This window comes from Onychostoma macrolepis, chromosome 09 (assembly GCF_012432095.1).
Source record: "Onychostoma macrolepis isolate SWU-2019 chromosome 09, ASM1243209v1, whole genome shotgun sequence".
Taxonomy (NCBI): domain Eukaryota; kingdom Metazoa; phylum Chordata; class Actinopteri; order Cypriniformes; family Cyprinidae; genus Onychostoma; species Onychostoma macrolepis.
The window spans coordinates 1,350,945-1,495,123 of NC_081163.1; the positions used below are offsets into that span (position 1 = coordinate 1,350,945).

A 144,179-nucleotide genomic window follows, 5' to 3' on the forward strand; every position below is an offset into this window, starting at 1 on the left:
CTTTCACAATATTTTCCTCGTGAATATTTTTGCAAGCCAATTTTGTACAGACACAAACCTTAATAATGCAAAAACTACAACTACATACCTAAATATTTCCACTGTTATCCACATTCACATTCATAATTCACATTCACACACTTTGACACTAAGGGGCATGATGTCACACCGAGGTCAATTAAAGCAGTGCAATAAAAGCAGAAGGCCTAACTGTAATGAATAAAATATATAATATTACAATTAAAAAAATCAAACAGAAATGTAGTTTGAAGAACAGAATTCACTATAAACACCAAACATATTTATGAAACAAATGAACAAACCAAAGCAGTTTACTCTACTGCAAAAGAAAACAAGCAAAGAAATCAAAGTAGGATTTACTGAAAAGTAATTTCCACTCAATAACTTTCACAAATGTTTACAAAGAAACTGCAAATAACACACTGAATTCAATGTGAATTTTAAATAAAAACACTCAAATATAATTTCTGATTGTAAATCAGAAAAACATTGTAAATCATGTAAAAACATTTTTGAAGTTCTAATTAAAATGTACTATTCTATTATTCATGAAAACACTATTTAGGTCTTTCTATATCACAATTTTGTGTTTAATTCAATGTCATACTTTCTTTGTAATCACTTGTGAAATTTACTAGCAATTTATTTATTTATTTATTTTTCATATGTTTGTCCTATCTGTATGTATATATATATATATATATTGGTATAAAATATATTTAAACATATTTTGAAGAATATTTTAGCAAATATCTAAATATTTAATTTAATTTAATTTAATTTAATTTAATTTAATTTAATTTAATTTAATTTAATTTAATTTAATTTAATTTAATTTAATTTAATTTAATTTAATTTAATTTAATTTAATTTAATTTAATTTAATTTTTGGTCATAAGGGAAAAACATTTCTGAGCAAGAGAACTATTGCTGTGATAATTATCTCACAATACACTGATTTGATGTAGTAACCATTTTCACTCAGAAATTGCAAGTAAGTTTCACAGTTGAATAAATGAATGAAGCATTTATATACTATATACAGTTAACTGCAAATAAATGACAATTAACACATTGAATTAAGCATGAAATGTTGAAGTAGAAAAACTGAAAGAGTATGTTCATTTAAAATGTAGTGTGTTTATTTGTATTTTGAAAACCATGACAAATATCAGTATGTTTTCACACATGAATCTTGAGCATCATCAGAATGGAAAGAGATACATGAATATATGAATAAACAATAATACCAAATGTGTCATGATAATGCTGCGTAAAACAATTTCTCAGTGTCTGGACTCTCTCATTTCCCGTAAATATTCACCAATATTATGCCAGGAAACACTAATAGTAATTTCCAAATGTAAATAATAGAAGGATTTCTGGCCAAACACAACAAATTAAGTTATTTTCTTTTCTTTTAATTAAGAAAACCGTTTTCAGTCCAGTGGTCATTTCCATGTTTATTTTATTTAATCCTAAATAAGAAGATTATGGGTAACTGGCATAAAACATAAGCGTTTTATAATTTTTCAGGTAAAAACGACAAGTATCTGTAATCCTGTAATTCATCACATAGTTATAAAGTTCAGCCAAGTGTTTGATTTCCTCACATTTCTTCACAGTGCTGTAAGTATTTCATTATTAATGTGAGAGATGTTTCTTATGAAAGCCTCATGGAAGTAATTACTGTATGACAACAAAAGAAATGACCTTGTTTTGTTCGGATGTTGTCATGCGCTAAAAGCTCGTCAGAGACTCGTTTGGTCATTTTGATTTGAACAAGCTGCCATTCGTTCATGACTGACCTGAACACGCAACGGAAAACACGCACATATGTGTGTGTGTGTGTGTTAAGCTATTCTGAGATTATGAGCAGAACTGAGTCTGATCTCTCTGGAGGACGAATGCTTTGTTTTTAACCCTATTAACCCTTTGATACATTTATAAGCCTCTAAGTGATCAAACTTTGTTGTTAAACCTGTTTCACTCAATCTCCTCGTCTTCTGTCTGATTGGTTTGACAGCTTCAGCTCGAGCTTCTCGTGTCTTTCTGCTGTCAAATCTTGACTGATTTTGATCAAGTAAGCGTCAGAATAACTGCAGTCATGTCTCCAGATGAACACTGAAGCAGCTCAGCTTTACTTGATTCTCCATCAATCATTTTCTAGAAAAATCAGTGCGTCTCAAATCTGATCATCAGGATCTTTTGAGGAGCGTTTGTTTCCAGAAGCTTTACTTTCTCTGTTCCTCAGCGGAGGAATGATCTTCATCTCACATCTTCTGAGGAGCGTTTATTGCTTCATCTCTCAATCAGCACTGCATTATATGTTTGGATCATTTCAATCTCATTTTACTGAGACATATTATTTGAGATATAGAGCGATGACTGATATTTAGATCGTTTTATGTCAGTATCTGCTGTACTGTTATAAAGATCTCATTCATTTACATTACAACCATCAGAATTGCATCATAGAAATATCAGCATCTGCAGCAAATTGCATATTTTTGTTTAGTTTGAGTCTCTGAATAAAACTGAGCAGTTTTTTCCTCCATATTCTCATGGTATCAAATATGACACACACACAAAACGATTTTTTTCTGACTATTATTTAATGTCAGGCTTTATACACTTTTACTTAATAATTATAACAATAATAATAATAATGATGATGATGATGATAATAATAATAACATTTTTTCTTTAAAAATAAGTCATTAAATTAAATAATCTAATATTTTTTTTCAAAAAATCTGTAAAAAGTATTTTCTCTTTGATGAACCAACACTTATTGGTCGACAGGTAATGGTCTGAATAATCTGTAAACAGTCAGTCAAACATCACCTAAATAAAGTAAGTGTTAAAGTCATAAAGGTGCGTCTCTTTCGGTTAAACCCATGTTTTTCTCATTAGCTGAGAAACTGTCCTTCTCTTTGCCGGCAGAACAACACTTCAGCTACAGCTGACTTTAAAACACAACATGCTGATAATGAGAGGAAAAAATGTGCTGACAGTGAATCTGGAGCTCATCGAGTCTCTAATGCGTCTCATTTATGATCACAGCCTTCACACATTCATGATCGCTGCCCTGCATCTGAATACAACTACAGAAAATAGAAGAAATAAAAGCAGACACAACTGAGACATGAGAAAGTTCTGAAAGAAAGGAATCCAAAATGACAATGGGAGAGAAACGTGTGAGAAACATGGGAGATCTCTTTATTGTCTTGCTGTAATCTCTTGCAAGACTCCATTATAAAAATGTTTTACTGCTCAGAGGTTGCCTTCTTTTTGATTGCAATGGAGTTTTTCACCTTTAATGGTCAGGACAGAAGGAGTAGAGACAGGAATCAACTGGACAAGTGAGAATTGAATAGGAGCAAGAAAGTACCTTTAGCTGGGATTTGAACCCATGCTGTCTGAGGGGCAGTTGTGCCTTCACATCGATGTGCTGCCCACAAGGCTACGGCTCTGACAGAGGTTACTTTAGGCTCAGGACACTAAGGGTTGATTCATTTAGATATCAGCCTTGTCTTAACATGTCTTCAGTTTTATTTTAGGAGAAACGTTAAACATTTACTAATATTGCAAATACTAAAACTATCATTTAAATAGCATTAAACATTTCAGAATATCAAGGGTTACTAGTTTAAATGTTTAAAGCACTGTATATACAGTACATTTTCCAAACACACTAGAAAGGACTTACAATTGCAAGATGTTTAGTATAAGAGCAATAACTTTTTTTTAACAAATGTAACGCTAGTGTACCAGTGGGTTTTTTTTTATTTAATTTTATTTTTTGCTTTGTTTAACATTAAAATTTTGTTTTGTACAGCCCATTTTTGCATGAATGTAAATATAGGTTATGGTTTCTTCTGTTAAATCATTGTGCAATAAGACACTGTCTACATAAAGCAACTTAAAATTTGACAATGCACTTACTGAAATTGTGTAGATAAATGACATTGAAGCTAACCAGAGGGGCAGGGGGGGGGGGGGGTAAAATAAACAAAAGATATCTCTTTAACTTTTCAAATATTTTTCCTAGACAGAAATGAGGTTACCTTAAAGTGGAAGTGAAGCAGTGAGTTAAGTTTACATTATTTAGTAAAGTGATTTCCACTTTGATTAAAAAATATAAAACAAACATGATTAATGTAACCATTTTAAAGAAAAAAGTTTGTTTTGTTATAGCTTTTGGAGCAAGGACTCCGCCGTCTTGCAGTACCAAAGGGTGTGATGTCACAGTGTAGTAATATAAGCATTTCTTTACATTTTGAACACACAAATGTTATTTTAACACACAAATAATTTGGTTTTCACCATCATTTGGATGATATTCAACATCAAACTGTCTAAATGCTAAATTTTGATCGTGGTATCCCAAACATTGTTTTCATAATGCAAGGCACAACTTGATGTAAACAAACAAGGCTTCATACAGAGTCATTCATGTCGCATTTCATTGTTATTCAGACCATTCAGACATATGTGATACATTGACTGGTTCACCAGTTGTATGTATCATATTGTATGTTCACCTGCGAAAACAATTAGCTTTCCTGCTGTTAACAGGCCGTAGTGTTTAACTCACCTATCTGAACGATCTGGCCAGTGCTGCTTCCTCATTAAAGTTTATCATTCTCACGTGTTTTAAGCCTTGTCAGTTTAAATATTAAAGTGTTTTAAGCCATTCAAGCATGAGAGAGCATGAACTACACGCTGTTATACGATATACCTTTTCTGAAAGAGATTTAAATGTGGTATTCACACTTTGTGACAGATCATTTCTGTTCGCGCCGGTGGCACCGCACACACAAAAAAAGCCAAAGCTCGGCTCAGACAGCACGTGAGTACCAAATTGAGCTTTCTTTCGCGCCTTCATCAGCAAATGCACACAAAAGCACATCGGAATGACAGTCTTGAGGAGTATCCATGTAAACGAGTATTGTTTCCAATCTGCACTTTACCCCAAACCAGCAGGTTCACGACTTCTCCAACCCCTAATACTGCTCAGTCCCATCGCCGTATTGACTCAAATGCATAGGCAATTGCACTTATTATGGACTCAGCAGTGCTTTCAAGGTCATCTTGCTCCATTTCAAAACAAGCCTGTGTTGTAAAGAAATGCTTATATTACGGTACTACACTGGCCATCGGAGCGAACCAACCCTGTGACGTCACACACTGTGGTACTGCAAGATGGTGGCGCCCTTGCTCCAAAAGCTATAATAAAACAACCTTTTTTCTTTCAAATGGTTACATTAATCATGTTTGTTATATTTTTTTATTAAAATGGAAGTTATTTTCCTAAATAATGTAAACTTGACTGACTGCTTCATTTCCACTTTAAGATTGAGTGGAAAATTCTGCTTGAGTCTCCTGCTTCTCAAACTTGTCTCCTGAGACAAAAACTCTATAGCCTCGTTCAGACTGTCAGCCCAAAATCGATTTTGTGCAAATCCGATTGAAATCCGATCATATTTAGTCTGAATGGCAACGAACTACATGAAATCCGATTTGTGCAAATCTGTTTCGAGCTACATTCGTATGTGGTTTGGAATCCTATTCAAATGGCATTCTGGAAATCCGTTTCAGTCTGACCGCTCAGATCGTATTCAGCGTAGCTTTTTCACGCCTGTCCTCACGCCACGTAAATGTAAACACGTCAGACGTTTTTGCATAAAACATGCTGAACATCTTTGCAGAAACAAGCTTGTGTAGTTGCGAAATGCAAGTCAAGTGGAAAAAAACAATACACTGCTTCTGTACGTACCTCTTTGAGTTTTGAAACCAGCGGAGATGCAAGACAGAATAAAGCCGCACATTCCAGCTTCCTGCGTTTCTGCCGCTGCCTCATAAGACGAAATCCATAATAATAATCTAGCGCGACAGCAACATGTTGTCATGTCGTAAGACAACATCTGTATTGCAAACTGTATTGCTGTTATTGTTGTTTTTAGCGTTGGCATAACAACGCAAAATCGGATTTGGGCTGACAGTCTGAAAGAGGCTTAACATTCTCACACTGGTCTCCTTTTCAGCTTTAAACAAGATCTCAACAACATCACACACTGTGCTCAGATATTTCTCCTTAGCCAAAGACTCTGGATCTCTCACATTTGTCTCCTCTAAATTTCAGAAGTGATCTCAATAACTTTACAAAGTGTGCACCAAGTCAAATGCCTCAATATCAGCTCAAATATTTCTACCATATAATATGTATTAAAAATCTAATTAGTCAATTAATATTTAAGACCATGTATGTGCCTTTCACACAGCACAGCTCCAGGGTTACATTTTCTGTAAATCAGTTTTGATTAAGGCGTCCAGTCCATTACTATTTCCAACAAAAAATTATGTGCCTAAGTACATAAACATTGTCCTATAAAAAGTAACATTATCCTTATTTCTGCATAATTTCTCTCTCAGTATAACCTTTAACTCTAAATGTATGATCCCCCTTTATTTAGTGCCTTTCATGTACTTGACTTGATGCACACTTTGTAAAGTTGTTGAGATCTGTTCTAAAGCTTTACAGGAGACAAATATAAAACCCCAAGATTATTTAGCTAAGGAGAAACATCTGAACACAGTGCGATTTTGTTGAGATCTCTTCTAAAGCTTTAAAGGAGACAAATGTGAGAGATCCAGAGTCTCTAGCTAAGGAGAAAAATCTGAGAACAGTGTGTGATGTTGTTAAGATCTCTTCTAAAACTTTGAAGGAGACAAATATGAGACCACCAGAGTCTTTAGACTAGGAGATATATCTGAGCACAGTGTGTGATGTTATTGAGATCTTGTTTAAAACTTTGGAGGAGACAAATATGAGACCATCAGAGTCTCTAGAACAGTGTGTGATGTTGCTGAGATCTCTTTTAAAGCTTTAAAGGAGAGTATTGTGAGAGTGTTGGAGTTTTTGTCTCAAGAGAAAAGTTTGAGAAGCAGGAGACTCAAGCAAAAATCTTTCGATCTTAAAGTAACCTCATTTCTGTCTAGGAGAAACATTTGAGATGTTAAAGAGATCTCACTTTTGATTTATCTTTCCTATTGGTATGTTTGACACCCCTGATATACATTGTAGACAATATCTAGTGAATCCAAATTGATTCTGCACTCAATTTAATGGGCCATTACCTATAAAACAAGACAGTGAAAGACTACACACATGACAGTGTGATGCTGTGTGTCTCTGTGTCTTCAGTCTCTGTTGATTGTGTGACTGTGACGTCTCTGTAGCGGCTCCTTATTCACCATCAGCTGATCCTGAGGAAACTGGACTGATGTCTAAATACTGACAGTCCTACACTAAAACACACAGACAGTCACATATGAGTATGAGACATTACTGCTGTCACATCACATCAGCAGATTCACTTCAGAAAAAGAAAAAAAAACACAGTATATTCATATTACAGCCAGAGATATGAATGAACTGATCAAAGATTAATAACAGTTAAAGGTCAACAAATCTCTCTTTGTTATTTACACACAGAGACACTGAAAGAGATGAAAATAATCATATATTCATTAGGGGTGTGCACAAATAGTCGAACATTCGAATATTCATTCGAATATTCGCTCTGTAATTATTATTCGAACAATAAAAACACTATTCAAATTTTACTGTGTGTTGATTTGCTGGCCTTAAATGCAGGGAATCCATGATAAATCCTAAGCAGTTATAACTATATGCGCTGGGTGGCGCTGTGGAGCGAAGTTTGGATTTACTTTGATATAAATTACCTTACTAAATGATCTGACAAAATGTAATTACTTCTGATCAAATGAATTAGTGAAACTTATTTATCATAATATCACCACCACAATGAGAAATCACAAGAAATCCAAACACAGTCGACTGAGGAAAGACAGCTGTCCATCACTGCATTCACGCATCTGATAGTGAAATGATCTTCAGACATATATAAAGGTTCCTCGAGGGAGAATGGCTTAACACAAAGTGCTAAGAAACTGTTAGCACACCCATTATCTTTGTCAGTGCGTTCTTATTGTTATAAGACTGAGGAACAAACTTTCACCCGAGCATGTGGATATTATTTTTTCTCTCAGAATTAATTACGTGAAACAATGTAAACACAATAAATATAGGCTGACTCGAGTATATGTGGCCTACGTTCTGTACTGTAATTGGCACAGTCTGCTTGATTTTTCTGTTTGCTCTCCTTGATCTTGAATGTTTTTTTTTAAATGTTTTTTTGTTTTTTTGTTTACACATATTTTCAACCAAAATAAAACCTTGCGATATAATGTAACGTTGTTGTAGAACACTGTTGTGTAACGGCTAATCATAAGCTTGTTCAGAAATCATGACAAAACCTTGACAATTAAAAATAACGTCTTTCTCATTAAACTTCATTTAAATAAACGAATATTCGAATATTCAGTTTTTATGAGCCCAAATATTCGAATGCAAAATTTTTGTAAAATGCCCATCCTTAATATTCATAGATCATCACAGAATTAAACAGCTGAAATTTAAGTGGAGCTGAATTATTATCTTATATTCTCCAATTACACACATATGAGGCCTGTTACTAAACTTTGGCCATTTTAAAAGTTTTAAAGGAAAACGCTACCGTTTTTCCATATTCCAATATGTTTTTCTCTCAACTTAGACGAGTTGATACGTACCTCTCCCGTCTCAGTGCGAGCACTCAATCGCTCTAGCGCATGGCGCCACTATGCTAGCGTTTAGCTTAGCACCATTCATTCCTTAGGATCCAAATAGGGATGAATTTAGAAGCCACCAAACACTTCCATGTTTTCCCTATTTAAAGACGTTTACATGAGTAGTTACACGAGTATGTATGGTGACACAAAATAAAACGTGGCGATTTTCTAAGATAAAAAATGATAACTATAATGTCCAGCGGAAGAGCACTTCGCAACACTTCGACCTCGGCGCAGTAATATCATCACTTCTGAAAACTCCCCCTCTACCTCTCCCTCTCCCTCTAACTTCCGTCAATACAACCAACGTGACCTGCATGCCTGCACTATCAGTAGTAGTTTGAGCAGACTCAGTTTTCAGGAGTGATGATATTACTGCGCCAAGGTCGAAATGCAGCTAAGTGCTCTTCCGCCATACATTATTGTTATAATTTTTTATCCTTTTTATGGCTTCTAAATTCATCCCTGTTTGGATCCTAAGGAATGAATGGTGCTAAGCTATACGATAGCATAGTGGCGCCACATGCTAGAGCGATTGAGTGCACGCACTGAGATGGGAGAGGAACGTATCAACTCATTTAAGTTGAGGGAAGAACGTATTGGAATATGGAAAAACAGTGGCGTTTTCCTTTAAATAATAATATACTCACAATAGCCTAATGTCTCCAGTTTATAATGTGGATCATCTTTCAGGTCAGAGAGTAACTTCACTCCTGATTTTCTGATTTCATTCCAAGACAGACTCAGTTGTCTCAGGTGTGAGGGGTTTGATCTCAGAGCTGAAGCCAGAGCAGTACAACCTTCATCTGTGACGCCACACTTCATCAACCTGTAGAGAACAATGACACAATGTGAATTGTGGTTGAAGTGTCTGTAGTTTTTTATTGACTCTGGTCTCAGAGCAGGAGAGGAGATATAATGACAAGCATTGCCACAAACTGCTGCTGACAGAATGAAATTTATGCATGTTGATGCTCAATGGTGCTGTTTGAAATTGTCATGTGCTTCAGGACTGAACATACACACAGAGCTGAATGTGAGATATTGTTTCATAGTGATATAAGGACGGATCTGTCTGGAGAAACAGTCACTTGCTCCTCTAATAAACACCTGCAGAAGGACATTTGCTTCACAGGAGCCACGTGTTCCTCATTACATCTCATTATTAACTCTTGTGATCAAACACATCATTGTGCTTTAGTACAAGCTTTAGTCTTATAATTTACATTAAAGGACACATCTTACAGAGGACAAAGAGATGAGACTATCAGAGAGATGATCTTACCACAGTTTCTCCAGTTTACAGTGAGGATCCTCCAGTACAGCACTGAGACGCTTCACACCCAAATCTCCAATTTTATTCCCAGACAGACTCAGTTGTCTCAGGTGTGAGGGGTTTGATCTCAGAGCTGAAGCCAGAGCAGCACAAACTTCATCTGTGACACCACAATTATTCAACCTGTAGAGAACAATGACACACTCTTCACTCTCTCAGATCAGTTTAGCTGTGAATGCATTAGTAAAGAGAAAGAGAACACTCTTCACTCTCTCATATAGTACTTACAGTGGTAGCCAAAATTATTAGAACACTAGTATTTTCACCAGCTAAAAATGGTTACAAGTCAGTTATTTCTATCTTTGGTCACACTTTATATTAGGTGGCCTTAACTACTATGTACTTACATCAGAAACTTACTTATTGTGTTCATATTGTATTGCAAAACACATTTGCTGCTATTGAGGTGTGATACGGGTAGGTTAGGGACAGGTTTGGTGTATGGGTAGGTTTAAGGGTGGGTTAAGGTATAAGCGATGGGTCAACAGTGTAATTATAATATGCAATTACAGAAATTAATTACAGATGTAATTACATATAGGTATTTTTAAAAATGTAAGTACAATGTAAAAACTTGTATGTACACAATAAATGCATTGTACCGAATGATTAATTTAAATGTAAGTACATAGTAGTTAAGGCCACCTAATATAAAGTGGGACCCTATCTTTTTCTGTAGTGTGTAAGTAGGAAATATCAGTTTATAATTATAATTATAATAATTAAAAACAAACTGACACAGACTAAATCCAGAAGAACTGTGGCAACGTCTCCAATATGCTTCAAGAAACCTACCTGCAAAGCTACCTGAAAAACCATGCGCAAATGCACCGAAGGCAAAAGCTGCTTTAAACGCAAAGGATGGTCACACCAAATGTTGATTTAATTTAGTTATTAGAAGTTAATTGATAAACAAATCTAATTATGACATTATTTTTGACAGCATCCTCATTTTACAGCATTTTTACACAGGTGCCTAAAACTTTTAACAGTACTGTAGCTTTGCAGGTTTTTTTCACTCTTAAAAATAAAATGCTTCACGATGCCATAGAATAACTTTTTTTGTCTAAATGTTTCCATAAAGAACCTTTAACATCTGAAGAACCTTTCTGTTTCACAAAAGGTTCTTTGTGGCGAAAGAAGGTTCTTCAGATTATAAAAAGGTAAGAAAATGTGGTTCTTTAAAGAACCTTTGACTGAATAGTTCTTTGTAGAACCAAAAATGGTTATTCTATGGCATCGCTGTGAAGAACCTTTTCAGCACCTTTATGTTTAAGAGTGTTGAAGCATCCTGGAGATGTTGCTACAGTTCTTCTGGATTCAGTCGGTCTCAGTTTGTTCTGTTTCTTCATGTCATTCCAGACAGACTGGATGATGATGAGATCAGATCTCAGTGTGGAGCACTGGCTGTTGTCAGACTCCTTGTGCAAACAAAAATCGGTTTCACTTTATTTTGATGGTCCCTTTAACACATTCTATTGACTATAAGTAATGTTGCACCTACATTTCTACTAACTCTCATTAGAGTGTTAGTAGTGTATTAGTTGACTGGTAGGGTTAGGGTTAGACTAAGTTGACATGTTCTTGCAAAGTTACTTATAGTCAGTAGAATATCTGTTGAGAGACCAGCACAATAAGGAGTTAGTAGATATGAAGCAGACAGTCTACTAATACTCTTATGAGAGTTTGTTGACATGTAGTTGCAACATTACTTGGTGTCAACAGAATGTTCAAAAGGGACCATCAAAATAAAGTGTTACCCAAAAATCTTACAGGATTATTACAATTAATGGCAAAATGAATGTTTGAAAATATAAACGGATATTTCCTACTGACACACTACAGCATACAGCAAAAGATAGAAATAACTGACTCAAAACATTTTTTTAGCTGGTGAAAAATCTAGTGTTCTAATAATTTTGGCCACCACTGTACACCTCAATGTACTGTATTGCAGTAATTTACAAAACAGTACATAATAACATATTCTTTATATGATTCTATTCATTATAAACAGATGCTGCCTTATAGAGTCCTTACTTGTGTCTATTCCTAAAACCACCCCTACACCTGCTCCTAATCACACTGAAGCTGCTGATCAGTAAAGCTGTTCTTGAAGCTGCAGGAAGAGACTCACGGTTTTGAGTTTGAGAACAATATGAGCTGCATGTGGTTGATTCACCAGAACATCTGATCAATGTGAAGACACCACATATAATTTCAGTTATTGGCCTGTTAAATACCTACCAGACACTTTATTTCCATGTTTTGAATATTTTCTTTAATATAAAAACTTTTCATATAAAAAAAAAAAAAAAAAAATTGAGAAGAAATGCAGATTTGTACTCGGGTTGGTCTCCTCAAAAGCGCACTGTCCTTACTCTCCCACTTATCTGACTGGTTTCTTTAGTAATTTTGTCTGCTAACAGTCAAGTCTTTGCTAACAAGCCAGGCTATTAGCACTTAGTGTAAACAGACAATTCATGAATAAAGAAGTTCACAAATGTACAAGAAACAAAGTCACACAATGTTTTACTTTCTGTATCTCTGTATCTTGATTGACAGTTGTCTAATCCAGTCAGTAGTAACAATTCCATTCACAAACAATACCTAATTTTTACATTTTGTCTGACTTGTTATTGTGTTTTCAAACTTTTTTGGGGTAATTTGTTTTTCACTTCACAAATACGTACTTTACAATGGCTACGTTTACATGCACAATTTTTGGTTCAATCGGACTGAATTCATTACGATTGATGAATCTGAATGTAGTGTTTACATGAACGCTAAATAAAGTGATCGGGTTGATGTGCGCGTTTATATGTCACAAGCTTCAAATCGGAATTGATTTTTTTGACATGCGCACACTGCACAAATATGGAGTTTCTGGTAACACTTTAGATTACAACCTGCAACGCATCATGTAAGTAAACAGAATTTACAGTTTACATTTTTTTTAATTATAGTGTACCTGTTCAGTACCTCCGTGTAAGTATAAGGGAATAATATGTGAAGTTTGGGGAATAAAGGGATAATAACCTGTAAAATTACAAATTATTTGTACTGTAAGTATTTTGAAACGAAGTGGTAGCTATTCTAATATTACGTAGTATGTAGGCTATACAACAATCTTATATTTGCAAGCGATTTAGCAAAAACGTACACTGTGTAGGCCTATTTTTTAAACACGCTAGGTTATTGTTTCAATCCAAACGCTCGGTTGAGACTGTTGCGTTAGGAAGCTGATTTGACCCAATTTGGGTTGATATTAGTAATAAAAGTAACCCGACGGTCCTAGGTTAGGAACAGTGTTGCCAAGTCCGCGGTTTTCCCAGGGAATTTCTACCGGGGAACTCCCCTTGAAATGTGATTGGGCTAGTTTTGAGTAGCAATTGGGTGGGTTTTGTTGTGAAAACCTGGCAACCCTGGTTAGCAATGTAGAGATTCAAACGCGAACGGTTCTGTGTGCGACGAAATGCGTGTCTGCAGTGCTTAAGATGGAAACGTGTGGAAAATAGGAAAAAAAATAATAAAATAAAATAATCGAAACTGTGTTCATTTAAAACTGGAACAGTGAATGTGCTGATCGGGAACTGGAAACAGCTTGAATGGCGCTTGAGATGAGTCTATCCATGTTTGCAGTGCTCATGACAGGAATATGTGTCGAAAATACAAGAAAACTAATCGAAGGAGAGAGATTTTTGAAACTGACTGCAATGTGTTCTTTTAAAAATGGAGAGTTTTGTCCAAGCATGTTCTCTCAACATTGAGCAGTAAAGCCGGGAACTGAAGTAGTCAAAATGGTGCTTGAGGACGTGGATCACAACGGTAAAATCAAAGACGGTAAAATCTGTCAGTTCGCTATAATACATAGTTTAATATTGACTTTCAACAGTTATTACTGTGTGTTTATTAACGTGATGGTTTGGCCATAATGGTTTAACTTTGTGTGTGGGTGAAAAACATGAACAAATTGAAAAAAATCTTAATTTTGTCCTTAAACAAACTTTTCAAAATAATTTGGTTTAGCATAAGCTGTATAAGTATGGATTTGCTTTGCTTTTTCTGAACTGGTGTAATACATTTTTATATTTTATTATATGTTGCCTGTGTTGTTACTGTTGTGTGTGATTTTGATTTAAAAATACCTGTTTGCCATACCTGTTTGCCATTGTTTCGACCCTGCCTGTATTTATGACCATGCCTTTAAATAAAAGCTTGCACATGGATCCGCACGTTTCACGTCTTGTCAGCCCCGTTACAACCATCATGTTTCCTTTAATAATAGAATGGTTAAAAATACCTAGGCCTATAATAAAATACCAATATAAAATTATACAAAGAATATTGTCTTTCTAAATCACTCCTAAACATAAGATTATTGTTTAGGCCATACCACATAATATTAGAATAGGTACCCCTTAGTTTCAAAATACTTACAGTATAAATGATTTGTAATTTTACAGGTTGTTACCCCTTTATTCCCCAAACGTTGCATATTATTCCCCTATACTTACACTATAATTACAAAAATGTTACGCAGCAACTTCAGTTTACTTACACAGTTTTTTGCAGGTTGCATATCTGGTTGTTACCCCTTTATTACCCAAATGTAATATATTGTTCCCTTATACCTACACGTACGTTCTTTATAGGTAAACTATAATTACAGAAACGTACCCTGTAAATTCAGTATACTAATTTAGTTCTTTGCAGGTTGTAATCTAAAGCGTTACCGAGTTTCTCACTGTTTGCACATAATAACCACTCTCCTACACTGTTTCTTTTTTTTTTGTTTTTTAACAGCGGAATTAATATTTATACATTTCTGGATAAATATACATATAAACCACAGTGCCATGCTGCTCATATTTATCACACAGAAAAATGTCCCTCCCTGCGCACAAAATGGGTTGCCTGTGGTTGAGAATCCGAAACACGGACTGGTGGGACGAGTTCACTGCCGAGTAAAAGGAGAGGTTTATAATGACAGGACACGCATTTATACAACACTTTATTCAAAAGGATGAACTGCTCGTTCCGCACATCATGTGTCATTATGCAATTTTTGCGTCATTGCACATGCACAGTCCTTTCAGTTTCGTTTTTCAATCCGATCTAGTGTTTACATGCACGCTCAATTGGATTAGAAAAGGAATAAACCACCCCCTTCAATCCGATCGAGCTCAATCCGATCGATTGAGCCATCAATCCGATTATAAACAGATTATTTGTTTGCATGTAAACGTAGCCAGTGTGTCATATATAATCTTACCACAGTATCTCCAGTTTACAGTGAGGATTTTGTAGTACATCAGAGAGCAGATGAACTGAATCTCCTTGTTTATTTCCGGACAGATCCAGTTGTCTCAGGTGTGAGAGGTTTGAACTCAGAGCTGAAGCCAGAGCAGCACAACCTTCATGTGTGACGCCACAATAACTCAACCTGTAGATAACAATGACACAATGTGAATTGTAGTTCAATTGTAGGCAGGTGAAGGAGTATTAATCAAACTAGCAGAAACAACTGAAGCTCCAGTAAATGTTTGGTGGATCAAAAACAGGAGCAGCAGGTCATGTGATGGAGATGAATAAAATGAACTTCATCTTCAGTCATCTGTGAGTCATTTGTGCTGAGATTTAGTGTGTTTACTGAACATCTATTTTTACAAGCTTTAGTCTTAGAATTTACATTAAAGGACACATCTTACTGAGGGCAAAGACATGAGACTATCAGAGAGATGATCTTACCACAGTTTCTCCAGTTTACAGTGAGGATCCTCCAGTACAGCAGACAGCAGCGTGACTCCAGAATCTCCTAGTTTATTCTCAGACAGATTCAGTTCTCTCAGGTGTGAGGGGTTTGATCTCAGAGCTGAAGCCAGAGCAGCACAACCTTCATCTGTGACGCCACAATCACTCAACCTGTAGAGAACAATGACACACTCTTAACTCTCTCAGATCAGGGGGCTGTTTCATAAAAATAGTTTACCAAATAAGCCAGGCTTATTTCGGTTATTCTGACTTCTTGTCACTTGATTTGGTTTCCGAAAGCAAAATTACCATAGCTGAAGCTCAGTCACTGTGGCAGCTTATGCTGAGAAACTAACCTGGTCAGGAGCAGGCTAAGCTGAGCTTGTCTAACACTGACCAATAGCAACGCCTCGATATTACCACTGACCCTCTCTCATACAATTAGTTGACTTTATTATTAGTCCAAAAATAAAAGTATACATAAAATACAACTTAAATAATCAAATAAATAAAAAAAAAATAAAAAAAAGGCTACAACCAATTGTAGGCTATTTAATGTATTGTGCCCAAAATGCAATGACCTTTTTTTTTTTTTTTTTTTTAAGATACATGCAAACATTTTATCATAGTTGCTACTTGCACATTCAGTTGATCAGCATTTTCTAGCCATGCAGCCTTTCTCTCGGGTTTTATGACAGCTGTACCTTTTATGGTTATTAGAACATTAAAACATATTACAATCTAAAATTGCTTTTTAAAGCATTAAAAACACTCTAAGTCTAAAGTTAACAAGTCTAAAGTTAAAATCACTGAATTACAAATGAAAATAAATAATAGAAATCAGACTACATTTTAACTAATAAGAGGAACACACATTTAACTCATTTGAGCTAGTATGGCTGTATTAGCCAGCTTACATTTGATTTACAGTTACTGCTATCATAAAAATACACTTATATGTAGGATTAAAATTCTATGTCACATTTAATGTCCAACAAATATTTTAGCAGAATGTATATTTTATTCAGAATTCTTGCGCTATTATTCTATTCTGCTCTGTCTGTGTAGCGCGCATGCATGCAGCAGCGCTTGTTTGCTCGCGTATATTTGTATATTCACAAATTTACGGTTGAACCACTGATGTCACTTGGACATTTTTGTCGATACTTTTGGTACATTTCTGGACCTTGAATGTGGTAAGACCCTTGCTGTCTATGTAGGGTCAGAGAGCTCTCTGATTTCATCAAAAATATCTTTGTGTTCCAAAGATGAACGAAGGTCTTACAGGTTTAGAACAACACAAGGGTTGGTAATTAATGACAGAACTTTCATTTTTTGGGTAAACTATCCCTTTAATACTTTAACAGTGAAGTGATTGTTCTCAGTGATACTTACTGAACTGATTTGGATTCTTTAATCACAGGCAGCAACTTCTGAAGAAATTTCAGTTTGTTGGTTTTATTGTTTCCACACACAAATTCATTAATATCAAACTTGTCCAGCTTTTCCTCTGATGTCAACAGCACAAAAACTAAAGCTGACCACTGAGATGAAGAGAGTTTGGCTTGCTTTATTATTCCAGATTTCAGATAATGTTGTATTTTCTCCACTAGTGAATGATCACCCAGTTCATTCAGACAGTGGAACAGATTGATGGTTTTCTCTGGAGAGTCAATGGTCCTGATCTTCTTCTTGATGTACTCAACTGTTTTCTCATTGCTGTCAGAGCTGCTTCTTTTCAGTGTCATTATTTGTTGTAGGAGAATCTGATGAGACTCCACTGACAAACCCAGAAGGAACCGCAGGAAAAGATCCAGATATCCATTTTTACTCTGTAGAGCCTCATCCACAGCTCTCTGATGCAGCTCAGATAATGAAACATGTTCGGATGAATTGAGTTGCAACCAGTCCTTCACTTTAGACCACAAACTCTGTTTGGTGATTTGGTCAAACACATTTCTGTTGTTGTTTGTCCAGGAGAGATGCACATATAGAGCTGCTAGATGTTCCTGAATGCTCAGATGAACAAAGCAGAAGACTTTCCCCTGATACAAGCCCAACTCCTCTCTGAAGATCTGAGTGCACAATCCTGAGTACACTGATGCTTCTGTCACATCAATGCCACACTCTCTCAGGTCTTCCTCATAGAAGATCAGGTTGCCTTTCACAAGCTGCTGAAAAGCCACTTTCCCCAGTTTGAGGATCATGTCTTCATCTGTCACCTTCTTCTCATAGTCCTTCTCATGTTTGATGTTGGTCTGAAGGATCAGGAAGCGTGTGTACATTTGAGTGAGAGTCTTGGGAATCTCTCCACTCTCTGCTGGACTCAACATCTTCTCCAGAACAGCGGCTGAGATCCAGCAGAACACTGGGATGTGGCACATGATGTAGAGGCTCCTTGATGACTTCAGGTGTGAGATGATTGTATCGGCCAGACTCTGATCACTGATTCTCTTCCTGAAGTATTCCTCCTTCTGTGGCTCATTGAAGCCTCGTACCTCTGTCACTCGATGGACACACTCAGAGGGGATGAGATCAGCTGCTGCTGGTCTGGAGGTGATCCAGATGAGAGCAGAGGGAAGCAGATTCCCCACAATCAGGTTCATCAGCAGCACGTCCACTGAGGCTAATTCACTTACATCACACAACCTCACATCACTCTGAAAATCCAGAGACAGACGACACTCGTCCAGACCATCAAAGATGAACAACACTTTATATTCATCACTGGATATTTCCATTTCTTTAGTCTCAGGGAAAAACACATGAAGAAGATCTGAAAGACTGAGTGTTTTGTCCTTCATCAAGTTGATTTCTCTGAAAGGCAGTGGAAATATGAGCTGGACGTCCTGATTCTCTTTCCCTTCAGCCCAGTCCAGGATGAACTTCTGCACAGAGACTGTTTTTCCAATGCCAGCGACTCCCTTTGTCAGAACAGTTCTGATGGCTTTGTCTTGTCCAGGTAAAGGTCTAAAGATGTCACTGCATTTGATGGCTGTGTCCTCTGTTGCTGCTCTCCTGGATTGTGTCTCAATCTGTCTCACCTCATGCTCATTACTGATCTCTCCACTCACTCTCTGTGATGTAGAGCTCTGTGTAGATCTCATTCAGGAGTGTTGGGTTTCCCTGCGTCGCTGTTACCTCATACAGACGACCAAACCTCTTCATCAGATTTGATCTAAACCTGTTGAGGACTTCATGCCTGAAAATGTAAAATACTGCATTATTAAATAAGCTAAGCTAATGTATTCTGCATCATAATCAAATAATCTTTTACGGAAATATTAGACCTGAGATCAGTCTTTGTATCTTCACTTTTATAATCTAAGGTCTGATTCACAGACGCGTCACTCCTCAGAGACACACAGCTGGACTCTGTTTCTGATCTCTTCTGATGAACTGAACTATAACAGAAAGAGATTAAAGTGAATCCTTTGAATGACCATATTTAACAAAGTACATCGTCATATATTATTTAAACAATCACTTTAAAACACAATTCATGGTCATTTAATTTACATTATCTTATTACAAAATATGTTAAATGCTTTCACAAATGCATCTCTCTGTGTAACACTATACATGTTAAAATATCAGATAAAAATATTTAAAGATATAGATAACACTATGTTGATAATATAAAATGACATGCTGTAATAATATTTTTTATAAATGTACCTGAGATCAGTCTTTGTATCTCCACTCTTAAAATATATTGGATGACCCATAGACATGTCACTCCTCAGAGACACACAGCTGGACTCTGCTTCTGATCTCTTCTGCTGAACTGAACTATAACAAATCAGATTTAATCCTTTATGATTATAATCTTTTTCTTTTAAGGTCTTTAAGTTTTTTCATCAAAATCACTCCATGAGTAGGGTTTTTGACCCTTTTTTTTAAAATAAATTTTTCATTTTAATTTCCTTAAAGTATAATTTTTAACCTCCGGACACAAAAACCCAATCTACTATCATTCAAGGTGATTTAATATAGTGTTTATTCAAAGTACCTGCATCCTGGAGAAAACTCTTCATCTGTGGATGTTTGTGTGTCATCCATGATGAAGCAGAATCTGATCTCCAGCACTGACTCTGAATGGAAATGACAAACAAACACAACAGGCCTGTTTACACTTTGTCACTTCAAGTGTTTTTCTCTATCTATCCGATGGTGAAAAGATAGAAAAGGTGTAAATGCCCTCTAAAACGCTTTTGAGACGGATTTAAATCCGATCACACAAACCACTTTAGGAAGTGGTCTGGGCCGCATTCCAGATGAAACTGGACAAGTGTATTATTATTTTTATTTCTTTATTTCAGACCCTTAGGTCCACATCATTAGGTCCATAATGAAATGCCTTTAACTGAAAATTGAGTGTTTAATCTTATCATTATACATTACTGACACTCTATCCTCCAATTTGATACTGTTAAGTGCTTTGACACAATCTGTATTGTAAAAGCGCTATATAAATAAAGATGACTTGACTTGACTTGACATCACAAATAGAATATAAAATAATCAAAGGAAGAAAGTTACATGCAAAGATACATTGTCATTTACATACAACAATCACTATTTAAATCATACAAACTCACTTAATGTCATAACTACTTTTGTATGTATGTACTAATGTATCCTACTTTTATCCTATTTAAGGTCATTATGATTGTATTTCTTAAGTCACTTAATCGACACATGAAACTATACATGTAATTCCTTAAAACAGCATACAAAGTAGGAACATCACTAGATAAAAACAATTGGCTTACACTTATCCACCTTGGGAACTTGAGCAGAATTCTTAATGCATCATTAAATGCCACCTGAAGCTTTTTCGTTTTAGCTTTACTGTAACTACGCCATAAGTGTGACGTGTAGAATGAAGTACAGTAAGCTCTAAAATATGCTATTTTTTTAACAATCATAACCACACTCTTTTTAGCATTAAATACAATATCATGCTGCACATCGTAATTTGAACATACACGAAGAAACTGTAGCCCAGGGACAGAACAACAAAGTCATTAGCATACATCAAATATTTAATAAGATTATCCTATTACACATCTAGTTTTACATTCATTTAACTCAACAGAGAGATCATCCATATACAAATTAAAAAGAAGACGTGGTAATATTCCACCTTGCCGAACCCCATTTGTCATATAAAAGGGTGCTGAAACATTCGTACCCCATCTGAATGTATAGGTTGATGTATATATAAGTACTGTAAAATCCTAATCAAATATGGGGGAACTCCTCTGTCTTTCAACTTTATAAATAGCTTAGTATGATTAATTCGATCAAATCCCTTAGAAGCATCTACAAAGCATATAAATACTGAATAATTGTGTCTATTATACATACTAACCACTTATTTTAGTGAATATATGCATGAATCAGTACCATGCTTCCTTTTAAAACCAAACTGATTATCTGTAGTTACCAATTATTCTTTGAGCCTATTCATAAGGATATGCTCAAATACTTTTGAAATGATATTTGCTAAGGCAATTGGCCTATAATTTTATTTATTTATTTATTTTTATACTGGATATTCTGCCAGTTTTATCTTTAATTGATGGCACTGATAAAATTGTCAACATAGATTGTGAAACACAAAGCAAGTAACACTAAATTTCTAGCATACTTCAGATGTTCAGCTACTATTAAATCAGGGCCACATGCTTTATTTACTGCCAATTTCTCAATAGTGTATTTAACCTCAGGTCTAATAATCATTCACTTGGTATATGACCTACTTCAAATTCCTGCCTCTCAACACAATTAAAAATATGTATGTAATATTTTATCCACAATTTGACAATATTCTCAGCCCCAACAACCCCTTCAATACTAGCTGGCAGCGGTACTTTACTATTATTAACCTTAACTTCTTTCCAGAAATCATGAACATTATTTTGCTGAAATGTCTTAGTCATTGAGTTTGCTCTCATGGTTGCCTCTAATTTTTTTTTTTAAAGAGCAGGTTATATGGGTTTTCGAAAAATATCTGTTCTGTAGTTTGTAATGTAGCTATCCTTCAATGTAAACAATCTGCAAAGTTGTTAATCAAAAAAAGTGCATGATAAATAAAGATATTGTCTCTCAAAAGAAAGAGTCGACTCAGAGCCGTGTTAATGAGTCGTCATATTTTCGAATATTTTGCCTGTTACCGATCTACGTCACTGGGTAACAGATTTGCATAATCCCCGCCTGCCTGCGAAATACAGAGTCTGACCTGCCTACAATCACTTCCGCTAGTAGTGTGTTTATATCATGTCGAGAAGACACTGTTCTGCGCTGTGAAAGCAAGTTTGTTTTGTTTTCATTGCTGAAAGATGATGATGTGAAGAATCACATACAGCAATATAATGCAAACCTTTTGTTGTGTGCTCATCATTTTACCGCGGACTGATTCTCCAAGCGGAAAAGAGCCCTTTCGATTCGGTCTATGTGTGCCCGGATGGACCACGATTTCTACTGAGAGGAATTTGGCTGCAATAGTGCCCTCGTAACGGCATTTATCCCCTGCACCCTCAGGAGGTCTGTGCACGCAACCTGCAACAAGCATCTCCGAACCACAACCTGTAAGTACGATTGACAGCTTTAGGTTTCCAGGTAAACCACAATTTTACTGTCTTACTGATCATTTGCTGTGAACCCATTAGGCCTATTTCCTAAGAATGTGTCGATTAATGTAGACTGTCGTTTTTCTGATTACTTTGTTTAATAATAAAGAATGTAGACATATTTTGGTTTACAGACTGTGTTGTTTCATTGGTTAGTCACGTTAGCACTCAGCTAACGTATACACCATTATTGTTTTTTAAAGTTTTTACAGTTTAGCAGCTAAACTTTAGTTGTGGGCATGATTCGCTTGCATAAGTGTTAAACAAAATGTTTTTTATGTCATTATTTTAAGAACGGATTGGAGCACTATATTATTGTTTTATGTAAAGGTGCCTTGTCAATGGTTCAGTAACTTGCTCACCTACTCCTCTCTGTACCAATCACAACAGACTTAGCCAGCTGACCAATCAGAGCAGAGTAGGCTTATGGAAGGGAGGGGTTTACAGACCTTAAGCTTAAGTAGTCTGACCTAAGATGCATTTAAACCTGTTGTATGGGACTCCAACACAATATTAAGACACTTAAAAAAAAAAAAAAAAAGATCATATGACCTGTTTTTTAATAAACCATACAGCTTTTTCTCAAATACTGGGCCATACCTTGCTTTACCTGCTAAAACCCAATTTTTTAAAGCATCTCTAGCCTCCAAGTGCAATTCAAATACAGTTGAAGTCAAAAGTTTACATACACTTTGTAGAATCTGCAAAATGTTAATTATTTTACCAAAATAAGAGGGATCATACAAAATGCACGTTATTTTTAATTAGTGCTGACCTGAATAAGATATTTCACATAAAATACATTTACATATAGTCCACAAGAGAACATATAGTTGAACAGAAGAATAGTTGAATTTATAAAAATGACCATTTAAACGTTTACATACACTTGATTCTTAATACTGCTGTTACCTAAATGATCCACAGATGTTCATAAAATAATATAAATGCATAATATAATATTAAAATATAAATAGCTATTTAAAACATACACATTTTTGAACGATTACAATTAAATTTTTGGGTCCCACTTTATATTAGGTGGCCTTAATATAAAGCGGTAATATAAAGTATAGGTGGCTTTAATGTGTACTACTATGTACTTACATTTAAATTAATCATTTGATACAGTGCAATTATTGTGTACATACATGTTTTACATTGTATTTATATTTTTAAAAATACCTATATGTAATTACATCTGTAATTAATTTCTGTAATTAAATTTATAATTACACTGTTGACCCTCACACCTTACACCTTAACCCACCCTTAAACCTACCCAAACCACCAAACCTGTCCCTAACCTTACCCGTATCTCACCTCAATAGCAGCAAAAGTGTTTTGCAATACAATATGAATGCAATAAGTACATTGTACTTATATTTTTATGTAAGTACATAGTACTTAAGGCCACCTAATATAAAGTGTGACCACTTCTTTTTTTTTATTATTAGTTAGTAAACAAGTAAAACTACACATTCTGAACAATTATAAACAGTGTATTAGTAGTTAGTTAGTATGCTCCATTCTAAGAAAAGTCTATAAAATAGGGCACAATCTACTAAATTAATATGAATTAATTTTCCATAATTATTTTTTTAGTTTTTTACCTGTATTTTTATTTACGCATTGTATTTTGTGTTTTCAGATTACAGGGTTACATCAGATAATGGATAACGGATAATGTCCTGGAAAATTACTAGTACCTTTTCCATTTTTCTAGATATTTTTCTTACAGTTTACTAACAATCACACGTACAAGCTACTAACAAAGTGTATCATAAATGAACAATTATTAAATAATTATTAAATTAAACAATTGCCAATAGCAGCTAACTATGGCGTCAAATCTATGCCATTAATAACCGAGCGCACCACTTATGCTGGCGCGCGCGGTAAATCACTTCCGCGAGAGGAAAACAGATCTACATGCGAGGAAACGGGAGCCCGCGAGCTAATTTCAAACACTCGCGCGCATGTCACTTGTCCTCTGCGCGCAATACAAGCCCTCGCGCGCGCATGATCATCCCCCACATCCTCGCGCTTGATCTTCTCTCACCTGCTCGCGCGAACACTTCTATTTTTGTCAGTCGTGGGGCGGTGCTTGCTGTTTTAATTGTTATCTCTAACGCCATTGGTTACTTCCCCTTTTCCGGAAGTCAGCTGTGATTGGACGCCTGTGAAAAGGTCTATCAAAAGGTCTATCTGTCTATCAACAGACCAGATGCAAGTTGTCATTTATTTTTTTTATAAATATAAGTAGGGTAAAGTGCAGAACCCTCTTACAATGAAATAATATATTACCATCAACCCCTAAAATTTGACATAGTAATACAAAATATATTAGAAAGTTTATACAGCAACTCTTGCTTATTTATATGAACAAATAATTTATTCATCCAAAGGTCCTTTGAACCAATTTGGGATTTACAGTCATGTACATTTACATTTACATTTAGCAGACGCTTTAAAAGCAACTTACAGTGCATTCAGGTTATACATTACTGTTATTTTTTTATCAGTATGTGTGTTCCCTGGGAATTGAACCCATCGCCTTTTGCGCTACTAACACAATGCTCTACCACTGAGCCACAGGAACACTTATTATTATTATTATTTACAATTATTTAATTGACACTTCTCACATTTTTGAGGTTGTATATAAATATGGTTGGGTAAGCATATAGTGGTGAACTACAACTAATTCAGCATATAGCAACAAGTTGACTATTAGCTTTATATTATTTTATTTTCATTTTTCAAAGTTAATATAGACCAAGCTTTATGTTGTATGAAAATTTCAAATATAACCTTTTTGGTAGATTTACCATGCTAAAAACCGTGGAAACATGTCATTAAAATCTATAAAAAAGGGTTTATGCAGATTGAGGCTGATGTATGGGAGGAGAGCCTCAGCAGGATTCGATCTTGCTCTATTAGTTCTAGGCATCAGTTAATTCGGTTTAAGGTGATGCATAGACTGCACTATTCAAAATCTAAATTGCACAGAATTTTTCCTACTATCTCTCCTATTTGTGACAGGTGTAAATCTGCAGAAGGCTCTCTGACCCATCTCTTTTCTGACCCATGTCCAAAACTATACGATTTCTGGTGTGACATATTTGAATGGTTCTCGGATATGTATGGTTGTGTTTTTACACCTGATCCAGAAATTGCATTATTTGGTTATTCTATTTCTCTGTTAGATCATAATGTGTCTGTACAAAGTACAATCATTTACGGAATGATTATTGCTAAGAGTGTCATTCTGAGGCTGTGGAAATCGGACACTGTTCCTCAGTTTAAGACCTGGTTGAACTATCTTACTGGAATATTGCATATGGAAAGAGTCCGGTATGGAGTTATTGGTAATCTTAATAAGTTTTACAGTATATGGCAAGCATTTCTAGATCATTTGGACCAATGTAATGCTGACTCTGACCAGCAACGTAATGCTTAGTATCTTGTCTGCCCCCTATTGAGTGCCTAGTCATTTTTCCATTGAAACTGCTTGTATGCCCTGATTGTTGTTCTCAAAAGTCTGTTTTTTTAATTTTTTTTAATTTATTGATTTATTTTTTAATCATTATTATTTTATGTATTTAGTTCTTTTATTGTTGTTGTTTATTGTGCAATATAAAACTAATAAAAATACTTATCAAAAAAAAAAAAAAAAAAAGGGTTTATGGTCTTGTTTTATCTTTGTAACATCACAAGATTGTAATCACTACTAATCACTAGTAAATGGAAGAATTTATGTTAATTTATGTTAATAAACTTTTATTATAATGATGTATTCTACTGACAGTGCATGCAATTCATTTTCATTAAAACAGCCATGTTATATTTATAAAAAAAATAAATGACAACTTGCATCTGGTCTGTTGATGAAGCCATGTCTCAGGTCACATGTGAATTATGGATCGCCTTTTCACAGGCGTCCAATCACAGCTGACTTCCGGAAAAGGGGAAGTAACCAATGGCATTAGAGATAACAATTAAAACAGCAAGCCCCGCAATAATCATTCCGTAAATGATTGTACTTTGTACAGACACATTATGATCTAACAGAGAAATAGAATAACCAAATAATGCAATTTCTGGATCAGGTGTAAAAACACAACCATACATATCCGAGAACCATTCAAATATGTCACACCAGAAATCGTATAGTTTTGGACATGGGTCAGAAAAGAGATGGGTCAGAGAGCCTTCTGCAGATTTACACCTGTCACAAATAGGAGAGATAGTAGGAAAAATTCTGTGCAATTTAGATTTTGAATAGTGCAGTCTATGCATCACCTTAAACCGAATTAACTGATGCCTAGAACTAATAGAGCAAGATCGAATCCTGCTGAGGCTCTCCTCCCATACATCAGCCTCAATCTGCATAAACCCTTTTTTATAGATTTTAAGGACATGTTTCCACGGTTTTTAGCATGGTAAATCTACCAAAAAGGTTATATTTGAAATTTTCATACAACATAAAGCTTGGGCTATATTAACTTTGCAAAATGAAAATAAAATAAAATAAAGCTAATAGTCAACTTGTTGCTATATGCTGAATTAGTTGTAGTTCACCACTATATGCTTACCCAACCATATTTATATACAACCTCAAAAAATGTGAGAAGTGTCAATTAAATAATTGTAAATAATAATAATAAGTGTTCCTGTGGCTCAGTGGTAGAGCATTGTGTTAGTAGCGCAAAAGGCCATGGGTTCAATTCCCAGGGAACACACATACTGATAAAAAAATAACAGTAATGTATAACCTGAATGCACTGTAAGTTGCTTTTAAAGCGTCTGCTAAATGTAAATGTAAATGTACATGACTGTAAATCCCAAATTGGTTCAAAGGACCTTTGGATGAATAAATTATTTGTTCATATGAATAAGCAAGAGTTGCTGTATAAACTTTCTAATATATTTTGTATTACTATGCAAATTTTAGGGGTTGATGGTAATATATTATTTCATTGTAAGAGGGTTCTGCACTTTACCCTACTTATATTTATAAAAAAAATAAATGACAACTTGCATCTGGTCTGTTGATAGACAGATAGACCTTTTGATAGACCTTTTCACAGGCGTCCAATCACAGCTGACTTCCGGAAAAGGGGAAGTAACCAATGGCGTTAGAGATAACAATTAAAACAGCAAGCCCCGCCCCACGACTGACAAAAATAGAAGTGTTCGCGCGAGCAGGTGAGAGAAGATCGAGCGCGAGGATGTGGGGGATGATCACGCGCGCGCGAGGGCTTGTATTGCGCGCAGAGGACAAGTGACTCGCGCGCGAGTGTTTGAAATTAGCTCGCGGCTCCCGTTTCCTCGCGTGTAGATCTGTTTTCCTCTCGCGGAAGTGATTTACCGCGCGCGCCAGCATAAGTGGTGCGCTCGGTTATTAATGGCATAGATTTGACGCCATAGCTAACTTAATTCACACGATGTGTGTACGTCTAGGCATCTTTGGTTTTCTCTTTTTGTGGAATTTAAATGGTAAATGTGTGCCTTTTTATTGTTTGAGTCACTTATCAAAAGTTGCCAAATTAATTTTAAACATAGCTAAATTTGTTGCTAGGTGCTTTTGGAATAAAAAGTTGCTAGGGTAGTCTGAAAAGTTGCTAAATTTAGCAACTAAATTGCTAAGTTGGCAACACTGAGCGTCTTTCACTCTCTTTCACAACCCTAACCTCAAACCACAGACAACAGCAAACACCAATCAAAGCACGTTCATCTGCTTGAAAAATAAAATATTAAAACATAAACATATAAGTCATTCACCCACCTTATTTACATACAGATTCACAAAATCCACCGCCTTTCTAGCTACATGTGAAATCGTGGCTCAATTCTTCACATTTACTTACTTTCACTTTTTGTTTGTAGTGCGGAATCTCAAACCTCATCCGGTGTGCGCGCGTTTGATCCATCTGTTTTTTTTACAGTCTATGGTTTGATCCAGTTTATGTAGTTAACTGCTTCACAACAACATCCCATAAACGTTGAATTTCCATAAACATTCCCTCTCATCTCCTATTCATGTAGCCTTGATAAAACAGTTCATAAAACCCCCAAATCAAAAATGCATACCCAAGAAAAATAATATAAAATGTAAAGTATAAAAACATAACAATAATAAATGATTAAATTATTAAATAATATAAATGATTAAAATAATCAAATTATAAATTACATAAATGTCTACTGATGATGTATTATTGTATGATTATATGATTTAAGTAATAAATTAATTAAAAAGGAAATAAAACAACACAAATGTATAACTGCCCTCTTGAAGAAACACACACAGTTTGCATTTAAGGATCCTTAGATCCTTCATTATATATGGCAAGAATATAATTGACATGAAATGAATAAATAAATGCTCTAGCAAAGATATTAGACATGTCTTTCATGAAAAAAAGTTATTCCAAGGGGGACATTTTGCACTGGTTTGGAGGGATTTGGACGACATGGGGTGGAGAGTGACATCACTGCCCCGATTTGTATTTTTTATTTCTAAGGATGGGAAATAGATACAATGTAAATTTGAATGGCACAAACCGGCAGAAAGAGATGGGACAGTTTTGGAACGATTTAGATTGCATGGGGTGGAGAGTGACATCACTGTTTATAAAAAGTTTATTTTCATTATATTTAAGAAGCGGTCAGAGTTACAGGGTTTCTTTTAACGGCACAAACCGGCACAAACGAACGGCACCGGTTTAGAGAAATTTGGACGGCACGAGGTGGAGAGTGACATCAGTGCCTTGAATTTTTTGTTTGTTATTTCTAAGATGAAATATATATATATATATATATATATATATAAACTCAGCATAAATGAACTGCGCTGAATTGGAGTGATTTGGGCAACATGGAGTGGAGAGTGACGTCACATGGTCATAAAAGTAATGTTTAATAACTCAGACACCAAACCAGCACAAACGTTCATTTTTGTTGCACAAATCAGCATGAACATAGCTCAAATGAATGTCATAGTTTTGTTTATTATTTCTTTTTATGGGGTGCCAACTTCACAGCGGTGAAAAGTACATTTGTGTTTCCTGCTAGCTAAATTTCATATAGCCTATACATAAACAAAAATCTGGCTCTAAACCTCTCTTTTCTTTATTCAAAGTTGATCTAAGCACTATCCAAACTATCCAAAGTTATGTTAATCGTTAAGCAGTGAAAATTGAATCTCTATATTCATCCAATGTGTCCTCTAAAGGTGAAAAAACAATGGTTACTACACTTTTACTATAATAAAACCATAGTTAATTTTGGGATTTGTATTTGTGTTTGAATTCTTTCTTTCTTTTGTTTTTATGAATGTACTGCCTTAAAACCCTCTGGCCCTCTTTGGTCATTTTTGACCGAAAAATTTTATATTTTGAAATTTTTAAAATCTTAGCTTCATCGGAATGAGATTAGCAATATGAACACACAAAAATATGTTAAAGGGTCCAAAAAAAAAGTTACACTTGACTTCTTCGAGGTCAAAAATGACCAACATAGGAAACGAATGGGAAATACGAAAAAATGTGAAAACTCAGTGAATCTTTTGGTGGTACAAACTACAAATCAACCACTGGTCAGAAAAAAAGAGTGCAGCAATTAAGGGGTGACTCTCTAGAATATCAGGTGTGCAAAATAGACACCCACACACACATACACACGCACACACATATACATATATACACAGAAATGAACTGGTAAGACTGCAACAGAGCAAATTTTGAAAATATGTTAACATTAATTGAATTACATTGAATAAAATATCAATTAATTACAAAATGTTTATATAAAGTGTTTTGAATTACCACTATCTATTCCTTATTTTGTTGTTAATTATCAAATACTGAGTAACAAAAATGCTTTCTATGTGTTCCCTGTAATGTAATGTTTGACTGTAATCATAATGTAAAACCTGAAACTTATCTAACCAAAAATATCTAAAATCTGACAAAAAGTAGTCTTTTAGAATGTCTAGATATATATCTAATAGCAAAACCTAAAAAAAAAATAAGAAATTATTTCTAAAAAACAATGGGAATCCAAAAGCCTCTGTATATATCTATATAGGATGCTAATACAAGAGGTTACGCAACATTACACAAGTTTTTATTTTTTAATGCCTCCAGATGGCCCAATTCTCACTTTAAAAAAAAAGGATTTTAAATGCCTTCACTCTATTTTAATGTGAAATATTGCATTTATTAAAAAAAAAAAAAAAAAAAAAATTTACAACAAAAGTTACATTTCAAGGCTTCGGTCACTTTTGACCGCGAAGGAGGCAAGTGTGACTCCTAAACGAAGAGGGCCAGAGGGTTGTGAGGGTTGTAATGGTTTGATGTTTTGTACTGTTTAATAAAAAAGAGGAATCAGAAAAAAGATTCAGTCCCGATCTGAATCAAATGACAGCAGATCATGAATCAAGCTTCAAGGTTCTTTATTGTCATTAATGCTCCATACATAAAGCGAAATTTGTCCTGCAGCGTACCAAAAAAAAAAAAGAAAATAGCTCAATAATAACAATCATCCTAAAAAGACAACAACATCAAACCTATAATAGTAACTTAATTCTAATACTAATGCTATACATGTAATCTAATAAATAACCCACTACATATAAAAATAAAAATAATATAAATGAAATAATATAAATAAAGTAATACTGTAAGGACTAAAACCAGATTGTTAAAACAGAACCACATATTAGACAACAGCATACAGGCAGAGCAATATAACGTGCGTCAGTGAGGCATAAAATTCACCACTCACTCAAGGAAAAAGAGCAAGTCAGCATGTTACTAATAATTAGCAGCACTTCAGGGCAAGTCAAGTCAAGTCACCTTTATTTATATAGCGCTTTTACAATACAGATTGTGTCAAAGCACTTAACAGTATCAAATTGGAGGATTGAGTGTCAGTAATGTATAATGATAAGATTAAACACTCAATTTTCAATTTTCAGTTAAAGGCATTTCATTATTGAATTCAGAGATGTCATTGTCTAGCTCAGTTTAGTTTAAATAGTATCTGTGCAATCAAATCGGCGATAATCGCTAGAAATTAAGTGTCCCCAACTGAGCAAGCCAGAGGCGACAGCGGCAAGGAACCAAAACTCCTCTGAGACAGAATGGAGAAAAACCTTGGGAGAAACCAGGCTCAGTCGGGGCCAGTTCTCCTCTGACCAGACGAAACCCGCAGTTCAAAAGTTTATATTTCTAATTAATTTTGTTACAATTTCTAACAATAGTAGTATTATGTAGTTAGGTATTTTATTATATTTTAGTTATTTTGTTATTTTTGGTTGATATATCTGGGGATATATCTCTGGGGGTCATCTGGGTGTCCTGGTCTCCGCTGACGATCAGGGCTGTAGACATCATCTCTTGGTGCTGATCCACCATCTGATCGGACACGGACCGAGAAACAGACTAGGAAAGAAACAGACAAATATTAGCGTAGATGCCATTCAACTTACGATGTAACGAGTACATCGTGTGTTATGGGGAGTGTTCCCGGTTCCGGTTGATCTAATTAATGCAGCCTAACAATCATTTAACGGATTTGAATAATAGAAGCGTATTAATGTGTTATGTGTAAGCCAGGCTAAAGAGATGGGTCTTTAATCTAGATTTAAACTGACAGAGTGTGTCTGCCTCCCGAACAGTGTTAGGTAGACTGTTCCAGAGTTTGGGTGCTAAATAGGAATAGGATCTGCCGCCCGCAGTCGATTTTGATATTCTAGGTATTATCAAACGGCCAGAGTTTTGAGAACGCAGCGGACGTGGAGGACTATAGTGTGATAAGAGCTCGCTCAAGTACTGAGGAGCTAAACCATTCAGGGCTTTATAAGTAATTAACAAGATTTTAAAATCTATCCGATGCTTGATAGGGAGCCAGTGCAGTGTTGACAGAACCGGGCTAATATGGTCATATTTCCTGGTTCTAGTAAGGACTCTAGCTGCTGCATTTTGGACTAACTGTAGTTTGTTGATCAAGCGTGCAGAACAACCACCCAATAAAGCATTACAATAGTCTAACCTTGAGGTCATAAACGCATGAATTAACATTTCTGCATTTGACGTTGAGAGCATTGGTCGCAATTTAGATATGCTTTTGAGATGAAAAATGCAGTTTTACAGATGCTAGAAACATGGCTTTCAAATGACAGATTGCTATCGAACAGCACACCTAGGTTCCTGACTGATGAAGAAGAATTGACAGAGCAGCCGTCAAGTGTTAGATAATGTTCTAGGTTATTACATGTGGGGTTTTAGGTCCGATAATTAACACCTCTGTTTTTCAGAATTTAGCAGTAAAAATTACTCGTCATCCAGTTTTTATATCGACTATGCATTCCGTTAGTTTCTCAATTTGGTGTGTTTCACCGGGCCGAAGAAATATAGAGCTGAGTATCATCAGCATAACAGTGAAAGCTAACACCATGTCTCCTGATAATATCTCCCAAGGGTAACATATAGAGCGTGAAAAGTAACGGCCCTAGTACTGAGCCTTGAGGTACTCCATACTGCACTTGTGATCGATATGATACCTCTTCATTCACTGCTACGAACTGATGGCGGTCAGATAAGTATGATTTGAACCATGCTAAGGCACTTCCACTAATGCCAACAAAGTTTTGTAGTCTATTCAAAAGAATGTTGTGGTCGATAGTGTCGAACACAGCGCTAAGATCCAGTAGAACTAATAAAGAGATACAACCACGATCAGATGATAGAAGCAGGTCATTTGTAACTCTAATGAGAGCAGTCTCAGTACTATGATACGATCTAAATCCTGACTGGAATTCCTCACAGATATCATTTTTCTCTAGGAAGGAATATAATTGTGAGGATACTACCTTTTCTAGTATCTTTGACAGAAAAGGGAGATTTGAGATCGGTCTGTAATTAACTAGATCTTTGGGGTCAAGTTGTGGTTTTTTAATGAGAGGCTTAATAACAGCCAATTTGAAGGTTTTGGGGACATATCCTAATGACAATGATGAATTAATAATAGCCAAAAGAGGATCTATGACTTCTGGAAGCAGCTCTTTTAGTAGTTTAGATGGAATCGGGTCTAACATACATGTTGTTGGTTTAGATGATTTAACAAGTTTATACAATTCTTCCTCTCCACAGTAGAGAATGAGTGGAATTGTTCCTCAGGGGGTCTATAGTGCGCTATCTGATGCGATACTGTAGCTGACGGCTGCAGGATACAATTTTATCTCTGATAGTATCGATCTTGGAAGTGAAGTAGTTCATAAAGTCATTACTGCTATGCTCTTGGGAAATGCCAACACCTGTTGATGCTTGATTTTTCGTTAATTTAGTTACTGTATTGAATAAATACCGAGGGTTATGTTTGTTTTCTTCTAGAAGAGACGAAAAGTAATCAGATCTAGCAGTTTTAATGCTTTTCTGTAGGATAGGGTACTTTCCGCCAAGCTAAACGAAATACCTCTAATTTAGTTTTCCTCCAGCTGCGCTCCATTTTCCGGCTGCTCTCTTTAGGGCGCGAGTGTGCTCATTATACCACGGTGTTGGACTCTTATCCTTAATCTTCATTAAGCGTAAAGAAGCAACCGCATCTAAAGTGCTAGAAAAGAGAGAGTCCATAGTTCCTGTTACATCATCAAGTTGTTCTGAGCTATTGGATATGCTGAGGAACTGAGATAAGTCAGGAAGATTATTTATAAAGCAGTCTTTTGTGGTAGAGGTAATGGTTCTACCATATTTGTAACAAAGTTGGCTTTACAGCTTTAGCTATATGGAATATACAGGAGACTAGATAATGATCTGAGATATCATCGCTCTGCTGCCAAATTTCAACGCCACTGACATCAATTCCATGTGACAGTATTAAATCTAGAGTATGATTTCGACAATGAGTAGGTCCTGACACGTGTTGTTTAACACCAATAGAGTTTAGAATGTCTATAAATGCTGATCCCAACGAATCTCTGTCATTATCAACATGGATATTAAAATCACCAACGATTAGGACTTTATCTGCAGTCAGCACTAACTCCGATAGAAGATCAGAAAATTCTTTAATAAAGTCTGTATGGTGCCCTGGTGGCCTGTATACAGTAGCCAGTACAAACATCACAGGGATTTATCATTAACACTTGTTTCTTTGGATAACGTTATATGAAGCACCATTACTTGAACGAATTATACTTGAAACCCAACCTCTGAGAGATACTGAAAATATTTCTATAAATTGTAGCAACACCTCCCCCTTTACCTTTTGGACGCGGTTCATGTTTGTAACAGTAATCTTGGGGTGTAGACTCGTTTAAAGTAATGTAATCATCTTGTTTTAGCCAGGTTTCTGTCAGACAAAGCACATCTAGTTTATGGTCAGTGAACATATCATTTACAAAAAGTGCTTTTGAAGAAAGGGATCTAATATTTAATAAGCCAAGCTTTATCATGTGTTTATCTGTATTATATCGTTTTTATTTGTTGAACATCAATTAAATTGTTACTATTACTTTGGTTTGGATGTTTTCTGTATTTTCTAGTTCGGGGAACAGACACAGTCTCTATAGAGTGATATCTAGGTGAAAAAGTTTCTATGTGCTGAGAGTTAACTGACTTCTGTGACGTGAGGCGGCTAGCAGACGGTCGGTTTAGCCAGTCTGTCTGCTTCCTGACCTGGGCTCCAGTTAGTCAAGTACAAACTCTAAGACTATGTGCCATATTTCTAGAGAGAAGAGCGGCACCACCCCAGGAGGGATGAACACCATCTCTTTTCAACAGGTCAGGTCTGCCCCAAAAATTCTTCCAATTGTCTATAAAGCCTATGTTATTTTGCGGGCACCACTTAGACATCCAGCCATTAAGTGACGACAGTCTGCTATGAATCTCATCACCACGGTAAGCAGGAGGGGACCAGAGCATATTGCAGTGTCTGACATCGTACTTGCAAGTTCACACACCTCTTTAACATTATTTTTGGTGATCTCCGACTGGCGGTCGAACATCATTAGCGCCGACGTGGATAACAATCTTACTGAATTTACGTTTAGCATTAGTCAGCACTTTTAAATTTGCCAAGATGTCAGGCGCTCTGGCTCCGGTAAACAATGGACTATGGTGGCTGGTGTCTCTATTTTCACGTTCCGCATAACAGAATCGCCAATAACTAGAGCACTTTCATCAGGTTTCTCAGTGGGTGCGTCACCGAGTGGGGAGAACCTGTTTGATGTTCTGATCGGAACGGAAGAGTGGTGTTTTGACCCGCGACTATGCCGCCTCACTGTCACCCAGCTGCCCTGCTGCACGGGCTCAACCGAAACCGAACAATGTACAGGACTCCTGAGCTAGTCGCATCCAAAGCAGTATCTACAGCCCTCACATTCTTACTATCCTCAACTAAAGTTTGGATGCGTGTCTCTAGTTCTAAAACCTTCTCTGTCAGCCTAACTATTTCCCTGCATTTATCACATGTGAATCCTCGCTGCTGACAGAGACAGATAAACTATACATGTGGCAAACAGTGCAAACAACAATAGCAGGAGAAGAAGCCATTACTCACCGTGATTGATGAATGATACCAACTTAACTTACCACTTACCACTGTTGTTTGATGAGCTCATGAAAAACGGAGCGAGGAAAAAATAAAATAATAATAGGCGCGAATAGAAATGCAAATGGAACCGCGAGTGACAAGCTAACGGGCTAACAAGCTGCACTCGCGGTTTTTAAAGGCTAACGATCAAATTAGTTAGATTAGTTTGAAAGATAACACCAGAAATATGGTGGGAATTAAGTTATATATTATCACTTTAGACAAAAGGGATTGAAAGTAAAGTAGAGATTCAATAAAAAGCGAAGGTACACGGAGCTACAAACACAAACCTCTCAGCAGCACAACAGACTGAAGCAATCGAACATACTGCCTACTGTTTTTTAAAGAATAGTGTGTGAAACAGTATACAATAAGCAACAAATGTTTCAGAGTAGTATGCTTAATTGTCACATGACAGACACAAACATTAATTCAGCACAGCTGTCAAGGTTGTTACCTTACAAACAAACGTGCTAACTATTCTGTTTACAAAGGCTTGTTAAGAAGGCTTCATATTAGTAAACAATGCTATATTGACCAGTTGAACTCATTTCATAATTGAAGAACTTTACATAGGCTATTGGACAGAACTGAATCAACACTGAGCTGTCTTTAACTGAACATTGATATTTTTGTTAGTTACACTAATTGGAAAAAGTGATATATTCTAGTTACACTAAGTGCAACTAATGATAAATTCTGTTTACACTAAAATAGCAGCATTTTCTTTAGCAACAGGTGTGTAAATAGTAGTTAGGTGGCAGATATTTATACTTCAGTACTGTAGTACATTATAAAACAGTGTGCAATAACTCATTGAGCGTAAATTATCATACATTTTACTTGATGAACGCCACTTTACTGGGACAAAAACCTACCTACAGCTAAACAGTGGTATTATTAATGAGGCATTTAATTTCCACTTTTCATATATTTACTTAATTTTTTATTGAAAACAAATGCCTTTCTGATCTGGTATGTGATGGGAAAAGGAGTTGCACGAGATTGACGGAAGGCAGACTGGAACTCCGATCGCTCACATCAACAGCACACATCTCGTGTCTTTTACTCACTGCGCCACTGATACTACAGGAATACACGTGTCTTCTGCAGTGCTGTTTATCGCAGTCATGCATTGGTGGGCGGAGTTAATGTAAAAAGCCTCAGCTAACAAATTGGTCTATTTGTCCTTAGAGTTTCTTTTGCTTGACAGCGGAATTTAATTCTGTTTGCATAATTGAAATATTAACTTTATTTATATATTATATTACTGCAATATTAATATTATTATTTAATATCTTTGAAACGATGTATAAAGCGCTACAGAGATAAAGGTGACGTGATTTGACTTGATCGGAAAAGTGCCGTAGAGATTAAAGTACAATTTATGTCCTACTAATGATATTATTTTTACATGCACAGCGATGGTTTGTAGTTTGATGTATATAGGTAGGCTACATATACAAGTCTTACATAGGCTTGTTTGAGATGAGCAAAATCTGCGCAGAACCGATCACCGATGATCAGCGCGAGATGCATGCCGGTTAGAAAAGTGTCCGAGTTATGTCCGCCTTGCTCTGATGTCATGCTGATGTGTGCCAAAAAACTCTCGCAACGGTGAAGCGGCTGTGTCGGATTGAGGTGTCGAGCGCAGTTGCTCTCCACCGACTGAGCTGATCAAAAGCATGATGGGAAACGACTGACTGACGACACAGCTTAATGCTCATTGGTTCAGACAACCGTGATGCTGCATTCTCTTCTAAAATGTTTTATTTTTTAAATCTGATTTCATGCTATTATGTATTTAAATTGTGCATGAATATTCCCAAACACTATAGTGCGATTTCTGTGTGAGATGTGATTGTTGTCATATTTTCTATAAAAATCTAAAATACATGTTTGAATTAAAAAAAAAAAAAAAAAAAAGGAGGATAAATACGCCTTTAGTATGGAATTAAATAGCAAGAACTTTGAGTGTCTTGTTCATCATATTTATATTCATATAAAAGCAACAGAACTGAAATTATATCATGTTTATCAGCAGCACAGCATATGAGTGAGAATAACGCGATATCCGCCTTTGATCTCGTTTGATCTCGTTCTACTTCGAGAGGTCAGAACTGTCCGTCTTGACTGCGCTTATTTCACTCCTCCCCTCACTGCAGCCACCTACTCTAGCCTACATTTCAGGCGAGGCGCATCTCAAACAAGCCTATTAATAACTATTCCCCGCCTCCAGTTCACTCACGCGTTTGAAGGTGAAACGTCACATGGAGCGCGTTGCATTCTGGGAAACAGTATCCCACGCAGTGTCTTCAGATGCATACATCAAATTTCAGCAAATGTAGCAGGTAATCCGGGCATTCCATGCATACAGAAAATTCACATACTATTCACAGTATTCACACAGCATACTGCAATAAAGCAGGAGTTGTATGATAGTATGCCATTCGGAACACAGCTTCTGTACTGATTTCAGTGTACTTGAATTATATCTAGCAGATTTTGGCAAATATAGTAGGTCATCCGGGTATTCCATGCATACAGAAAATTTGCATACTATTCGCAGCATACATACTGGATACTGCAGAAATAGTAAGAGTAGTATGATAGTATGGCATTTCGAACACAGCCCATGTCTGCAGCCAGAACCTACTCCAGAAAAGTATAAAAAACATCGCCAAAATAGTCCATCTGCCATCAGTGGTTCAATCTGAATTTTATGAAGCGACGAGAATACTTTTTGTACGCAAAGTACATAAAAATAACGATGTTTATTCAACAATTCGTCTCCTCTCTGTCTCTCTGTGTCAGCGTAGCGCCATTTTGGAGAGCATCCGATGGACGCAAAGTGCATCATTCTGTCATCAATGAGCTGCTTTTTACTGAGCTCCAGCAGTGGAAACGTTCAAAAGTTTTCAAAACATAAGGTTTGTGTCTGTGCAGAAACTGACTATATCTGCACAAACTACTCGACTTTCTTGTCAGATGTTGCCATTTTGAATAGAAAATAGCATAATTTATTTTATGCAAATCATGTAATTTGTTATTGACTGTGACGAGTATGTGGCTGATCGACAAGAGACTGATTCGCAAGCACGACTGGAGCAGGACGTTTCTCAGTGGTAAGTGTCAAGTGTTAACAAGTTTGTAATTATAAGACGTGATAGCAAGTTGTTCGCGATGTAGAACGTGGGCGGACATTATGCAAATGTGTCACTTCATGACGTACAGCCGTAACAGAATAAGATTCGAGGGACATTCTACAGAAACATACATTTCCACTTGTAAAAATCTTGGGAAACAAAATATCTTATTATTCAAGAAGTCATATGGAGGGCATGTTAAACTATGAGAAACACATATCGTGCCATCTCAGCATGTTTTTATGATTGAATAAAATTAATTTTTATACGCATTTCACACATAAAATGTCAGGCCCCGTCACAGACAAATTTGTACATGTTAGAATGGTTACCTAATAAACTTCTTTGATACAAATAGCATTTTCTTATTGGTCACATGTCCCTGATTGTATTTAACATGGTTTTGTTATTCCTATAAGAAATATATATGAGTCTACAATCCTCCACGCCTATTCAAACAGAGCGTTCTGGTGAGGGGGTCAAAAACAGGACAGAAAATAGGTAATTACTTCTAAATTATGTCAAATATTTTGATATAACAATCGTGACAACATTATAAGTGGACCTCAGAGAACAGTACAAAATAAAACTTGAACAAACAGAGGAAGTTCATGACCCTTTAAAAGTTACAATTACTTAAACTCCATTTTTTAGCAAAGACATTTTTAATTATTGACAAACCCAAATAATTGATTCATATGCCACTTCTCTGTCTCTGAATCTTACAGTGTCACTGATTTGATATAAAACACATCAAAATACTGACTGACCACTAAACTCTGGACAACATCTGCAGCACTGAAGATTTATGAGCTTTTAACTTTGATTTTCTTAATGTTTTAACAGTGAAGTGATTGTTCTCAGTGATACTTACTGAACTGATCTGGATTCTTTAATCACAGGCAGCAGCTTCTGAAGAACTTCCATATTTTCAGGATCATTCTTTCCTTTAACAAATTTATCAAGACGAAACTCATTCAGTTCCTCGTCTGATGTCAACAACACAAAAACTACCGCTGACCACTGAGGTGAAGAGAGTTTGGCTTCCTTTATTCTTCCAGATTTCAGATACTGTTGTATTTCCTCCACTAGTGAACGATCACCCAGTTCATTCAGACAGTGGAACAGATTGATGGATTTCTCTGGAGAGTCAATGATCCTGATCTTCTTCTTGATGTACTCAGCTGTTTTCTCATTGCTGTCAGAGCTGCTTCTTTTCAGTGTCATTATTTGTTGTAGGAGAACCTGATGAGACTCCACTGACAAACCCAGAAGGAACCGCAGAAAAAGATCCAGATGTCCATTTTTACTCTGAAGAGCCTCATCCACAGCTCTCTGATGCAGGCCAGAAGACCTTTGAGTGTGGAGTTTGTATGTTCCCTCTGTGTTGATGTTGGTTTCCTCTGGGTTTCTCCCACAATCCAGAAACACACAGGTCAGGTGAACTGGAGACTGTAGTGAGTGTGAATATGAATGTGTGTGATGGACTGGACATCTGTCCAGGGGCTTGTCCTGCCTCTGACCCAAAGGCTCCAGCCTCCTGACCCTTCATAGGACAAGCGCTGGGAAGATGTGTGGAATAGATGGATGGATGTACTGTAAAGCTTCTAGTCCTCCCTCTCTCTGCCACTCTTTTTACCCCCATCAATGTGTCTTCCCTGATCCATGTTCCCAAACAAAATCATTCCAAAGCCATCCATTTATCAAAAGATAACCAGAAAGAAAGAAAGAAGACGACCTACTGGTTCGCCTTTCAGCTGAAATTGAATTTAGTTGTGTTTGGAATAATTATTCAATTTCATAATAAATATTCTGCTAAGATTTTAGATTGTGGAGTATGAATGAGAAAAGTGTTCGTGGATTTTGACAAATGTGGCCATTTCATGCATGCATATCATGTGTTGATAAAGAGAAAAATCACACTCAGTAAGTTTAACTAGAGAATCACAGCAAAAGCGCAGCGCGAATAATCAGCCAAACGTTCCGTGAAAGCAGCGCACAGCGTCCTGACTCCTGCTATTGAGAATGATATCAGAGGCAGATGCTAGAAACACACTTTTGTGAAGGGTAAGTATATGCTGCTAAAATGCATATTGATATTTACATTTTTATGAAATGCTTACAAAATAGCTGAAGTACGGCTACAAAAATTCCTGAGTTTACAAATCAACACTTGGCACATCACATGTAGGGTAAAAAAAAAAAAGAAAAAAAAAGAAGATATATAATTCAAATGCATTATATAAGAAGTCATTACAATTCAAAATACGCTATGTTTTTTTTGTGGTTTTGGTAAATAGGAGGTAGAAACTCTTGTTCTGTGGTCATGGTGGCGTGGTGGGGAGGGCTCTGTCTGCTTCACTGGAGTCATTCCTACAACAGCCGGCCAGAAATGCAGTTGTTACAGAGATCACTGAGGTTTCTATTCATCAAGTTCATCTGTGGCGTTTGCAGAAGCCCTGACATGCACAGCGCTATCAAACCATGCTGAAACCTGAGCTCAATAAGAACTGCGTGTCTCTGGCAGGCTAGAGGAAGTAGGACTGGAGCGTCCCGCGGCGGCGCACATCCGTCGTCCAGCAGTGAAAGCCTCCTCCCAGCGAGTTAGCATGCCGGATGCTGACTTTAATGGTCTGAATGCCTGCGGGAGAAACGACAGACAAGAGCAGGTGAATGAGGAATCGCATCATGAGGAGCTGAGGATGGTTTCATCGCAACGAACGGCGCTCTCACCGAGACTCTCAAACATCTTCTGTATGGTCAACTCGTTAGCGTCCACCATCACGCTTCTCATCCAGCATCAACACGTTCATCGAGAGCCATTTGGACGACATCCACAGCGGGTGATCTGAGGTTGAAAAATACTCATGTTAAGCCAAATATTTCGCAGATGCATCATGGGCATTCATCATCGATGCGATATGAAATATGCAATTATTAGAGCAGTGACCGAGTGCCATCAGGTGAACACGCAGCATGACTATACATTTCATTTGAAACATTATTTCATTCAAAATCATTTCCATGTTGTAGTTTGAATATCTGATTAAAACTGTAATACATTATTAATGCATCTGTAAGATGTCGGCAACATCAGCTCAGGATGTGAACCGGTCCTTTAGAGTAATTTGCGGTTTACAAAAGTTTGTTTTCAAGCTCAAGCTCAGATCTGTTCCTGTATGATATTATTGCGTGAGCATTAATGAAAAGCTTTGTAAAAACTGTATTTGCATTTTCTTTTTCACAGTTGCCTTTTCATTTTAATGTTGGTAATCTTGCCTTGAGATTGCAGTGAAAATGAAACATCAAATCACCAACTGCATTTTATTTTTCTATTTGACAAGGACAATGCATTGTCACAGGGAAAATTAAAATGAAAATTAAATCATTTCATTTTCAATTTTGGCACATATTTTGCGTAGTTTGCTATAATTAAATGGTTAATCTGGTTTTCATTTTTCATTTTTATAATTTAATTGATTTATTTCAAAAAGGCAGAAAATGCCTTCCATATTCCTGTACAGAAAAAAACAGCAGCAAGTGATTGTGTTTGACATTAATGTCTGTGAGCTTCATCTCCTGCATGCAGCCGAGCTTAAAGAGTCGCTCAAGGAACTTTTGAGCATCATATCAATATAATCATATTAGGCAGAGCAACTCAAGCACTTCCAACAGACGAGATACATTTATTTAACAGATGAAATTTCTCCAAAATGTATAAATATACAGGTGCTGGTCATATAATTAGAATATCATCAAAAAGTTGATTTATTTCACTAATTCCATTCAAAAAGTGAAACTTGTATATTATATTCATTCATTACACACAGACTGATATATTTCAAATGTTTATTTCTTTTAATTTTGATGATTAGAGCTTACAGCTCATGAAAGTCAAAAATCAGTGTCTCAAAATATTAGAATATTAATTAAGACCAATACAAAAAGGATTTTTAGAAATCTTGGCCAACTGAAAAGTATGGAAATGAAAAGTATGAGCATGTACAGCACTCAATACTTAGTTGGGGCTCCTTTTGCCTGAATTACTGCAGCAATGCGGCGTGGCATGGAGTCGATCAGTCTGTGGCACTGCTCAGGTGTTATGAGAGCCCAGGTTGCTCTGATAGTGGCCTTCAGCTCTTTTGCATTGTTGGGTCTGGTGTCTCTCATCTTCCTCTTAACAATACCCCATAGATTCTCTATGGGGTTAAGGTCAGGCGAGTTTGCTGGCCAATCAAGCACAGTAACACCATGGTCATTGAACCAGCTTTTGGTACCTTTGGCAGTGTGGGCAGGTGCCAAGTCCTGCTGGAAAATGAAATCAGCATCTCCATAAAGCTTGTCAACAGAAGGAAGCATGAAGTGCTCTAAAATCTCCTGGTAGATGGCTGCGTTGACTGTGGACATCAGAAAACACAGTGGACCAACACCAGCAGATGACATGGCAGCCCAAATCATCACTGACTGTGGAAACTTCACACTGGACTTCAAGCAACATGGATTCTGTGCCTCTCCACTCTTCCTTCAGACTCTGGGACCTTGATTTTCAAATGAAATGTAAAATTTACTTTCATCTGAAAAGAGGACTTTGGACCACTGAGCAACAGTCCAGTTCTTTTTCTCCACAGCCCAGTTAAGATGCTTCTGACGTTGTCTCTGCTTCAGAAGTGGCTTGGTAGCCCTTTTCCTGAAGACGTCTGAGCGTGGTGACTCTTGATGCACTGACTCCAGCTTCAGTTCTCTCCTTGTGAAGCTCTCCCAAGTGTTTGAATCGGCTTTGCTTGACTGTATTCTCAAGCTTGCGGTCATCTCTGTTGCTTGTGCACCTTTTCCTACCCAAATTCTTCCTTCCAGTCAACTTTGCATTTAATATGCTTTGATACAGCACTCTGTAAACAGCCACACCTTTCAGTAATGACCTTCTGTGACTTACCCTCTTTGTGGAGGGTGTCAATGTTCGTCTTCTGGATCATTGCCAAGTCAGCAGTCTTCCCCATTATTGTGGTTTCAAAGAACAAGAGATATCCAGAATTTATACTGTAGGGATGGTCATTTATTCAAACTCAAATGTAAATATTCTAATATTTTGAGATACTGATTTTTGACTTTCATGAGCTGTAAGCTCTAATCATCAAAATTAAAAGAAATAAACATTTGAAATATATCAGCCTGTGTGTAATGAATGAATATAATATACAAGTTTCACTTTTTGAATGGAATTAGTGAAATAAAATCAACTTTTTGATGATATTCTAATTATATGACCAGCACCTGTATATCAGTGTTTTAATTTAATTGCTATATTTTAAAAAATTAGTTGTTTCCATTGAAAAAAAATGCAATTGATTGCGCTGGTGCCTCCATGTTCCACTCTCCGCACAAACTATTGGATGCAGCGCACATTTATCTTTAACGTTTTTAAACACTGTTATATGCTTGAACTGTTTTGGTATATCAATAGATTTTATTTTAGGCAAGTCGTGATGATTTGATGATTGATCAAACATGCTATGATCAGCCTGCCGGTCTGCCACTGGCCGCTTGGTCCTTACTTTAAGAAAGAAAGAAAGAAAGAAAGAAAGAACTTGTTTAACGAACAAAAAATGCTCCAAACGTTTTTCAAAATTAACTTAATAAAAAACAAAACTAAATATAATCACTTTGCTATTATATACAAAACTGAACTATTTTAATAGCTGAAGCATGAGCTGTTTTGGGAGAAGGAAAAAGGAAAAAAAAAAAGAAAAAAAAAAAAAGGGCTCGGCTCGGAAATTCTGATAAGCTGTCGGACATGGGCCGGGCTAGGGCCTGAGCATCTCGGGCCAGGGCTGGGCTAAGGCCTACATTTGAGGCCCGTGCAGGGCTCTATGCTAAATGACTGGAGAAGATCCAGCTAATGACACTTTAATTAAACAATTCTAAACATTTTTTTAATTAAACATGCATAGATGAATTGTTCACAAAAACATGCATTTAGAAAATTTTCATGCTTTCATGCATTTCATGCTTGTGTTTAAAGAGACGTGATGATGAGCTTTGGGTGCTCTGATGTGACTGAAGGTTGTGCTTTGACTGAAGAGCTTGAGAACCAAGCCACCAAACTCAGGTCAAACCTCGCATCAGAACTCGCTGTACTCACTGTCTGGAATAAGAGGAGGTGGAGGAGTCACCACAGTCCAGCCGGCCTTCTTGAACATCTCGATCTGCAGGAGAGTCAGTATCATGTGAGCACGTCTCGCTGCAGTGCTATAGATCAACACTAGGTGGCAGCACAGCACTGACCTGCTTGCAGGGCCGATCCGGGTTGGACAGCACCAGCCCCGGGCCGATGATGTTAAATGTGCCGTCGATGTGCATGGGGTTTGGGTCTTTGAAGGAGATGATGTGGATCTTGTAGGTGGGAGCGAGGTGACGTCTCATCCACTCGATGCCCATGAAGTTTGTAACCTGTCAGTAAAAACCTGTCAGCAGGAGCCAGAGTGTGAGAGAGCAGTGAGCTCGGAGCGGATGAGGACACTCACCTGACTCCTCTGTACAAAGATATCAGTGCCGGCCCTGATGAAGTCTGCAGCGTCGAAACACGGCTCGAACTCAGTGGTGACAAACTTCCCCTGAGCGGCCAGCTTATATCTGTCCTCCACGGTGCAGATGGGGTAATCCTACACACATTTTATTATTTTATTTGGATACAAAAAACAAGCAAAGAAAACCGAATCCAAATACCCTGAGAAGTCATTTTGCAAGATATCACATACACATGGCTCACACACACACACACAGACACTCACACAGACACTCACACAGACACTCACACAGACACTCACACACTCTCGCTCTCTCACACACACACTCTCACTCACGTGCGCGCACACACACACACACACACACTGTGAAGTGCTGCGTCAGCGGCGTAACACACATCTGTTCACACCTGATCGTACAGCTCGTCACTCATGGTGGGTTTGGGCGCAGTGGTCCACTTGGCTCCTCGCCTGAAGTACTCTTTAATGAGGGGCCGATATGCTCGGTACTCAAAGAACCGGGCCCTCCAGGCCATCGGGGCCTCGATGATCTCGTTCCCCACCACGATCAGGATATCTCTCGGCATCGCTGCGTACATGCCTGTGCAGAAAACCAGTGTCAGCACAGATATCAGTGAGAGTGTGAGTGTGTGTGTGTGGGGTGGGGGGGGTGAGTGTGAGTGAGTGAGTGTGTGACATTTTGGCCGGTCCTCACTTTCTGGGACCCCTTTAAAGGCCTGTTTGAGGATCAAGACTTTGTTTTAGGGGTCAGGTTATAATTGGGTAAAGGGTAGGTTTAGGGTAAGGGTTTGGGTGAGGCACTTAGTTCTGAAGGTTAGGTTAGGTAAGGAGCTAGAGATTGCATTGTGTCAATGTATGTCCTCACAAAGATAGCTATACAGAGTTGTGCGTGTGGTCAGCTCTCACCGGTGGAGGTGAAGTCCGGGGTTTTATACTCCACTGACCAGTCGATGGGTTCCGGTCGTCTCACAGTAACTCCCTCATGCTGGAGAATATTGCACATTTCCTCGATTTCAGCAACTGCTTTCGTCACGTGGTCCTTCGGGAATGTCGTTCCCCCGTACTGCTGGTAGAAGGGCCAGTATTTCTCATAGGTGTTGGCCTGCAGACACACAGCAGCAGCACAGCTTGGTTAGGTTAGCAGTTCTCTGATCATTGCATGGTTTATAATGCACATTAGTCTTATGATAGCTATAATGATAACCAGTGCTGGGAAGGTTACTTTGGAAATGTAATAGGTTACAGATTACAAATTACCCTATTTAAAATGTAAGTAGTGGTGTAACTATTTCAATCATCTTTTAAAGTGAATGAATGTTTTTAAGTGTAAATCATTCTGAAACTTTTAACGCAGGCCGGGTTAACCTTACACTTAATACCGATTACTGTAAGACTTTCAAAATCCTTCACCACTTTAATTAAAGCACAGCACCACAAAATCAGACTTTAGCACCTCGTCTTACTTTGAGATCGTTCTGAGGTTAAATACAGATTTAAAATCATAAGATATAATTTAGTAGCTATGATACTGTTTTTGAAATCAAATTTGTGCATAGTTATTACAGAAAACATTGGCGTCTAACGATGCTTTGGAAAAAAACCGTTAATCTTAAAAAATAAAGCATATACACAAACCCAAATAGGAAATAAAACAGTTATGGAATAAGCATGTGTCCTAAACTCCTGAAACAGTACGGTCTCATTTTAAAGCAGTCAGTGCAATTTGGGAAAGAAATCAATGATATCTGCCTGTGTGTGAAAATATTCAGATGGAACCCCCTTAATAATCTTTGCAGTGAAGTAACTATAATTTAATTACACATTTTTTCCTCAGTAACTGTAACAGATTCCAGTTACATTTATTTCTGTTAAATGTAACTTACTTTCCCCAACAATGTTGAAGTAACTATAATAAATACATGTAAATATAATGGTATACATGTAAGTATGTGTGAGTGTGTGTGAGTGTGCGTGCATGTTTTTGTGACAAATGAGGACATAAATGTGTATAATGACAAGGGTATGACAGGTATTACAAGGAGAAGGTGACTGAAGGTATTGAAAATATGAAATAGCAGAAAGTTTCCTGTAAGGGGTAGGTTTAGGTGTAGGGTTGGTGTAGGACAATAGCACATACAGTAAGTACAGTATAAAAACCATTACGCCTATGAATGTCCCCACTTTTCACAAAAACAAACGTGTGTGAGTTTGTGTATGTGTATGTGTATGTGTATGTGTGTGCGCGTTTTTGTGAAAAGTCAGGACATAGATGTGTATAATAACAAAGGTATGACAGGTATTACAAGGTGAAGGTGACATCTCAGGACATTGACCCATGTCCCCACTTTTCAAAACGCTTATAAATCACTCAGTGTGAGGTTTTTTTGGGGAAAGTTGAAATGCACAGTCTCCTGTAAGGGGTAGGTTTAGGTGTAGGGTTGGTGTAGGACAATAGCACATACAGTAAGTACAGTATAAAAACCATTACGCCTATGGGATGTCCCCACTTTTCACAAAAACAAGCATGTGTGTGTTCTGTACCTTGACCTCCACGGTGAACGGGGGGACGCAGGCGTTCTCGGCTCTCCCTACAATCACCTCCTCGAGAGGGTCCCACTCGTTGTGCGCGCACACGGGGCAGTCCTCGGGCTTGTGCTCGGTAGCCGGCTCGTCCGGGGTGAGCGGGGGTGTGGCGGCAGAACTCGAGGTGCTGCGGAACGCGCGCGACACCCATCCCGACACCACGCGACCCACCTGTGTGACAAACCAAACTCACAAATCACCACCGAACAACAACAGAAGTCAAGAAAGAGCAATGAGATTAATGCAAGTCCCAGAAATTGCTAGTAAATTAAATGACATTTTTAGTTTTGAAATAATACTTGTAAAACATACTCCAGTAAACACGGTTTTATTTACACTTATAGTTGGAAAGAATAATCATTCGACAAAAAAAAAAAAAAAAATTTGGTAACATTTTATTTTAAGGTGTCCTTTACACATTACATGTACTTACTATTATAACAACAATTAATTATGCATAATTGCATGCAAGTAACCCAAAACAAAACCCTAATCCTAACCATATAGTATAGGCCAGTGCTTCTCACTTCCAGTCCTGGGGGCCCCCTGCTCTGCACATTTTGCATGTCTCCCTTATTTAACACCTGATTGAGATCATCAGCTCGTTAGGAGAGAGATCCATGAACTCAACTAATGAGTTGATCTCAATGGTATAGGCTACATGTAGTTAATTAATATTACTCAGTTCTTGTACTGTAACAAGAACACCTTAAAATAAAGTGTAGCTTAACCAAATAGTTTTTACATAAACTGTAATAACTTGAGGCCAAAGATCGGTTCAAGATTGCATTTACTCAATGAAATGCATCATCAAGCAGTGCACTTTTATTTTTTTATTAATGCAATACAACACAGAGCTGACATTTCAAATGATACTTTTCCATAATACACAAAGTATCATAAGTATGCAATGTCAACTGAAATCAAGTACTAAAGATTACATGAGAAAAAGTAGGAAAAAAAAGAAAAGAAAAACATAACTTGAGGGTAAGACATTTAAGTATAAATTACAGTATATAAATTAAAGTCATTGCAGAATGAAATCGTTCGTCTTGCTTTCTTATTTTCTGACAATGAAATGGTATTTAGATAATTTTTAAATTCTTTCAAAAAAACAATAAAATGTGGTTTGTTAGTAAATTTACATTTATGAATATAAAATTTACAAAGAAAAAAAAAATTTATTAGTGAGGAAATATTTCTGTTGCAAAGACCATATTTTTTTCCAATTCAAATTTCTAAATAAACTATTCCAGTAAGAGATTACAGGTGACAAAGTAGTAACTTTTTCAATAAAAAGAGATCTAATTTTATAATTTCTATCTTTTTTAGTAGAAAAACATATTTTACCTATAGTAGTATCTATTGGTTCAGGAAAAGAAGCTTTTTTAAATGGGGAGTAACTGCTATTTTTGAAGAGCATACAAATTCCTGATGATATTGCTCCCATAACAATGGCAAATTCCTTTGGACTAACTGGTATGTTGTATTCTGAAATAAATTCTATAAAAGTCATTAACAAACCTCTTCTGTTAAATAACTGACTTACTAAAAGCAAACCATTATTAAACCACTGATTAAAAAACAAAGATCTATTTTTATATAAAATATTTTGATTATTCCAAATAAAAAATTTATGGGGGGTAAAATTGAGTTTATAAATTAACGCCCAGGCCAAGAGTACCTGTTGATGGAAATTTGAAAGCTTAACAGGTATTTTGGATATGTTATAATTGCACATCAACAGACATGTAATACCTCCAACAAATGAAAATGCTTGTTGTGGAAAAACATACCAGATTGAATGTTGATTTTTCAAATACTTAAGCCAATTTATTTTAAAAGGTACAATTTAAAAAGTTGAAATCTATAAAATTTAGGCCACCTTTGTTATCAAGCAGTGCACTCAATCACATCACCGGTGCAGTCAACTTACACACACCAAGTTCTTCTCTACTGCTTTTTAAGCAAATACCCACAGCATTAGCCTGCCCTCTACAGGTCATCACAACAACTGACAATTCATTGTCACTCTACAACATCCCTTTCCCCCCCAAGCTTACATAATCACAATGCTATTTCTCTCCACAAACATAACTACAATATCATTAAAAATAGCATTACAATTTGCAAATCACTTTTTTTTCCAAATCTACAATTCCCATTCAATATTACTTCAGTTCATAATCTTTCAAATGAGTAGGAAAGTTCCTGGTTCTTTGTGACCGTCTCATAATTCTAACAGGACTAGCAGGTTCATTCATTTCAGTGATCATCTCAGAATGTGGAGAGGAATTCCTAGAAATGTCCTCATTTCCCGCAGTCTCTTTAGCAACTACACTTGCGGAGTTTTCAGGAACGTCGAAATCAGGGAATTTACAATCCATTTCCTCTTCCGAAGTGTTTACAAGCAATTTCTGCCGGGCATGAATTCGATCCACATGCCGTCGAACCACTTGTCCATCACCTAGCATTACTTTATAAGAAAGTGGTCCAGTCACAGTCGCTATATGGCCCGGAATCCATTTCGGTCCATAAGTAAAGTTCCGAGTAAGTACTGGATCTCCAACACCAAAAATTCCGTTCACTGACCTTTTTATCATGATAGACTTTTTGCTTTTGTTGTTGTTCATGAATCTTCCTTGTCAAATCAGGATGTATAAAGTCCATAGAACAGCGTAATTTCCATCCATACAACATTTCCGCTGGAGAGAACCCTGTGGTGGTCTGGGGACTGATCCTGTAACTAAATAACACTCGAGACAATTTAGTTGCAATTGTTTTTTTGCATGGTTTTAACAATTTGGACAGCCCGTTCCACTAACCCATTACTAGAAGCATGGTAAGGTGCAGAAGTCACATGCCGTACTCCATTTTTATGCAGGAACTCCTTGAATTCTGCACTAATGAAGCAAGTACCATTATCTGATACAATCAGTTCGGGTAATCCATGGTTACTGAAGCTATTCCGCAAACATTCGACAGTGGTAGCAGATGTGGCTGAATTCACTGGATACACATCCATCCATTTTGAATGTGCATCAATCAAGACAAAGAAAATTTTTCCCATGAACGGTCCTGCATAATCCACATGCAATCGTTGCCATGGTTTATCTGGCCAATTCCAAGGATGCAGTGGGGCAACCGCTGGAGCATTTCTATGCTCCTGACACATACAACCGGTTTTAACCAGCCTTTCCACATCCTGATCTAACTTAGGCCACCACACAACTTCTGGCCAAAGCTTTCATCCTAGACACTCCTGGGTGGCATTGATGTAATTGTTTCAGAACATCTGGTCTACCCACACTGGGAATGATTACTCTGCCCCCCCCCAAAGCACACAACCATCCTGTACACTTAACTCATCTTTCCTTAATGTGAATGGGTCAAACTCCGTTCCTGTTAATCCATGCAAACATCCACGTTGCACGGTGTCTCTCACCCGAGATAATACTGGATCTCTTCTAGTCCACTCTCTCACCTGTTCTGCTGTGATCAAGGTGATATCAGCATTCTCCAGCATTAGTACTCTTTCCTCCTGCTCGGTGGAAGATTCCATTGGCAATAGTAGTCGACTTAGAGCATCTGCATTGCCATGATCTTTGCCGGCCTTATAGATGATGTTGTATTCGTATGCTCTCAGGGTCACAGCCCATCGCTGGATTCTAGGAGAGGACATTTGGGGAAAAGCTTTTAACTTGTTAAATAAAGACAATAAGGGTTTATGGTCTGTAACAATTGTACATTTTTGACCATACAAATACTTATGAAAGCACTGTAAGCCAAACATTACAGCCAACCCTTCTTTGTCCAACTGCGAATAATTCCGCTCAGCTTGATTCAATGTTCGTGACATAAATCCTATAGGTCTTTCACTTCCATCAGGCATCTTATGCAAAAGAACTGCACCCAAGCCATAAGGAGAAGCATCACATGATAAAACCACATCCTTCTGGGAGGTCATAATGAACCAGAACTTGTACAGAATTAATCATTTTTTTAGACCGCAAAAGCAGCCTCTTGTTCCCCGGCCCAGTTCCATTTAGTATCTTTCCGTAGCAGTTTGTACACAGGGGCTAAAACAGTAGACAGATTGGACAAGAACTTATTGTAATAATTTAAAAGTCCTAAATAAGCTTTCAACTCGGTCACATTCTTTGGTGAGGGAGCATTTTGAATAGCCATCACCTTTTCTGGTGCAGGATGGAGGCCTGTCTCATCCACTTTATGACCCAAGAACATTACCTCTTTTTCCATGAAGGTACATTTACTCCGTTTCAATCGCAGTCCTGCTTCCTGCAGTCTATCCAATACTCTAGCAAGAGTTTGAAGATGCTCTTTATCATTATGACCGGTTACCAGGATATCATCAAGGGAAACTGCCACATGCGGAAGACCCTGCAGTACCCCCTCAATGGTCCGTTGGAAGATGGCGGGGCTAGAAGAAACTCCAAAAGGTAAAACACGGTAAGTAAACAGTCCTTTGTGGGTATTCACTGTGACATACTTCCTGGATTCTGCATCTAATGCAATCTGATAAGCATGGCTCATATCCAATTTTGTGAACTTCTGTCCACCCGACAGAGTTGCAAACAAATCTTCAATCCGAGGAATGGGGTACTGTTCCAACTTTGAAACTCTGTTTAGCGTTAGCTTGTAGTCCCCACATAGACATACGGTGTTATCAGACTTTAAAACAGGTACTACCGATGCAGCCCATTCAGAGTGTTTAACAGGTACTATGATGTGTTCTCTTAACAGGCGTTCTATTTCAACTTCTACCTTTGCCTTCATTGCATAAGGGACCAGCCGGGCTTTGAAAAACCTTGGGACTGCTTCCTTATCTACATAAATCTTCACTGGTGGACCCTTCAATTCCCCCAACTCCTCTTTAAACAATTCTTCATGTTGGCTGAGGACTTCAGGCAAAGTTAAATTTTTCACCGCTTGCATCCTATGTAGGGCCTCCCATTCCATTCCCAATTCCTTAATCCATCCTCTACCCAATAAACTGGGTCCTGTTCCAGGTACTACCACCACTGGTAACTGCTTCACTATGCCTTTGTATCTGACTTCTACTTGTGCAAAACCCAATATGGTTAGAGCTTGACCATCATCTTGCTTTACTGACATCATGAGCCAATTTCCTCAATACTGCAACATAATCGAGCACAGTTTCCCCCTCTTCTCTTGATCTCGAATTAAATTTAAATCGTTGTACAATTTCACTGGGCTTTGGATTGAAATGCTCTTTAAGTAAATCCACTAATTCATCAACCGTCTTTGAGCCTGGTTTAACTGGGCTCAATACATTTCTCAGTAGACTGTATGTTTGACTTCCCACAGAGCTCAACAATATAGCTTTCTGCTTTGCTGCTTCTGTAATCTCATTTGCCTCGAAGAAATGTCGCAATATTTCACAATATTCTTCCCAAGACTGGGATTGACTATCAAATGGTGTGACTGTTCCTACCAGATTGGCCATTTTCTTTTCCAAAGCTCCAGCTCAATGAGATCCAAGTTTCATCTTCAACAAAACTCCTTTCGTCCTCAAAGTATTCCCCCTTGTTTATCCTCGTCGCCAAACTGTAATAACTTGAGGAGGCCAGAGGTCGGTTCAAGATTGCATTTACTCAATGAAATGCATCATCAAGCAGTGCACTCAATCACATCACAGGTGGAGTCAATTTACACACACCAAGTTCTTCTCTACTGCTTTTTAAGCAAATACCCACAGCATTAACCTGCCCTCTACAGGTCATCACAACAACTGACAATTCATTGTCACTCTACAACACAAACACACACACACAACAGATGACATTTTGCGTGTTAAAAAGTGATGGTATTCTGTAATTGGCACAGTGCATCAGGAATGAACTCATTGGATGAATGAAGGCTTCGAACTCGACTCTACACGCCTGCTGTTGCGCAATGATCGTGATGATAGCGCTTGTACAGTCTGATCTACAGCTCTCTTCGTGTTCCTGGAGTTTCTGATCTCTGATCGTTACAGCTGTGCTGTCACTCATTCATAACACATGATCTCCAACTCGGAGCCAATGCAACATTTTCTCAGAACACGATCAAGACAGTAAATCAAAAGACAGACGAATAAAAAAAAAAGTGAAAGTGACGTGACATGTGGCCAAATATGGTTACCCATACTCTGAATTTGTGCTCTGCATTTAAACCATCCTAAGTGCAGGCGCACACACACACACACTGTGAACACACACCTGGGGTAGTGGGCAGCCTTTTTTGAGGGGGTTCGGTCTTGCTCAAGGGTACCTCAGTCGTGGTACTGAAGGTGGAGAGAGCGCTGGTTGTTCTACCCACCCACCCACCCCTACAATCCCTGCCGGATCTGAGACTCGAACTCGCAACACGAGTCCGACTCTCTAACCATTAGGCCACGACTGTCCCTAAAATGATGATAGTCTCAGAATGCATTTAAGAGTTTAACACTACAAATCCTTTTTTTTAATGATCAAATCAATCAGCTTTTATAATTATGATGGTACGTGTGAGTTTCTGTGAATGCATTACATAAGACTCTCATCACTCACTCACTCACTCACACACACACACACACACACATACACACATACACACATACACACATACACACATACACACATATACACATACACACACACACACACACACGTGGCATTACTCTCTAAAGATCCGCGTAAACGCGCGATATTCACCATAGCGCCGATCAGATGCGCGGCTTCTGCTCCGCGGCTCCCTCCTCTCAGGCATCTCACACGCAGCATGTTGTTCTGGTTCTGGTTCTGGACCGAGGCTCTCAGGCATGCAGCTGCAGTTCTGATCCGGGGAAGTAGAAGAGGCGCCGCGGGGACGCGCTTTTATAGTGCGCGCGGGCGCGGAAGATGGCAAGGAGCGAAATTCTTGAAGCAACGAGACACGAGAGAGACTCCAGCAGGAGAAGAATCCCTGACAGCACCACGTCCTTATCGCTATCGCGTCTGAGCTGCGTTACAATGGCCCACCACCATATATATATATATATATATATATATGATATACACTACCATTCAAAAGTTTTTGAACAGTAAGATTTTACTATTTTTTACTGTTTTAAAGAAGTCTCTTCTGCTCACCAAGTCTGCATTTATTTGATCCAAAATACAGCAAAAACAGTAATATTGTGAAATATTTTTACTGTTTAAAATAGAATATATTTTAAAATGTAATTTATTCCTGTGATCAAAGCTGAAGTTTCAGCATCATTACTCCAGTCACATGATCGTTCAGAAATCATTCAAATATTCTGATTTGCTGCTCAAAATACATTTATTATTATTATTATTATGTTGAAAACAGCTGAGTATATATATATATATATATATATATATATTTTTTTTTTTTTTTTTTTTTTTTCAGGTTTATTTGATGAATAGAAAAAGACTGGAGTAATGATGCTGAAAATTCATCTTTGATCACAGAAATAAATTACATTTTAAAATATATTCAAATAGAAAGCAGTTATTTTAAATAGTAAAAATATTTCACAATATTACTGCTTTTGCTGTATTTTGGATAAAATAAATGCAGGCTTGGTGAGCAGAAGATAATTCTTTAAAAAAACATTCTAAATCTTACTGTTCAATAACATCTGACTGGTAGTGTAGATATCGTTGCATCGAGTTGTTTTGGATAATAAAAAAACGTCAGGTCTGACAATATCGTGTCTTTTCGAATTTAATTCTAGATTTATTCGCATTGGCCCATGAAAACCTCTATGAACACACTTGACATGACTTGACCAAAACATCGCGATGGACGAATTTACGTTTTATTAAGAAGTGTTTGCGTGTTCTGCACTAATGTCGCGCGCACACAGGACAGATGCCTGACTCCGCTGCGAGTCCTGATCAAGCACTGATTCAGCTGCTCTCCTCTCCTCTCTCCTCTCCTCTCCTCCTGCTGCTGCTGGCTCTTTACGCCGCATCACTCACCGCCAGGGGCGTAAATTTCATCTAACAGTGCTACTGTTAGATGAAACACTACTGTTCAGACTGAACATTTGCTTGTCACTTTTTAATACTTTTTAATAGTGATGCGAAAAACAACAATAGTGTCACTCCACACACCTGTAGTACTTAAGGGAGCGTCTTTAAACTCCACACACAGCGGGAAAACGTTTGTAATATTAATTAATTCATTCAAATAACATGACCTCTCGTGGTCATGTTTAAAACTACAGTTTTGCGCTGGTTTCTTTCATCAGTAGTCATGTTTTACTCACTTTCAGTTTGCATTTCTTTTGTTTATAGATAAGACCAGTGAGACATATGGAGAGAAGGAATATATTAATGTTCTAATATCAAGTGAAAGCAATCTAGCATTTACATATCTCAATGAAACTGCTTGTTTCCAATTACTTCATCAACAGAAACTTGTTGAAACCGGTAAATTAATTAACCATAATTCATTATGTGATTCCAAAAGATTCAAAACTATATGTTCTTCATTAAAAATATTACTAAGGAAGAATAATGCGATTTCAGTCTATATCTTCATTGTAGCCCTTGATTGGTAACACTTTATTTACTGCAGAATGAGGAAGTTGTTTAGTTTCCGGTTGTTATTTCTGTGTGGTACTTTTGAAGTATAGTAGGCCTATGTGGATTCTTGTCACAAAGTTCAGGAAACTTCGAAAGACTTGATTAACTTGTTTATTAACTATTATAAAGAAGACCATAGACTCTTGCGACAAATGTTACAAAATGTCACTGTCATTATCTAATTCGACACAGCAAATCCAAATTATTCTGTGAATATCTTGTAGCATTCATGTGATGAAGCAAAAATAGCCTTACACAGCATATAAACTAATTGGTGTTTGCTTAATTTGGTTACATTAATAATGAAGCTGTTATTTTTGATGCAAATTGTCATTATAAACTCTGGAAATTTATACTGTATAGGGTCAATACAATTCAGATTAAAAATCATATCACTAGTCATAGAACTCTAAGTAATTATAGGATCATGATTCATGGTGCACTTCTGGTGTCATTAAGTTGTTTTACTTGTATCTATCTTTTAAACAAACATGAATATTACAACATACAGCCTTCCAGCATTTTTATTTATTGGTTTGTTTTACAATCTCAGATCATCAAAACTGGTAATAAGGAACACATTAAGCAATGAAGTAGGTGAGATGAATTTAATGGCAGTTTTACACCATGTAACAACCCATTTTCAATAGCACAAAAAACTGGATTTTGCTAACTTTATGTAATCAGTGTTTAGCACTAAATTGAAGATTATTCTTTATTTTGTACATGAATATACCATGTGTATTTATACCAGGTGTATATAGCTGTGTCTATGCACCCTGTGCATGTCTGATTTTGTCAATTTGCATGTTATTGCAAATAATCTCTGCTCTTAAATCCAATTGTATAATCTCATGACCAACCAACCTCACTGAGAAATTTTAATGTAACGCATTTCTCCACCATGATACCAATCATTTTTAAGAACAGAGAAAGTATGCACAGAACGCTGTTAAATGCCCACGATCATGTAATACACATTTTCAACACATCACTTCTTTTTAGGATTGATTTATTGATAAACATAAAATGGCTGAATTAAAAGAGTCAAAACACAATGAAATCAGTCAGTTAACAGAAAATTGCATTATACATTGTTGATGTGACACCTGCATGACAAATACAAATTACACCACATACTCGTTATGTCTTGACGACTCCATTGCTGTAGACAAGCAGTTCCCAAAATGGGGTGCACAGACGTATTCTGGGCGTGCATCTCTTCAAATATCAAGGTCTTTATACATATTCACTTACATGTCAGAGAAACTTTTGTGTGTTCTGGGAAGTTTTTATCAAATTTTATCAAAATATAATTTTTTTTTAATCAAAACTTCCCCATACAATAGTTCCACCAAAACTTCCTCTTGATTACAAGCTTTAGTGCTCCTGTAAAAGAATCTGTTTGTATGTTTACAGCAAGCATGTTAAACCAGCTTTTAAACACAGATATCCATTACCATCATAAATACAGCCAAACATGTACCAGCAGAATTAGAATCAGAAAGAGGTCAGAATCATGCATGGTATGTATGTGCATATGGGCCCAGGCAGATAGGAACCCGCATCCTAAAGCGATCACATTACTTACTTCATTGCCTGTATGGCTCAAAGGTCACTCAGTTGCCTAAGCAGCCTCATAATGTCTCCTTAAAAGTCAGTGATTAATATATTTATTGACTATGATTTACATTGTGCAGTGGCTTGCGCAACGCTAATTGTTTCATGAAATTTATTAGGTAACTTGCTCAATAGACAATTTTTGACTATTACTGATACTCTTGTGTTTGATCTGGATGGCTTGTTACTTTACAGAGATTATGTAGCCTATTTATCAGATGCAAATAATTAGTTATAAGTGTCCTTTGCTAAGCAAATTGTTTGGTACTTTCCTGATATATGCTACAGTGAAGGTCTGTAAATGGCTCTTTGCAGCACTTGTTGTTTTGGACCCATTTAAAAAAAAAAAAAATGCCCAGGGTTGATTGCTACGCTATTGTGCAACAGGTATTTAAGTTTGTGATACTTCCTTCCTCATACAAAAGCACCTGGGGTGAACGGAAGGTTTTTAATCATGTGAAAAAGTTACTGTCATCTTGATGAGGATAAATATACCTTATGTTCAACTACTCATAACATCTTTTCTGAACTCTATTGGGAACGACGAAATTGCGACCATAGTTGTTTTGGGAAACACACCCCTGAAAGTACAGATTTATGTTATAGTTCTTCCTTTATATTTATTGTTTTATATTTTAGAAATGAAGCGATATCTAAAAGATTGTGTATGATAGGAGGAGCCATGAAGGATGTCATTAAGATCAATTCTTCATTATTAGTCCCATTTGCAGTCAAAATGAAGACCTGAAATATGTATATCAAGGGTTTGGCAAGTGCGTTAAAGTTTAAGGAGAACTCTACCATCATTAATGAGGTACTAGGATCCTCCCTGTCAAAGAAAAAAAAAAAAAGATTGTCAAGCTACATTCATGTAGGATTGATATACATAGATTAATATCATTCTGAATTATTCTCATCTCTACTGACCTGTTGATTTCTTCTTGTAGTAAATGAGTCCGACAGCTGCAGTGATGATTCCCAGCACCAGACCAGACGCCCCGATAGCAATTTTATTCCTCTCAGACTCCGGGAGAGACGGATCTGTGGAGTATGTCAAACACCATGTCAAATTATGCTTACCACAAACAGTTATATGACAGTAGGTGAGTGTCTCATCTTACCCCAGTCATAAAACATGGGTTTATTGAAGCTGGCATGCTCAACCATACAGGAGATCTTCTCTCCAGATTTGGGGCTGTACTCCAGCTCAGAGTGAATCTGGTAGTACCAGTCTCCATCAGCCATCTCCATAGTGGAGGTCACTTCAGAAGTCATCAGTTTACCATCTCTCAGCCAGGACACTTTTATGTGTGGAGGATAAAATTCATATGCGCTGCACATCAACACAGCTGGATGTCTGCCGCCAGCCCGCGTCGCTGAACTGAGCTTAATCTTTGGTTTCACTGAATCAAGAAGAGCAACATCCTAAATACACAGTTTCCAGTGCATGTTACATGTAACAGCATTACATATTTTAATTACAAAATAAATGTAACTGTAATCTGTTACAGCTATTGAGAAAAACATTTGAAATTAAAATCAGTTACTTATGAAAATGTAAATTTAGAAAAGTAATTAAAAGTAACCAGTTACATTACTTTAATGAAGTAACTGAAATAGTTGCACTACTTATTACATTTTAAATAGGGTAACTTGTAATCTGTAACCTACTACATTTCCAAAGTAACCTTCCCAACACTGACGATATAGTTACTGTGACCACACTACACAACAAATTGGTGACAGGGGGTCACACATTATACAATTTTTATTCCATTAAAATTCCATTCTTACATTTTAAAATACTATTATGTAATGCTTACCTTTTCTGGTGAAGTTGAAACATTTTTTTTTAAATAATTATTTTCTAGTCGCCAGCATATACTCTACATGTTGACAGTAAAAATGAGAGAAGAGTTTTGCGCCACTTACCTGATTTATCACTGATGCTGTCGTCAAAGAATTCAGCATTGCCTTTGCAGAACCAGTCCACAACAGCTCTTTCTTCATGCACAATGGTGCCATTGTTCCAGGACTCCGCGAGGTTCCTACCATACTCATTAAACCCAACAAACCTCCCCAGAGTGCTGTCAAACTGTATGAATAGATATTTATTGAAATAATAGTTGTCAAAATACACCATGTCACTGATATTAGAAGAGCTGTAGATGCATCTTGACATACGGTATCGGTAATATACATTAGCTGAAAAAGAATAAAGATGCAGAACAATCTGTCAGATAAGCATGTCAACAAGGAAGAAAAAAAAGATGCATCAGTCAGTTGCAGTATGGATATCTTTTCAAAAAGTACAAGTAATATTTATTTTAGAAGCTCCATGCAGGAACTTCAAAACGAATGGCCCTTCTTAAGAAAATATTGCAAGATAATTTCACTACTACTACAATTACTACTAGTAGTAACAAAACAACATTATTGTTGATATTTAATTATTATTTTGATACCTCTCATTTTACTTACCGCTTTCTGCTACAAGAATTGCAGCCGGTATTAATATGAGATGACAACTAAAGAGCTTTTGCAGTGACATTTTCACTCTCGCTGAATCGCAGCTGAATGCTGGCAGTGCTTCGTTCACGTTTCTGAGATTGATGTCCAGGATAACTCTACAACCAGTTATGCAGGTATAAGTGTCAAATGTTGCTCGGCAGTGAACTGCTCTCATTTTAAAACAAAAACACTGTAGATAGTCCAACTAATTTAGATACAACTAATATATATATACTGTATATACACTGCCGTTCAAAAGTTTGGGATCAGTAAGATTTTTAATGCTTTTTAATGGAGTCTCTACTCCAGTCTTCAGCGTCATGTGATCTTCAGAAATCATTCTAAAATGCTGATTTATTATCAGGGTTGAAACTGTTGTGCTGCTTAATATTTTTTTGGAACCTGTGATACCTTTTTCTTTAATTCTTTGATGAATAAAAAGTTAAAAAGAACAGAAACCGAAATCTTTTCTAACAATAAAAGTCTTTACTATCACATTTTATCCATTTAACACATCCTTGCTGAATAAAAGTATTAATTTCTTTAAGATAAATAAAAAGAAAGACAAATTTACTGACCCCAAAATTTTGAATAGTAGTGTATATTGTAACAATTTCTATTTTGAATAAACACTGTTCTTTTTTAACTTTTTATTTATCAAAGAATCATGAAAAAAGTATCACATGTAGGTCCCAAAAAAATTAAGCAGCACAACTGTTTCCAACAATGATTATAAATCAGATTATTAGAATGATTTCTGAAGGATCACGTGACACTGAAGACTAGAGTAATGATGCTGAAAATTCAGCTTTGCTTCACAGGAATAAATTATATTTTAAAGTATATTAAAATAGAAAACTTTTTTTTTTTACCAGCACACTTTACTGTTGGGATGGTACTCTGCAGGTGATGAGCAGAGCTGGTTTCCTTCAAACATGATGCTTATAATTGAGGTTCATCAGACCAGAGAATCTTGTTTCTCACAGTCTGAGGGTCCTTTAGGTGCTTTTTTAAATCAAATTCCAAGTGTGTTTTCAGGAGAGGATTGAGTCTGGCCACACTGTGGAGTGTTGCAGTGATGTTTGTCCTTCTGTAGGTTTCTTCCATCTGCATATGATCATGGAGCTCAACTAGAGTGACCATCAGGTTCTTGGTCACCAGTCTAGACAAGGCCCTTCTCCATCAGTCATTCAGTTTGGCTGGGAGACCAGCTCTTGGAAGAGTCCTGGTTGTGCCAAACTTCTTCCATTTGAGAATTATGGAAAACACTGTGCTATTGGCAACCTTCAGTGCAGCAGAATATTTTTTTGTAGCCTCCCCCAGATCTGTGCCTCGACACAACCCTGTCTCTGAGCTCTGCAGGCAGTTTCTTTGGCCTAATGGCTTGGTATTTAACAGGAAGCCAGTGTGAATGGTAAAGAAGAAAAGAGATATCGAGGAAGTTCTAATAATTATATGGGCAGCTGAATTATTGACCAACTGAAGTTTGTGAGGTGACCCAAATAAGAGAAAAAGGCTCTCTAGGACTAATCTTGCCTACCCCTGGACTAGTCTATCTAAAAGAACCTTATGAGAAATAGTATCGAAAGCTGCACTCAGATCAAGTAGAATAAATATGGTTAGGAGTCCATAATCAGCTGCTATCAGCAAATCATTAACAACTTTTTTGGCCGTCTCTGTACTATGCAAAGAAGGAAAACCAGACTGAACATTTTCAAACAGGTTGTTTTTTAAAAGGTGAGCATTAACCTGAGATGCAACAATCTTTTCCAATATTTTTGAGATAAATGGTAGATTGGTCTATTGAAAATTGAGAAAATTATTAGGGTCAGTGCCTGATTTCATACCAAATAGAGAAGATAAACAGACTTTTACCAAGTGAGTAGGAAATGGGTCTAACTGACAGGCAGAAGACTTTGATTATCGAATAAGATCTTATATATTATCTTATTATTAGATATTTCATCAACAGTTGGAAGTTAAAAACTATAAAATAAGGAAAAAAGAATATAAAGGGAAGGCGGATGCAGCAGATCACATGCCATATTATTTTGAAGAGTTAATTGTTTAACATGCTCATTTTTGGTATTAAAAAGGTCAAATGTTTACATAAATTACTAGAAAATAGGTGAGGAGGAAGAGTATCAGGTGGCCGTAAGATATTATTTACTGTATTAAACAAATATCTCATGTTCCTTTCATTTGACCTAATTATAGTAGTATAGTAATTGTTACAGATACCAACAAGTAGTTACACCAGAGCAACAAATGAGATCAAGAATGTGGCCTTTACAGTAAGTAGGAATATTAACAACTTGTTGTATTACAAAACTGTCAAGGCATGATATAAAATCCCTGGTGAGAGTGTTATTGACATTGTCCATGTGTATATTAAAATCACCCAATATAACAACATTGTGAGATTCAGAACACATCAAAGTTAAAAATACAGTGAACTCATTAATAGTCAGTTGTAGCTGTTTCCTTTAATGAGGAAGAAAGTTCCAGCAGCGACTCCCAACAGTCCAAGAGTCAGACCCACTCCACAAAACACAGCTGGACCAACACTTGGGAGAGCAACATCTACATCTGGAAAATACAAGCAAAGGATACTGGAGGATGGATGAGAATTATAACAGTTGAAATGATGATTTCAACAGAATTATGAGTTGAATCCATTCATTCAGTTTGAAAATCACACTCACCCCATACTTTGGTCTGAGGATGACCCTGGAAGGCTCTGTGGTTCACCGTACAGCTGTAAATGTCTCCTTCAATAGGTGTAAATCTAAAAGTTGAGAAGATGTTGAAGGTACCATCTGCCCTTGGACGGTATTGGCTTAAACTCATGCCTTCTGTCACATTAACATTATTTTTAGTCCATGAGATGCTGAGAGATGGAGGATAGAAGCCGGTCACATGACAGATGAGGGTGTTCTGAACACCCAGCTCTACATCATCTTTTGGATAGATGGATGTCTGTGGTGCATCTAGAGACACATATAACAGTATGTATTCGTTCATTCAAATAAATATTCCAGATTTTCAAATAGTTGTATCTCGGCCAAATATTGTCTGATCCTGACAAACCATACATCTATGGAAAGCTTATTTATTCAGATTCAGATATGATGTATAAATCTCAATTTTAAAAAATGTACACTTAAGACTGGTTTTGTGGTCCAGGGTCACATATTATGTAGGGTGTCCATATTAGAGATAATCACCATGTTTAGAATGAAACTATCATATTTAAAAACATGATATTAATCATATAATATAATAAAATATAATTTGTTGTTACTACTGTAAATATATATTCAATTATTATTGCATCTCCTTTTCAGAATATTTACTTATTAAAATGATTTTGTTTCTGTATTTTAAAATATATTTTTTATATTAACATTTTAATGACAGTATACATATTGAACAAAAATTTATTATTTTATTTTTCAAAATAAGCAGAAAATAGTACAAACTTTGCTAAAGTGATTGTTTTGAACAAGTATTAACTTAGACATTATTTTAAAAAACATTATTTTAGCTGAAGTATTTGTATCAATAGCGTGTGCCTTTTACCCCATGTGTGGGGTAAAAGACCCCTCTTGCCACCTCATACATTTATAAGATTTTTAAACAAAATAAACAACTTGAATGATTTATTTTCACACAAAATATGTTGCTCCATTAATGTTCAATGCAACGTATATATTTTTTTCTGCAATTATACAATTTAGGCGCAGTGAATAGCACATTTCTTCTTAAGGTGGGCCTTTAGCCCTTTGTACCCTACCTAAGATGTCCCTGTTATATTCATTACAATTTTAGTAGCATATCTTCATGCCTTACCCATTTCTGGTGGTGGGCTCTTGAAAATTTTAGTCAAAAAGGCTTCATCACTTTTGCATCCTGTCATTTCAATAACACTTGTTTCATAAAAATGAGGAAATTCAATAGGATCTGCAAAATCAGGCAATGTTACTACTCCTCTCTTCTGATTGTAGTCAGCATGCCACATCTCCTCTTCATCAAGTCCATGCATATCCTCTCCATCTGTCTCAGAGCATCCATGAATTCCGAAATATTCATGTACAACTGAAATACAATGAGCATATAAAATCAGTTTATTTACATGCATGGAATAGCTACAGCCTGGAGTTGATTATTCCACTTTGTCAGGTTTTTGTCCTTAAAATAATCTTGAGTGTAGGGCTAACTTCTTATGAATTTCTTCCCAAGCCTCCTAATTCCAAAACATCATTGTGTGAGGGGTTCACATTTGCATTATTTTGGATCTTTGAGAAAAGTATGAATTAGATTTTTATGTATGTGTGTATGTATGTCTCTCTGTCTGTTATGGATGTCATTTATTAAGGACATGTATGGTTTAAATGCTCATTCTCTGCCTAATTACTCTGAGTTCTTGTGGGTGATGTACTTTTGTGAAGCCATCAATAGCTATTTCTTATTATGAACCTGAGTTGTAAATTATACAGATAGGATCCCATTCATATGTGACATTAAGCATTAATGTTTCAGTGATTCTAGAGAGGAAATAAAGCCTATATAGGTTCTTCTTTTAAAAAATTGCAATTTCACAAATTTAATTTGTGAATATAAAAGTAAAAAGTAAGAACAGTGATATGAACATTTTAGGCACTTGAGCACAAATAATAATATTTGCTGTAGCTCAGATGTAATTGTCAGTCCTGTGTCCCTATGTCTTGTGTTTCCCTCCCTCTTGTGCCTTTATTTGGTTAGTTTCCTGTGATTAGTTCATTATTTGGTTAATTTCTGTCCTGGTGTGTTTAATTATCTTGTTTAGTTTGATTATTATTTAAGCCCCGTGTTTCCCTGAGTCTAGTGTCCGCTGTTAAATGTCATTGTTGTCTTCCTGTGTTGGATTCCCTGGTGATTGTGTGATTAAAGATATTAGATATGAAGAATCTCCGTGCTTCCTTGCTCCAAGCGTAATCATGACAGTAATAGCAGCTGTTTTATTTTTTCTTCCGTTTTTTAACAATCTATCTCTTTTTCAAATAATGGTTGTGTGAAAGCAAACAATTTAAACCCTAATAAAGACACAGGTTTTGAATGAATGTGTTATAGGTGATCAGTTTGAAATTTTGCTATTTTACCAATTATGAAAATAGTACCCAAGTGATTAAAAACTTAACTTACTTTCAGCATCAGTTGAGAGAACAGTGGTTAAAGTAAGAATTGTTATGTACAGCTCCATCCTTGACTGATGAGAGTCGAACAAACACTGACGAAATACTTAACAGATATGAAAAAGGCAAGTATTAGCCTTTGTGTCATCCACTCAGAGTTTGACCCACACAGTGACACTGCTGTATCTATAGGAGGAATGAAAGGTTTTCCTCATTCACCTGTCAAGCAGCTTGCTGATCTTATCTAATGTTTTGATTCCTTCAGTCTGCAAGTGTAAAATAAGTGCAATAACAAACTGTTTTGTTAACTGCAAAAAGGAGCAGAGGAGACAGAGGAGCTTTTAAACCCTTAAAAATAACTAACTAAAAGTAAGATCATTACTAACTTAGCATTGCTCTTACACTGACAGTCATTTAAAAAATAGTTTTAAATCTCTTTCACTAAGTTACTTTTTTAACAAATAGTGGTGGAATAACAAATTCATCCTGCATGCACTTTAATGTAACTTTATAAGGAGCTGCTGTCACTGTGGCACAAACCAAAACAAAATGATTTAAATTTTTTAACGAAACTCTGCCATTTTACTACCGCAAGCCCCCAGGTATCAACTAAAAAATGGCGGGCCCCTCAACCATCAAATTCTCTGGGCCTCTCCTCCAGTGAGAGCTCTCCGGCCGCTGCCACAACACCAAGTCCAGCACCCTCCTCCAACTGCTGTAGGTGAACAAACTGATATCAACTCTCAGTGACATTTCTGGTCCCCGTTATGATAGTAGCAAGTTTCACAAATGTTTACAGAACAAGCGGAAACACAGTGTGCCTGTAGCTTTCTCTATTTCTGTTTTATTACATGATAGAAAGTCTATTAGGTCTATTATGCATCAAACTAAGATTGCTTTGAGGACAAGTAATGCTGTCAAGTTAGTATTTTTAAACATCCACTCACCTAAAAATAAATCACTTCTGGTAAATGCCTTAATAACCACAAACAACCTGGCTTTTATGTTTATAAATAAAATGTGACTAGAAAACAGCTGTAGTGCAACAGTCCTCAATACAGTCCCAAAACATTTCTACAGATCTCAAATCCACAAATATACATCCACATTTATATTTATTTATAACAGTTATTTAATTGATTTAATTAATTTATAGGGATGATCATGTGGTTTTCAAACCAGAAGCACCTCGTTGAAAAGTCAAAATCACCCTTTTTAACTATATGTTGGAATTTTACTCCTTTATCAAGTAAAAATGCCTTTTTTAAATTTTTTTTATTTACCATTGCAATATTTTACAGCATTTATTCATCTTGATAAATGTGTTTGAGACAGAAGCCTGTAATTTGTATTTATATTGTATTTATTTATTTGTATTGTATTTTGTATTTCACTCTAGGTGGCAGTATTACATCAACAGTTAATATCACAGCATAAATAAATAGGACGTAATCTTGAGCAGCTGAAATATGAATAACCACAGGATGGCGGTCTAAACCCTGTCATGGCCATCCATCCAGGAATGGAAAAGGCTCCAGCATCTCTGTGACCTTTTAGAGGACAAGGGATTAGGAAAATGAATCAACAGAAGATGGCAGTCTAGTAGTTGTGTCAAAGTAATTGGTTTTTATAAATGAATGGAAATTTGGTTGTAAAGGTTGTCTATGTAAAAGATTGGCATTATAACATTGTAGAATCTCAGAATAAAAAATTTGTTCTATGGTGCAACTGATCATTAAAACACTGAAATTATCATTACAGTATTAGGGATTTTTGATCAGATTGGCAAATATAGGCCTATTGTCTAATTGATGCTCCAAGATTTCTGCAAAATAACTTGTTTCTGTATGTTATCTCTATAATCATTTTTAACCAGTTTTGGAAAGTCCCCAGAGGTCCATGACTGCCATAAACACAGCCAAACCTGCACCAAGTGTTTAGGTTCCTCATACATGATTATAAGAAAGTGTATTAATCATGTGAAAGTTACTTTTTACATTTTTATCAAAATATATCTCAGTCTGCTGTTCATAACTGTTAAATGAAAGTATTTTATCATTTAAAGGCATTTCATGATTGAATTCAGAGATGTCATTGTCTAGCTCAGTTTAGTTTAAATAATATCTGTGCAATCAAATCGACGATAATCGCTAGAAATTAAGAGTACATTGTGTGTTATGGAGAGTGTTTAATCTTATCATTATACATTACTGACACTCTATCCTCCAATTTGATACTGTTAAGTGCTTTGACACAATCTGTATTGTTAAAAGCGCTATATAAATAAAGGTGACTTGAGTGTTCCCGGTTCCGGTTGATCTAATTAATGCAGCCTAACAATCCTTTAACGGATTTGAATAATAGAAGCGTATTAATGTGTTATGTGTAAGCCAGGATAAAGAGATGTGTCTTTAATCTAGATGTAAACTGACAGAGTGTGTCTGCCTCCCGAACAGTGTTAGGTAGATTGTTCCAGAGTTTGGGTGCTAAATAGGAAAAGGATCTGCCGCCCGCAGTCGATTTTGATATTCTAGGTATTATCAAATGGCCAGAGTTTTGAAAACGCAGCGGACGTGGAGGACTATAATGTGATAAGAGCTCGCTCAAGTACTGAGGAGCTAAACCATTCAGGGCTTTATAAGTAATTAACAAGATTTTAAAATCTATCCGATGTTCGATAGGGAGCCAGTGCAGTGTTGATAGAACCGGGCTAATATGGTCATACTTTCTGGTTCTAGTAAGGACTCTGGCTGCTGCATTTTGGACCAACTGTAGTTTGTTGATCAAGCGTGCAGAACAACCACCCAATAAAGCATTACAATAGTCTAACCTTGAGGTCATAAACACATGAATTAGTATTTCTGCATTTGACGTTGAGAGCATAGTTCGCAATTTAGAAAAACGCAGTTTTATAGATGCTAGAAACGTGGCTTTCAAATGAAAGATTGCTATCAAACAGCACACCTAGCTTCCTAACTGATGAAGAAGAATTGACAGAGCAGCCGTCAAGTATTAGATAGTGTTCTAGGTTATTACATGTGGGGTTTTTAGGTCCGATAATTAACACCTCTGTTTTTTTTCAGAATTTAGCAGTAAAAATTACTCGTCATCCAGTTTTTTATATCGACTATGCATTCCGTTAGTTTCTCAATTTGGTGTGTTTCACCGGGCCGCGGAGAAATATAGAGCTGAGTATCATCAGCATAACAGTGAAAGCTAACACCATGTCTCCTGATAATATCTCCCAAGAGTAACATGTAAAGCGTGAAAAGTAACGGCCCTAGTACTGAGCCTTGAGGTACTCCATACTGCACTTGTGATTGATATGATACCTCTTCATTCACTGCTACGAACTGATGGCGGTCAGATAAGTACGATTTGAACCATGCTAAGGCACTTCCACTAATGCCAACAAAGTTTTGTAGTCTATTCAAAAGAATGTTGTGGTCAATTTATTATCCAAAACTCTTTGGGGTCAAGTTGTGGTTTTTTAATGAGAGGCTTAATAACAGCCAATTTGAAGGTTTTGGGGACATATCCTAATGACAATGATGAATTAATAATAGCCAAAAGAGGATCTATGACTTCTGGAAGCAGCTCTTTTAGTAGTTTAGATGGAATAGGGTCTAACATACATGTTGTTGGTTTAGATAATTTAACAAGTTTATACAATTCTTCCTCTCCTATAGTAGAGAATGAGTGAAATTGTTCCTCAGGGGATCTATAGTGCACTATCTGATGCGATACTGTAGCTGACATCTGCATGGTTACAATTTTATCTCTGATAGTATCGATCTTGGAAGTAAAGTAATTCATAAAGTCATTACTGCTGTGCTGTTGGGAAATGCCAACACCTGTTGATGCTTTATTTTTCGTTAATTTAGTCACTGTATTGAATAAATACCGGGGGTTATGTTTGTTTTCTTCTAGAAGAGACAAAAAGTAATCAGATCTAGCAGTTTTTAATGCTTTTCTGTAGGATAGGGTATTTTCCCGCCAAACTACGAAATACCTCTAGTTTTGTTTTCCTCCAGCTGCGCTCCATTTTCCGGGGCTGCTCTCTTTAGGGCACGAGTGTGCTCATTATACCACGGTTTTGGACTCTTATCCTTAAGCTTCATTAAGCGTAAAGGAGCAACCATATCTAAAGTGCTAGAGAAGAGAGAGTCCATAGTTTCTGTTACATCATCAAGTTGTTCTGAGCTATTGGATATGCTGAGGAACTGAGATAAATCAGGAAGATTATTTATAAAGCAGTCTTTTGTGGTAGAAGTGATGGTTCTACCAATTTGTAAAAAGGAGTTGGCTTTACAGCCAATATACAGGAGACTAGATAATGATCTGAGCTGATATTGCTCTGCTGCAAAATTTCAACACCACTAACATCAATTCCATGTGACAGTATTAAATCTAGAGTATGATTTCGACAATGAGTAGGTCCTGACACGTGTTGTTTAACACCAATAGAGTTTAGAATGTCTATAAATGCTGATCCCAACAAATCATTTTCATTATCAACATGGATATTAAAATCACCAACGATTAGGACTTTATCTGCAGTCAGCACTAACTCCGATAGAAAATCAGCAAATTCTTTAATAAAGTCTGTATGGTGCCCTGGTGGCCTGTATACAGTAGCCAGTACAAACATCGCAGGGGATTTATCATTAAACTCACAACCCCCCTGCAGTTCCTTTACGAACCCTAGTTTGAGAAACCTTGATGTAATATAATGTTTAATGCACTTCATGTTGTAAATTACAATGAATGGAACAAGTTTTCTTACTCTTTGCATTTTTTACATAATAATGGTACAAGATAATGCTATTTAAATCAATGTGATAAACGAGTTAAATCAAAAGTAATCTAAAAGTAATCTAAAGGTAATCTGATTATATTACTGAAAATATGTAATGTAACGGATTACGTTACTGACTATAATTTTTGTCATGTAATCTGGAATCAGTAACGGATTACAATTTGTAAGTAATCTACCCAGCTCTGGCTACGACCCCAACACAGCACTCACCATACAAACAGACGCATCCAAAGATGGCTTAGGATCATGTCTGCTGCAGGAGGGGCAACCAATAGCGTATGCATCCAGGGCTTTAACGAATACAGAAAGGTTCCATCAGTATGTGTACGGACGAAGTGTGAATGTCCAATCTGACCATAAGCCATTGGAGGCCATCTTCAAGAAGCCACTGAGCAAAGCACCAGCGAGACACCAATGTATGCTCCTACAGCTACAGAAATATGAGCTCATTGTCCAATACAAGCCTGGTAAAGACATGTAATTGCTGATACACTGTCACGTGCTGTCGCCGAAGGCCAGCACACAAGAACAGATGATCTCAATGATGAAAGAGTCGTATATTCACTTGAAGCAACAGAGGCTCTCAGTGAAGAAATGCTGAAGCAGCTTACAGATGCTACCGCAAGAGACAGTACACTCCAGTTGCTTGTGAAAACACAAAAAACAGGATGCCCGAGTCCAACACATAGAAAGAAACTCAATCCCTCAATTCATCAGTTCTGGCCTGTCAGACACACTGTCGCTGTGCAAGATGGTGTATTTACGGTGGCCGAGAAGTGCAAAACAATTCACAATTCTGAAAACAAAATAACAAATTACAAACGCAAATGCAAATCTAAAAAACGAAATAACAATTCAGGAAACACTACAACAATTCCGAAAACATTATAACATGTCAGAAAACACAACGACAAATCCGAAAACAAAATAATTTAAAAAACACAACGACAATGAAATGAGATGAGATGCAGCTCTCTGAAAAAAACACTTTTTTTAAATCAAATAATGCGTAATTAATAGTGGTTCACTTTCGTGATTTGATACGATTGCGTTCACATCAGCAGCGAACCGTACCGGAGTTCACATGAACCATACCCCAGACCACCCTTTTTAAGCGGACTCGGGTACGGTTCGCGGGTGCGCACCCGAGCTCGGAAGACAGCGTTCATCATCCAAACGAACCGAACTCTGACATCAATCGAACCCGGGTGCGCACCAAATGTGCTAGTGTGAAAGCACCCTTAATGCTGTTTGATATAAAAAGACTTTTCAACTCTTAATATTTTGTATTCTCCCCTTTAAATTCTCTCTGCCCCACAAAAATCTCAATTTAACACACCTCTACCTGTTTTTTTTTTTTGTTTGTTTTTCGTTTCCATTTGCTCAAATAGCAAAAGAAAATTGCCACGATAGTGCTTTCACGACTTATAATAAAGAGAATGAGAGAGACTGAACGGCAGTCAGAAGAGAAAACTAACAGTTATTTCAAATTTACCATCACTCCCACACTGTAAAAAATGGAACGGGCTATTTACTTAAAAAAATTATGGTAACAATATTACACTTAATATTTTTGAGTAGTTTTTACGACTTGATTTTTTAATGGAATCTACCTGAAAAAAAATCATATAAAATCTCTTAAATTAATTAATCTATGACACAATGAATTTAATATAATTAGTGAAATGTGCTCATTTATTTTAAGTTGATTCTCAAAAGTCTGTGATTTTGAGTGAGGCCTGTTTGTATTTGACTTTGAGTTATTTTGTACATTTAAAAGACTGTATACAGCCAAACAGCTCAAGTAGAAAAATACTTGAGAAATACTGGAAAATACTGCTCTAGCACTAGCAAAGCTACTGCTCATTGAACAAGGCTTAATGCCTTGGAGGAGTAGTATCCATAACCATAAGCTCTACTCTTCTGCACAATGGTAACTATTGCACTGTGCAATGGAAACTTTAATGTAACAGAAACTCTTTCAAATGTCAAACATAACTGAACATTAAACATTAACAGATGTTTCCCTTCACTCAAAAACACATAAAATAGCATTTAATTTCAAAATTTACTCTCCATCCAGCTATATGCAAAGCATGCTGGGAACTAACAATCACCTCTAAAATAAAATCGCAAAATTGAGCTAATTCTCTTAAAATAAATAGGTAGCCTTCTTTCCTAATTTTTTTTAGTTTAATCAGTTCCTCAATTCAAGCCTCAAAACTGCTGAAGTTTCCTTTAAAAAAATGAGGAAAACACACCTCTTGGATTTATTAGTAAAAAAGTCCTCAATATGTTCTATACAACAAGAAATGAATCACCATTTCTTTAATGAAATATACACGCTATTTTTAAGTATCACCTTAATTTTTTTAATGAAAATTGCAAGACCCATGATTAATTTTTTAGTGCAGACACTGCATTAGAAACACCCTTCCATTAGCATTAACTAGTTTTTTGTAATCTGATTCAAAGGTAATATAAGTACAGTATTGTAAATGTACATGCATATTTTTTTTTCATTCCATAGTAAAGGCAATTCATACAGTACATTTAAACCGTGTTACTTTAAGACCATCTCTGAACTTTCTACCACTACTCTGCTGTTCTTCTTGTCCCTTGATTGACAGATGTCTCGTCCACTCAGCGGTGAGTAATCTATTCTCACACCAATGACAAATCAGAGGTCAGTCATTTCTACTGATTGACGATTACATGTCAAAGTTTCCCGAGGTGATGAATATCAGAGACAAGACAGCGCACACAGTAATTGAAAAGATGAAAGCAGGCTGGACTTGAGTATGTCAGCTTAATGCCCCACTCCGCAGCAAACGTTTTCATTTCATAGTAGCGAAGAGTACATGATCGCACACTAGCTCTTTAGGAATGCCATACACTGCTTTCATCTTTTCAGTTACTGTGTGCGCTGTCTGGTCTCTGTTGTATACATTTCACTCCTCTCCTGCTGATTATACTACAACATTCATTTTGAAAATAACAGCTTTTGGATTATTTTTATGTTTTATTTTATATTCAATAACCACTGTTATTGGACATAATAGTTAATAACTTTACTGTAACACACTGTACTTCCACCAAATTCAGTTCACACATCACTGCTCTCCTTCTAGTTTTACTACAACACTCATTTTGTTAAAATATAATAATTGCTTTTGCATATTTTTTATGATTTTTAATCATGAAAAACAGTTAATAACTTCATTATAACACACTGTACTATGTGAACTGAACAGTGAACAGTGATATGTGAACTGAATTCGGTGAAAGTACAGTGTGTTACAGTGATGTTATTAACTATTTTTCATAATGTGTAAAAGCAATAATTTTCAAAATAAATGTTGTAGTATAACCAGCAGGAGAGCAGTGATGTGTGCACTGAATTTGGTGACACTACAGTGTGTTACTGTGAAGTTATTAAGTATTTTATTAGTAACATTTTTCGCGCTTTGCACTTTGCAGACGGTTCCTTAGGACTTGTCTCTCAGACGCCAGCGCATTGAGATCAATGTATTTTGTACAGAGCGGAGGAAAGCTTGTTTTGAGGAAAACACGCTTGTAGCTTGTTTACTACATCACTACGAATTAAAAGAGGCGTCATTTGTGTAGTAAAAACGTTTTGCTCGTGAGTTATTGATCCGGAAAAGTCGAATCTGTGAATATCTTGCCAACTTTACCGAACTCTACAAAGATTCACAAAATCCACCGCCTTTCTATGAAGCAGCTAATGTGCACGTAAAATCATGGCTTAATTTTGATAAAGGTCCATCTGGCTGAATAAAGGTTCAAATCGATTCTGGCTGTTTAAATGGAGAAACATCAACTCTGAACTTCTGCTTTCACTTCTTATTTGAGACACGAAAAACAATGATGGCGCCGTCACTCCACACACAGTGCTTAAAGGAGCATCTTTAAACTCCACACATAGTGGGAAAACGTTTGTGATATCAAATCATTCATTCAAATGACTTACACGTTTTAGCATACAAAATCTTTTTTTTTTTTTTTTTTACAAATTTAGCATTTGTACAAAAAAGGAGCAGAGTATAAATACGTTAACTGCTTCACAACAGAATCCCATGCATTTTGAATTCCTATAAAGATTTCCTCTTATACATGAAGATAATTCTCTTTTGAATAGCCAAAAAATCAAAAGAAAACATCTTCAAAACAGGAAGAAAAGTCACTTGCAAAATGAGATAAGATGAACTAGATGATTAAATAAATCTGACCAAAATGTCTCTGTGTGGGTAGAAAACAAGTGAATGAATCTTCCTCAGAGACAAAAACAGCAACTCACTTCAATGTCTTGACTTATTATAATTACATCCATAAGCTTTTAGTGAAATTTGGAGTAACTCATTAATCTGTTTTTTGACCTCTTCATAATTAAGGAGAGAATACAGTTTCCAAAGTCGGACATCACTTTTTAGGATTTTCAAGGGTGTAGAATTTAGTAGAGACGCTATGACACGATCCTACCAATATCAGACACTACTAAATTGTCCCTAGCAATAATCTTGATCAAACAATGAAATGTCTGTTGTCTGCTGTTATGTCCCCATCAATGCCAAAATCAAACCTACACCCTTTGATCATCTGAATGGATTTTAGCCGATAATTCCAGCAATCGACTATCAGTGCCGATTGATCATCAAAACTGATCAATCAGTCGACCTCTATTATTCATTGAAACAGAAATCCAGCAATACATCTAAGCTATTTCATCCTCAAAGAACTTCAAATCTCTTAAGATTATAAACCTGTGCCAGCATTTTCATTTATTTTGATAAGTTTTAAGTCTATATTTTGTATTTCATTTATAATTGATATTTTGCTTTCATTATAATTTTATTTAAATAGGTACTTTTACGCTTACTATGTGTTTATATGTTTTGATACCTTGGCAAGAAAAAAAAAAAGAAAATATTTTTTTGGGTGACCCTCAATATTGCTGAAGCTCATTTCAAAATAAGAGTTTTGAAATGTATTTAAATCAAGATATGGCAGGGCACACATTTCTCTAGATGGTATCAAGTGGAAGATGACACATTTTAATAAAAATAAACACATACATACAAAGGTTACACACTCAAATGTTAGACTAGATTAAGTACAAGAAAATGTACAAGGGACAAGTTGTATATTTCTGAATTTCAAAATACACAGTTATGATGATCTATATTAAGAAATACACTTAAATTGCACTAAATATACTTAAAGTGGTGCCATTTTAACACAATTTCAATATATTAAATATATTGCAAATAGATTAAAATCGAACTTAAACATATCTTGAAATACACTTAATATACTTAAAGTTGTTTCAAAATAATACATTTAATATGCACTTAGTATAGTATAGTTTAAATATATTAAGTGTGTCTGAAAAAGCACAATTTAAATATATTTATTTTTCACCTGGGCTCCTCAAATATCCACCCTTACAGCTCAAACTTCTTTTGGACGTTAGTGTCTCAAGGCATAACATCAATGCAAATGTGCAAAAAAAAAATGCTACTGGTTCCGGTTTAAATAAAAAATACAATATTGTAGTGATTTTCACACCTGCCATTGCTAACTCTGCCTATATAAGCCCTGTGTTTTAACTTTCTGTGATGCTGTGTGTCTCTGTGTCTTCTGTCTCTGTTGATTGTGTGACTGACGTCTCTGTAGCGGCTCCTTATTCACCATCAGCTGATCCTGAGGAAACTGGACTGACGTATAAATACTGAGAGTCCTAGACTAAAACACACAGACAGTCACATATGAGTATGAGACATTACTGCTGTCACATCACATCAGCAGATCCATTTCAGAAAAACACACAGTATATTCATATTACAGCCAGAGATATGAATGAACAACTGATCATAGATTAATAACAGTGAATTTCTTTCTTTATCATTTACACACAGAGACACTGGAAGAGATTAAAATATTCATATATTCATAGAACATCACAGAATTAAACAGTTTAAAGTACAGAGACTAAAGTGGAGCTGAATTATTATCTTATATTCTCCAATTACACACATATGAGGCCTGTTACTAAACTTTGGCCATTTTAAAAGATTTAAATAATAATATACTCACACCAGTCTAATCTCTCCAGTTTATAATGTGGATCATCTTTCAGATCAGACAGTAACTTCACTCCTGAATTTCCTAGTTTATTCCCAGACAGACTCAGTTCTCTCAGGTGTGAGGGGTTTGATCTCAGAACTGAAGTCAGAGAAGCACAACCTTCATCTGTGACGCCACAATCCCTCAACCTGTAGAGAACAATGACACAATGTGAATTGTAGTTCAAGTGTCTGTAGTTTGTTATTGACTCTGGACTCAGAGCAGGAGAGGCGATATAATGACAAGCATTGCCACAAACTGCTGCTAATAGAATGAGATATTGTTATGCATGTTGATGCTCAATGGTGCTGTTTGAAACGGTCATGTGCTTCAGGACTGAACAGACACACAGAGCTGAATGTGAGATATTGTTTCATAGTGATGCAAGGATGGATCTGTCTGGAGAAACAGTCACTTGCTCCTCTAATAAACACCTGCAGGAGGACATTTACTTTACAGGAGCCACATGTTCCCCATTACATCTAATTTATTAACTCTTATCAAAGACATCACTGCGTCATGTTTGGCAGCTTATAAACTGAACAGAAATCACTAAATCACACATTAGTATCTAAACATTCAGGTTAAATCTGTATGACATCTGTGAGAACACAATGAGCTCAAGGGATTTCAGAAAAAGTCAAAAAGTGGAATATAAACTCTTACACAGAGATGAGCAGGTGAAGGAGTATTAATCAAAATAGCAGAAGCAACTGAAGCTCCAGTAAATGTTTGGTTGCCAAAAACAGGAGCAATAACTCATGTGATGTGATGAAGATGAATGAAATGAACTTCACCTTCAGTCATTTGTGCTGAGATTTAGTGTGTCTAGTCAGAATTTACATTAAAGGACACATCTTACTTAATACAAAGACATGAGACTATCAGAGAGATGATCTTACCACAGTTTCCCGAGTTTACAGCGAGGATCCTCCAGTACAACACAGAGAAGAATCACACCCAAATCTCCTATTTTATTTCCAGACAGATTCAGATCTCTCAGGTGTGAGGGGTTTGATCTCAGAGCTGATGCCAGAGCAGCACAACCTTCATCTGTGACACCACAATCCCTCAACCTGTAGAGAACAATGACACTCTTCACTCTCAGATCAGATCAGATCAGTTTAACTATTCATTACAGAGCTTTATACTGTTATTTTGATCTGTGTTAATATATATGGAGTAGTGGTGTGTGTTTCTCCTCCATCACCCAAGGATATCAAAACCTGAGATCACCTACACTGTGAGATATTATTCATACTTACTGGAGTGTAAATTGTGAAACACTTATCTGACTGGTTTCTTTAGTAATTTTGTCTGCTAACAGTCAAGCCTTTGCTAACAAGATTAGCACTTAGTGTAAACAGACAATCCATTTAAATGTTTTGTTGATGCAAAAACAGATTTAACATGAACACAGAAGTCCACACATTTACATTTAGTCATTTAGCAGACGCTTTTATCCAAAGCGACTTACAAATGAGGACATTAGAAGCAATCAAAACCAATAGAAGAGCAACAACATGCAAGTGCTATTACAAGTCTTGGTTAGCCTAACGCAGTACACATAAAAAGTTTTTTTATTTATTTATTTATTTATTTTTTAAAGAAAACGAGTAGATAGAATATTGAAAAAAGAAACCTAGTGTTTTTTTGTTTTTAATATATATATATATATATATATATATATATATATATATATATAAGAAACAAGTAGATAGAATAGAAAAAAGAAAGCTAGTGTTAGTTTTACAAGAAAAGCTAGCAGTTAGAGAATAAATATGCAACTGATGGAGGGTCAAATGTGTGTTTGTTTGTTTTTTCAAATAAAAAGAAGACAGATAGATAAAATAAAATTAGAATAGAGAGTGCTAGAGTTAGAGGGTCAAATAAAGATGGAAGAGATGAGTTTTTAGCCATTTCTTGAAGATGGGTAAGGATTCAGCTGCTCGGATTGAGTTGGGCAGGTCATTCCACCAGATGGGAACAGTTAATGAAAAAGTCAGTGAAAGTGATTTTGTGCCTCTTTGGGATGGCACAATAATGCGTCGTTCACTTGCAGAACACAAGCTTCTAGAGGGCACATAAGTCTGAAGTAATGAATTTAGGTAAAAGGGTGCAGAGCCAGTGGTGGTTCTGTAAGCAAACATTAATGCCTTGAATTTAATGCGAGCAGCTATTGGTAGCCAGTGCAAATTGATGAACAGAGGCGTGACATGCGTTCTTTTCGGCTCATTAAAGATTAATCCACACATGTACAAGAAACAACGCCACACAATGGTTTACTTTCTGTATCTCTGTACCTTGATTGACAGTTGTCTCATCCAATCAGTAGTAAGTATTCCATTCACAAACAATACCTAACTGTTACATTTTGTCTGACTGGTCATTGTGTTTTCAGACTTTTTTGGGTGATTTGTTTTTCACTTCACAAATATTTTACAGTGTGTCATATATAATCTTACCACAGTATCTCCAGTTTACAGTCAGGATCCTGTAGTACATCAGAGAGCAGATTCACTGATTTTCCTAGTTTATTCTCAGACAGATTCAGGTGTCTCAGGTGTGAGGGGTTTGATCTCAGAGCTGAAGCCAGAGCAGCACAACCTTCATCTGTGATGCCACAATAACTCAACCTGTAGAGAACAATGACACAGTGTGAGTTGTAGTTCAAGTATCTGTAGTTTGGTATTGACTCTGGTGTCAGAGCAGGAGAGGAGATATAATGACAAGCATTGCCACAAACTGCTGCTGATAGAATGAGATGTATGCATGTTGATGCTCAATGGTGCAGTTTGAAACGGTCGTGTGCTTCAGGACTGAACAGACACACAGAGCGAAATGTGAGATATTGATTCATAGTGATATAAGGACAAAGTCCCTTTAAGGCAAGTCATTTCACTCGGCGGCCATCTTTGAAACACCTCTCAGGCATGCAAGTGCAGCTGCTATCTCTTTGAATGGGCAAACATCAAATTCTCCAAAACTGGTGGCCAAGCTTATGATTAAATTTAATATTTGAAATCACCAATGAAATCTGACAACAACTGTATCAAAACCGTTGTTTATTTTGCTCAAATAGCATTAAAAAAAAGCTTACTTCTCAGGCTAGATCAGCAGTGTGCAAGCACAGTCCTAAACACGCGTCTCAGAGCGCTGACTGTTTCTATAGCAACCAGGACTTCTAACCGCAGCTGCAGTGACACGCTGACTTCACTGATTAGGGATTGGCTCTTTTCCTCAGACAGTCGATCGGCTATCGTTCGATAGACTATATCGATATCTTTCGGCTATCGATCGTCTTCGTTCGACAGAGCAGCCATATTGAGTGTTGCATTTTTCCCCATTCAAAACTATATGAGTGACACGACTTGGGTATTCTATAGCCTTGATAAGGACGGTTCTGTCTGGAGAAACAGTCACTTGTTTCTCTAATAAACACCTACAAGAGGATATTTGCTTCACAGGAGCCATGTGTTCCCCATTACATCTAATTTATTAACTCTTGTGATCAAACACATCATTATTTCATGTTTGGCAGCTTATAAACTGAACGGAAATCACAAGTCAAAGTCTGCTTTATTGTCAATTCTTCCACATGTACAGCACATACATACAGAGAATTGAAATCGCGTTACTCTCAGACCCTTGGTGCATACAGATAACACTAACACTAACAGTAGAACATAAAAATACAGATAAATATAGATTAAATATATATATATATATATATATATATATATATATATATATATATATATATATATATATAATACAACTATAAAAATATACAAATAAGGACATGTAAAAAGATAAAGTAGCACAAGGCACATGGCAGATAGAGTGCAAACCAGTGAAATAAACAAACAGTGCAGATATAATGATTGTAGTGCAAAGAGCTTATCAGTCTGATTAAAGTGGGAGTTTAGCTTCCTGATAGCCTGATGGATGAAGCTGTCCTTCAGCTGTCATTCTGCTGGTCCTGGCCTGGAGACTCCACAGTCTCCTCCTGATGGCATCAGACTGAAGAAGCTGTGTGTCGGGTGGGTGAGATCTAAAATGAGCCTCATTTAAGAAAGATAAGTAATATTACTTGAAAGATAAATAATATTACTTTGTTGCACAATAGTGGTTTAAAGGGTCATGAACTGAGAAACCAAAATTCCCTTGATCTTTTGACATAAGAGGATATTGTACTATAAAAACATCCTGTAAGTTTCAGAATTCAAAACTTTGTCATTAGTCTAAAGACAGCTTATATTGAAGCCAGTCAGTCAAAAAGTTTGTGGAACGTTCTACTCTTATGATGTAATGGGCCTTTTTCACAGTCCGCGTTTGAAAACCAGAAACTTCGATTAGTTGTGTAAAATAACTTCAGCTGTAGCCTGTGTATGAATGGCAATGCCCGAAGCATGGGCTTGTTGTGATTTCTTAATGAACAATTTATTATAGATGTTTCATTAAAACATATTAACCACAGTTTTCAATCATTAATCAGGTATGACGAAACGAGAAAAAATTTTCTCATGATATTCTGACGCATATTTCATGATTTAAATGGGAGCGCATAGGCGTATGTATGCACAATACTTCAGAGCGGCTGCTCACGTTACTACTGGGGAAATACTCGGACTGTTTTAATTTAATTTTTAATGTTATTGTTTTTATTATTGCGCAGTGTTTACTATGGTTCTTCTCCAATCTTATCTACATAATGCTATTCAATCACTGTGCTCAAACCCGGAGGATATGTCACATTTAAGATGGTAAAACCAGTTATTTTTGAATAACTCTGGGATGAAAAATATGAATATATTTGAACAACTTATTTGACAACAAATTTGATCTAATACATGATGATTAGCCTATCAGAAAGTAAAGTAAGTGCACGAAAGCAATATTACTGTTTAATTTGTACAGTCGTCGTGGTTAATGCTTTATAAGATGTATAAGCTTGTCTGATTTTATTGCTCTTTAATGTGATATGTTTGTATGGTATTCTTGCATTTTTTAAGTAAAAAGCTGGTCTGTCTCTGAAGTATTGTGCATACATATGCCTATGCGCACCCATTTAAATGATGAAATATGCGTCGGAATATCATAAGAAAATTTTTCCTTGTTTCGTCATACCCGATTAATGATTGAAAACTGTGGTTAACATGTTTTAATAAAACATCTATGATGAATTGTTCATTAATAAATCACAACAACCCCGTGCTACAGGCATTACCATTCATACAGGCTACAGCAGAAGTTGTTTTACACAACTAATCGAAGCTTCAGGCTTTCGAATGTGGACTGTGAAAAAGGCCTATAGTATGAATAAGCACCGCCTCCGCAGAAGAAGATCGACATCGCTGCCTGTTTAGCCCCGCCCACCGATTCGCGCATACAATGTTTACGAGAGGCAAAAATGCAGGTCTATGCAGAAACCAAACGATAAAGATGCTCTGAAGACAAGAAGATGTTGTTCAGTGCCAAGCTGTGGAAAAAACAGTCTTTGTATTGCCTTCCTTCTGATCCCAATGTTAGGAAAGAGTGAATGAACTTTATTTTTAATGAAGATCCAGACCGCGTCAGTAAGAAATCTTTTGTTTACTTCATTTACAAACAAGGCACAATTTGACATGGGATTTTCAAAAAGATTGAAAATGAAAGACGATGTTGAGCCGACTATATTGGATCCGATGTGGCACCACAAAAGTGTAAGTAATAGGAGTGGGAGAAAAAAATCGATTCACCTAACTATCGCGATTCTTTTTAAAACTATTTAAAAATCGATTGGTTTACCTCAGAATCGATTTTTACTTAATTATTTCATTTTTCCTAAGAGGTGGTGGAAAGAAGTTAGCGCTTTGTAATTCCAACAGAGGGCAAAATGTATAGATGTGTTCAACTTGAAGCAGCACCGCACTGACGATCAGCGCATTACATCAAAGTACCGCGAGAGCGATTCAAAAGCATGCGGAGCCGTCATTATATATAGAGGTGTGTTCGACTTGAAGCAAGGCTACAGACGGCGATCAACGAGAGTAGCCGCTTGTAGTCAGGGGCGGAGTTGAAAACGGACACGTCACAAAAAAATTTTGCAAAACAAGATGGCGCCTGGTGGTGTGTTGGCGGCTCATCTTGCTCCAGCTATTTTATTGTTTTTATTAGTGGTTTTGTGTGCTCTCCCTCAACTGAGCCAGTCTCTCTGGACTTATGATCGCCAAACATTACTTCATATCCAAACAGTTGTATCTAGTCTCCATGACTCTGGTCAATGCCACTTTTCCCCTGGCTTGTAAGACCGCTACCGGCCGAGATACTTCGATCGACAGGGAATACCAGTGGAAGAAAGAAATGTCAAAGGAAACATGGATGTAGAGCGGGTGTGTCAGCTAAAACAAGAAGACTTAGAATCGCTTTGGCTTTGAGGATGGGTGATTTACGATTCCCTTGTCTTCGTATGATTTGTCCAGAGGCGTCGAGTGTTTTACCTAGACCTTTTCCGCCAAAATCGGTCTACTGCAAGAGAGGCTTGAACCTGGACAACTTGCGTTGTTTGAGGAAAGATGATGACTGTGGAGGCACAAGTGCGTCAAACAGGAATGATTCGGTAAGGATGGCGGTAGTTAACGGCAGATCCCTTACAAACAAGTCATTTATCCTAAACGACTTTTACACATCAAATAATTTGGACTTTTTATTTATTGTGGAAACATGGATAAACGCTGTGGATTTTACTCCTATTGTGGAAGTAACTCTGACTATGTATGATTTTTTTAGTTCACCCAGGCCTTGCCATTGTTTTTAATAAATGTTTTAAATGCCGATTATTGCCATTTACAACCTATCTGAGTTTTGAAACACAAGTAATGATGTTGGACTTTAAAAAACCACTGCTTTGTGTGAATGTGTATCGTCCACCTAAATACCACAAATACTTTATTAGGGACTTTTCTAGTTTCATTTCTTATATTATCCCTTTGTCTGATTCAATATTAATTGTTGGAGATTTTAATATCCATGTTTGTTGCCCTGGAAAACCTATGGTTGCAGAATTTTTAGAAATGTTGGACTCATTTAATCTGACTCAATCTGTGACGTGCAGCACCCATGAACATGGCCATTCTTTTGATCTTGTTTTGTCACTAGTAGTTTCTGTCTGCGATCTTGATGTCATGATTAATAGTTTCTCGGACCACTGCCCAGTAGGGTTGTAACGATATACCGGTATGACGGTCTATCGCAGTTTGAACATGCACTGTTATCATACCGTAAACAATTGCATATCTACGGTTTAAAAAAAAAAAAATCTCACCTCAATCTCAATCACAAAAATCTTGCGCTATGCAATTTATTTTCGCTGCTTCACTCTGCATTCACGTGGCTGCTTACACGCACCTGCAGCGAGGAAATGGCAGAGACAGAGATTATATCTAATCTCCATCCCCCGCCGAAAAAAGTTTAAATCAGTATGGAAATATTTCGGATATAAAAAAAAACCCAAAAAACACTAACGCAGGGTTGTCCTTGGGGACCTTAGGGGTGTAACCTGCTCGAGGGTACAGAAATGCTTTCGCCAGTCCGGGCGCAAAGTCGAGATAGGAAGGGGCCACTGATAGGGCCTGAAGGTCACCCACTCTCTTTAGAGCTGTCTAGGAGGGACATCAGGTCCGAGAACTATACTCGGCCCGGCCAGAACAGGGCTACTAACAGTAGGCGAACACCGTCTCGGCGCACTCTCGTCAAAACTCCCGGGAGCAGAGCGATCGGGGGAAAGGCGTACAGATGAAGCCTCGGCCATGTCTGTACCATAGTGTTCAGTCCCAGGGGAGCTGGAGGAGCTAAAGAGAACCAGAGGGGACATTGCGCATTCACTCGAGTCGCGAAGAGGTCCACCTCTGCCTGATAAAACATTTTCCATATCTGCTTAACCACCTCGGGGTGAAGCATCCATTCCCCATGTAGGATCAGAACGAGTCAGACAAAACTAAGATTCGATCAGAACATTGAAACATGAGGAGCCGAAATTCCTGAGAGGCGCCAAGAAAACAGGACAACGTCGTTAATCAGATTCCTAGCTTCACCTCTGGAGCAAGCCTAACCAACAAGCCTCTTCCAGAACAGTTTGCAACATTAAGACAAAAGAACACTTATTGATAAGTCCAACGCAGGAAGGAGATCGTCAAATTTGGGGTAAATAATCAAGATTAATGGTCAAAGAGATGGCCATCACGTGTTCCACAAGAGAAATCACAAGCTTCTTTAGATTGACTTTTCCCCCACACATAGAAGACAAAGAACCAGACTGAAATTCCTCTGTCCAAAGAACATGTCTTTTGGCCTACATAGAATTACACAGAGACTTTCTTTTTCATATGCATATAAAATCATCCTAAAAGGACATTTTCTAGGCATAACACTATATTATGTATGTAACCACACATTAGACTATCATGTTTTAAGCACATATTATGTATGTCTTTTTAATAACTATCGAATGACTTAAGGTTTAGTCGTGTTTGGTATGTATGAGTTTGACAATTCTAGCTTGAAACGTTTCTTCCAATTGATTCTTTGTCAAATGTATCATATTCTGCTTATAGAAATCACATCCAAAAGTATACTTTGCAAGAGTGTGTAAAATTCAGACCATGTGACCAGATAACAAACTGATTTATGATGGAAGGAACAAACCTAGCTAAGATAATAGCCTATCTAATTGGTCAAGACACCAGATGGGATGTGTCCAAAGCCGAGTTTAAAACCTCAGGACACCATCAAATCTATCTCTCTCGTCCTTCTCTCTTCTTCTCGCCACCGCGTTTTGACGCGGTTTTAGCGCTCTTTGAGCCTGCTCTGGCCTACAGGCCAGTTGCTACTTAACACCACGATGAGAAGAAAAACCACCTAGTCTCGTTACTCATTTTATTCTTTTACTTTAGTTTCTTTTCTTTTCCGTTGAGTCTCGTGTTCAAAAGTTAAGTTTGCCGCAAAGTCCAGTGCCGACTGGACCCGCTTCAAACTTCAACCAACTGCAACTGACTCCACGACCATCCTCAGCCAACGCCCAACCATTGGCTTCCCAAGACATCACTTCAAAGACTACTGAACTTCCAGCCAATCACCAACTCGGGAAAACCCCTTTCCTGTAACGACGACGACAGAAGGGAATCCCTGTAACACAAGGCAACGCAAGTAAAACAACTCCAGATTCTAACTGAGCTGGTGCATTTAATATAAATTTTAGCCTCATTGAGAAACTCAATGCGAGGGTTAATTAAGGGATTGATGGTTTGTTCAGGTCTATGCGATAGCACATATTGCTATAAACTTGGGATATAACATTTTCATTCTCTAAACTCATCCTTTCTCTCTTTCTGCAACGTGTGAATATGTGTGTTCATGTTAGATTAGTTTATGTCTTAGGTTTATATAAATAAACTCGTATTTATATTGAAAAGAGAAGTATCTTGTGTTTTGTGCTTACAAGTTAATGTCTTAATCTGCCGATCTAGTTACTGTGCTTATTAATACTGTTTTCACTATATTTTGGATTGTAATATCCAGTGCAGAATTGATGTTATACGGCTCGTTCAGTGAATCGCTGCCGACTCAGTGATCAGCCGCAGAACAGTGATTCTGTTCAAATTCCCTGTAAAATCATAAATGATTCCCTTTGAGCTAAATTTAATTATATTTATGTATCAAACCCTATACCCAACTGTTTCATGTGAGCGAGGACGACATCTCGATGTCTCGCCGCTTCCATCTCCGACTGAGCTAGAATCAGCCAGTCATCGATATAATTTAGTATGCGGATGCCCTGAAGCCACAACAGAGCTAGTGCTGCGTCCACTACTTTTGTAAACGTGCGGGGTGAGAGTGCTAGACCGAAGGGAAGAACCTGATATTGGTAAGTTTTGCCCCCAAAAGCGAACCTTAGGAACTTCCTGTGACATGGAAGGATGGATACGTGGAAGTATGCGTCTTTTAGATCTATCGTGACAAACCAGTCCTCGGACCTGATTTCTGACACGACTTGCCTCAGCGTGAGCATTTTGAACTTCAGCTGGCTAAGCAGTTCAGTTGACGCAGATCTATGATCGGACGCAAGCCCCCATCCTTCTTGGAAACTATGAAATGCCGGCTGTAAAACCCGGATTCCCTTTCATGAGGAGGGACCACCTCGATGGCCTCCTTCCTTAATAGGGTTTTCACTTCTTGTTCCATAACCAGAGCCTGCTCGGGGCCCACCAGCGTGGTAGTCATGCCACTGAAGCGCGGCGGTGGAAAAGCGAACTGAATTCGATACCCCTTTTCTACAGTCTCCAGGACCCATTGAGACACATTTGGCAGTAGTTTCCACGCTGCTAAATAATCTACTAAGGGAACCAGCCTCTCGAGGCTGGCCTCTGGTGTTAGAGGCGGCAGCTCGGACCCCTGTGATGGCGCACCGCCAAGTGGGGCCCGAACTATCCGTTTTATAGACCTCCTCAGGGGTGACGCGCGTCTCAGTCCCCTTGCCCCTTGCGACCCTGTCCTTGTCTTTCATATCTGACAGGGTCAGCCACAGATGTCTGCCACCATCGCAGCCATTGAGCGCCCAATGGCACGGGTGGTCTCCTTAGTGGCACGGAGAGACAAATCAGCGGTCCTCCTGAGCTCCGCGATACCTCCTGCTCGCGTTCATCGAGCTCTTTCAGCAGATCACCGCTGCCGAGTACCCCCTTACCTTCAAGGACGATGCCACGCCAGGAGACAGATAGCCCGCGAGCATCTGTTCTACCTTTGGCATCGCCCTATAGCCATGCTAATCCAAATCCGTGACATTCCCATAATAGTTAGACGCGGGAATGAAGAGGCGGGCCGAGTATGGTCTTCCCCACGATCTACACACCTCAGTATGCAGATCGGGAAAAAACGGCAGGCTCCGATGTGGAGGTGGCGGCCAAGCGCGCAAGAAACGTTCGTCGAGTCTGCTCTTGCGCGGCTCGGTCTGCTGCTCGGCTGGCCAATCGATCTTAAGCTTATAAACAGTGCGAGCCAACACCTCCAGTAGTTCCTCATACTGCAGGGATTGTGGTGGCTCATCGACGCTCTCCATCTCTCCCTTCTCGGAGGAAGACTGGTCGAGCGTCGGACCCGCTCCGCGGGAGGAAGCCGCCTTCTTTTCTCTGCGAGCTTTCCCGGAGCGGGCACTCGATCTGGAGGCAGTGGACGGAGATAGGGACTTGCCCGTCTCCATTTCCTCATCCAGATCGAGCTGTGAGCCCCACGAGTGCAGACGCCGCTCTGCCTCGGCAGCAGCGGGACCCGAACCGCGGGGCTCACTCGTGAAAATCCCGTCCACAAACAAGGATTTTCGGGAGCGGAGCGTACACAGTGGCAAGCGCTCACAGTGAGGGCAATCAGCCCCCTCACTCAACACAGCCGCCGCGTGCGCCGCTCCCAGGCAAGCCACGCAACGCAACACTCGTGTGTGTCTCCAGCCGTGATGAATCGACTGCAGGGAGACACACACGGCTTGAACAAGCGTGACTTGCCCTCGCCCTTAGTGCCACTCACAGACATGATACTAGAAAGATGAATGCAAATCAGTGTAGTGTCTTATCGAGTGCAGTTTATGTATTTCTGTGAAAGTGCTTTGAGCAGACATCAGAATAGAAACAGACACACAAAGAGCGCGGTTCTGAATGACAGAAGGCTGACGGCGGCTTTGCCGCATGTGCTTTTATGCTTCCTGACGTCACCCGCCTATTGACGTCGCGCCCTTCCATTGGACAGATTACACAGCAAATTCAGCGCTGGTCACGCAGGGCCGTTCCCAAAGCGTTGTGACGCAGCTCGAGTTCCCGAGGAGGAACTGATGGATGGATAAATCAAAAGATATGAGTGGCGCCATTTTATCTACTACATACTGAAGTATGCATGCATGACACTAATGGTGTTTTCAGCATCTACATAAACATGAACATCAGCAGAGCTGCTCTGAGAGAAAACCTAAATAAACATTTCACAGTTTTACTTGAGACAAACCATTGTCAAATACACTCTGAAACTCAAAGGTCCGCTACAACCCGTCAAAATAAGTTCAATTTAACTTGATGACAGAAATATATTAGCATTGAACAATGTACTTAAAATTTATAACAACAACAATAATAATATTCTTTATAATAATTAATTTATTTAAATATTATTTTTAAGGAATATCATGTTTGTCCATGTTTTATCTATAAATTTAAAAGTTGTTAAATTTTAATTTGATAACACATTAAAACATTAATTAAAATGTTAAAGTGTGATTATAGATATACATAAGACTTATAGCTTTATCTAAAAATTATTATTATTTTTTTTTTTTTTTCACAAGGGAGACTTACTTTCATTAAAATGGTTTCAAGTTTGTTGCAATAAAGGATTTGTTCACTCAAATAACTTGTTCTTATTCTTTTAAGAGTCATTGTTACTGATAAGAATTATTGTTTAATATATACTGTGATACCGTGAAACCGTGATATTTTCTGAGACGATTATCATACCGTGAAAATCTCATACTGTTACAACCCTACTGCCTAGTAGTATTCAACGTAAATCTTCCAAGTATATGTTGTGCCCCCTCGTTGTCTGTTACATATTCTCGTATTATTTCTCCTTCTACAACATCAGAATTTTTAAATGCCTATATTGCTGCACCATCAATTCCTTGGATCGCGTTTGTACCACCCTCTGCGGATCCAGCAGAGTTAATCTCAACATTTAAGTCTGTTTGCTTTAACATCATGGATTCTATTGCTCCATATAAGACGAAGGAAAAAAGACCCAATGTGCAACCTTGGGTGAATGAACAGAATAGAGCCCTAAGACAGGAATGTAGAAGAGCAGAAAGAAAGTGGTACAAAGACAAACTGCATATTTCCCTACAAATGCTGAGGAATAGTCTGATCAAATATCAAAAAGCTGTAAAGTACTATAAAGCAAGTTACTTTGCCAATATTATTGCCAATAATTCTCCACGTGAAATATTCACCTTTATTAAAATACATCTTTGCCTTTGTACGAAATTGATCCTCACTACCTCGTTAACAACTTAATTTATTTGCAAAATTTTTCATCTAAAAAATTAATGGGATCAGAGCTAATATTATTACCTCTGTCGTAAATTTAGGTGAAACAGATACAACAGAACTTTGTTTTAATCAGTTTGAAACAGTGTCGCTTTCTGAAGTTAATGACATCATTTTTCAGTTAAAGCGTTCAAATTTCCCTAATGACTCAGTTTCATTGTGTATTCTCAAGGACGGCTCTGATATTGTTGGTCCGAGTATCTTATCGATTATAAGTAGTCTCTATAATGGAATTGTACCAGTTTGTCTTAAGCAAGCTATTATTGAGCCCATTTTAAAGAAAGGTAACTTGGACGGTTATGATTTATCAAATTATCGTCCAATATCAAAACTTCCCATCCTATCTAAGATATTGGAGAAAGCTGTCTTAAGACAACTAACTACTTTTTTAACCAAGAATAATATCCTAGATAAATTCCAGTCTGGCTTTAGGTGTAGACATAGCACTGAGTCAGCACTCTTACGTGTAGTGAATGATCTCTTGCATGTAAACGATGCAGGGAATCATGCTGCTTTAATTCTATTAGATCTTTCTGCAGCATTTGATACCGTTGATCATTCGATTCTCTTGAACCGGCTAAAGCATTTTTCGGAGTTCAAGGAACAGTTTATACATGGTTTGCATCTTATTTGGAGCAAAGATCTTTTACAGTAAAGCTTGGTAATTGTTTTTCACACTCTGCACGTTGCCAGTGGGGTACCTCAAGGGTCCATTTTGGCCCCTGTTTTTTCCATTATATATGCTCCCACTGGGTAGAATTTTTTTAAAATTTGGTATTTCTTATCACTTATGCAGACGACACAGATTTATTTGCCCTTAAGGCCTACTTGTAATGTTTACTGTGTAACACTTCGTAGGTGTCTGGATGAAGTGAAAGATAAAACAGCAAAACAGAAATTATGATTTTTGATTGCACGGCCCTTAACAAGGCTGAAAGTGTCATCCTAGGCCCTTGGGCTTGTTATATACAGGACAGAGTAAAGAATTTAGGAGTCATTTTTGATTCCTCGTTAAAATTTGATAATCAGATAAACACTGTAGTTCGGAATTGCTTTTTTTATTTGAGGGCAATAGCGAAATTACAATCATTCTTTTCAACTAGTGATTTAGAAAAGGTCGTCCATGCTTTTATCTTTTCCCGTTTAGATTATTGTAATGCTATTTATGTTGGGACCTGTCAGACGCATATTGCACGTGTCCAGCTAGTACAAAATGTCATGGCTAGAATGCTCATGAAAGATAAGAAGTTTGATCATATTACTCCACTGTTATCTTCATTAGGCTGGTTACCAGTGCACTACAGGACCTAATACAAAGTCTTGATTTATGTTTTTAAGGCATTACATGGAACAGTACCAGAATATTTGGTAGAGCTTATTAATCTATATAATCCAAAAGTTTCACTGAGATCCTCAAATAAATTACTATTAACGATCCCAAGAGCGCGTCTTAAATCTAAAGGTGTACGCGCTTTTGCTGTCTCAGGCCCAAGGTTATGGAACAGCCTTCCTTTCGAGGTTAGAGCATCCCCCATGTTAAGTACCTTCAAGTGCCTCTTAAAATCATACCTGTTCTCCCTGGCATTTTAACTCTTTACTGGGTTACTTATCTTGATCTTGTTGTTGTTTATTTTAAATTATTTCTTTCTTATATTATCTTAACTACTTGTGATTTACAGCACTTTGGAGTTACTGTGTAGCCTGTAAAGGGCTTTATAAATAAATAAATACAAATACAAATACAAGCCGGACACTTTCTGCTCCCGTTAGTGACGCAAGTGAATAAAATGCAATATTTGTCAAATACACAGACGTTTCAGAAACGTTTTCATGAGCAACAGAAACACTTTTTATATACTGCTTAACCCCTTAACTGTCACTCACAGTTTTGAACATAGACATTAAAGTGCACTATCCAAACTTAAATTATTATAATTCATGAATGAAAACATTTTGTAACATGATTTTGATGCACCATTTCCATGGTAATGCAATGTCTGATTTTAAAATGGGTTTCAAAGGATGAATTTTGAGATTTAAAGTTTTCAACTGATATATAATTTCTTATGATTTCTAAAGCGTGATAGAGAAAAAGGCAAAAAAGAAGACTTTCTGTGACAAAGGTCAGAACTCCTGTTATGATGTAGATTTTTTCAGGTGCACTCTTGCCATAAATTAATCTATTATTAGTGCTGTCAATCGATTAAAAAATTTAATTGCGTTAATCACAGTCATGGACTGTGATTAATCATGATTAATCACAAATTTAAAATACTAGGATTTACCTGTAAATGTGCTGAAATAAAGAAATGCATGACAAACTAGTTTAAGGAAACAGAACCTTTCACACCTCCGCCAGATATGAGACATAATCATTATTATTCTTTTATCATTATTCTTTTGTGACAGTTCACGTGACAGTAACTTGGCATCGGCGCCGGTTCAAGTCGGACTAAATTTCTAACCGGCATACACTACTTCAAGTCAGCCGCTGATCGGTCTGCTGGCGCAGCTTTTTCAGAGTGACTGCAGGAGTGCTGATGATGACACAGCTGTTTCCCGATTGGCCAAATTCACCACATGAGAACAGTGAGTGTGTTTCTAACATCTTCAAATCCAATACTGCTCATAAATCTGTGTTTTTAGAAGCTTTTTTTTTTTTACTGTAGTCGCAACGTTATATTGAGTCACGTTTATCATAAACGCTGATGAAAGCATATATATCCCCACTTTATTAGTATTTAAATAGTTTATATTTACCTTGAACTTTATTCTTGAACCGATGGTGCTGTATTAAGCAGTATATAAAAAGTGTTTATGTTGCTCATGAAAGCGTTTCTGAAACATCTGTGTATTTGACAAATATTGCATTTTATTCATCTGTGATGGAGTACGCAAACACCGCGTGAGTGTCACTAACGGGAGCAGAAAGTGTCCGGCTTGACTTGTCCGTTTTCAACTCTGCCTGACTGCAAGCGGCTACTCTCGTTGATCGCCGTCTGTAGCCGTGCTTCAAGTCGAACCACCTAGATACATACGAGATCAAAGGCAGATATAGCGTTATTCTCACTCATATGCTGTGCTGCTGATAAACATGATATAATTTCAGTTCTGTTGATTTTATTTGAATATAAATATGATGAACAAGACACTCAAAGTGCTTGCTATTTAATTCCATACGAAAGGCATATTTATCATCCATTTTTATTTTAATTCAAACATGTATTTTAGATTTTTATAGAAAATATGACAACAATCACATATCTCACACAGAGATCGCACTGTCATAGAGTTTGGGAATATTCATGCACTATTTAAATACATAATAGCATGAAATCAGATTAAAAAAATAAAACATTTCAGAAGAGAATGCAGCATCATGGTTGTTTGAACCGATGAGCATTAAGCTGTGTCGTCAGTCAGTCGTTTCCCATCATGCTTTTGATCAGCGCAGTCGGTGGAGAGCAGGCTTGTTTGAGATGAGCAAAATCTGCGCAGAACCGATCACCGGTGATCACCGCGAGATGCATGCCAGTTAGAAAAGTGTCTGAGTTATGTCCGCCTTGCTCTGATGTCATGCTGATGTGTGCCAAAAAACTCTCGCAACGGTGAAGCGGCTGTGTCGGATTGAGGTGTCGAGCGCAGTTGCTCTCCACCGACTGCGCTGATCAAAAGCATGATGGGAAACGACTGACTGACGACACAGCTTAATGCTCATTGGTTCAGACAACCGTGATGCTGCGTTCTCTTCTAAAATGTTTTCTTTTTTTTAATCTAATTTCATGTTATTATGTATTTAAATTGTGCATGAATATTCTCAAACACTATGACAGTGCGATCTCTGTGTGAGATATGTGATTGTTGTATTATTTTCTATAAAAATCTAAAATACATGTTTGAATTAAAATAAAAATGGATGATAAATCAAGCATTCTGCGTTAGTTCAGGTAGGCCTAGTAGTCAAGCTCCACTATTAGCTGATGGGAGAAATCAAACCCGGCCCCTATCAGCTGATCCGACTCCTTAGCTCTCAATTGGTAAATCTCAAATAGGGCGCCTTACTTAAACACTGCTTCTGTCTGCTTGCTTAGCTGCTTCCTCTGTACGCTGCCTGCAAGAACCTCACTGTATGTTGCCGTACCATGATATTACACTTGTTTTTGACGTTACTCACCCAGCTGGTTATCATGTCTTTTGCCGCCAATGACGAAGATCCGTGGGTTGAATCAATCAAGAATCCCAACAACATCAAAGACAAACAGGAGAAGTTATTCTAGATGAGAACAATGTTTCTGTCCATCGGAGCACTCGTTTGGCAAGTAAATCCTCTTGTTCTCCTGGCATTAGCGACTGGCCTCTGCCTAAGATATTGGAGGTTCTGTTTAAAAGCAATATCCCGGTTCCGACCGGAGCTACTCATGAGGAACTGTTTACCTTGCTTTGTGAAAGTATCGATGTCCCAGCTCCTCACTCTCCACCTCCTCCTCCTACCTCCGACAAGAAAAATATGCAGAAAAGGAAAAACTTCGAGCCGGCTTCTACTTCGGCCACTGGTGCACCCAAACGGGCATGTGGTCCTTCCAGCTCAGCCCGATCAAGCCACTCCACCATTCAAAACAATGACCCAGTGTTGTCAAATATCCAGTCTTCGATCTCTGACATGAACTCCAGAATCCAGGCTCTGGAGTCTGGATCAGCTTCCAGGATTTCGGGAAATCTCCTCCTCTCCAGTCTGGCTTCTTCAAACACCGCGTCAACCACGGTGCGACTACCTGGAGCCGAGCAACATGTTGATGACGTCATTCCGGCAACAGTCCCACGGAGGACCACGGGAAGTGCAGTTCCCGTGTCCACTGGCTCCACATTCTTTCCGCCAACTGCTGCAATCTCCCATCAGTTGAGAAGCCAAATTATTGCAGGTAATGATATCAACCTTGTAAAAATATTACTAGGCCCAGAAATAAGTGACGGGCGTGTTGTTGATTGCGGCGATGTGTCTGTTATGCTTAAAGACAATGACCCCCGACTTTCAAAAACTTTGACTCTGGCCGAATTTATCGTGGCATTTGGAGTATTCAGAGATGTTATATGCTAAGTTTTTCCGTCTCGTAGAGCCGAGCTAGACACGTATTTAGCTATTATCACTGACTTGGCTCTCACATATGGAGGAACTCTCTTTTATGAATATCATAAATCCTTCTCCGCAAAAGCTGCCATGTTCATTCAGCGATTCAATCAGAGACTGGACTGGTCTGTAGTCGACTTAACTCTCATCAGCATACACTTTACTGGCCATCAAGCTCTCTCCTGTTCGATCTGTGGCTCTCACACTCACATGCCCAATCTGTGCCCAAAAACTGTCTCTCTCCAATCTCCTAAACCTGGCTCAAGCTTGCAGCCTGATCCAAAGGTGATGCCATTTGCCACTCCACTGTGTTATAATTTTAATGAAAATGTTTGCAAATTCTATAATTGTAAATATGTTCATGCTTGTAGTTACTGTGGAGACAGCCACCCCAAATCTGTGTGCCCAAGACGAACACGCTTCATGAAAAAGGAGAAAAAGAAATAAATCCATCAACCCCAGTCAACGTTCAAAAAGCTGGGTCGAGCGTTGAGAAATCACTAATCGCTGTTTCGTCAATTACTTAATAACTGGTCTTGTTCAAGGTTTTATTGCAGGGTTGTCTTGGATGCCTAATTATTCTCTAGTCTGTAAAAACTTGCTTTCTGCTTCGAAAGAGCCTGAAGTAGTCGATTCATTGTTAGAGAAGGAAGTTAAGAAAGGATTTATGATTGGGCCATTTGATGATCCTCCCTTTCCAGTCTATCGAATTAATCCGATAGGTATCGTGACTCATAAATATTCAGGGAAAAAGCATTTAATTATTGATCTGTCTGCCCCTCATAATGAAGCAGCTCAAAGTGTTAACAGTCTCATTCCTCTAGCTCCTTTATCTCTGTTTTACGCTACCATTGATGATGCAATCAAATTCATAAAAAAAGCAGGTCAGGGTGCATGGCTCAGAAAAAAGCATATATCTCCGATGCTTTTAAAGTCATGCCTTTACATCCATCGCAATGGCGTTTATTTGGCGTTAAATGGAGAAACAAATTGCATTTTTCAGTTAGGCTCACCTTTGGCTGCCGCAGTAGTCCAAAAATATTTGATACTCTGTCAGAGGCACTGTGTTGGATTCTTCTCAATAACTGCAAATTGCCGTTCGTACTTCATCTCTTAGATGATTATTTGCTAGTCGACTTCCCACATGTTAAGCCGGACCATTGCATCTCGGCGCTAAAGCGCACCTTCAACGATTTGGGTGTTCCTCTTTCTGAGGAGAAAACACTAGGTCCTCTTAAAACCATTGAATTCTTAGGCATCACATTAGATTCTAACTTAATGCAAGCCTCCCTGCCGTCAGAGAAATTAAATCGCATTAGAGAAGTTATGAGAAATGCTAAAAAATCTGCATCTTTTTCTAAAAGAGATTTGCTCTCTTTACTAGGCCATCTTAATTTTGCGATGCGAATAATTCCACAGGGAAGGTCCTTCATAGCCAGGCTCCTTGATCTCTCAAAGTCAGTTAAAGACCTTAATGATATAGTTACCCTAGACGAAGGTGCAGATCAGATCTCCGATTCTGGTCTTTGCTCCTTATCAACTGGAACGGCATCTCGTTTTTCTATTATGATGAGCTGGAGTCTTCTGCAACCCTTAAATTATACACGGATGCCGCGCCTTCCGTTGGTTTTTGGGGGGGTGTTTAATGGTCAGTGGTTTGCTAGTGCATGGCCAAATGAACTGCTGTCTGTACCTGTTAATACCCTGTCAACTGCTCTGTTGGCGTTGTACCCTATCGTGTTAGCTTGTATTTGTGGGGTAAGCACTGGTCAAGGAAACAAATCATGTTCTTCTGCAACAATGAAGCAACTGTCAATATCATTAATAAGGGTCACTCCTCTGTACCGTTTATAAACCGCTTTGTTAGGCGCCTTACTTGGTTATCCGTATTGGGTAACTTCAAATTTCAGGCTGCTCACATTCCTGGCTTAAACAACCAAATTGCTGATTCTCTTTCTCGGTTTGAATTTCAGAAATTCCACCTCCTGTGCCCGGAGGCAGCACCATCCAGCCTGGTCTGTCCCTCTTTCAGCCAAACCGTACTAGACTAGACATGACCTTTCAGTCGTATTTGCACTCTGCCACTCACTACATGCGTAACGGTCTAGCTAAAACTACATTAAAAATGTACGACTCTGCTTGGTCTCACTTCAGTTCTTTCTGTGCAACTTTCTCCGTAGCTGTACTACCGGTCAATGTTTCATATGTTAGTGCTTTTATAGTCCACTGTTATGAATCAAGAAAAATGCAGCCTTCAAGCATCAAAAGTATTGTCGCCGGCATCCAATTCCACCTGCGCTGCTTGGATCCTTCTACCACCAGCTTACTAGGAAATCCATCAATTCATCTTCTGCTTAATGGCCTCAAAAAAGAAAAACCCCCAAGGCAACGATCAACGTCTCCCCTTCACACTTCCACTCTTGCTAAAATTAATATCACGTTTAAGAGAAGGATGCTTTGGGTCTTATTCTGATTTAATGCTAGAATCAGCTTTGCTCGCAGCTTTCTATGGTTTTCTCAGAGGTGGCGAATTTACCACACGCACTGATACTTTTAATCCATCACAAGATCTCACAATTTCTGATGTAACCATTTATTCTCACTACTTCACCGTATCTAAAGCATTCTAAAACAAGATAAAAACAAGGAAGGCACATTAATTTTTATTTCTGAGTCTAACTCAGTCTTTTGTCCTCTGTCTTCCATGTTGGCCTACTTGAGAAGCCGTCCACAAGCTGGTCTGCAGGAACCATTGTTTCCCACAGAGGAGGTAAAGCCTATGTCCAGAGCCTGGTTTGCCTCCCGTCTCCGCCTTCTCTGCCAATACTGTGGTCTTCCCCCAGAACGTTACACAGCTCATTCTCTGCACATAGGGGCTGCTACAACAGCAGCTTCCTCCTCTCCTGTCTCTACCCTGAAGGCCATGGGGCGATGGTCTTCAGTTGCTTACAAACGTTACCACCGACCCGATGCTCGAGCCATCCTTGAGGCTCAAAAAGCTATGAGTGCAGCTCCCTAATCTGTGGTTTAAAATAAAAATATATGGCTTCAGTAGCTGTTGGGTGGTTTACTTTTAAATATTTATTATTCTATCTTTTTTCTATGCTGACTTCACATAGTTAATTTAGCTATTTTTAAGCAGTAAATTGGCTTCCGGCATGCTCGTTTGGTTCCTCTGCTGGCTCTTCTTTAGCAGGAAGAGCCAGGGAGGATTGCCTGGTATGGTTGTTTGGGGGGTTTTGTGCTACTCTCCCATTCTTAAAATAGGAGGGTTGCCCCTGAAGCGGCTGCTGTTTCCCTGTCTTGGCTTTCATGGAGCTCATGAAAAGGACAAGGAACTTGGAACAGAGCCATACAGCCAAATGTAACTTTAGTAAATATAATTTAGACTTAAAGGCTCGTCTATGGTATTTATTTTTGACTTAAGAGGTCCTGACTGAAATATGCCTTTCGTATGGAATTAAATAGCAAGCACTTTGAGTGTCTTGTTCATCATATTTATATTCATATAAAAGCAACAGAACTGAAATGATATCATGTTTATCAGCAGCACAGCATATGAGTGAGAATAACGGCATACCTGCCTTTGATCTCGTAGGTATCTGTTCCACTTCGAGAGGGCAGAACTGTCCGTCTTGACTGCACTTATTTCACTCCTCCCCTCACTGCAGCCGCCTACTCTCGCCTACATTTCAGGCAAGGCGCATCTCAAACAAGCCTAGTAACAGCGCGCGACTGCTCAATCCGACACAGCCGCCTCCCCGAGATTTGTGGCACACATCAGCATGACATCAGAGCAAGGCGGACGTAACTCGGACACTTTTCTAACCGGCATGCATCTTGCGGTGATCACCGGTGATCGGTTCTGCGCAGATTTTGCTCATCTCAAACAAGCCCAGTGCCGCTGCATTAGATGACATCATATACGTTTAAAGCCAGTGTTGTGCCAAGGTACTTACTCCTGATAAAAAGTGTATCCCCCAGTCACAGGAGCGCACATGCATGCAGCGGTACAGGCATTGATGATATCGCCAAAGGTTAATAAAGCTATAACACTTTAATTCTTTAAGTTACTGTTTTACTGTTGTTGTTTTATCAACGCGGTTTAGCAAATACAGCTATCACATGGCCCATCTATCAAAATAAATGTTTTTATTCTTCTGTAGGCTAACGATCAAACTTTACTGTTAAGAACGTCTAACGTTATTAACGTATTTTCGACCTGCTATAAAAAGTACCCCCCTCCAAAATGTACAGATGATGGCCTATTGTAACAGAAGTGACTGGACACAGATGGTAAGTCAAAGTATATGATGTTTATTGCACAGAAGACTCAATGGAGAAACAGGCAGGAGGATGAACGAGTGAGTATAACAGTCTTTAGAGATCTTCCTTGAGAATCGGAGCAGAGAATAACTGAGAATCTTGTCTTACAGGGATCCAGGAGAACAGGAGACACGTAGAAGGAGCACACACCTCAGAATGCTGGAGACTGGGGAGAACTGTTTTACTGGTTTTACTGAGCACACACCTCCACCTCCTTCTGCCTGTTTCTCCATTGAGTCTTCTGTGCAATAAACATCATACTTTTACTTACCATCTGTGTCCAGCCACTTCTGTTACAATAGGCCATCATCTGTGCATTTTGGGAGGGGGTACTTTTTATAGCAGGTCGAAAATATGGTCTGAAAAGATAAGTATCCCACTATAATTTTTGCCAGGTAATCACTGTTATTAGACATGATGTGAAGCCTGATAAGATGAACATACTGTAATCGCACTTTATGTATTTAAATGTAATGCATTATTAAATGATTTAGAAAATAGTTCAATGTGGAAAGAGGAGGGGGAATAAAGAACAATTTACAACAATATCCAAAGACTATGTTTGTTTTATGAGGGAAACGATATGTTTGTCTTGGTTTTTCAGTGACGTCCGACATTCTAACAATAAAGTTTGAACGTTAGCCTACAGAAGAACAAAAGCATTTTTTTTTTGATAGATGGGCCATGTGATAGCTGCATTTGCTAAACCGCGTTGATAAAACAACAACAGTAAAACGGTAACTTAAAGTGTTATAGCTTTATTAACCTTTGGCGATATCATCAATGGTCCGCATGTACCGCTGCATGCATGCGCGCTCCCGCGACTGGGGGATACACTTTTTATCAGGGGTAAGTACCTTGGCACCGGCGCGAGAAAGCAAAACCATGACGGAAGCAGAGGATCAAACCTCTTCCAGAATTCTTTCTGCACCTTCACATTTTGAATCCCTACTGCCGGGAAAACATGACTGAAATGGTATGCAAAGTTACATAGCACTTTATTTTATCTCAAAGTATTTTGTCTGCTAATTTTGTTGAACAATTAACTATTATATTCATGTGTAAGTTCAGGGTTTTGGTACTTTAAAGTTTCATGGTTCAAGGTACTTTATATATACACTGTGTATGTGTATACTCCTGAAATAAGTTTAGAAAGATGTGATGCATTGTTTTTGTTAATATGACTCATCATATACAGTCTCTTTTAAGGGTATAATCAACTATTTTCCATTGTACAATGCTGTTTCATGCATTCAGAGTTGTTTACACTGTTAAAGAGTTGGATTCTCATGCTAAGCATGGACAAAGTTTTAAAAAAAAAACTATTTGGACGTATAACAGAGTATTTCTGTTCCAAAAATCTCACTTCCGGGTTCGTACAACTGAGAGTTTTTTTTCGATCTTGGCTCTTGCTGACATAAACAGTGGTGGAACTCCTTAAATGGGCATTTCTCCCGGAAGCATCGACCAGAGCGAGAGCAAGAGCGCGCCCATCAACACGCTTCATTCGGCTGCACTGCCAATGGAGCAGTCCCAGCTATAAAAGATCCAAGTCATGATTCAGAACTGCAGATGGTAAGTGAAATGGCATCAAATGTCTCTGTTTTGTGGCGATCGGCGCACCTGCTCATCACTCTTTAGCTCCGCCCACGGCGCACCTCCAGGAGCTCGGCTTTTTTTGGCAAGAATCATAAAGCTGTATCTTTCTTTTATAAATATGATAAAACTAAAGACTTTTTGAAGATATGAAGGATGCAGTACTACTCTATAGGTACTCAAGATTAACATGAGATTGGGTGAAACTGTGTGTCTTATGCCCCCTTTAAGTTATAAAATGCAGACAAATGCAAACAAGGTTTTATATAATTACGTGGCGTGATGCAACGTGACACGTAAAAAGATAGTATAAGTCATTATAATCAGTAATTATATCCCCACTGAATGCAATAAATGCCTCGTTTTTAATGGGTTTTATTGTTTTTGTCTCATCGCGCCGGGACACGGCATCACAATACGGTGAGGGGCGTAACATTTCTGTCACAGGCTTGAGGTATTCGGCCAATCACAATGCACTTGATAGCTGACCAATCAGAGCACACCTTGCTTCGTAGAAAGATGAGCTTTGTAAAAATTGACGTGTTTCAGAAAGGTGAAGCATAGAGGAGCAACAATAATGTACAGTATGTGGAAAATAATGTGTTTTTTTAACCTTAAACCACATAAACACATTGCATTACACCAAATACACAAAATAATGTTATTTTTAGCAACGTCATATGACCCCTTTAAGATTTATGAGTTTTAACTGATTTTCTTAATGTTTTAACAGTGAAGTGATTGTTCTCAGTGATACTTACTGAACTGATCTGGATTCTTTAATCACAGGCAGCAGCTTCTGAAGAACTTCCATATTTTCAGGCTTATTCTTTCTTTTAACAAATTTATCAAGATGAAACTCGTTCAGTTCCTCGTCTGATGTCAACAACACAAAAACTAAAGCTGACCACTGAGATGAAGAGAGTTTGGCTTCATTTATTCTTCCAGATTTCAGATACTGTTGTATTTCCTCCACTAGTGAACGATCACCCAGTTCATTCAGACAGTGGAACAGATTGATGGATTTCTCTGGAGAGCCAATGGTCCTGATCTTCTTCTTGATGTACTTAACTGTTTTCTTATTGCTGTCAGATCTGCTTTTTGTCTGTTTCATTAGTCCTTGTAGGAGAATATGATGAGACTTTACTGACAAACCCAGAAGGAACCGCAGGAAAAGATCCAGATGCCCATTTTTACTCCGTAGAGCCTCATCCACAGCTCTCTGATGCAGCTCAGATAATGAAACATGTTTTGATGAAATGCGTTGAAACCGGTCCTTTACTTTTGACTGTGATTTCTGTTTGGTGATTTCAAGCACATTTCTCTTGTTGTTTGTACAGGAGAGATGCACATATAGAGCTGCTAGATGTTCCTGAATGCTCAGATGAACAAAGCAGAAGACTTTCCCCTGATACAAGCCCAACTCCTCTCTGAAGATCTGAGTGCACAATCCTGAGTACACTGATGCTTCTGTCACATCAATGCCACACTCTCTCAGGTCTTCCTCATAGAAGATCAGGTTTCCTTTCACAAGCTGCTGAAAAGCCACTTTCCCCAGTTTGAGGATCATGTCTTCATCTGTCACCTTCTTCTCATAGTCCTTCTCATGTTTGATGTTGGTCTGAAGGATCAGGAAGCGTGTGTACATTTGAGTGAGAGTCTTGGGAATCTCTCCACTCTCTGCTGGACTCAACATCTTCTCCAGAACAGCGGCTGAGATCCAGCAGAACACTGGGATGTGGCACATGATGTAGAGGCTCCTTGATGACTTCAGGTGTGAGATGATTGTATTGGCCAGACTCTGATCACTGATTCTCTTCCTGAAGTATTCCTGCTTCTGTGGCTCATTGAAGCCTCGTACCTCTGTCACTCGATGGACACACTCAGAGGGGACGAGATCAGCTGCTGCTGGTCTGGAGGTGATCCAGATGAGAGCAGAGGGAAGCAGATTCCCCACAATCAGGTTCATCAGCAGCACGTCCACTGAGGCTGATTCACTTACATCACACAACCTCACAGCGCTCTGAAAGTCCAGAGACAGACGACACTCGTCCAAACCATCAAAGATGAACAACACTTTATATTCATCACTGGATATTTCCATTTCTTTAGTCTCAGGGAAAAAGACATGAAGAAGATCTGAAAGACTGAGTGTTTTGTCCTTCATCAGGTTGATTTCTCTGAAAGGCAGTGGAAATATGAGCTGGACGTCCTGATTCTCTTTCCCTTCAGCCCAGTCCAGGATCAACTTCTGCACAGAGACTGTTTTTCCAATGCCAGCGACTCCCTTTGTCAGCACAGTTCTGATGGCTTTGTCTTGTCCAGGTAAAGGTCTAAAGATGTCATTGCATTTGATGGCTGTGTCCTCTGTTGCTGCTCTCCTGGATTGTGTCTCAATCTGTCTCACCTCATGCTCATTACTGATCTCTCCACTCTCACTCTCTGTGATGTAGAGCTCTGTGTAGATCTCATTCAGACGACCAAACTTCTTCATCAGATTTGATCTAAACCTGTTGAGGACTTCATGGCTGGAAAATTAAAATACTGCATTATTAAATAAGCTAAGCTAATGTATTCGGTATCATAATCAAATAATCTTTTACAGAAATATTATACCTGAGATCAGTCTTTGTCTCTTCACTCTTATCTAATGTTTGATTCACAGACGCTTCACTCCTCAGAGACACACAGCTGGACTCTGCTTCTGATCTCTTCTGATGAACTGAACTATAACAGAAAGAGATTAAAGTCAATCCTTTGAATTAGCATATTTAACAAAGTACATACCCATATTATTTAAACAATCACTTTAAAGAGCACTTCATGATCATTTCATTTATACTTTTTATTACAAAAGATGTTAAAAAGAACAGTGTTTTCACAAATGCATCTCTGTGTAAATATCAGATAAAGATATTAAGATAAAGACAACACTATCTTGATAATATAGAATGGCATGCTATAATTATATTTATGTAAAAAAAAAAAAAAAAAAAAAAAAAGTACCTGAGATCAGTCTTTGTATCTCCACTCTTAAAATTTATTATATGACCCATAGACCCGTCACTCCTCAGAGACACACAGCTGGACTCTGCTTCTGATCTCTTCTGCTGAACTGAACTATAACAAAACAGATTTAATCATTTATGCTGATAATAATTTTCTTTTAAGGTCTTTAAGTATTTCTCATTAAAATCAATAAACGAGGAGTCTTTTTGATAAAATCTTCATTTTTAACTTAAGACACAAAAACAGATGGAGACTCTCATCTACCATCATTCAAGGTGATTAAATACAGTGTTTATTGAAAGTACCTGCATCCTGGAGAAAACTCTTCATCTGTGGATGTTTGTGTGTGATCCATGATGAAACAGAATCTGATCTCCAGCACTGACTCTGAATGGAAATGACAAACAAACACAATAATTCATCTGAACGGATCCTGAGAGAAACAGATCATGAGACGCGGTTCACTCAGATACACAATGTTAGTTGTGTGTTAACAAATGATCAAATAAACCACAGACAACACCAAACACCAATCAAACCACGTTCATCTGCTTGCAAAAAAATATATTAAAACATATAAACACACGTCCTTTAGAGGAAATATGAATGCGGAAGTCACTGTAAAGCTGATCATCAGCACTCACCTTATTTACACAGATTCACAAAATCCACCTTATTTCTATGAAGCAGCTACACGTAAATCATGGCTTAGCTTTGATAAAGGTTCCTATGAAACACTGATATTCCGTATAGAATCGATTCTGGCTGTTTAAATGGAGAAACATCAACTCTGAACATTTACTTTCATTTTTATTTGTGACGCGAAAAACAATGATTGTGTCGCACCTGGGGTGTTTAAGGGCGCGTCTGAAAACTCCACACACAGCGGGAAGGCGTTTGTGATATCAAATCATTCGTTCAAATAACGTACACGTTTTAGTATACAAAATCATTTAAAGAAAAGCATTTGATAAAATAAAAAAACAGCAGTTTTTATTAAATAATCGTAGTTGCGTATGTTTCAATGCTCAGAGGTCATCTGACCAGTATAAACACAATGTTAACTGCTTCACAACAACATGCCATTAACACACACAATTCACATTTGAGGACCCTTAGATCCTTCACTTATAAATGACAAGAATATATTTGGCAAACAAATAAATGAATAAATGCACTAGCAAAGATATTAGATATGTTTTTGTTTTGTTTTGTTTTTTTTTCATGAAAAAAAAAATCCATTCCATGAAATTCCATCCTAATGTCACAGTCTGTTGTGTGTTGTATCAAAAGCTCACGGAGATAAATGATCAGACAACAAGAGTCTTTATTTCAAACTTAGAGAAACAGTCTACAAAATACACTAAACAGAACAAATTAAATCAGGAAAAATAGGAAATACTAAACCAAACAAGGACTAATGGGCTAATTAATTGATAACAGGTGAACTGAGTATGACAGACAAGGGCAAAACAATTATAAAAACAAAAGAACGTGGCAGCAGATAAAAATGTTATACATAAGAATAAAAACATAATTCAATCAGGTAAAGCTCTAAGCAGGTTCATAGGTGTAGGCTACTTGACTTTACAAACATTTAAATAGGCTATCATTCAGTGTCTATTTCAATGTGCAGCAGCTTTTTCCACATAGTCTAATGCTTTTTTCACATAATTAAACATTATCTAATCCAATCTGTTACATTTCTTAATTAGGGTAATGAAATTAACATTAACTTCTACTCAGCCAACAGCAAGAAGGCAGAGGCTCACAAAATAATGAAGAACAGATGAAGAGGAGATGGCCACAATACCAAATATTGGAAGAATATTAAAATCCAACAGGAAAAACAATAACTGTTGCTTTTGTGTTTGTAGGAAATAAAGATGACCGATAAATTGTAAATAATTTGTATTTATTTAACAGCTGTGTTGGTGGTTACAGCATATATCTCATACTACCCTTCCATCTGGCATCTTTCCATTCCATACAGTAATCTGTTTCATTTTCAGGAGATGCGATGATGGGGATATATGTGTCATCAATGCATCTAACCTCGTAAAGGAAATAATAATTGTTAGGTTAATGTAACAAAATGTACATGTAACTCTCTAAGAATTAAAGCAGCCTCCTCATCTACAGGATCCTGTATAAAAGGACATATCATTTCTGTCACTCTGACGGTTTCTGCATGATGAAAATATGAGCAATAATTGAATTTACCTGCACCGCAAATCCATAGGGATTCAATAAAATGAATCAGAGTTCAAGAAAGCTCTACAAAGCATCAGAAGTGTCACTAACTCCTCTCGATCACTAGAGGTCAGTGCTTGTGTGTCTAATACACTACAGCCACTAAAACACCACCAGTGATTCAGACTGAGAGGAAGTTCATTTGCTATAAAGAAACAGATCGATTTCTGTCCACTCACTGAATAACCTATAAATATTCACTAATTAGATGAGAAACATTTGAGTCAATATTAAGGTAATGAGACTTTTGATTGCAGATGTGTATTGGCAAACATGAGCACAGATATTGAGACACACCTGAGACTATGGGGTCTTTTCAGGAGAAACATCTGAGAAACAACAGATTTCAGCCAAAGTTTAATCTCCATTTAATGACAGTTGAGATATTAAAGACATTTTTATGAGAGCATGTTATTTTGTGTTCTGTATCCAGTATATCAAAGCAAGTTAAACGTTCATTATCCAAATTTCATAAGTTAATCATGCTGGATTTGTAATTAAAAGTATATAGTAGAATCACAAATCTTAAAACGCAGAAGAAATAATAATAATAATACCAACTCCAGCACCAACTTATTTCACACAAGGAATCAAGATGCCTCCTGTGTTCTTCAAGACAAAATATAGTGTGGATGAAGCCTATCAGATTTCCCTGGAGAGAGACTACTGGAATATTGCTATATTGAATTATCTGCAGGGGTCTGAGAAGGTGGTCAATAACATGGGCTTCTTCTTGACCCGGTGAAGCAGTTAATGTCACGCCAGTGAAACGCTGAGATGTTTGTCCAGTGCTGAGGGTGTGCTGAAGCTCAGCTGCTGATCCTGGAGCAACACCATCACGGCTTTATCTGATTCCAGAAAATATCAAAACAGTGAGTTAAATGAGCTGTTTTTTTCACTAAGGTACAGCGGTGGACATGTTCAAGAGTATTTTGTAGTCAAGACATTAAGGTTTGCGTCTGTGCAGAAATTGACTATATCCTCACAAATTACAGACTTTTTTTGTCAAATGTTGCCATTTTGAATAGAAAATAGCATAATTTATTTTACGCAAATCATGTAATTCGTTATTGACTGTGATGAGACAAACATGAAGGAGCTGTTTTCATTATATTGTGCATATTGTTAAAAGTGAATGTGTGCATATTTTAAAATAAAAATAGAATTTGCAATAGTGTAAATGCACTGTAAACATTTTTTCTTGGTTGTAAATAAAACAAAGATTATTGAGTGCCTTCGTTTTCCAAGAAAGCGTGATTTTAGTCTTTCTAATAAAAGATTTCACATTTAATTCAAAGTATGACTTGCCATTTCTTTAATTGTGAAATCTACAGCAATTTCAGAAAGAACATGGGTTGTACACTATTATTTTAGTGTAGTGCATTTAAAAAATATATTTTTCAAAATTTCTCGTTTAATTCAATGCGCTACTTGCCGATTCTTTGTAATTAGCCCTGTTTGTAAAATTTATTAGTGATTTCTGGGTGAAAATTGTTTCCACACCATTCTTTTCAGTAAGATATTCTAGTACTTTTACTGATTTTCTTAAGTCCATTAAAAGCCTTTTTAGGTCTTAATCAATTTGCGATCACTTCATTAAATTTTGCAACTTGCGCTTATCACAGTTTTAGTTTACTACTTACAGATGTACAGAAGTTTTATTTTACTACACCACTGATGAAACATGTTCTTGTATATAATAATACAAAATTTAATTGATCGAGGGTGGCCTCGCACCATAATTGCATTGCCCTTGATTTATAATAAATAAACGTACCGTAAAAATCACGTGACAACTAGACCTGCTCTCGTTAATTCCTTGTCTCAAAGAGTAAATTATGATTTTAACCCCAAGTTAAACACAGAAGACGAAATAGCCTACTCTACCCATCTCACACAAAGCACCGAACATTAACAGGACTATTAAGCTCAGAGATGGTTAGGCCTGTTATGGATCACATGATTCAGAATGATTACATCTTTCCTCAACATCCAGAGTTTCCTTATGCTAAATCCCAATTTGTTCCACTCGAAAGGTCTAAACCAAACTTTCAACTCAAATTGTAATTTTTCAATGGACTGTTTAGCTACTGCAGCGAGTGGCCGTATCCGTCTTCTCTAGAAGAGCTCTTGATTGTCACATCCAGTTATTTAAATGGCCTTCTAGAGGCCAGGAGCTGGAATGGAACAATATCCTTTGGCTTTGCTTCCCTGGCTCCAGCGCTTCTCATTTATTTTTATGCGGAGCCGGGACAGAGCGTTGGCACCTTTCCACCGTGAAGGTAGTCCAGAGGAGCCCGACTCCTGAAGCCGTACGATGAATCAGTCCATTACAGTTCAATAAAAGTGCACAATTGCTTCTTTCTGCTCCACTTGGCTGTGATAGCTCTTGGAGGGCCGGTGACGGGGGGTAAGCCAGCGCCCCTTCAATAAAACCAAGTCGTTTTGTTTGCTCGAGACAATATAGTGAAATAATGAAATGCCTTACTTCCAATTACAGCACAAGAGCTTTATTATAACCACAGGTATGTGTCCACATCCGTCCTTTAAAAGAGTTACAGAGGGGAAACTGTAAATGTCTCGACTCCTTTAGTCACACTGTAGTCCAGAACCTGCAAACAGTGTTCTGTGTGAATTTATGGGTGGAAGTCAAACATTTTCAGTAAATTTAGTCATTAATATGAAACAAATTTTTGTCTGTTTTTTCCACTGTCACATATTTTATATGGTTATGTTCATGTTTATGGTTATGTCTGCCTTTTATTATCTGTTAATATTGTTTATTTTATGGCATTATTGACGAGTCAACACACAAAAAAAATTCCACTGACTTTAACTTCAAAACTTAAGTTAAGGTGCTGCCTTAAATTTTTAAGTACAATCAAACTTAAATTACCTTAAAATTGACTTTAAAAATCAAGTTAAATCTCGTATAACTTAAAAAGTGGTTGAAATTGGTTAACTTAATTTGATGAGTTAAAATAATGGAAAAACATGTTACCAGGACTTATTAATCACATAATTTTTTACAGTATATAGAATGCCGAAATGACGGCATTTTGTCGCACACAACCAAGCGAACTCGTGGACGCGGCATTGATTTGTTATTATTACTGATAATATTTACGTTCACTACATATGCTACTCGGCTTTATAAAAAAAAGCTTTGTTCATGGCTCATGATGTTGTAGTGCATAACACCACTAGGGCGACATAGAATCGTCATTGCGGACAGGGCGAGTATGAGGTGCGGTCATGAAATTTCAAAAAGCAAAAAAAGATTTTCTTTTGTTGTTTTTCAGTTTTTATTAACAGCAATTAATGATAAAGCACACGCTTTAAAACCAAGCACCTTTTCTACTCATCAACATGGCAAATTCGTGTGACACACTAACCAGACGCGATGTGACTACGAGACAAGATAAAATCAATCAATTTTCAAACGTGTGGATTTCTATTGGATTTCTCCCGCAAAAATGGCCGCACCTTAAAGGGGTCATGAACTGCCTTCGTATTTTATTTTGACCTGTTCTCTGAGGTCCACTTCTAATGTTATCAAGATTTTTGCATCTGAAAACATCATAATTAAGAATAAACTATTTTCTGTCTTGTTTTTGACCCCCTCATCAGAACGCTCTGTTTGAATAGGCGTGGAGGATTGTAGACTCAGAAGTAAACGCCCCCCTGCTGTGATTGCCTTATAGTTGTGTACGATTAACATTCCTCATAGATGGATGCTGCTGTGATCAAACGATCTGTTTAACAGACAAAGCAATAGTGATCATGTAATAAAAACAGTTAGTCACACTTGTGTTGCGACAATACTGTCAGATCCAATATAGTCTGCACAGCATTGTTTTTTGGTTTCAATCTTTCTGAAAATCCCTTGTCAAATAGTACCTTGTTTGTAAACGAATCCGCAGTAAAATTAAGTGAACAAAGGACCAAGTTCTTACCAAAGCAGTCTGGAACTTCATTCAAAATAAAGTTCATCCACTCTTTCCTAACATTGGGATCAGAAAGAAGGCAACTCAAACACTTTTTTCCCACAGCTTGGCACTGAACAGAATCTTGTTGTCTTCGAAGCATCTTTACCGTTAGACCTGCGCTTGCTTCTCTCATTTTTTACACTACATATGTGAATCGGTGGGTGGGGCTAAACTGGCATTGATGTAGAAGCAGGTGTTGATCTTCTGTGGAGGCGGTGCTTATCCACACTATTACATCACAGAGTAGAACATTCCACAAGCTGTCGTTTTGGCAGCCTGTCTTAAATATAAGCTGTTTTTAGACTATCGGCAAAGTTTTAAATTTACAGGATGTTTTTATAGTACAATGACCTCTTATATGTCTAAAGATCATGGGAATTTTTGTTTCTCAGTTCATGACCCCTTTAAGCTGTTGATGCTCGGCGCAATGCAAAGCGACAACCAAACACCTGATGTAAACAAGTGAACTCACTATCTTAAATATTAAACAAACATTGCTATTGAGTAGGCCTATCATGTAACTCATTGTGATTCCCATTGTTAAGGTTGAATGCCTGAAGGGCTTCTGATCTTACACTATCTGTACAGCAACACATTTCATAACTCCATATTTATATTTATACATGTTTATGACACCTTCAAAACAAGCTGCGTCACATGGAGGTAGATGTGTGTAGGTGAGAGTCGAAGCAGATGGACGAGTCTAAACTCAGATAAACAAATGCTGAGAGCTGATACTGAGAGAAGCAGCACACTAGTAAAATATTTAAAATATATTTATTTCATACTAAGTATATTTCAAATCTATTAACATATTACCTGACAGATAACTCAAGACTTACTGATATAAAAATTATAATTCAACTTTGGCATACTACTTATGCACAATGCACTTTTCTTAATATTAAGTCTAAAATGTGTTTTAATGTCACTTTTGATGAGGATTGTATGATCTTTGAGTAATATCAGACTTTAAATGCAAAATATTTAAAGTGTACCTGAAGTATGCTTGCAATAGTTCCACTTTAGCACAATAAAATATACTAAGTGTATCTTTAATCGTGTAAGGATCCCTTGCTGTCTATAAAGGGTCTGAGAGCTCTCAGATTCCATCAAAAATATCTTAATTTGTGTTTCGAAGATGAACGGAGGTCTCTCGGGTTTGAAACGACATCAGGGTGAGTAATTAATGACAGAATTTTCATTTTTGGGTGAACTATCCCTTTAAGTATAAAATTAGTTGTTCCACTTTAGCAGACTTTAAGTATACCAGTTTATAAAAGTACAATTGCAGGACATTTTATGAAGTACATAGATATGAAAATGTAGTATACTTAGCATGCAATAAATGTATTTCGAAGTATATTTATTTTTCCCTATAGGGCAGTGATGGCGTGAGCTGGCAGTTTTTGTTTCTATTAAAGGTGTGGAGAAGTGTGTCTGCTGGTGATTATGATGCTCTGATAGCAGCTGCTGAGTTCAGTCCTCCTCTGAAGGTCAAGAATGAAGAGGTTTGTACATCGACAGGACGGCTATAGCGGCTCTGGGCCGGAGCCAGACTGATAATGGAGCGATTGGCTGCAGCGCAGAACAGAAAAACTGAGCTCAGTGCGATTCTGACAGCAGACGATACAGTTCACAGTATTTATCATCCTTTTGACGATATCCAGCATCCCCAGGTGAAAAAAGTGCACTAAAATACCCTTTATTTCAGTACACTTCCATAAACTTAAAGTGCTCTATTTTCACACACTAATTTTGTACTTAATATACTAAAAATGGTTCTTTAGTACTTGATAATCTTAAGAACATCTAAGTGTATTCAGCTGTGCTATTTTGAGACACTGTGAATATGAACTAAAATGTGCTTTTAACATACTATCTCTGTATTTAAAAAATTGTATTTAGTTACCACTTGTAGTACACTTGAATCCATCTTTCATACACTCTTAAATATACTCATCATATGGAAAATAGACTTATGGATTATTTAAAATATAAGAATTACATAAGTATATATAATGTATTTGTAATGTATTTTTATACATAAAATAATTCATTTCAAATGCATTTTATGTTACTATGTTAATTTACTGCACTAGGCTAACAGCGCTGACCTTCACTACATGTTAATAGTGTCTTTAAATAGTACAATCAAGTACTCTATTAGTATGTCATTAGTAGAACTTTTTTCAATTCACATTAAAAAAATATAGCACTTTAAGTACTTTATGCTAAAAGTATACTTACTGTTAAATTATGAATTTTATTACACATTTAACCTGCATGTTTTCCACCAAAAAAGTTTAACACGTTCTAAAATTATACCTGCTGTGTATATTTTGTGTAGTATATTTTATTTTAATGCACTAAAAATACTTTTTTTACATACTTTTTCAAGCACACTTGAGTACTACTTAAGTAGAAATATACTTTTAATTAGTATATTTATAGTGCATAAATTTTACGATTTTATTTAGCACAAAAAATAAGAATGTACTACAAATCTACTCGTATTTAAGTATTTTTTAGTGCATTCAAGTATACTTTTTTCTTTTTTTACCTGTGTTACTGTATTTATGTATCTGCTCTGAAATGGCTTAAAAGTGTGCTTTTTTCAGTCAGAGGGACATTAATCACTGCCATTTTATCTACTTAAAAGTTAAACTAAACTAATGTAGTCTTGGATTTTGAATCAGTTTTTAATTATATTTTTTCCATTTAAAATGTAGTCAAGTTTTAGTAATTGTGTCGTGTTTTTATTAATTATTTTCATATGTCTATATATTTTTTAAATGAATTTCTATGCATCAATTTTAGTTGATCTACTGAAACTAAACAGAAGTTAAGTTAAACTAAACTCAGATAAGAAATGTCTTGGATTTTCATTTTAATTTTAGTTATATGTTTAGTAATTTTGTTGTGTGTTTTTGTCATTTAAGTTTTTTTTTTTTTTGTTTTTTAGTGTGTCTATATAGCTTTTATTAACTTTTATTTTATTTTAATTTATTTTAGTACTTAAAGTTGAGCAAAATTAAAATGAGAAACATTGCTTTGGAAACTAGTTTTATGCAATTTAACATTTATTTTATTTCAAGCAACAGACATGTTTTTCATGGTTTTAATTTTAGTTAACTATAATAACCCAGATATGCAACAATATAGCAATGCACATGAATAAACATCAATTATTACCTTAAGAGGCATTTTAATAAGTCATTTTAATACATTACAAATGCCAAATGTACCCACGTTGGAACCAGAGACATATAGATGAATATTGTGTTTATCATTCCAGATGAATTTGAGGGATTTTGCAGCTGAATCAGGTGAATCATTGAGTTTGAATCATTCAGTCATGAAGTAACTGGAGGCCGAACAAACAGATGGAGGAGAAGGAGCCAAGCAAGATCCTGATTTATCTGAGATTATGGGCAGTTTGGTGAATGTCTGTGACTCCTGGGTTTATGGACTTGGAGGTAAAAGCTGTGTGAGCTCAGCTGGACGGAGAAACACTGGATTGATGAGAACATATTTTACGCAAACAAATCACTAATCACTTTCTAATGTACTCATGTTTTCTAATAACAAAACAAAATCACAAGTGTGTACTTTTAAAAAGAGAACATCATTATGTCATCATTATTTCTCAAAGTGTTGCAGCAGCTCCATCTTCAGATTCTACATCTCAGTGCTAAGAGGTCAAGGTTTGTCTGGTTAGTATGATCTGGTCAGCAGTGTTGAGGGTAAAGCATTACAAGTAACGTGAGTTACGTAATCAGATTACTTTTTTACATACTGCTGGTTATGTGCTGCTGGCAGAATTCATAACTACACCATTTTGATTCCAGAAAGCATTGTATTGATTCTGTTGCACAGTGACACTCTTCCAGTGACTCGCTCCTTTCTGAGAAGATTGTGTAAATGAACCGGTTCACAAAGAAATGATTCACTAATTCAGTCCTCTTCTTTCCTAGCTTTTTAAGTAGCATATTTAATGCACAGCTGATCATCAGTATTTTGAACACAGATGTAAAAACATTTTTCGAAAGTTGTAATTAAAATGTACTATTCTATTATTCATGAAAACACTATTTAGGTATTTCTATATCACAATTTTGTGTTTAATTCAATGTCATACTTTCTTTGTAATTACTTGTGAAATTTACTAGCAATTTGTGTATTTTTTTACTTCATATTTTTGTCCTATTTGTATTTTTCTTTTTCTTTTTTTATATTTTGGTAAAAATATATATTTAAATATATTTTGAAGAATATTTTAGCAAATATATAAATATTGTTGGCCATTTATTTTTTTCATTTTTTATTTAATTTTATTTAATTTTTAATTTTATTTTAATTTTTTAGGCCATAAGGGAAAAACATTTCTGAGCCAGAGAAATATTGCTGTGATAATTATCTCACAACACACTGATTTGATGTAGTAACCATTTTCACTCAGAAATTGAGTGAAAAAACAAATGGCAATTAACACATTGAATTAAACATGAAATGTTGAAGTAGAAAAACTGAAAGAGTATGTTCATTTAAAATGTAGTGTGTTTATTTGTATTTTGAAAACCATGACAAATATCAGTATGTTTTCACACATGAATCTTGAGCATCATCAGAATGGAAAGAGATACATGAATATATGAATAAACAATAATACCAAATGTGTCATGATAATGCTGCGTAAAACATCATTTCTCAGTGTCTGGACTCTCTCATTTCCCGTAAATATTCACCAATATTATGCCAGGAAACACTAATAGTAATTTCCAAATGTAAATAATAGAAGGATTTCTGGCCAAACACAACAAATTAAGTTATTTTATTTTCTTTTAATTAAGAAAACCGTTTTCAGTCCAGTGGTCATTTCCATGTTTATTTTATTTAATCCTAAATAAGAAGATTATGGGTAACTGGTATAAAACATAAGAGTTTTATAATTTTTCAGGTAAAAACGACAAGTATCTGTAATCCTGTAATTCATCACATAGTTATAAAGTTCAGCCAAGTGTTTGATTTCCTCACATTTCTTCACAGTGCTGTAAGTATTTCATTATTAATGTGAGAGATGTTTCTTATGAAAGCCTCATGGAAGTAATTACTGTATGACAACAAAAGAAATGACCTTGTTTTGTTCGGATGTTGTCATGCGCTAAAAGCTCGTCAGAGACTCGTTTGGTCATTTTGATTTGAACAAGCTGCCATTCGTTCATGACTGACCTGAACACGCAACGGAAAACGTGTGTGTGTGTGTGTGTGTGTGTGTGTACCTGTTTTTCTATTCAGGTGGGGACTTAAACCTGAATACACACAGACTCATGGGGACTTGTGTCACGGGTAAACAAGCTAATAAATCACACAGAATTTAAAACTAAAACTGCAGAAAGTCTCCTGTAAGAGGTAGGTTTAGGTGTAGGGTTGGTGTAGGACAATAGAATATACAGTCTGTACAGCAGAAAAAGCATTACGCCTATGGAGAGTCCCCATAAGGATAGCAAAACAGACATGTGTGTGTGTGTGTGTGTGTGTGTGAGTGTGTGTGTGTGTGTGTGTGTGTGTGTGTGTGTGTGTGTGTGTGTGTGTGTGTGAGATTATGAGCAGAACTGAGTCTGATCTCTCTGGAGGATGAATGCTTTGTTTTTAACCCTTTGATACATTTATAAGCCTCTAAATGATCAAACTTTGTTGTTAAACCTGTTTCACTCAATCTCCTCATGTCTTCTGTCTCTGATTGGTTTGACAGCTTCAGCTCGAGCTTCTCGTGTCTTTTTTCTGTCAAATCTTGACTGATTTTGATCAAGTAAAGTTCAGAATAACTGCAGTCATGTCTCCAGATGAACACTTGCTGGACTGAAGCAGCTCAGCTTTACTTGATTCTCCATCAATCACTTTCTAGAAGAATCAGTGCGTCTCAAATCTGATCATCAGGATCTTTTGAGGAGCGTTTGTTTCCAGAAGCTTTACTTTCTCTGTTCCACAGCGGAGGAATGATCTTCATCTCACATCTTCTGAGGAGCGCTTATTCCTTCATCTCTCAATCAGCACTGCATTATATGTTTGGATCATTTCAATCTCATCTTACTGAGACATATTATTTGAGATATAGAGCGATGACTGATATTTAGATCGTTTTATGTCAGTATCTGCTCCACTGTTGTAAAGATCTCACTGATTTACATTACAACCATCAGAATTTCATCATATAAATATCAGCATCTGCAGCACATTCATATTTTTGCTCAAATTGAGTCTCTGAATAAAACTGAGCTCCATATTCTCGCTGTATCAGACTACATGAGCCATAAAAGCTTGACACAACAAATATGATATTCTTTTTATTGATATTATTACATACTGTGTGTCAGGCTTTATACGCATTTACAAATTTAGATAGTAATAATAATAATAATAATAATTTTCTTTTAAAAAATTAAATAATTAAATAAAACACATATATACATATATATATATATATATATATAAATCAAAATTCCTCAGTGTTTTCTCTTTGATGAACCAACACTTATTGGTCGACAGGTAATGGTCTGAATAATCTGTAAACAGTCAGTCAAACATCACCTAAATAAAGTAAGTGTTAAAGTCATAAAGGTGCGTCTCTTTCAGTTAAACCCATGTTTTTCTCATTAGCTGAGAAACTGTCCTTCTCTTTGCCGGCAGAACAACACTTCAGCTACAGCTGACTTTAAAACACAACATGCTGATAATGAGAGGAAAAAATGTGCTGACAGTGAATCTGGAGCTCATCGAGTCTCTAATGCGTCTCATTTATGATCACAGCCTTCACACATTCATGATCGCTGCCCTGCATCTGAATACAACTACAGAAAAATCACAACGGACAGCTCTAAACAGTAAATATATAAAGAAATAAATGATTTGCCTCAACTGTTTCTCTCAAACAGCAAAAAATAAATGAATAAATAAAATTACTGATGTCTTAAACAGCAAAACAAATACAATTCTGTATTGCAATTATTTATCTCAAACAGCAAAAAATAAATAAATAAATAAATGGTTACACTTAATTTTAAGGTGTCCTTGTTACAGTGTAATTATACATTTAGATTAGGACACCTTAAAATAAAGTGTTACCAAATAAATGAAATAAAACAAATAAATAAATACATGAAAAAAAACAATAGTACATTTTTGTCTCAGTTGTTTCTCTCAAACATAATTTTAAAGATGAAATTATTTATATTTCAATTGTTTCACTCAAACAGTAAAAAATAAATAAAATAATATCAATAAATAATGAAATTCATTGTCTCGATGGTTTCTCTCAAACAGCAAAACAAAATAAATTAATATATAGTTAATAATAACCAATATACTTAATAACAATAATAATGAATATACTTTAATAATAATAATTCTCTTGTCCAGCAGGTGAAAATAATGTGTCTGATCACTAAATTAACAACACACATGATTTGAGGAATCATTAATATCAGGACAATGCACACAGTGAACTATAAGTGTGAGCAATCACTGATGTGAGGTTTCTGAACTCGTGCTGGATCTTCAGTTTAGACAGAACCTCGTTCCGTCTCATTATCAGGGGATCTGACACTTGATCCGCGGCGCGACCTTGTTCTGCTCAGAGGTCGACTGAACTGCTCTGAACTAAATGTGTATCAGAGTTTCCATTAATAACAGAGAAAGTCTCCGCCGACCGGCCCATCTGACCCCGAAACTCATTTGGAGCTTGATTTCTATTGTTTTATGAGCTGCGGAGTCAATCAGTAAATGACACGAGAGTCACTCGAATCATCAGAGAGACTCGGATTCACTGAAGATCAGCTAATTAAAGACAGAAAACAGAACAGATGATCAGCCTCTCAATCAGTTCTTAGACTTTAGTCAGGGTCGACGGCATTTTACAACACACACTAATTTCATTTTATTTTATTTTAGAATGGCATGGTCATAAGTGCATTTTATTTTAAACCATATAGTAATTTTATATTCTTTTTTTATTGCATTTTATTTTAGAATGTCAGGGTCAACAGCATATTAAATTTTATGTAAGATACTAAATTTTATTACATTTTATTTTAGAATGGCAGGGTCAATGGCATATTTAATTTTACACCACACCATTTTATTTGAGTTTAGTTTAGTTTATGCCAGGGTTATCAACATATTGAATTTTACACTATATTATTTAATTATATTATTGAATTGTAATTGATTTTATTTTATAATTTCAGGGTTGTAAGCATATTTAAGCTTACACCATATTATATTATTTTATTTTATAATGTCATGGTCATCAGCATATGCAATTTTACACCATATACTAATTTTATTTATTTTATTTTAGGATGTCAGGGTCAACAGCATTTTTAATTTTACATCATGTACTAACTTTATTTGTTTTGGTGCTTATTCTGTTTACTAAATGTTTAAAATATTTCTAAGATAAAAGCAAGAAACTGATTTTTTTTTTATTTCATAAAATTTTATCATTTTTATTAGTCCGTCGCATCCAGTTCTGTTTGACGGCTCACCATCCGTCACATGACCTCAGCTGACCGCTGCAGGTGTCTCACATACGTTTCTGTCCTTCACAGCACTTAAACAAGCGCGTCTCTCAGTTCAGAAACCTCAAGGTTTCTCCTTCATTCCTGCAGACAGCATGCATCGGCTCGGCTATTAGTGCATCCAGATGTGCAGCTCGTCAGCCCATCATTTCTTCTCGTTTATCCCAAACAAATGGCTTGCACATGGGCCAGCGTTCAAACACTTGACACGGCGTTTCAGCGTGAAGCAGAGCAGACGTCAGATTGATTTATGGCCATTCCTCTGTGATGAGCACAGAGCAGACGTCAGACGATCACTAACAGCCAAACCTTCACAGAGACACATGCACCCGGCAGAACACCAGCTCACATTCACACCGTCACCGAAGCGTCTGCTTGTGTTTGCTGATCCGCTGGCGCTAGCTCAGGAAGGAGGCGCTCATGCTTTGGCTACAACCGTTCGTCCATCTGTCTTCTTTAATAGTGATTTCTGTGCTGCTACCTGACAGATTTATCAGTGAAATAGAGATGAGAATATCATGGAATAAAAAAATAAAATAAAACAGGTAATTGCCGGGTGTGTGTTCACAGTGTGCGCGCGCGTGTGTGTGTGTGTGCGTGTGTGTGTTTGTTCACTTCTCACTGCTGTGTGTGTGCACTTGGATGGGTTAAATGCAGAGTGCAAATTCCAAGTATGGGACACCACACTTGGCCACACGTCATGTCCTTTCCTTTCCTAAAACTTTAGTAAAAATCATGAAATATATATATAGAGAGAGAGAAATAAATAATAAAAATGGCAAAAACACAAAATTACTAAAAGTTTACCTAAAATTAAAAGTTGTAAAAATAAAACCTTATTTAAACTATTAATAAAAACTCAAATGAAAATTCGTAAGAACTATATATAAAATATAATAAAAATGCCCACCCCACCCAAAAAAAAATAAAAACTTTACCTAAAATTATAATGAAAAATGACCAAATAACTAGTTCAAATTGTTAATAAAAACTGAAATAAACATTCATAAGAACTATATATGAACTAAACTAACTAAATATGTAATTGCAAAAAAACCACAACAAAATTAATAAAATTTTACCTAAAATTAAAATGTAAAAAAGAGAATACTGAACAAGAGGATCGCGCAGAACCTTTGCACGCACGGATAGTACAAGACATATTAAAGTGGTAACGTTATTGTTGTTGTTGTTGTTTTTTGGCTAAATCATGTTTTAGATAGGATGTCAACAACAGCTTAAAAATAACTGCATTTACTGTACAGATAAGTGCAACGGTAATATGTATTATGTTTATTGTTCTTTAATTCTAACATTATAACATGAATTGCGGTGAAACTGTTATACAGTTGAATTTATTTATACCATAGTCCAACAGAGTTACACTATTTGTGGCGGCATATATATGCAAATTAATTCTCTGCCAGCAGGAGGCGCTGTTGGGTAGAGATCGAGGTTTCCCCGGTAACGCTGTACACAAAGCAGAGCTCCGCTCACAAACGCTGCTTTATCAGACATTACATGCAAGATAAAGATATGAAGACAGTCGGTTTTCTTCAGAAATACAGTGATATAAAAACACCCGCAGCGGGTTTCGATTTTGAAACGTGCAGTGCTCAACCAAGCATTCTCCCCACCCGCCAACCACTCGAATTTCCATAGGCGGGATTTATTTTAATGATATTCTAATGGGCCGCTTTGTGACATCACAAACACCGGAAAACAACGCTGTAGTCCAAACGAGCCGTTCATTGTAGTTCTTGAAAAGGGATTTTTTTTAAAAACGAAATATCTCCCTTTGGAGTGGACTTTGAGATTTGTAACTTTGTAGATCTTTTTATGCCCAAACATACACACTACACACTGACTAAAGTTCAAAAAATGAAAAAGCATAACAAAAAATTGTGTTTTAAATGTAAAAAAATGGCAAAAACCACAATGTCCTGACAAAATTACATGTAACTAGACTCCATCCTATAGAAGCCTGTTTCCTCCACAGGATGAAAAAATAAACTCTGCATGTTTCAGAGTGCAGGATGAGTCATGAATATTTGGTGCATATTTGTGGAAGTGATTTAAAGTGTAGTGGGCTGTAGCGTACAGATGAGCTCAGCGCTACAGACGCGGATTAAACGCCGCTCTCATTTCATGCCGTCTTTAACTCATAACTGACCTGCACCAGTCACGCTTTCTCTGATTTTATCCTGAAGTAATATATTTCCTCCATATAAACAAGAAACCGAAGCACTGAACTCTCGTATAAACGTTTCCCATGAGGCCTTGCAGGACCTGTTCGGGGTTTTGTGAAGTTCTTGTGAGGTTCAGCGGATCTTACAGATGTTAAAATCATTACAGCGTCCACAGCTGCTGTAAATGTCAAAGCGTGACGTGTGATCGGGGACAGTAAACCACCAACTCACATAAACCTGAGCTTCATCTGAGTCAACACTGGACCGAGCTTCTGATGGCATTCATTATTTAATCATTTCATTGTGTTCTCAGTAATTAGTGAGTATAGAGTCAATTATCTGATTCTCACTAGTGCTCATGATGGTGATTCGAACAGGCCTGAACCCTAAATATTATGATTCCTACAGACATCAATGGAGAAAAAACTCCAGAAGACGTGGAGGAACCAGATTAGGGTTATTATAATTAATTAAACCATAAAATAAAAAAAATACACGTGACATTTTCATTTAGTTTAACTTGATGTACTGAAATAATTAAAACTAAAATAAACATTCTTAAAAAGTATATGTATAAATAAAATTTAAAAAAAGATAATTATTCAAATAAAAATTAATAGAAAATTTAAATAAATATAAAATAACTATATATAAAAATAATAAAAATGGCAATACAAAAACAACTAAATTACTTAATCTTCACCTAAAATGTAAATTATACAAATAAATGCAAACTACTAATAAAAACTGAAATAAAAAATAATAAGCACTGTATAGAAGTAATGAACATATCAAAAATAATAATGGTAAAAAAACAACATAAATTTGCCCAGATTAAATTGAAAATTACAAAAGAAAAAAAAAACTAATTCAAACTACTAATAAAAACTGAAATAAAAATAGTTAAAACTATATATAAAATATAACAGCAAAAAAAACACAGCAAAATGATTAAAACTTTACCTAAATTTAAAATGAAAATTTAAATTTAAATTAAAAAAAACAATCTAGAACTATATACAATAATAAAAATGGCAATAAAAACAAAAATAATTACTAAAACTTCACCTAAAATTAGAAAATGATTAAAAAAAAACTAATTCAAACTACTAAAAAACTGAAATAAAAAATAAAATAAATAAAACTATATATAAAATATAATATAAAACCTATACACTTATCAAACTATTAATAAAAACTGAATTAAAAGTCATAAGAACTATATCTGAAAGAACAATAAAATAAAGATAATAAAGAAACTATAATAGTATCTCAATGATACAAAAATAACACTGAGCCAGACTCAGCTGTTCTTCCACATGAACAATAAATGTAAAATAATTTGAATGTATTAGAAAGACAATGTAAAAGAAGTAAAATAACGAATTTACTTGTAAAGCTGATTACTTTGTGTTCATTAAAGTCTCACAAGCAGCAGGAGCTGTGGAGCAGAAAGAGAAAGAAACAGCTTGTGTTTTAAATCATAAAGCTTCCCATAAATGAAGAAAATAACAACGTGTTAAGAAAATGGCCAAATCTCTAAATGTTCGCAAAAACAACTTCGTTTTTACGAGCACTTCCGAGTCTGGTTCCAGGAAAACTTTTTATTAGATTTTTCCCCCCTGTCGGTTTTCCTCCAGAAACTCGTTTAATATTTCATAAAGCGTATTGATATGAACGGTCACTGGCAGCAGCAGAAACCCGTTTGTCTCTTAAAGCTGGAGCAGATCATCTGGGAATGTGATGTGGGATCCTTTCCATGACTCTTTACAGGCTCAGCGGGAAACATAAAAACCTGCGCTTTACTGCACAAACTCCTGATTAACGCTCGGACGATATTAACCAACCTCCTTCTGTCCAGAGAAGACAATAATCGATCACCTGGAGCGCAAATCTGTCCGGAAAACACGGAAAAACGGAGCAAAGCTGGAAAGAGTTGATGTGAATCAGTTCCCTGTGGATTTGTTTTGAATGACAGCATTAAATACGCTCTAAAGTTCAGATCCTGGACATCTGACTGCATCTCACACTTATAAAGCACCTCATAATTAACCAAATTAACCCAGTTTATCAAATTACAGTCTTTATTTTTCACTCTTTGACTTGCATGATTGCATGCAGTCGTTCGTTTGACTGATTTGATCATTTGAAGTGTTTCATAATGTGAAGCTGCTTTCACTCTGACTTCATTCTGCTATTGTGCAATTTATATATATTTAAAGGCACACAAATAAATTATTTCACATGTTGACACTCAATATGAAAATGAAATAAAATAGATGCAATAAAATAGCATCATAAAAATGACCTTCATGTTACAAAATAAAATAAATCCAAAATATTTAGTCGTTTGTAGTACTTTGAGTCTTATTAAATTTAAGTGTTTCATAATGTGAAGCTATTTTACACTGATTTCATTTATTTAATATTAGTAATCTGCAAATTACCATTTCACATTTAATTTAATATTTAATTTATTTAGTTTAATATTAAATTTTTAGCATTTAATATTCAATTTGTATTTAAATGCAAATGAAAAAGAATTTCACACTTTTTGCATGGAGTCAATAATCTGACCTGTTTAACTCTTTTTAAGCTGTATTTACACTGATTTAATTCAATATTAGTATTCTGCAAATTAGCATTTAATATGTAATTTAATTAAATATTTAATTTAATGTTTAATTAACATGTAATTTATTTAATTTAATATATATTTTAGTATTTTTCTTTTACATTTTGTTTTTAAAAGTATCTAAAAAGTGAAGTTAAAAATATATTTATTTATATTTTCTTTGTAAATTATGAAACTTGATGTAACAAAAAATGTGTCCCATATTTTTCATGTCACTACCGAAACAGTGTATGTTTTAGTCTATTGGCCGAGACTGACTTTAACTAAACCCATAAATTTATGATCAGGAAATATTCCTGTGTCCCCTCTCTTATAGCTACACGGTGTGAGTAGATAGGTCTCATCATTTTGAGGTAAATGCTTTCAAAATCTGAAAAATCTGTGTAACTTTAAGCAACGTCACTACCGAACACCTTTTTTTCTGCAATTAAGCACACTTTTTTGGGAGTTATTCCTTAACATGTATATGCATATCGCTGCTCAGAACTGTTCTAGCTAACCATGTGCTGCTTAGCATCTTTGAGCTAGGTTCAAAAGTATCTAAAATTGTCACGACCGAAGCATTTGGTGGAGTTTCGGTAGTGACCTTTTTTATTTTTATTTTTTGTTTTATTCCCATAGAATTGTCACTACCGAAACATGTCATCATTGTTTCGGTAGTGACAAAAGGGAACACATAATCCTCATATTTGGGGGAAATAAACAAAAACTATTTTTTGTATTGTAGTATGTTTTAGTAGTGTTTTAGTATGCAAGTTACAAATGTGACGTGGTTGCTACCAAAGCATTACTGTCACTACCGAAACATGGGATGTTTTATCAAAAATAAAGTATACCGAATTATCAGCTAATATTTTATGATAGTTTTTGTTTCAATGTATATTCAAACTAATGAATCCTTAACTTTGAAATCAGTATGATCAACTTTTTGCCTTTTGCAAAGAAAAATTGGATTGAAAATACACCAAATCTCATAAATTACAGTTGAAATATTGTTAAAAATCGAATTGTTATTGATTTACCTCTGAAAAAATGTTTAATAAAATAGTAAAAAAAATATATTTACAATCTAGATGTAAGCGAGATCTTAGTTGGTCAATATAACCTTTCTAATTTAATTATTCTTACTGTGTTTCTATAGTGACAAATTTGGGGAGGGGACAAATATATTCCAAAACCTTCTGAAAATACAATATGAGAATTAAAAGCACAATTACTGGAAATGTGCACCTTGGATATTATACAATTTGCATACATACAACTTTCTTTTTCCAAGACGTTTCCAAGTCTGACTTTGGACCAATTCTGTAGAATGGCCCGTATATACATTCAAAGCCTCTATAGAAAAATCTAAATGTAAAACTAATGATGAATGAAAGCCCATGTTCGCTCTTTTCAGCTCTGCGTTGTGTTCAGATATCATACTGAACGTCTGTCATGAACGCTGCGGCGAGGGACTGATTACAGACGTGAGTGTGAGTGTTTCCATCCCTTCCTCCGAGTCTCCATTACACTGGGAAGGACATTTATCATGTTTAGAGGAGCTGTGTGTCTGTGTCACTGTAAGAGTGTTACTCTATCAGATCTGAGACAAACCTTCAGTGCTCAATACATCATACAGCAAACGGCCACAGCAGCTCTGGACAATATCAGCATCTTTCACACAATCCCAAAGGCATGAGGAAAAACAGAGCGAGAGAGAGGAACATTAGAGGAACATCAGTGTACTAGTCCTGCTTTAAACCCTCATCATCTGTGCTGACCTGTTCTGATTGGTTCACACGCTCCTGTCAATCAAACCAGCAGCCAGTGATTGAAGCGTCTGAATCTAAGACACGCCCACAGCTGTCTCTGGACAGTTAACACAGTCCTGTGGGACATTCATTCAAATTATGAATAATTAAAGTGAATTATGTAATGGTTTTTTTATTCTTTCTTCTTTAAATTTTAAATAAAATTCATGATAAAAAAATAATTAAAGTTCTAAATAATTATTAAGTTAAATGTATTTTTGCTGTGCAGAATGTTTACAGAAAATAACAATATTTTATTAATCGTTTTTTGATATTTAAATCAATATTAATAAATAATTAAATTAATTAAAACTAAATTAATAAATACGTATTTTTTGCTACAGAAAATAACACCAAACTACTGTTTTACTTAGTTTTTCAACATTTTAAATGTCATTAATTAAAATAAAAAATTATAATGAATAAATAAACAAGTATTTTGCTACACAGAACATTTACAGAAAATAAGAGAACAAAAGGTTTTTTATTTATCATTTTTTGATATATAAATGGCATTCGTAATTAAAATAATAATTAATTAATTAATTAAATATGCATTTTTGCTATAGAGAACAGAAAATAACATTTAAAAATTTTTCCCTTTTTGAAACTGCATATGGCATTCATATTAATTACAATTAGCACCAATTATTAAATAAAATGAGAATGTTTACAGAAAAGTAGATATCACAACTACAAATATTCTGTTTTCTGCTCCGTTTTGTTTTTTGAAAACAACATACAAATTACAATTTTATCACAATATTATTATGTAATTTAATATGCATTAATTTGCATATATTTCCAGCACATAAATCTGATTACTGGATAAAGTCGGGGTCATAATTCTTGTTTGATTTTGTTGTCATATTGGAGTTAAAGGTTTTTGCAGACGGGATTTTGGATTTTTCTTTTAGAAAATACCGTCACCGGACAGAAAACAAACACATTTTCATGTTTTTAGGAGTAAAATGTTCCTCAAGTGAATGATATCAATAAACCCTTAAAAGCATTCAGAATATAGATATGAATAAAACTGTAAAGTTTGGTGTATGTAAAAGAAAAACCTCTTTAAAGATATGGATTGAATCCATCTACAGCTGCAGATAGATAGAGTGCAATTAAATAAACACTTAAATGCATATTTTGCATGCTTTTTTCACTATTTTGAACATTTTAGATATGTTATGGAAGCAAAACGCCTCAAAATTGTTCAGTGCATAAAAAACAACATAGAACTCAAAACTCACATAAACTCGCAGAAGCAGCTATTTCTGGATCTGGATATGAACGCTTCATATTCTTCATGACTGTAATGATCAACAGAAATGTGAGCAGAGACTTCAGTGGTTTCTGATGCTGAACAGAGTTTCTCTCTTACATCAGACGTGATGTTTACACGAGTCTGAAATGACTCTACAGTATAGCAATGAATCAACATGAAATATTAAACCTCAGCATCAGTCAGCGAGGGGAGCGTGTTTAAAACGACACACTGTTTGTAAAACAGGGTGTTCGTTTTCTATTTATATCTACAAAAGTTTGGAGTAATTACAGCTTTTGAGAAAGAAGTCTCTTCTGCTCAGCAAGGCTGCATTTATTTAATCAAAATCCTGTAAAACAGTTGAAACATTATTACAGTTTAAAACAGCTGTGTTCTATGTGAATATGTGTTAAACTGTAAATTATTTCTGTGATGCAGCTGTATTTTCAGCATCATTACTGCAGTCTTCAGTGTCACATGATCTTCAGAAATCATTCTAATATGCTGATTTGCTGCTCAACAAACATTTCTGATTATTATCAATGTTGAAAACAGTTGCGCTGCACAATATTTTTGTGGAAACAGCAATACATTTTATTTTTCAGGATTCACAGATGAATAGAAAGTTCGAAAGAACAGCATTTATTTGAAACAGGAATCTTTTGAAACATTGTAACATTTTTGCAACATTTTGTAACATAAATGTCTCTACTGTCACTTTTGAACAATTCAATGCATCCTTGATTAATAAAAGTATCAATTTAGATTTGATGCTTGTTTCTAAATAAAACAATATAAACAATATAAACAAACAAATAAAATAATAAATGAATAAATAAAGGAATGAGTGAATGAATGTTATATAAGTAAAGGAACAAATGAATGAATGATTAATATATAAATTAAAGAATGAATGAATGAATGGATAAATGAATAATAAAAATAAAAGAATGAATGAATGAATAATATATAAATAAAGGAATGAATGAATGAATGAATGATTTATAAATAAAGGAATGAATAAACAAAGGAATGAGAGTATCTTCTAAAACAACCGAGAAATAAATGAATGAATGAATAATATATTAATAAATAAATGTTTGTCAGATTGTCATTGGCTGCCGTTTCTCCAGCTATAATAACAGATCTGAGTTTCTGAAAGAGCTTAACAAACTCCATCCGTCCTCAAAGGAAACGCCGTCTGTTTTATTTGAGTTTGTGTTTCTCCGTCGCGTGTTAAGACTCTCGTAGGTGATACGTTATTATTATTTTATAATCAGTACAGTCTCTGAATTGCACAACGTCAGATCTTTTGTGCTTTTCCACTAAAAACAGAGAATGAGAGATGAGGGCCTGGAGAGAAGAGCAAAGCTGACATCTGCGTGGATTCAAAGAGCTGCCAAACATCTAACGCTGGCCATGAAGAAACATCAGAAACCACAGATCTTCATCTCCAGCACAAGACCAGAGAAGAGCAGCAGAGCGAGATACCTGAACATGACAACATGTCCTTCTGACGAAAACACCTTTAAAGTCGTGTCAAGCTAAAAAGCTCACTTTAAAAACACACAAACCCCAGAGACAGAGAGTTCAGTCTCAGTTAAACACACCTGATTCTGAGCAAGTCCAGGTCTTCAGGATCTTCAGGACCACCAGAATCCAGATCAGACCCACTGAAGACATCCAGCTTGAGACGCTGCACACTGCTGTCTCCATCAGACCTCTGATAGCTTCAGAAAACAAATACAGGAATAAATAAAAGAGGAAAACATTAATGGATAAATAAATAATTAAATAAATAAATAAATATATCGTAAAATAATTAATACATATATAAATGAAGAAATAAATGCATAAATATATAAAAAGGAATTCATGAGTATATAAAGGAATAAATCATATAAATAAAGTAATAAAAATGAAGCAATATATGAATATATAAAGCAATGAAAAACTTAAATAAGTATTTAAATACAAGAACACGTAAAATAAATAAATAAAAGGATTAAATTAACATTTAAATAAATGGATAAAGGCATAAATACATAAAATGGATTCAATGAATATATAAAGGAATAAAACAAACAAATGGTAAAACGAAAGAAATAAATGAATATACAAATAAAGAAATAAATACTTAATACTTAAATATACAATTAAATATAATACATACATAAATATAAAAATTAATTAAAACAATACACACACACACAAATTATATACATATATAAACAAATAAGCAAAGTAATCATTTAATTACTGAATATATATATATAAATAAAGTTACAAAGGAAAAAATGAATGAATGAATACACAAATATTTAAAGAAATAAACAAATATTTAAAAATCATTAAAATAATTAAATTAATATATAAATAAAGGAGTTAATGAATGGATGGATGGATGAATTAATAAATGAATGAATAATATAAATAAAGAAATGAATGAACGAAACATTTATGAATAAACGATGGATGGATGAATGAATAAATAGTATATAAATAAAGGAATGAAGTGAAAACTAAAATAAATATATTAATAATGGAATAAATACATAAATATATTAAAAAATAAATAAAATATTTAAATGAATAAATTAAATGTATAAATAAAGTAATAAATAAAAATGAAAGAGAAATAAATAGGCACTTTTTTGGCACATCCCTCTGCCTTGTATTGAACTGAATTAACTATTTAATGAGTTCAGTCTCATACCTTTGTGTTTCATCCGAATGCTTTTGACCGTGATTCATCCGGAGCTGGATTGAACTCTCAGAATAATTCCTGTGGAGAAAATGAACTCAAGAACAGTCCTAATAGAGAACCTGGACATGTTATTAATGTGAAAACATCCACGGAAAGAAAGACTATCTGGACCCGTGCGTCTGACAGGAATCGAGTGTAATTGGGTTTTATGGGAGCCTCCTGTAGGCACTTATGCATGAATATTTCAGATGGAAGAGGAACTTCCTTTAAACATCAATCAAGCTGCCGTCTCCTCAATTACCGGATTCAGATCCGAGATGTCTGACGTACAGCCATGTCGCCCTGGGCATGTGAAATTAATATTCCAGCCATGTGCACTCATGAGGGAAACGCTTAAACGGCCACGTTGTTAATAACATTAGACACGGATATGAAACTCAGTAGCATGAGAGTAAAGGTCATGCACCGCGGCATCGCACATTTACAGCCATAAACTACTGCAAACTCATTCATATTCACATTACAGCAACAGTTAACAGTTTATGTAAAAACACCAGTGTCACCAATAACTGAAAGCAACTAAAACTAAAAGAAATAGTAGTAAAAATCATAAATAATTACAAAAAACAGCAAGTAACATTTAAATAAACAATTTTTGAAGCAGAAAGACTGAATAGTATTTTCCTGTAAAACGTACTCAAATAATCTGTCAAAAAAGTTTTAATTTAATTATTTTTAGTGTACTTAATTGTATTTTTTTATTTAATTCTTTTTCATTTTAATTTGTGTACTAAAAAATTTTTTTGGTATTTTTAATAGTTTTTTCTAGTGTAGTAAACAATTTAATTTTTTTTTTTTTTTTTTTTTTTTTACTAACTTAATTTTATTTTAATTGCTAATTATTATTATTTTTTTTATTAATTTTTTTTTAACAGTGTTCTAACTTAATTTTTTCCTACGGTGTAGTAACTTAATTTTCATTTAATGTTTTATTTTTGTTTTGTCTTATTTTCATTTTATTACAGTGTACTAACTTAGTTTTATTTTTATTTATTTTTACAGTTTACTAGTTTACATTTTTTACAGTCTAGTAACTTAATTTTATTGTTTATTTATTTTATTTTTTTATTTTAAAGTGTATTAACTTAATTTTAAATGAAGTTTTAAATTTTAAGTTCAATTCTCAAGTTTTTACAGAGTACTAACCAAACTACATTTGTCTGTTGGAAAAGGACTATTGTTTTTCTAGTAATGAACAACAAATAATGGTATAATATGACAAAAACTCTCTTTTGTCACACTCTCTTTCTCAAAAAGCCATCTTAGATTTATCATTATCTTTTACAACATATGGATCAGCTGTTGTTTTGTTTAATTGCCCTTCATAAATAAAAGAAGAAAGAAGAAAGAAAATGTGCAAAATCATTTTAGCAAGTCACCTCAAACTCCCTGAGCAGCATTTCACGTCTTTTTGCAGCAAAATGAATGCAGTTCAGATATGTTTGTTTAATTGATTATTATAAAGTCAGGCTGTTGTTAGTGAACACGACACACGCTGGTGACCAGCTGCTGGTTTCTGCTGAATCTGATGGAAAGCGTGTGTGGTTTCACTGCTTCTGACCCTGATGGATGTCATTAGTTAAAGCGTGCGTCACATTATCCTGCAGTTACAGTTAAACCCTGCGGAGGCTGATAAACGACGCTAACGAACACTTCAGTCACTCGCGGACGTCTGATGCTCGGCTTTCAAAACATAACCGGCCTCCGCTGCGTCTGAAGGACCCTTGAAGACTTCTAATCACATGGAATAGAAATTATAAGAAAGAAGGGAGTCGTTCTTTCATTTGCCCCAGTGACCTTTCACATTAAACAGACAGGACTGTCAGGCCTTATATAATGCATTCTTCATTTGTTTTCTGTTTTAACTAGCTAAATAAATATAAATATAAAGGAATAAATACATTTATTAATATTGTAATAATAATAATGATAAATGAATGATAAAAAAATAATAATCAAATATAAAACAAATAAAATAATAATTAAATGAATATTTAAATAAAGAAATAAAAAATGAATAGAATAAATGCATAAATAAATAAAACAAATCAATCAATCAATAATAGAATGATATATTAATAAAGGAATACACAAATACAAAAAAATACAAAAAATAAAACAATAATCAAATGAACATGAATAAATAAATAAGTATAAAAAAATAAAATAAATAAATAAAAAATCTGACAATGATGAGAACATTAGTTGTAAAATGAACTTCTATTCACATGTGCACATGTCCCTTCAAGCAATAAATACTTCACCAAAAAAAAAAAAAGATCATTCTGTCATCATTCACTCACCCTCGTCGTTCCAAATGTATTTCTTTTGTTAAAAACACTAAGTTAGGCTTGTTAGGCAGGCTTCTTCTGTTTTCATCATTGCATAAATCAACTGCTTTCACTGTATGGAAAAGAACACATTTAAGGTCCATCCACACCAAAAATCAATAATGATATAAGCATAATAATGTTCAGTTTATCATAAGTGCTCTGCAGTTTTGTCATCTGCTGCTTTAAATGTGTGAGCTCTTTAAACAGATGCTTTCTTATTGGCTGTCAGTGTTTTTATCATTCATTCACCAACTGGAAAAATATATATTCTAGTTGCAAGATAATATCTGGAATTCTGACATAAACTCAAAATTCAGAGGAAAACAACTCTGAATTGCAATATACTGCATGAATTCAGAATTGTGTTATATTAACCTATAACAAGATATAAACTCGCAATGTGAAGTCAGATTAGCAAGAAAAAAGTCGGACCTGCGAGATGTAAACTCAGAATTCAGATAAAATGTAAATTGCGACATATAAATATGTGTGTGTGTGTGTGTGTGTGTACTTGGATGGGTTAAATGCAGAGCACCAATTTCAAGTATGGGTCACCATACTTGACAATACGTCACGACTTAAAGAAAAAAAACTCAGAACTGCGAGATATAAACTTAGAATTGTGAATAAAAAGTCAGAATTACGAGATAAAAATTCTGAATTCAGTGAAACTGAATTGCAATAGATAAATTCAGAATTGTGATATATAAACTGACAATTCAAAGAAAAAAACTCAGAATTGCGAGATGTAAACTCAGAATTCAGAGAAAAAAAAGTGAATTGAGAGATAAAAACAGAAGTGCACGTTTATAATTTGCAATTGCGCAATATAAACTGAATTTAAAGAAAAAACTCAGAATTAAGAGATAAAACTGAGAATTGCGGGGGGAAATCAGAATTGCGAGATGTAAAGTCAAATTTCAGAGAAAAAGTGAATTATTACAAGATTTCAATGTAAACTCAGAAATGTGAAGAAAAAAAGTCAGAATTGCAAGATGTAAACTCAAAATTCAGAGAAAAAAAAGTGAATATTGATATATAAATTCAGAATTGCGATATATGAACTGAGAATTGTGAGAAACACATCAGAATTGTGAAATGTAAACACGCAATTATATAATAATAATATAATTATAATTTGCAATTGCAATATATAAACTCTCAATTCTGAGAAAAATAGGCAGAATTGTGATATAAAGAGTCATAATTACCTTCTTTTTTTTTGTGGCGGAAACAAACCCTCATATGAGAGCAAGTAAATGATGAAGAACGCTCATTTTAGGGTGAACTGTCCCTTTAAGACGAGTATGTTGCATTGGCTAAGACTCACAGAAGAGTCTGGCATCTTCTCCAGGTTTGGTGCTGTTTCTCTCTCAGTGCGGGAGGTCCACCGCCTGAGTCTCAGACGGCTGAGAGGATTCTCCAGCATCTGTGACGAGTTAGCGCCGAGTAACTCAGAAATCACATTATCATGTTCAGCTGCGAACGAAAGCATCCCGTCCCATCGTATCTCCACATATCTGTGTGAAAGCAGCACATCTGAAATCTAATATTCAGAGTTATGAGCGTCTGGAGGTCACACCACACGATCACTTCAGTTCCTCTTAAACAGTTACGGGTTTAACCTGCGGCAGGGTCACGAACACAAATATAGAGCGCAGTGAGAACGTCAGCCTCGTTCATGCCAGAGGAGCGTTTATGGTTAGTAAAACTTCATCTGGTTGGAATATGACTAGTTTGATTGGTCAGGAGTCGAACCAAGAACCAGGTCCAGTTTTCTTGCATGAACAAGGAAAACGTCATTTTGTTCAGCGTTTTCAGTGTCATGCTTTAAATGCATTGCAAAAACATGATGCTTAATTCTATATTCTCAGCAATGGTTTCAACCCTTGGATGAACAAAGTTTACACACATATCAGTGCAGAATTACACATAATGAAACTTCTCAACTCTGTATTTATTCTACTGAAATTTAAATGCAATAATCAGTAAATGCAGTAAATGCATTACAATAATCATGATGCTTAATTCTATATTCTCAGCAATAGTTTTCATCTCATAGTCGAAACACATTTTGTATATATCAACACAATCAAACTTCTCAACTCTAAAATAAAATAAATTAAGATAAAATAAGAACAAAAATAATAAAATGAGAACAGAATAGCTAAATAAACATAATACAGAATAGTGACACAAAAATGTAATAATAAAATAAAAATTAATAAAACAATTAATAAAATAAAAGGAAAAACAGAAAATAAAATAATAAAATAAAATAATTAAAATAGGATAATCAAATGAAATAAAAGTAAAATAAAATAATAAAAATTGAAATAATACAGAATAATAAAATATAAGAATAACAGAAAATAAAATAATAAATAAGTAAAATAAAATAATTACAGATAAAGTAAAATAAAAATAGAGTTATGAAATACAACAAAAATTATAATAAAATAAAATAACAAAACCATAATACAATTATAAAAATAATAATAAAAAATAAAACATTAAAATATAAAACAATAATAATAATAATTATATTAAAATTAATATTTAAATATATTACGAATTATATATTATAAAAGTACTTTAAAATAAAGGAGAATAATAAAAAGTAACAAAACAATAATAAAATAAAAATGTAAAATAAAAAGTCATATACAGTATAGTCTTACAACACCCTGTACACTATATAGCTTGTCAATGAAATCTGCTGTGCTACAGCACAGCATCCATCTCTCAGTCTTATTGTTTGGCTTAATGAGTAATTAAACAGAAGTTAATTATGTCCAGAGTGATTCAGTGATTCAGATGACGGTCCTGCAGCTCAACACATGATCTGTATGAACTAACACACTCTCAGAACTCCTCCTTCTGTATTTCACGGAAGAAAAAGAATTCAGAAGAGTTTGGAATGACATGAGGGTGAGGAAAAGATGACAGAACTTAGACTTCTGGGTGAACTGTGTTTTCCTCGGGCTCTGTGTCTCTTCACACTGACGTCTGAATCAAAACAACAATCAACGAGCCGCTGCGTTATTTGCCTTTAATTGTTTGTGCACCACAGAGCAGAGAGAGAGCTGGAGAACATCACCCTTCAGTCATTCCTGCAGCGAAGAACCTTTTCAACTCTGAACTAAGAAAAAAATCTGTCTGTGTGTGTCGAATAATAAAGAAATATTTCTATAAAAGAGTTTAAAGGGGTCATATGATGCGATTTCAAGTTTTGCTTTCTCTTTGGAGTGTTACAAGCTGTTCGTGCATAGATAAGATCCCTGAAGTTACAAAGACTAAAGAGGAGGTAATTCTGACTTTGCTATGACAATCTGGCGCTTCTGAATCAGCGACTGTAAGTATGTTTTGTTATTAGTTTAAGTATTTGCTATTGACTGTTCAAATGAGGAGTTTTGCGCGTTGTGTGTGTGTGTGTGTGTGTGTGTGTGAGAGAGAGAGAGACATGAGCTCCAGTCATGATGTCACTTCCTGTGGGATGATGTCATCCAGGAAATGGCTCCTATTGGTTGAAGTGCTTCTACAAAACTGAATGGAAAGTGGTATAAGTTCATTATTAATTACAACAATATTCCCAATAAAGCATGTTTTGTTTGAAGCATTTCAATGAGAGAAAGAAACTTGAATGTCCAGTCAAACCAAAGTAGGCAAAGGCAAATGATTACATTTATCATGTTCAATTCATTGTGATATTTTAATTAAACAAACTAATATGATGAACATCTTTAGAAATAGTACGTTTAGTGCAATGAATTTGTGTATTGTACAGTTTGACTGGACACAGTTATTTTAGTATCAGGGATACTATAATTTTTTTTGTATTAATATTTTGAATCAGTTTTTATTTCTGTTTTCTTTTTCTTTTCTTTTTTTTGAATAAAATCTAAAAAATTAAATAATAAAAAAATTAAAAAAAAAAATAAATAAATAAAAAAAATAAAATAAAAGCACCCATACGGTTTTCGTTTTTGGTGACTATAATAACCCTTAAAACAAAACCTTTGACCTCAACTAAAAAAAAAAAGATATGAAGATTGTTTTCTCTTATTTTGCTATACTACATTATTTCCAATTTGAATATATTTCCAAGATGAACATTCACTCAACTCATTAAAACAGAGATAAAAGCAGTGTTATTTTAATATTGTAGAGATGCTATTATAGTTTTTGCTAATATTTTGAATTACACTTAATTTTTATATTTTAGTTTAAGTTTTGTGTTTGACATTTTTATTAGTTTTTGTTGTTTTTAAATGTCTGTGTAGTCATTTTTACTTCAGTTTTGTGCTTTTTGATGGTTTTAGTATGAGTTAACTATAACAACCCTGGATAAAAGGACTCTAACAAATATGATTTCCGTCCATTTTCTCCACTGTATTTAGACATACATGATGGACGTGATAATGTAGAGTATAACAGGAACATCTCAACACATGTGATCAGTGAAGGCTCTGCTCTTGTACATTATAACACATGCTGATAAACAGTCCTTTATTTGGGTGTTGTTTTCTCTTCTACAGTCCGCCATAAACCGGCTTTGACAAATGCTGTCAATTATCGTCTCCACATGTCCAAACATTGAGCAGGCCGTGAGCCATGCACTCGTCTGCTAATCATTAAACTATGACTGGCATTTTTATATTAGAGCGGATGGAATCTGCGCTTCATCTCGGCCCGTGTATGACGGAGCGCATCGAATGGGAAAACAGAGCTGCTCTTGATGTTGCGTCATCTTTGTTCTGAGATGTCAAGCGTTTCACTAAAACCATTCACAGGGAAGCATTAGTTCATAAACCAACATGCACTGCCTGGAAATAATCTGACCTGCTAATTAAGACATCTGAAACCAACTTTTACAGCCTTACTTTATGATTAAATACTTCACAGTTGATGTAAAACACGCACCTGTGATTAGAATTACGAGACAAACTCATGTACTCAAACTCAAATAAGAAATTATTATAAAATGGCAAAACTAATTATGTCCAAATGGATCCATGCACTTCAAACAGTTCCAGATTCTTAGATCTTGATATAAAATTAATAGCCACTATATTAATTTATCTCTATGTTATATTGCAAAATGACAAAGAACAACAACTGTCCACAGCAAACACTGGCTAAAATGAAATTACATATCTCTGTCATTTATTAATCAAATTACAAATTTAAATCTGATCTTATATATAATCTAATCACACATGCATACATATATATATATACACACACACACACATTCATACTTATACAGGTGCTGGTCATATAATTAGAATATCTTCAAAAAGTTGATTTATTTCACTAATTCCATTCAAAAAGTGAAACTTGTATATTATATTCATTCATTACACACAGACTGATATATTTCAAATATTTATTTCTTTTAATTTTGATGATTAGAGCTTACAGCTCATGAAAGTCAAAAATCAGTATCTCAAAATATTAGAATATTTACATTTGAGTTTGAATAAATGACCATCCCTACAGTATAAATTCTGGGTATCTCTTGTTCTTTGAAACCACAATAATGGGGAAGACTGCTGACTTGGCAATGATCCAGAAGACGAACATTGACACCCTCCACAAAGAGGGTAAGTCACAGAAGGTCATTACTGAAAGGTGTGGCTGTTTACAGAGTGCTGTATCAAAGCATATTAAATGCAAAGTTGACTGGAAGGAAGAATTTGGGTAGGAAAAGGTACACAAGCAACAGGGATTGAGAAGCTTGAGAATACAGTCAAGCAAAGCTGATTCAAACACTTGTGAGAGCTTCACAAGGAGAGAACTGAAGCTGGAGTCAGTGCATCAAGAGTCACCACGCTCAGGCGTCTTCAGGAAAAGGGCTACCAAGCCACTTCTGAACCAGACACAACATCAGAAGCATCTTACCTGGGCTGTGGAGAAAAGAACTGGACTGTTGCTCAGTGGTCCAAAGTCCTCTTTTCAGATGAAAGTAAATTTTACATTTCATTTGGAAATCAAGGTCCCAGAGTCTGAAGGAAGAGTGGAGGCACAGAATCCATGTTGCTTGAAGTCCAGTGTGAAGTTTCCACAGTCAGTGATGATTTGGGCTGCCATGTCATCTGCTGGTGTTGGTCCACTGTGTTTTCTGATGTCCACAGTCAACGCAGCCATCTACCAGGAAATTTTAGAGCACTTCATGCTTCCTTCTGTTGACAAGCTTTATGGAGATGCTGATTTCATTTTCCAGCAGGACTTGGCACCTGCCCACACTGCCAAAGGTACCAAAAGCTGGTTCAATGACCATAGTGTTACTGTGCTTGACTGGCCAGCAAACTCGCCTGACCTGAACCCCATAGAGAATCTCAAGAGAAAGATGAGAGACACCAGACCCAACAATGCAGAAGAGCTGAAGGCCACTATCAGAGCAACCTGGGCTCTCATAACACCTGAGCAGTGCCACAGACTGATCGACTCCATGCCACGCCGCATTGCTGCAGTAATTCAGGCAAAGGAGCCCCAACTAAGTATTGAGTGCTGTACATGCTCATACTTTTCATTTCCATACTTTTCAGTTGGCCAAGATTTCTAAAAATCCTTTCTTTGTATTGGTCTTAAGTAATATTCTAATATTTTGAGATACTGATTTTTGACTTTCATGAGCTGTAAGCTCTAATCATCAAAATTAAAAGAAATAAACATTTGAAATATATCAGTCTGTGTGTAATGAATGAATATTATATACAAGTTTCACTTTTTGAATGGAATTAGTGAAATAAATCAACTTTTTGATGATATTCTAATTATATGACCAGCACCTGTATATATATATATAAGTATTATATATTTATGTTTTTCACTACACGATCAATGTGGCCAAAAGAATTCATGATAACGATATATCACTATATACATATAAAAATCTTGAGAAGAGAGATAATAATGCTATAATGGTTTGGAGCCAAAATCATGCAATAAATATCCATTCAATAAATGGATATTTTTAATGAGACATTTGTGCAATTAAAAGGAAGAGTAGTATTTTTACATTTGCAAAAAAAAAATTGGTATATTAAAAACAAACAAGCCCAGCCCAGATTAAAACAAGTAACACAAAAGTAACATAACACATTACTTTCTATGAAAATAACTAATTAGTTAGTTTTTTAGAGAGTAATGCAATATTGTAATGCATTTTAAAGGTAACTTTCCCCAACACTGTTCATGGTTATCGCGATATGATGTTGATCACTAATTAACACGATAATTTCATTTTTAAATACCACAATTACCATCAATAATGAACATCCAATAATTACATTAATTAACAATATTAATGAATTCTAACTAATTATGAAAGATCTTTTAGACGATCTGAGGGGGGGGCGGGTTCTACACACGTGTGTGTGTGTGTGTGTGTGTGTGTGTGTGTTTATTTATTTATTTATTTTATTTGTTTGGAAAAGCCAGGTCCATTAGCAATTCATTTTATATAGAAAATAAAACAAATAAATTCCTAAATTTCATCATTGATATTCTGTGCATCTAAAAAAAAAAACATCAACATAAATAACTATACAAAATTCAAAATACAATGTGACAATTACTTTTTTAATATTTTTACTCTGATGGAAATAAGCTTCCATGCAGGTCTGAGTTCACCAAACTTTGTAAATGAAGTGAAAGATGACACATTTGCACATTTACGTTACTGCTTTCTCATGTTTTCATGAATAAATCAAATGTACATATGCTGCATTGTGTTTATATGAATGGAAGATCAAGTCTAGTTTGATCACAACTAATAATGATGGTGTTTTTTGTCATATTGTCATTCTGCAAAAGCAAACAGCCATTAACGGCCGTGATTTCACACAGTTAAAGAGGATTTCCCTGCCGTATATTCACCATAACGTGCCTCATTTCTTCATCAGCGGCTCATTCAGAGGACTTCACATGCTGAAACATTCAGAGATTTCAAAGACGCGCAGGTCAGGAGTTTCTTCCAGAGCATTCATCCAGCTTGTCTTATTTAAGCAGTTTTCCGTCTAATTCAAAGAACGGATGGAAAAAAGCCTCCATGACAGAGTTGATTACATCTGACCGGCTCCTGGTAGCAGAAGCAGGACTCGGGCTCCCCTCGGAGGGAAGACGACCTTTGACCTGCGCTGAAGAGCGTCCAGATCCGTGATTACAGAGCATCTGTGCAACTCGATACGCACCATTGTTTCTAACATCTCTACTTCCATTTGGACGTAACGCACCTGAATATCAGAACCGAGAAATCACGCAATACGCTGCAAGAATCATGTTCTTCTGCAGAATTTTTATCTTGTTTTCCAGCACAAATATTTTAACATTTCTTAATCAAGATAGATTTATTGGATAAGCAACATTAAATAAGATAATAAGTCTTATTAAGTTAAGCTTTCTGGAAAAAATATCAAAATTAAGTGAGCTTTTGCTTAAAACAAGAAACAATATCTGCCAAACCTTTGATTTAGGTTTCATTTTTAATTTAGACACCATTTGTCTGGTTTTAAGCAAACCTCACTTAATCTTGAAATGAACACAAGAAAACAAGTGAGAGTTATAAATCAAATCAAGAACAAGTGATGCATCTTGTTTTTAAGAATGTTTAGATATTTGTGCTGGAAAGCAAATTCATTTTTTTGCAGTGTACAATAGCTATTCTATCTTATTAAAGCATTTACATGGTTTGTTATGAAATTGTAATTATTTAAACACAAATGAATATTCAGTCATCATTTACTCACCATAATGTTTCTCCAAGGCGGTCTTTCTTCTGTGGAAGACAAAAGATGTTTAGTAGAAAGTTTGAGCAGCTTTTTCTCTTATTTAAAAATGGCGTCATTGATGCCGAACACATTTTTTTTGCAGGTCACATGATTGATAATGATGTTGAAATTCTGAATATGAGAGCAACAGAAATGTAAGAGTTACTGCTGAGAGGAAGATTATCAGTGAATCACGTCTTAAATCAAGATTCATTTCCTTGAGAAGCAAAATAACTTTAGATAATGTCTTGTTTTCTGTGTTTAATTGGCTAAAAATAATAGCAGATATTACCATAATTCCCCAGTTGATTGATTCAATTAAGAATTGCAAACATTTTTTGTATTAACAGTTTTCTGAAATATTGTTTTTAAATATGCAACTGACATACCATGTAATTGAACTAATTTGCATTAACTTCCAGAAGATAAATCTGATCACTGGATGAAGCCAGGTTCAAAATTCTTGTTTGAGTTTGTAGAAATATTAGAGTTAAAGGTTCTTCCAGAGGGGATTTTGCATTTCTATTTGTATCACTCCATAAATCAGAAAATGATGTATAAATGAACCTCTCAGTAAAAACCTTCAGAATATACACCAGTCAAACGTTTTTGAACATTAAGATGTTTTTTAATGAATCCTCTTCTGCTCATCAAGCCTGCATTTATTTGATCCAAAGTACAGCAAAAACAGTAAAATATTCTTACTATTTCTTACCACTATTTTAATATATTTTAAAATGTAATTTATCCCTGTGATTTCAAAGCTGAATTTTTAGCATCATTACTCCAGTCACATGATCCTTCAGAAATCATTCTAATATTCTGATTTGCTGCTCAAAATTTTTTTTATTATTATTATTATTATGTTGAAAACAGCCGAGTAGAATTCTTTCAGGAATTCTTTTGACTGGTAGTGTAGATATGAATAAAACTGTTATGTTTGGTGCTGCTGAAGTGGAGAATTTTTTTTTTTTAAATATGAATTAATTGAAATCTACAAATATATAAAATGCAATAAAACGAACAATTAAATGTGTATTTTGCATGTTTTCTTTCCACTAGATAAAAACATGACTTTAAATGCCAAATAGCCTCAAAATCCCAACATTGGCCGATGCATGAAAAACAGTTTTGCCTTAAAACAAGTGACAATGTCTCAGAATAATAGAAAAATAAACAATTCAAAAGGAATACAAGTTGATTTTTCTGAACCCATTGGAAAAAAAAAAAATGGCAAAAAATAATTTTATTTTGATAATTTTCCAGAAAACAAGACTTAACATCTTGTGTCATTTTGCATTTCAAGTAAATGCATCTTAATTTAAGAATCTTTTGTGCTGGAAAACAAGACAAAAGTACTGAAGGAAGAACATCATTTTTGCAGTATGTCTGTTTCCACACAAAGCATCATATGACTTCAGAAGACTAAAAACAATGCATTATGATACTTTATGATGTTTTTTGGAGCCTGACCCCTCACTTTTATTGTGTGGACAGCAGAAACATCAGATATTCTGCTTTTTTGTTGCACCAAAGACCGAAAATAATACTTGAAACAACACGAAGGTAAATAAATCATGAATAATTTTGAAACTTTTCTTTAAAATATGACCCTTATTAACATTCTTCCTGAAGTAACACAGCATTTGTTTATTTACCCTTTAAAAGCAGAGTTTAAGGCAGATGACCTCTAATAAGCGTGAAAAGTTTACATATCTGCAGTATTTCTAAATAAATACGGGAGGATGTTTTTCCTCGGCAGTAGAGATTCAGATAATGGCGTCTCAGGGGACGCTCTTCAAACACACGCAGGCCTTCTTGACCTCTGACCTTTGCCCTGGAGGGTTCATCAAATCTAAGCTGTTTTGATTTGCCACAAATGACCCCAAAGAGCCAAAGTCACCATCTACAAGAGCCTTTCTAGGAATTTCTAGGGTGACAGAGTAAAAAAAACACGTCACACAGAAAGAACAAAGTGCTAATTAAAGCAATAAGCCACTCGAGGCTGTGATTTAACCACATGTTATGGGTGTGAAACCATCTTAACCGCGGTAAAATCACTGCAACCGAAAGTTACTTATTGATTTTTAAGACAGTAAAACAAATTGTAAAAAAAAAAAAGTTTAAAACAGTATAGAACATCAATGTTTAATTCATTACATTTAGCTTATGAAGCTTGTTTCTGTCACAGAATAAAAAAATATGAAAAGTTAATTGCGACTTTTTATGTCACAATTAAATTTTTTTTTTTTTCAGAATTCTGAGTTCACTTCTCACAAATATTTTCATAATTCTTTCTGCCACAAAATAAAACAAAAGGTAGCTTTTTAACTCACAATTCTGACTTTTCTTGTAATTGTGAGTTTATATCTCACAATTCAGACATTTTTTCTCACAATTGTTTTGTTTCTGACACACTTTACATCTCACAATTTTATTTTTAAGTTTATTTTGTGGTTCTTATCAAAATTCTGAAATTGCGAGAAAAAATGTGATATAAACGAAGTTATATAAACTCAGAATTGTGAGGAAAAAAGTGAGAAGTGAATGAGAATACCTTTTTATTTTATTTTTATTTTTTTATTACATGTAGCACATTTAAAACAACTTTAGTTGACCAAAGTGCTGTACATTAAACATAAACCTAATTACAGCATTTAAAACATGGACAAACCTAATCGCTGCATTAGTATTGCATAGGCTTAAATACAACTACATAGGCTTAATACATTACGTGGCGGAAATAAACCAGATATTTACTTAAAATTGCAAGATATAAACTTGCATTTCCAAGAATAAAAGTAAAAAAACAACAACAACAACAACAACAATTGGCCAATGAAAATTCAGAATTCTGAGAAAAAGTATAAACTCAAATTTCTGAGAAGAAAAGTCATAATTGTGAGAAAAAAGTCACAGTTACCTTTTTTATTGTTTTGTTATGTGGAAGAGAAAAAAAAAAAAGGTTTACGAGAAGTAAAAAGTCAGAATTGTGAGATTAACTGCCTTATTGTTTTACTCTGTGGCAGAAATAAGCTTCCATATTTAGTAATATTAATAATAATAATAAAAAGAAAGAAAAATTCTGGACACTGGATATCTGACAGCTACAGGTCACTACACTAAACCATCACAGAATATGATGAAATGTGTCAGTTAGCAGATTAAAAAATAAAATAAAAAACTGAAGGACTTTAAATGCATTTATGAAATATCTGTCGTTGTTCTGCTGTGAGTCC

General features: G+C 36.1%; 4 protein-coding genes and 1 pseudogene across 6 annotated transcripts; all 5 read right to left on the reverse strand.

Annotated features, from left to right (window-relative positions):
• Nucleotides 1-6,557: 6,557 nt before the first annotated feature.
• Nucleotides 6,558-28,320, reverse strand: LOC131547272 (NACHT, LRR and PYD domains-containing protein 12-like; annotated as a pseudogene).
• A 13,088-nt stretch (nt 28,321-41,408) lies between these two features.
• Nucleotides 41,409-53,979, reverse strand: LOC131547274 (glycine amidinotransferase, mitochondrial-like). Its single transcript, XM_058787732.1, is given in 10 exon segments — nt 41,409-41,838; nt 41,931-41,980; nt 41,982-42,045; nt 45,337-45,400; nt 45,480-45,644; nt 45,719-45,856; nt 46,129-46,319; nt 46,646-46,841; nt 48,281-48,493; nt 53,799-53,979. Coding segments are annotated over 10 exon segments (1,206 nt in total). The 5' UTR covers nt 53,811-53,979; the 3' UTR covers nt 41,409-41,725.
• Nucleotides 53,980-57,699: 3,720 nt separating this feature from the next.
• On the reverse strand, nt 57,700-61,133 carry LOC131547275 (H-2 class II histocompatibility antigen, I-E beta chain-like). Its single transcript, XM_058787733.1, has 5 exons — nt 61,024-61,133; nt 60,475-60,747; nt 59,664-59,945; nt 59,470-59,583; nt 57,700-59,371 (listed from the first exon to the last, which is right to left on the reverse strand). Exons 1-5 carry the CDS (start codon nt 61,091-61,093, stop codon nt 59,349-59,351), a joined length of 762 nt encoding a protein of 253 aa, XP_058643716.1. The 5' UTR covers nt 61,094-61,133; the 3' UTR covers nt 57,700-59,348.
• A 1,945-nt stretch (nt 61,134-63,078) lies between these two features.
• Nucleotides 63,079-66,444, reverse strand: LOC131547276 (H-2 class II histocompatibility antigen, A-D alpha chain-like). The gene is made up of 4 exons (XM_058787734.1): nt 66,238-66,444; nt 64,906-65,151; nt 63,759-64,043; nt 63,079-63,642 (listed from the first exon to the last, which is right to left on the reverse strand). Exons 1-4 carry the CDS (start codon nt 66,293-66,295, stop codon nt 63,521-63,523), a joined length of 711 nt encoding a protein of 236 aa, XP_058643717.1. The 5' UTR covers nt 66,296-66,444; the 3' UTR covers nt 63,079-63,520.
• Nucleotides 66,445-76,107: 9,663 nt separating this feature from the next.
• LOC131547273 (NLR family CARD domain-containing protein 3-like) lies at nt 76,108-105,154 on the reverse strand. Of its 3 annotated transcripts, XM_058787729.1 has the most exons (9): nt 105,009-105,154; nt 104,670-104,751; nt 104,362-104,475; nt 103,972-104,082; nt 102,117-103,883; nt 79,656-79,826; nt 78,093-78,266; nt 77,161-77,339; nt 76,108-76,809 (listed from the first exon to the last, which is right to left on the reverse strand). In XM_058787729.1, the coding sequence occupies exons 2-9, from the start codon at nt 104,717-104,719 to the stop codon at nt 76,805-76,807; spliced, it is 2,571 nt and encodes an 856-aa protein (XP_058643712.1). In that variant the 5' UTR covers nt 104,720-104,751; nt 105,009-105,154; the 3' UTR covers nt 76,108-76,804. The 3 variants fall into 3 exon arrangements, 2 of the variants coding, with proteins under 2 accessions (XP_058643712.1, XP_058643714.1); XR_009272889.1 differs by lacking the exons at nt 76,108-76,809; nt 77,161-77,339; nt 78,093-78,266; nt 79,656-79,826 and adding exons at nt 94,501-94,669; nt 94,743-95,195; XM_058787731.1 differs by lacking the exons at nt 76,108-76,809; nt 77,161-77,339; nt 78,093-78,266; nt 79,656-79,826 and adding an exon at nt 94,501-95,195.
• Between the last annotated feature and the right edge of the window lie 39,025 nt (nt 105,155-144,179).

Bases quoted from the DNA above. Each gene is read 5' to 3' on its own strand.
- LOC131547275 (XM_058787733.1), bottom strand. From the start codon at position 61,093: ATGTCACTGCAAAAGCTCTTTAGTTGTCATCTCATATTAATACCGGCT. The intron at 60,748-61,023 runs GTAAGTAAAATG...ATTCTTTTTCAG, and splicing joins AATTCTTGTAGCAGAAAGCG to CTAATGTATATTACCGATAC. The intron at 59,584-59,663 runs GTAAGATGAGAC...CATACTCCACAG, and splicing joins ACCCATGTTTTATGACTGGG to ATCCGTCTCTCCCGGAGTCT.
- LOC131547276 (XM_058787734.1), bottom strand. From the start codon at position 66,295: ATGGAGCTGTACATAACAATTCTTACTTTAACCACTGTTCTCTCAACT. The intron at 65,152-66,237 runs GTAAGTTAAGTT...ATTGTATTTCAG, and splicing joins TCTCTCAACTGATGCTGAAA to TTGTACATGAATATTTCGGA. The intron at 63,643-63,758 runs GTGAGTGTGATT...TGTATTTTCCAG, and splicing joins TCCTCAGACCAAAGTATGGG to ATGTAGATGTTGCTCTCCCA.
- LOC131547273 (XM_058787729.1), bottom strand. From the start codon at position 104,719: ATGGATCACACACAAACATCCACAGATGAAGAGTTTTCTCCAGGATGC. The intron at 103,884-103,971 runs GTATAATATTTC...TTAATTTTCCAG, and splicing joins GAGACAAAGACTGATCTCAG to CCATGAAGTCCTCAACAGGT. The intron at 78,267-79,655 runs GTAAGATTATAT...TGTTCTCTACAG, and splicing joins TGTAAACTGGAGATACTGTG to GTTGAGGGATTGTGGTGTCA.